Here is a 144,179-nt window from a genome sequence, read left to right as displayed (position 1 = left end):
GCATCACATCACCGACAAAAGCAACCGACAACATCTTACTGTAGCAGATAGTGCGGACACTGTAGCAGATAGTGCCATCACTGTAGCTGAAGTGCAATCCCTATAGCGTCGGTGCGGATTCCAAATATTTGAAGTCCGACGAATCTGAGGTCTATAAAAGGAGAAGGCCTGAGCTCATTTGGACATCTTGGAGTTTCCAAGTCCTCTTAGCTTGCGAGCCTCGCTGTTTTCTCTGCAAGCGTCTCTGTCTCTTTGCAAGCCTCTTTGTTCTCTCTGCGAGCCTCTCTGCTCTTAGTCTCTCTATATTCTCTGCAAGCTCTCTATAACTTCTTTGTAACCCCTATGTACTCTCTACAGTCTCTCTGATTCTCTGCAACCTCTCTACAACCTCGTTGTAACCCCTCTGTTCCCTATTCTCTGTTTTCTACTTTTTCCTCTATATATCTAGTGGTGTTTCAAGCCATCCAGCTTAGTGTAAAAGTGTTATGTGTGACTGTTTTTTAGACAAAGTTCCTGCGTACATCCCAGAACAGTTAAAGCTTTTTACCAGCTTCTGTATTTATCAGATGCAAGTGTGTTTTATACTTAAGTGTTCATTGTGATTAGATACTGTTTTTTCTATTATAAGAATGTTGTAATACTTGATTGTTATCTGTTTATCTATGTTCTTATCTTGTTATCTGTTATTATTGTCCTGTGCGTTTTATGGTATCAGAGCCAAGTTTCTTATACAGTGGTACAACTGTAGTACTAGTAGAAAACTGAACTATAAAATAGAATTCTGAGAACAGCTTGCAGTAGGAAACTCAAAGTCGCTGTGACCCAAAGATTACTAAGGCCAGGAAAAGAGCCAGAAAAGTGTAGGGACTGTTTCCGGTTGACTCGAGTTACAATGGAAAACTTTATCAAAACTCTATCTAATAGGTCAGCTACTACTAGTAATACATTACGTGTTAATAACCGTGAGGAGATAATAATAGATAATATAGAAAAAAAAATTCAAAACTGGAACATACCTAAGGTTTCTATTTCAGATATCTATAGTAAAGGAACGTTTGAATTTAAAACTAGTTTTTCTATTAAAACTACATAACAAAGTATTTCTGTCATGGAGACCCAAGATAAATATCAACTACTGTCCCCAAGGATGATAGAAGACCACAAAAGGAAAGAATACAAATATTTACATATTGGTCTTGTCCAAATAGCTGTCAAACCTCTAACACAAACAGGATTAAACAATTCTGTTTTGCTCTGTCTAAGAGACAGTAGACATAAGAGATTCACTGATTCCTTGTTAAGAATAGTAGAATCCAGTCTTTGGAACGAGTCCATTTACTCCAATTGTTTTCCAAACTTTTCAGTGGCCCTAACAGATCCAAATCTCTTGAAAGTTTTAACTTTAAACCTTAAAACGCATGGGTTTGACATGGACCCAGGTTCACAAAACCTAGCCTTTGTTTATAGAATATGCTATAAGGTAATGAATACCTTATGTCCAAATGCTAGACAAATGGATTCAAAAGGTCAAACAATATTTTTCCAAACAAATATGGAAAAATCAAACTTGGTCATACCCAAATCTACAGCATGGTCCCAGGTAAAATTGCCTGAAAGATGGTCTTTGCAAGCAGAAGCCAGAATCAAAGCCCCAGAAAACAAAGACCTTGAACAAATAATAGAATATGCAGACGGAGAGATAGAAATATGCTTTCCATCCTTCAAAAGAACCACATTAAGAATAGCTAACCCTAGTATCAGGGATCCTCCCAGAAGTTCTACCTCTTCAATTTCACAATCAGAACATGAAAGATTATCTTCCCATAGAAGAACTATTATCGAAAGACTAAATAGAACTCCAAATCAGGTCCAGCAACCAATCTATAGAGTTGAGACCCCAGGTTCTTCTGAAATAGAAGAACAAGAACCAACTCCTTCCGATCTTGTCACACCCCGAGATGTGACAGACAAAACATATATACATCTATTGATAGGACAAATTTACAGTGGCGAGGTCTTACAAAGTAACAAAAGAAAGTTTAAGCAAAACTACAATATCTTCCCAAAGTTGATCTTGACGAGGACACAAATGAAACCGCAGTTATCCTGAAAAATGTTTACCATAGTTTGATGAGTTTGGCTACTCAGTAAGTGATCATCATAATCATAAAAATAATCATGGTTGAAAGATATCAATATTTTCAAAAAGAAGATCGATTAACAGAAATGCATCAACAGTTTCACTTTCAATACATGCATAATTAAGTATAATCCGAATAATTGAAATGCACATAACACTTTAACGCGTCAATACATAATTCAAAGGATTTCACAAAATACCCTACTGGCGTCCCAAGTAGGTCACCTATATACCCCATCAGCGTCCTGATAGGTCCACTTAATCCCTATCGGCGTCCCAGATAGGTCCACTTAATCCTTGCAGGTCCACTTATACCTCACCGGCGTACCGGATGAGTCCACTTAATCCCTACCGGCGTCCCGGATAGGTCCACTTATACCTCACCGGCGACCGGATGAGTCCACTTGCATACTTAAATTATTTCAAAATCTCTTTAAACATTCGAAAGCAGCAAATATCATGTACTCAACATATCACTGAAATCACTAATATGAATTTCACTAAAACCATTAATAACAGTCACTTTCAATAACATTTCAACCAATCAAACATTTTGGGCTCAAATTTAGAAAGGTAGCAATTCGTAAAGACATTCTAGCATAATTGCCAATCTAATATGTATAGGAAAACTCTTATAGAAATTCAAGAATACGGAATTATCACAATTTATGGGATGTTAATTTGTAAATAAATATTTCACAACAATACTATAATCAATTGCAAAAATGTCAATTTTTAAATAATAAGGCAGTCATTTGCACATGAATTTTACAATGTCTAAATATTCAAAACAGTAGAAAGAAATATCACAATTTTACTAAAAGCAGAAATATCACATTTATTTCTAATAATTTGATAGTATCTAAAATTTTCTAACAATAGCCAAGAAAAATAAATAAATTTATTTTTCTAATTTACAGCATTCAAAATTTCTAACATAGATAAAATATCACAGTTTTTATTAAAAAGATTATTTTTCAAGATAATGAGGTCACGTGCGCATAAAATTTATCGCGCCTAAAATTCATGATAATAAGCAGAAATAATTATTTCATTTCATTTTTAAAAAGAATGGATTATTTTTCGAGACAATGGGGTCACTTACACACAAAACTCATAAAATAAAGATCCTGGATGGAAATATCACTATTTATTAAAAACAGACTATTTTTCAGGAAGACGATGTCACTTACACACAAAACTTATAAAATAAAGATCCTGGACGGAAATATCACTATTTATTAAAAACAGACTATTTTTCAGGAAGACGATGTCACTTACACACAAAACTTATAAAATAAAGATCCTGGACGGAAATATCACTATTTATTAAAAACAGACTATTTTTCAGGAAGACGATGTCACTTACACACAAAACTTATAAAATAAAGATCCTGGACGGAAATATCACTATTTATTAAAAACAGAGTATTTTTCAGGAAGACGATGTCACTTACACACAAAACTTATAAAATAAAGATCCTGGACGGAAATATCACTATTTATTAAAAACATACTATTTTTCAGGAAGACAATGTCACTTACCCACAAATACTTGAGAAGGAGCTTCTGATAAAAATTCGGTTAGAGAGAGGAGTTCACTGTGTTTCTACCAGAGAAAAAAATCTCATAAGTTTTCTAAAGTAGGAGTCCTCATCTCTCTTAATTTAAATTATACTAATATATTATTTTATTCTTTTATTACGTTACAGGTGTGAGCGTTAGCTTACGCTTTAAACGACTAAAGCCCACGTCCTTTAGTGGACGTGGCAAGAGCAAAGAAGCAACAAAGCTTTTAAACAAAAAGCTTTGAAAAGTAGAGATGGTCCCTAAGGACCATCATGTTCAAACGAATCATCATGTATTAAAAGTTTATTTTCTTCTTCTTTTTTTTTTAATTTTTTTCAAAAGTTTAGGATTGTTACAGATCTAGACTTTGATATTAATGTCATTCAAAAGGAAGATTTTGTAATCGACAAAGAATGGATTAAAAAGGACTTTTATTCTGACGAAAACAAATTAATAAGAGAATGGTTTTTTAAAGAATTTAAAGAACCATTAAGGGATGCCTTTCATTATAAATTTAACAGATTTATGATAAACATAAGGCAACCGTTAAATTCTTCAAATGGTTAACATACATAGCCAAAGATTATAATATCAAAATCCCAAAGTTTGAAGTAAATATGGTAGAAAAATCCTTTCAAACATATCAAACTTTCAAGGGAGAAACAACTGAGTCCATTCATCTCCCTGAGACAAGTCTAGTACTTACAGGAGAAAAATTAGGGGAAAAAATAGAAATTAGAGCCTTACCTCTAAAGTTAGGACTCAAAGGAGGAGAGCAAAGCATGGCCAATCTTGATAAGATACCTCATATTATTGAACAAAATAATATACAAACATTTTCCTTCAAACAATAGGAAAACAAACCACCCGAATAGAAAATACCATAAATAAGTGGAAACCAACTCCTGAACCCAGAATCTTGTATAAGAAAAAGGAAGCCGTCCTCTTCAAACCTCCTCCAACTATTGAAACAGGGAAATTCAACCTACAGGGAATAAAGAAAAAAGAAGAAAATAGTGAGCTGATAGATGAACTGGTCAAGAGATTGAAAAAACTGAATAACAATGAAAAAGCTCAATCTTCTAAAATCCAAAAGGGAGAGGTCCAGGTCCTGGAAAAGGCACCTGATGAAGAGATCGAACAAATAAAAAAAGCTTTTAAGTCTGAACGCTTAGAATTAAATAGGATGGATTATGGCAAAAAGGTGAGACCAGTTTCCCAAACTCGAATGTACTATCCTATACCTATCCCAGTAGATCTACAGATAGAAGAAGACTTAATATCAACTTCAGTCTCTTACTCAGGAAAATCCATAGTGAATTAGAATATTGATGGTATGGTAGAAAACCAAATCCTAGATCTCATGAAACATATAATTATGTATGCCACTGCCTGCAAGGCAAGTGGAAATCAAGACCATGAGATAGCTAAAGCCATAATATGTGGATTCACTAGCTGGTTAAGAGGTTGGTGGGACTTTTATATGGATGAAGACTCAAAAAATCAAATAAAACAATGGATAGTCAAAAGAGAAGATGGCCAAGAAAATATAGTGCAAGAAGGGCAGTTAACACATTGATCTACACTATAACCTTTCATTTTGTAGGAAGTACTGCTCTGCTAGCAGCAAGGTCTGAGGATTTATTATGTAATCTTAGATGTCCAACACTCTCTCATTACAAATAGTACAAGGATGTATTCTTCTCAAGACTACTGTCAAGAGAAGATAGTAAATCAGATCATTAGAAAGAAAAATTTACCACTGGTTTACCACATCTCTTTGCAGAAAAAGCCAAAACCAGACTCAAAAATAAACATGGGGGCCTTATTCCTTATTCTTTGTATACCTTAGGTGAGTTATCAGCAGAAATTTGTGTTGAGGGTCTAGCTTTGTGCACAGACTTAAAACTTAAAAGATAGCAAAGAATAACGGGGAGGAAAGAGCTAAAAGATTTTTGTGAACAATTTGGATTCAATACTTTACCCCCTTCAAAACCTTTTCTCAAAAGAAAACATGAGACAATCAAAAGAAGAAAGTTCAAACCCTACCAAAAAACAAAAGATAAATTCTCAAAAGAGTTTCTAAAAGACAAACCATCTTTCAAATACAAAGGAAAAAGAAAAATCCTTGTTTGTTACAACTGTGGCAAGGTTGGTCATTATAAAAACAAGTGCAGGGTCCAAAAGAAGATTAATTATTTGAAATTGGATGACCATATTAAAAAACAATTATGTGAGATACTCCAAATTGGAATTGAAACTTCAGACTCTTCTGAATCAGAAGAAGAAATGCTAATTGGAGAAATCAATGATGAAGATATCATTTTTAGCAGCTCCGATTCAGATTCTGACTTTGAAAAGGACCTTGAAACAGATAAGGATACTTGCCAATGTAACTACTAGAAAGCAATAATAGATATGAATGGTTTGAATATCAATACCCTTACAAAAGAAGAAGATTTAATTATAGATCTTATTGACAAAATAATAGACCCAGAAGCTAAGAAAGAAGCCTTAGTAAAATATATCAATATGTCAAAAACTCCTTCAAGAAAACCCAACTCTTCTCTTGCCCCTACAAAAGAAGACTACAATTTTCAAGATATTCTAAAAAGAATACAAAATAAAACTCATAAAGAAAAGGAACCCTCAATATCTGAGCTAAAATTTGAAGTTAATGAAGTTAGAAATGAACTGATAGCTCTAAAGTCAAGAGTCCAATCTTTAGAACTAGCTCAGGATCCAATCAAAGAAACAAATGAAGACGAGAATATAGAGGAAGAATTTGATCAATTAATAACTGAACACAATATTCCCATCCCACCAAAAGTTGAAGATACCTTCCAAAGCCCGAAACTTCTAAAGCTGGGATGAATATGATAGAAAAGATTCAAACTTGTAAATATATAAATTTGGTAGACAAAATAATAACTCAAAATGGTTTACCAAAATCAAAATCGTAGTACAAAAAGAATACAGCTTTCAAACCACCGCTTTAATAGACTCAGGTGCAGACCTGAATTGTATCAACGAAGGTTTGATACCAACTAAATATTTCAGTAAAACTACCCAAATCCTTAATACGGCAGATGGTAGTAAAATGCTCATAAACTACAAATTGACTGATATTGCAGTCTTTTTTCCCAGAATCCTCCAGCTTGGACAGACGAGCACACTAAAGTTGTAAAAAAAATCAAAATAAAGGCCAAAGAATTACCATGTCTGACACTATCTAGTCCTTCAACATTTAAAATAGTTGAAACAGATGCCTCAGAACAAAGGGTAAATGATCAAGAGCACTTGGTTCGATTTACCTACATATTTTGAAAGGTCCATCTTTGGAGGTGGGGAAGATGATATAAATTAAATTATATTTTGATTTTATTGGGATTTAGGGGGTCGTTTTTGTAACTATCCCACCATTTAATGGAGATCTGTCTATGTAATTCTGGAACATAATCATATTTGTCCATGTCATCTGATGAGATTTGGTACTCCCATTTTAAAATCCATAGGATCTGATATAAGGCCATAAAATATTGGTGAAAGTTTCGTTTTAAATTTTTCTTATTGAAATTAGAGAATTTTCTCTGAGAAATTTGGAGTTCTGTTGGAAGTATCTGGTCTGTGGATCCTCATATGGAGAGCCAATTTTTAAACCAATTGGGGAAATCATTTGGATCAGTTATTTTAAACTGTATGTACCAACTGTGAGAATTTTTCATATTTTGGTGCGCGAAGACTTCATCCCAAGCCTTCATATATTCATAATAATGATAGGATTTGATTTTAAATCCTTTTGCTTTGATGACCCTGGGTTTTAAGGGGTCCATTCCCCACTCTTTGTAGGTGATAACTTTTTTTATTTGAAATTTGGAATAGGCTATTTCACTATCATTGTTTCTGGAATGATGGACTATGAAAACTGATTATGTTTCTATTAAGATGCATGCATACCATTTTTTGTCAAATTGGGAGTTTGGATTGGACGATTTTTGTTGATTTAAGTTTTATTATTGCATTTGCATGGGACACTGTGTGTGCATGCTTGTGTGTGAGAGACAGAGAGCTTGAAACAATTATTTCTGAATTTTATCAATGTTTCAATCCATCTTCTATAATTTTTCTCATCTTTCATACACTTTTTCATGCTGTTCATAACTACTATGGCTTTCTACTATTTTTATTTTTAACAATCTTTCAAATTTCTTTTGCAATTTTTAAGCCCTTCAGGGTCATACATGACTTAGACAAGTCCATTCCAACTAATGCCTGTGTTACTCCTCTTGGGCAGGGGCCTCGTCCCGAGCCTGAGAGGAGTACTTTTACTTTGGTTCATAGTGTGATACAAACTAACAACAAGAGAGAAACATCTAAGAACATACCGGTCTAGGAATGAAGAATCCAGAGAAGAGGTTCCACAATCTATAGAAGGCTGCATACAATGAGAGTCTACTTGGACTAGCTTGAGTTACTTGGCTCTCTCTCTCTCACTCTCATTGTACGCAGCATTCTATAGATTGTGGAACCTCTTCTCCGGATTCTTCATTCCTAGACCGGTATGTTCTTAGATGTTTCTCTCTTGTTGCTAGTTTGTATCACACTATGAACCAAAGTAAAAGTACTCCTCTCAGGCTCAGGACGAGGCCCCTGCCCAAGAGGAGTAACACAGGCATGAGTTGGAATGGACTTGTCTAAATCATGTATGACCCTGAAGGGCTTAAAAATTGGAAAAGAAATTTGAAAGATTGTTAAAAATAAAAAATAGTAGAAAACCATAGTAGTTATGAACAGCATGAAAAAGTGTATGAAAGATGGGAAAAATTATAGAAGATGGATTGAAACATTGATAAAATTCAGAAATAATTGTTTCAAGCTCTCTGTCTCTCACACACACGTACGCACACACAGTGTGCCATGCAAATGCAATAATAAAACTTAAATCAACAAAAACCATCCAATCCAAACTCCCAGTTTGACCAAAAAATGCTACCCCCTTTCTGTCTTGAAGTCCAATGCAATTATAAAACTTAATAACTAAAAACCAGTGTTCATCAACTCGGACTCGGACTCGGACTTGGTCAAGTTATTTTTGTACTTTTTTATTTTTCTAAAACATTTTAGTTATAGATCAATTTTTCAGTAGTCCTCTTTTATATACTTTTTCCATCTTTTATGGACTTTAAATGATTTCTATTACTTATTTTTAAATTTTCCTGATTTTTAATTATTTCTAACTATTTTTCACCTATTCTTTTTTAATTTATTGCGCCTCTAAGTCCACTTGGCCTCTGCTAAGTAGCTCAGCTCGGGCCAAGGCCTCGTCTGAGGCCCAAACTGAGTTAAAGAACCTTGCAAAAAACCAGCCATTCCAAATTTTTGACATCCAATATTTACCCCAACTTTGACAAAAAGTTGCCTCTCTCTCTCTCTCTCTCTCTCTCTCCCTGTGATAGGATTTATTTGTCCTATTGGCTACAGAGTATGCCTGCATGGTGGAGATGGTATGCATGGGCATGCCCAGTTGCATGGACCTTGTATGGCCTGGTTGCTTCTCAATTTGGAGATGTATATACCACATTTGTAGATGATGCAGGTGCCTTATTTAAGAACCAAACGGTTGCCGAATTCGTGAATGACTATTTCGGATTCGAGCACAACTTCTTGGGGGTGGTTGCAGCTATAATTATTGGGTTTACAGTTCTCTTTCCATTCATCTTTGCTTTCTCAGTCAAGGTTCTGAGTTTTCAAAAGAGATGAGAATATAAGTGCATCAATATTCCTTAGACTCGATTGAAACAAACTGTGAGAAAGACTTATCATCTTACAGGCCAATAACCCATATGTAAGGAGAGTTCTTTGATAATTTGCTAGAGAGAAGCTAATGGAGGAAGATAGCTAAGTGTTGAACTCATTCATAAGATCTCATTTTGATTGGTGACATGCTTTCGGTCTTAATGTCCCTTGATTTATTTAGTAAATGATAGCTTGGCTGTGTCATAAGCTTCAATGGTTGTTTTTTGGTGTGACGCATGCTCTTTAATTTTCATTATGATAAAATATAAAAGAAGACCGTCTATCTTTGGTTAAAGGGGATTACAATCATTTTTAGCCATATGAAATCGGTTAGGAAGGTATATACTTGAGATCGAATCTCAAAAAAAATTTTGATCTGTGACACACTAAAGATATTATATTTCATAAGTGACTGCTAAACATTAGCCGACCTTAATTAATTAAAAAAAAACTATGAGGATGATGATGTTCTAATGGCTTAACATTATTATGACTAAATACAAATAACCTTTGTTTATGTATTCTCTTTTATCATTGAATAAAGAAACTACGACTTTGTAGATAATCAAATATAGAAATTCACATCATAGTTCCGTTCAAAAAAAAGAAATTCACACCATAGTTTGAGAAAGAACAAACAACCAGCACAAGAACTCCCAAGTTTGGTCCCAAGATTCCAAAAGTCTTTTAAGAGTCCCCTCTTCTTTCCCCTGAAGTGGGAAACAAAATTACAGACTCAATTTACTACTCATTTACAAGACTTTTTGCAAAGTCCTTATTACAAACCAAGGACAAGCTTGGTCCAATACAAGACTCAATTCCAACAATCGCTGAGCAAATTCAATGAGAGATTAACATCATCATCCTCCGAGCCTTAGATTTATGTGATGGCTAATACTTAAGTGTTGTTAACGGGCCATGATCAGGCCTGGGTGAGCCAGGCCGGACACAATCTCAACCTTAATTAATATATGAAAAATTAATTTGAAATAAAATCAATACCAAATTTTTAAATAAAAAGGTCATAGTAGACTTTGTTAAGTTAAAATATTAATCATTATTATTAGGGTGCCTTTCTATAAAGTTGCAACTTTAAACAATCCAATTAAGGCACACCTCTAAATTTTGGTGTAAAACATTCTTAGGATTATCTGAAATTTATATTTAATTATCAAAATTTAAACTTCAAAAATGGTTAAAATAAAGTAGATTTATAAACATATGAAAATCTTGAAAATAGACGGTCTAGATAATGGATTGCAAGATGCACTATTTTTGGGACTCAAAATCTTTTTTTTCCTCATATTCATATATCTCGATGTCGAGATGATTAATTAGAAAGTTTTTTAATATTAAAACAATCTTTTTTGATGGATTTTTTAGGTGCATCTGTAATTCAACATTTTAAGGTTGCAACCTTATATAAACTTTTTCCGTTATGTTGTGAACATCAAACAATTATTAAATATAAAAATAATATCATTTGGTAGTACTATGTATTTTAAGGTGAAATTTTAGCTACAAATGGTTAATTTAGATTCAAAATTTAATATTTTATTGGTATGTACCAACCCACTTCATGCTTTCTACAGGGGAAAAGTTTATATAGAACGAAGGCTCTAAACAATCAAATTGGAGCCTACTTTAAATTTTCACTAGAAGAGGTTATTTTGATGCCTAAATATTCTCAAATTGATCATCTCAACATCAACATGCATGAACATAATAAAAAAAAATAGATTTCCAGCTTTGAAAATTGTGTATTTTCAAATGTATTTTTGGACTGTCAATTTTCAAGATTTTCAAATTTTCATAGATTTGTCAATCTACACTATTTTTTAAGCTTTAAACTTTATAAATAAAGATAAAAATATATTTTAAAGCTATCGCAAAGATTTCCAGTATTGAAACCACATTTCTCAATACTATTTAAAGGTAGGCTCTAATTTAATTGTTTAGAGCCTAGGCTCTCAACAATCCGCACCCTTATATATAAGGGAATACGAAATATTTTGCTTCATAAACTGTTGGAAACCCCTTAGTTTAATGGGCCAGATAAATCTTTTGGTCACGGTAATGCAATAACCGGCAATGTAATTAGTCCTCTACTTTAGAATAGAAAAAGATAAAAGAAAGAACTCTTTATCTTTTTCTATTTCTTTTATAGAAAGCATAGAAAAAGGAGTTAATGTCACCATAGCGCTAATGTCGGAATGGATGAGTTTCACCAGAGTTAGCCATAGCTATCTGACTCAAAGAGAGAGAGAAACTTAGGTTTGGGGTTACAGAACCTTTTTCAATTATGTAGGAGCTGGCAAAAATGCCCATGACTCAACCCCTTTCCTCCTTTCTCTGTATTTAAAATACTACCACCGAATATTACCAAGAGTTTCACATGCAAATATTTTATCATTATAGTCTTCTAGAGGAAAGAAAGATGGTAGACAGAAAAAGAGCGTGCCCAAATTTCATTTCAAAATGATTTATGGAATAAAAATTAAAAATAAAACTTTAAGCCATTAGATTAAGATTTGACACTCAAGAGCCAGCTTGTGACATTTTGATCAAGTCATCTCAACCACCTACTTAGATCTGACGGCTAAGATCAGGGGTCATATATATTACTTATGTGGATGAGGTCATATAGAAGGCTTTTTTAATACAAAAAAGGATTGTATACATGAGACCATATATTTTTGGTACAAAGAAGTCACAATTATTTTTGACTATTGGATACGAAATTTGATTACTCAAAATGTGTTATATAGTTTCAGAAATTTATTTTTAGACCTTGTGCCTAGTCAATGACATACCCTCAACTACCTGATTCACGTCTAATGGCTCATAATGATTATGACTTCTTTCTATAAAAAACTCTCGCCGTAGTTAGAAAAATAACAAACAACCAGCACAAAAGCCCCCAAGTTTAGTACCAAGATTCCAAAAGGCTAAAAGTCCTCTTTCCTTTCTCTAAAAAATAGTTTGGTACCAAGATTCCAAAAGGCTAGAAGTCCTCTTTCCTTTCTCTAAAAAATAAAAAGAAAATGAGCGCGTAGGAGCATATTCTGTATATCTTCTCCCTAGCTCGAAACACCTACTTAGAAACGATTTTTTGGTCTAAGATTTGTGGAACCACATGAGAATTACTAGATGATTATTTTTAAAAGAAAAAAATTGAATTTTGAATTTTGTAACACTTAGAGGGAGAGAGAGCAGAGCTTTCATGTCTTCACAAGTGGAGTAAGCCAATCCCTAGGTGATGCTGAAAGGATTTTGCCCATTGCAGTATTCAAAATTAAAATTCACAAAAAATAACAAAAAATAAAAAAAATTCAAAATTAAAATTTCAAAAAAAATAAAAAAAATACTTTTACATATATATTCTTTACTTCATCTAAATCAGCTCCAAGCAAAACTAAATCTGACCGAAGCAGACAGAATTTAACTAAAACGAGAGCGTCAGGCTTCGCTTTACTTCAGTCTAAACCTAAAATCAGAAAGATTCGGCTTCTTTAAGTATAGCAAAGCGAATTTGACAAACTGACCTTCAATGTTGTTTTTTTGAAAGTTATAATGAACAGACTGCATCAAGGTTCTGAGTCTCCGAACGCAGAACCACACAAATCCGCAACGCAGATTCAACTCAGCTTGAGTAGTACATTAAATGTCAATATAACAAAGTTTGCCAAACTTTCACATTAACAGCTACAGTATTTTAATTTGAAAAATACAAATATTTATTGTTGCACTTTTTGCATTCATCAGTTTTTTAATGCTTCTGCTGCTATCTTCGGTTCTATACAGTCTATAACTCTTATGTTATGTAAAGCTTTCTTAAAACAGTTTATATTAATATTATGTAATTATGATAAAGGGATCAAAAAACAGAAGTCAATCGCTGATAAAAGACATTTTACAGGTTGAAATAGAGCAGAAACTTGGGAAATCAGAACAAAGGGAATGCAAATGTAACCCGCTGTAGTTTCACATAACCTAATCGTTATGAGTTACATGTTCGCGCACACATATAAACCGTGTCAGCTAAAACCCCAAAAACTTGGTTTGATATTGTAAAATGGAGCAAATGTGTCCACCAGGTGATTTAGCCGGTTGAATCAACCCGGCTGTGTTATAGGTTGATTCTCCAACTTTAGAAGCCTAGTTCCCAAGTACAGATCATGTTAATCAACATCGTGCCTTATCACAAATAGTTCCGAAGTACAGAAACACCAAAAAAAATTTCTTATTCTTAGAATGGAACTCATTCACCGAATAACTGTAAACTCACCATGTTGATTGTTTGGAGGTATCAATGTGAAGTACTGGTCAGTGATCAGACCTAAGATAATTTGTATGTATAAATGGATTTACAGACTGCAATGACACCATTCCAATTCATCATAAATCATGATCTCTGTACGAAACCATACCAAAAATTTAACAGAACAAAATCAGGCTTCCAACAAGGAAAAGTGGCATGAAATATATGTAAGGTCTTACTAGAGGGTGATGTTTGTATAGGGTGCCCACCTCTGCCGGAGGTTATAGTTTCAGTGTTGGAAACTTTATTATACCTCCAAAATCCATGTTCAACCGTAGTTATGAAATTTAAAAAATCAAAAATGGTGGAGATAACGCAAATCTATAAACACTTAAAAAGTTTTGTTACAAAATGCATTAGTTTTAAGATTTGAAATAAGTCCCAGTATCGATGAAAAACAACAAAGCTAATTACAGCTTCATACCGAACATACCTGAGTGCATGCACATCTAATAAACAATAACACTCACTGTGATATCAAACAGAAAACAGCAACCTTCAAAAACTACAACGATCATATGAAATGCTGGATGATGGAAGATGTAACATCATTAATATGGATAAGAGCAACACCAAAGAAAAACTTTTTGATTTTGCATGCTCATATAGAAGAACTATGCACACTTAGGAGTATTGAAATATCCCGCCATTGCCTCAAGAAAGGCTAAAGATAAGTAAAGCACATCTAAAAGTCCCCCCTCACACAGAATAGGATCAAACTGCCAGATGACCATTGATAATCACGCCAATGAACCGCAGTCCACAAATACCTACATCAAACAACTGACATGCAGGAATCGTATCCCTGGTCCTCTCAATGGAGATAAGCATAAATACTTTGCCTGGTACAACTAACTACAATAGCACAAGTCCTAGTTCAGATGGCTTCAAAGCTTGTCGTACGCGATAGTTGTAAAGATAATAATGGAGCTGACCGTCACCGGGCCCAAATTTCAGCTCCTTCAAGAATGATTCGTTATGCATGACATCCAATGCATTGAACACATCGTAATCCTTCTGTTTGGCCACAATGAGAGCATCATTCATCAGCTGGAGCAAAGGAGTCTGGGTAACCACATTGTAGTATGAGTAAGCAGCTTTCAGTGTCGAGTAATTCTGTTTGCCAAGTATCGAAGAAGGGAGAGTGTAGAAGCTGCAAAAGTCAGTGATCTCATGGGTCTCAGGGTTCTCTACCAAATAGCTACTAATTACATTCTCCTTCGGAAGTAGCCAATGCCCAACATCATCTTCATCAAAATCTGGTGCCACAACAAACTGAGCCAAATAGTCACGAAGGAGCCGGGTAACAGCTGGGATATCCCTCAACTCCATGGCCCTGAAACCTACGGTCACCGTGCTCTCAGGAAGCTTATATAACTTTATGGTTCGGCTCATCGTCATCCTTGCCCCAAGTCTTGAAAACCCAACTTCGATTAACTTCTTAGGGTTCAGAGACCGGTGCCAATATTGGCAGGTGCAAACTGGCGTAGGTAGCACCACTCCAGCTGTATAAGCAGCCTGCCATATGTTCTCCAGGTGAACTCTCCTCGTAACTTCCTTGATCATGACTGGTGCAAGCCTCTTAGTCCTTAGCTTCTTATGAACACAAAGAAAATTAATTTCAGCCATCTGAACAATCTGGTTTCGAACACGAATCCTAGCAGGGATGCCAGTTATGAAGGCCACAAGCTTGCGAGTCCCCTTGACACGAACGCCAATATGCCAGCTTGAGAAGTAACCAGGGGGGCGGAGGGCCCAAAACAAAAACTCCTTGGAGTAGTTGAACCGAAACATGTTCTCGTCGTCCTCAACATAGTTGTTGGTGAGGAGGTTGTATATCTCAGTGCATGTCTCTTCAGAGTTTATGTCACAGGTGGACCATTCGTACTGGGAAGGGAGATTGTAGGGCTCCTGGCGCACCTCTTCTAATGGGGTGGGGGCTTCAATAGGGCCTTCAGGGAGGGTGGGGTCACCGAGATCTTTGAATTGCCCGACTGGTTGGGTCTCCCAGAACCGGTGCCGCTTGCCTAGGGAGTGCGCGTCTTGCCATTTCTTGACCAAGGAATCAACATCTGGCATTGGATTCTCATCTGGATTTTTCTCATTGCTCCCCACCATTTTAGTATTCAATTTAGCCTCTGTAAAACTCCAACCTCTTGGCAGAGTAATTTCCTGAGAGAGTTATGTGAGATTTAGTGGGACCTCTGCAAAAAAGGATTAACACAACCTTATATAGACTATAGATGAATTAGTGCGAGAATTCAATGGTTGAACAAAATTAACAGAATATTGAGGCACATAACTTATGTAAGATTGAGTGGAGCCACTTCAAGCAAAAGGAATAATGATTTCTATGGTGTGCCGTGTGTGTGCCATCCACTATTATATATAATTTAGGGCTAAAAGAACTCGTTGAAACATATGCAATATTTTTAGTAGTTTTTCAAGTCATTGGGCCCATGTGAAATTTAATATGCAGAAAAGGGCTTAGATGATTTTTATAGTACTCTCCAACAGTTCTATGTTAATATATACAAGATGTATAGATGAAAGAACTTAAAAGGGCCCTCCATAACATAGTTTTAAATGAACTTATGTGCAATTCAGGGGACCTCTGAAAGAAAACATATATCAGATTTCTAAAATGCTCCCCAACAGTTTAATGATTAAAAAGTACAGCATTTGGGACTGAATGAAGTCAATGGCACGCATGTACCAATTTCAGCATAGTTTTAACACTAAGCAGAATACTCACATTTACGGGGAAAAGATTTAGCATGGTTTTAAGATGACTTTCTGAGATTTAAACAGAAAATTCCAAGTTACACAAGACTGAAGGCTCCTTTAGAAAATGTGCTTGCTAAATTGACAAAGTATTACTTATTCTATAAATAATGTGGAGAATCAGCCTATGGAAATAAGATCTGATGCAAATGCATATCTAATCTAGTGAAGTCAAAATATATAAAAAAAATCATGTGTATCAGGGCCTTCAACCGCACACCTGCTAGACAGACTGAACGTGGGTGAGGGGAGCTTTGTTTCAATGAGGGCAGTTGGGGAAGGGGAATGACGGGCGATAAATGTCGCGCACTGCATGGTGCTTGGTTGGATGCCTGAGGTCCCGAACACTCCAGGAGAGAATCAACATGAGTGTGGGTAGGGGGGTGACGTGCCTTGACGAGCGTCTCATGGAGGGTGCCTCCAAAAGTGCAGGGGCCTCCGGAGAAGCAGTAGAGGGAGGGGGAAGGGCATGCCGATCATAGTTGATTCCAAAAGCTAGGTTTGAGATCTCTCTGCAGCCTCTACAATTAACCTTGGGTCTGGAGTGAGCATCCGGCTTGAAGAAAGCTAGTAGGGCTTCTTGTGGACTATCGAAATGGAACCCCATCACTTTCAAGACTTTGGATAATGTTGCCTTGAGCTTGGTCCATGTAGTCAATGAATCTGTAATCCGCCAACGCCAGAGAAGAGGAATGCTACTCTGAGGAAGGGGCTTGAGGTGGGTTCTTGCAGGGTGGAGCCGAAGTGAGGGAAGGGAGCGGAGTGGGGCACCAAATGACGAAAGGGAATGAAAGATCCCAGAAGAGGGATTGAAGGAAAGGGGGAGGGGTCCGCTGAAGAAGCCGGGAGTGGAGGGTCCACGGGAGAGGGATAGGGAGAATCACATGGCCGGGCAAGAGGGGGGGGTGGTGGGCAGGGGAAAGATGGAGAGATGGGTGGAGTGTTGAGGAGGAGGGAAGAAGGGGGCAAAGGGAAGGGAATAGGGGGCAAAAGGAAGAAGCCCCAAGGGGAGACGGACTAGGGTATGTAGATTGGGGGTAAAGAGGGCGGGGGCAGAGGGAAGTAGGGGATATGAAAAGGAGGAGGGCACAGACTGGGGGAAGGAGGAGGGAGCAGGGGCTGGGGCGAAGACGGGAGAGGGGGGGGTGTCAGGACACTAGAGGAAATGCTGGAGTTTGGATGTGAGAGAAGAGGTTGGCTCTGACGAGGTTTGGGGAGCCTACCATGGAGAAGGGCAGGGTGAAGACGACCCTGAGAGATTGCCAGGTGAGCTGGGTTCTGAATGGGTGTTGCCACTTGAGAAGATGGAGGCATTGCTGAGGAGGTGACTAGGGTCAGCAGGTTGCAATGGAGTGAAGCACCACTGGACAAGGGGCAGGCCTTGAATGATAGTCATCACTTGTTGATAGTGGGCCGGAAAAAGAAGGAGATGCGGGGAGAAGCTCCGTCGGGGTAGAAAGTGCAATATGGCCAAGGGGAAGAGGGGGTTGGGAGAAGAGCAGAGGGGCTGAAGGGAGGCCATCTATGGCAGGATTAGGGTTAGGAAGGGTGGCTAGAGGAGAAGGCCACTGAGTGGGGGAGAGGCGAAGGGTGGAAGGAGGCAAGGGAAAGGACAGAGGATGGCAAGAGGTGGGAGAGGGACCAAGGAAGGGGGGACAAGGAGGAGGCTGGTCAGGTTCCTCAGGATGAGCGCTAGAATGATGGAGGGCTGTGACGAAGCTGAGTAGCACCGGGCAAACGAAAGAGTAGGAGGAGCCAAGTATGACATGTTGAGGGGAGTTATAAACAAGGAGGAAAAGCTGCGATGGGGCTGAGAGAAGGGCGACAAGGGGGGGGGAAGAGAGGGGCGTAACATGGCAAGAGGAGGGACGGGGTGCCACGTGGATGGGATGAGTGAAGGGGGTGGCAAAGGGGGGAGAGAGAGAAGATGGCAGCTTGGGGTCAGAGGTCAAGGGGCATGTGTCATCCTCTAGAAAAAAGAGGGAGACCAAGGGGGATGTGGCGATCTCTAGAGGTAGTGTTCTAAAAAATGGTCAGCCCAGTGCCAAGGCACCCACCTAGGCACCCAAGAGACCTCAGACCAAAAGCCTAGACCTAGGTGGCCCATTATTGGTGGTTGTACCTGGGCGGCCGCCCAGCGCCCAATTCTGGGCGAGAGCCGAGGTCATAGGCCTTTTTATAATTTATAAAGATGCCTAAAAGGGCAAAGGGGTAATTTTGACCCCCAAAAAAATTTAAATGGATCATGGTCGTTATTTGCAACCCCCTTAAGTTAAAAGAACACTTCCATAAGCCCTAAATCTCTTAGCTATACCTATTTCTGAAATCAAAAGCATTTTTTGTGGATGAAGAAGCTTCCTAAACTTTTCTTCTCACTAGAATTATTTTTTCGGTGCTATTGGAGGTATTAGAAGACTTTTGAGGTGATTAGCAGCTCGATTGAGGTCACAAACATCGAAAAGCAGAGATTGGGACAAAAATTGTCAGTTTGTAAACTTTATTTGAGTCTCATTTTTCGGATTTGAGATATCTTCTACGGGGTCTACTAGGAGCAGGGATCCGGCATGGAAGTATCGTGTTAACCTGAATAAGAATGACAAAAATAAAATTATGTGCAATTTTTGTAGACATATTTCTAATTTCGACATAAATTAATTCAAGAAACATCTTGCTAGTATTAGAAGTGATGTTGCCTCACGTAAGAAGGTCCCAGAGCTTGTAAAGAAAGAAATTTCTAAGTACATTGAAGCTAAAAAAAATATATATAGATATATATATAGTAGAATTGAGAGCACGGATCCACACTTTTTATGCTGATGTTGACACTGATGAAGATGAACAAGGGGAAGACGAAGTAGGTATGGTTGTTACTCAGAGCTCTAAGAGTAACAGGTTTTGGGTCTAAGAGGCCTCATGCGAAAAGGCCAATTGATAGTTTTTTTACAACTAACCCGAGACAGTGACAATTGAAAATAGATTTAAAAAGGAAGATAGAGTCTGAGCGGTTCAATATATTGCTCGATGGATTACCATGCGGCCATTTCCTTTAATATCGCTCGCTCGAATAGCTTCTATACAATGTTAGAAGCCATTGAGTAATTTGGGAAAGGGTTGCAAGTCAAGAGGAGAACCATGGTACAGGTTTTTTACAATCCATTGATGCTTTTGATGATGATCATGATACTCAGTATATTTTTTTTTATTGATAAGGGCATTGAGGAGGTTGGGGAGGAGTACGTAACTCAAGTGGTCACAGATAATTATGCTCCTACTATAGCTGTAAATAATTTGCTTCGCCAGAAGAGGCCTTGCATATTTTGGACTTTTTGCGCCATACATTGCATAGATCTTATGTTTGAGGCCATTGGTGATATGCTTATTATTAAACGAGTTCTTTCTAAGGCTAAGGAGGTTACAATCTTCATATACAATCACATTATTACCCTTAGCATGATGTGCAAGTTCACTAAGAAGAGGGACCTCGTGAGGCCCAAGGCACTAGATCTGCCACTACCTATCTTAGTCTACAGAACATGTATAAAAGGAGGATCCCATTGAGGACTATGTTTGCTTCAAAGGATTGCCGCAGGTGTAGGTGATTTAGAGATGCTAAGGAAAAAAAGGCACGGGATATTATTCTTTCTAAATATTTTTAGCGTCGTGTAAAGCAGGCGATACTAGTATTTCTACCCTTAGTGAAGATCTTGTGCTTGGTTGATGCTGACAAGTCCTCTATGGGCTCTATATATGATGTGCTTGAAGGAGCTAAAAAGGAGACTGCATAGAATTTGAGCAATGATGAGGTATAGTACGGCCCAATTTGGGAGATTATAGATGCCAAGTGGGATAGGCAACTCCATAGACCATTGCATTCAGCAGGGTACTACTTGAACCCCAATTTCTTTTATGGGGATGTTGTTTTAATGAGTGCCTTGAGATATTAGTTCCCTAACCAAAAATCCAAGATAAGATATCAACTGAAGAGCGCATTTTGTACAAGTGTGCGTTGATGTCATTAGGGAAATATATGGCAAAAAGACAAAGAAGTAAAGAGGAACCAAATAATAATAATATATTTTGTATTTTTGTTAGAAATTTTCTTTCAAGTTCTTAAAATTCTGCATGATAATGTTAAATGCCTAAATTAATTATAAAGGTTGCCCACATATTTCAGCCTAATGGTGGAGACAATATGGGAGTAGCGCTCCACACTGTCAGACGATGGCTATTCGGATCTTGAGTTTGACGACTAATTCTTCTGGTTGTGAGCGCAATTGGAGTTCGTTTGAGATGGTATTTTATATTCTTTTCTTGTTTACAATTTCATTTTTCTAGTATAGATTCATAGAAGATAATAGATATAAACATATTAACATATGATATATTACATCACTAATAGATGGCTTAATTAGTAGTAGTAGTAGACTAGTACACTAGTAGTACCCATGCATTTTTTCTTATAGGTGCATACAAAGAGAAAAAATGGGCTTGAACAAAGGAAGCTCAATGACTTGGTTTATGTTAGAGAGGATCAGAGGCTCAAGAAGTTTAACTAGCAAAAGAAGGATCTCATCGCTTCGAAGGACATGGTGAATACTTCCGATTGGCTAGTTGGAGACCCTGGTACTGAGGAGATCTTGACCACAGAGGGTTTGACCTGGGAAATGGTTGAGGAGGCTTCAGGTTGAGCTTCAGATCCTAAAAGGGCCACTTGAGCAACGACTATTGTTGGTACTTCACGCTCACAGAAGGAGAGGGAGATAGAGGAGGCGGCAGATTCATAAGAAACTGAGGAAGAAGATATGATGAAGAGGGTGACGATTCCGATGATGATGGCCTCGATTTCGATGCAGATGCAAGCGATGACGATGTTGATTCTGATTATTACTGATGATGATTGAAGAAACACTGATCTTCTCTCTCTTCTTTTGTAGTATCTTTATTGCACCATCTTGGTTAGGACTTTAGGCATTTGGATATTATACATGGACATAAGAAAAAGAACTTTAAGTCTTGGAAATTGTGCATCTTGTAATGCATTATCTAGACCTTCAATTTTTAAGATTTCCATGTGTTCGTAGATCTTGATCTACACTATTTTTTAAGCTTTAAATCTTATAATTAGAGCTGAAAATAATTTTTCAGGTCATCATAAAGATTTTTGGTACCGAAACGACATCTTTTTACACTATTTGAAGGTGTGCCTTATTTTGATTGTTTAGGGCCTCAGCCTTTTACAAACCACACCCTTAACTTTTTTTAAAATTTTGTATGGTTTGAAATTTTGAATTTTGAAATTTTGAACAACTTTATGCTCAACATGTGATACGTCATATGTTTATATATAAAAAGGTATGTTACAATATTTTCGAATGCAATAGATTACAAAATTGACACAAATAAACGTATATATGTGCGTTTGAACAAGACATATGTGTATATATCTAAAGAATTTGTACTACAGAGCGCCTGAGGTTTTGGATGCCCATCTGTGCACTGGGCGTTAGGCCGGCCGCCTAGCATTTTTTGAAACTTTGTCTAAAGGAGATAGGGAAGGACGGTGCCAGACCTAGAGCAGGGGTTGGGGTTGGGGTTGGGTCTGGGAGATGGCGCGACCTCAATGTGGGGTGAAGAGTGATGAGGGGTACGACTACGGGGGTGCGGGGGTGGAAGAAGTTAGAGTTGGGTGGAAGGGTTGAGGTATGGGCGAGGGTGTGCAGAGGGGCGAAGGTGAGGCTGGGTAGGGGGGTGCTTGAAGAGAGGGACATAGTTTGAGTAGAAGGGAGGAGTGGCTACCAGAGGAGCCACCCATCCAAATGCCTTCAGAATTGAATCTAATTTGACCAAACCCAATCAAACTTTCAACCCTAAACAATTTCCAAGATAACCTACATAATACCAAGATCCAGTTCCAAACTCTGTGATTCAAAAAATACTAAATTAAAATGCAACCTAGAGTTCATAAATAGCAAAAGAAAAAAGAACAAAAAAAAACAAACACAAACAGCACAACACCAATTTCATGAGTCAAATCTGTGAATCAAAAATACAGAAAGTAAAAGAGAGCAAAAGTTAGGATATGAATACCTCTAAACCTTGGATTTCGAAGTGGTTGAAAAAGCTACACGTGATTTCAAAGATCCATAAATTTAAATTTTGGGAGGATGGAGCACGATATTGTTGGCTGATGGATTCAATGGTCATGAAGCACAATTTCTTAAGATTGAGATATAGAGAGAAGAAAGAGAGGATCCTCCTAGACCTAGGGCATAGGGGATAGAGAGAGTGTGAGATCAGCAAGCGAGTTCAAGGAAGCTAGGGCAGAGACGAGAGAGACATGAGAACCCTTCAGGGGTCATTTGGTTCATATGGAAGTTCTCTATAATAGAAAGCTTTCACATAGTGGATGGTCCGCCCATAGGAAAACAGGTGCATACCTCTTTAGGAATGCATGTGCTTTCCTGCAATATAGCATAGACGCAACGTTAAATGAGAATGCACTTTCATATAAGCAACCCACTTCCCCATGAACTAGACATAGAAAATGGTGATCTACTACGCCTAGAAGGAACTTTACCACAAACTAAATGACTCATAATAACCTCAAATCATCGACTATTCCAAACTTATTGGGAAAGCGCAAATAACCCCCAAGGGTGGTCTATGACTTTCGTCACATCTCCTGTTGATGGGGAAAAGCAGGGTAGATTTTACCCTTTAGCTTTCCCCAATCAAACATGGGAAAGTTACAGTGCAATGAAAAGTGGTGAAAATTAGGGACATTTCTCCGATTTTCACCATGCTGCTTGATATTAAAGTGCTTAATGCGCGATTAACCCCATTGCCCCCCTTCCCAAAACCAGGTTACATGTCAAATTGGTGTAAACTTAGGGCTTGTTTGATAACGAAGAAAAGCCACCAATTTTCACTGCTTTTCACCATGTTGTAGCTTTCCCATGTTTGACTTGGTAAAGCTACAAGGCGCAATTTACCACGCAATTTACCTTCCTATCAATAGGAAGGCTTATCCTATCAATAGGAAGGGCTTACCAATTGTTTCATCAATTGGGGAGGGAGGTTTTATCCCATTAATTTTTTAGTGGACTTTTTTTTTTGTCTTATTATTATCAGTGATGGAAAACTCGACCACCTGGACACTTAGGCGGTCCAAGGGGTTTATTGCAACTGCATAGGGCCTAGGCTGCCTAGGAGGGTAAAAAAGGCCAGCAGCCAAGGGCAAAAAAGGTCATTTCCCCCCTGAAAAAGGGGATAAGGTTTTTTGGGGGGCCATTTTACCACCAAACCCCATTTGTGTGCATTTGGAGCTTGTAAAACAACCCCAAAATAGAAGATTTTGTACTTTTTTGTCGATCGAAAAAAGTTTCAAACTTTTCGATTTCTTGGAAACTCAGTCTTGAGAACATGTTGATGAAGAACTAGTGACACAACCATGCTGGATCTCTACTAGACCCCATCTGATAAATTAAAAAATAGTGATAGGACCACTAGCATAATAAATTGTCAAGAATACCCAGGGAATGACCAAAATATGATGTGATTATTCTTTTTGAATAGGATGGTACTTCAAACATGACATGAAATCATCCTTTTGCCGCATTATTTTATAATCTCGATAGAGGCGTTTCAAAGAGATAAAATATCTAAAATTTCCGTTTTGTTATGAAGAAATATCAACAATAGCTTGAGGTTTCAAAAAAAAAAATCAACAATAGCTCCATAAATTGAAAAACATTGTGCTACCTCATCCCCCAACCCCAACCCCAACCCCATCCCCCCCTCCCAAAAGAAAAAAAAGAGACTTCTCATAAATGAATAAAAGTCTCCAAATACAGACTTCAGAGGACTTTGCATTTGTCAAGATCAACGGATACTGCAAATGCTTAGAGGGAAAAATAATCTATTCATGTTAAGATCACTATCAACACACAAAAAATGAAAAAGACTCCATAAGCATATTAATCTTGCAATCGATAGCCTTTTCTATAAGAAAAGTCACAATTTATACTGACAAAATTATAAGCTATGGCTGGATTTTGTCAACTTAGTAGCTTACACATCATATATCCTTTGGAATGATACACGAGCCATTCCATTCTAATATAATTAGAGCCCCATGTTTCTTTTTTGACCAAGTATAGGTGTGAATGTGGCAAGAACATTTATGGCAGTTGGTTCCTTAAGATCAATTGAAGGTATCATAAGTGAGTCATGACCATGGATCAAGTTCAGCATAGTGGTCAATATACAGGGTAACATCATCCGAAACTCGACTTGGACTCACATCAAAGCTTGGGTCAATTTCTGACTTCAAAACTATGGGCACCGGTATGTTAGGATCACATTGCACGACTCATACGTAGTTGATGAACGGTGTAGCTCAACATTTGAAATGCTTGAGCATCCAAAAGCACAAATGCACAATTAGTAGCACGGGGATGCCCCAGAAATTCTAGCACAGAGTAAAGCTCTGACATTACAGATAATCTTAACAGCATTTTCTTGCGATTCATAACAAGAAAATACAAATACTTTTCATTCAAAAACTTCACGGAACAAAATATTGTTTTTTATGACTCATTTTCAACACACTGTAGTACTTTACATGCCTCTATTCATATCTAGTCCTAACAAAGATACAATACATCAAGAATCCATGCATGGAGGCATTCGTGCAACAATATTGCATAAATTTAGAAGTGTTCAAAAAGTAACAACTCAAAATCAAACGTTCTACACCCAAGTGTGCAACTTATTGAAAATCGTTCATTGGGGTTTGCTGATTTTGATCGAAAGATGCAATAATAAAGAAAAATTTCCAACAAAAAACTTGTTTCAAAGATTTAACTAATTTTGATGGAAAATAATATTTCTTCTAATAAAACAACAATTTGATAGATTTCAAGCAAATAACTAACAAATGGAGGACAAATTTTATAGATTTTGAGTAAATTTGTAAATGGCAAGTATCCCACTCAAATCACTATAAACTTTGTAAATTTTTAGTTTGCAAATTTTTAATTAGAAAAACAGAGATGCTGATTTTGATCAAAAGAATCACTAATAAAATACTAATTTCTAGCAAATAATTGTTTCACAGATTTTACTAATTTTGATAAAAAACAATTTCTTATAATAAAAACGAATATTTTATTGATTTGGAGCAAAAAAATTTACAAATGGAGGAGAAATCAACAGAGTTTGAGTAAACTTGTAACCACTATTACATATTTTCAGATTTTTACTTTACATTTTTACAGAATAAATAAGTAAATCTTTAAATCAAAAAATCTGTAACTTCCGTAAAATCTCAAATATTTGCTTCTGTAATTTTGTAATACTTTTTACAGGGAAAATCTGTAAATCTGAATCACATAATTGCTTCAACTTTTCAGATTTACTGATTAAATTTATAAAGTCAATTTTGATAGTAAATCTGTAAATCGATTTTTCAGGGTAATGTAAAACCTGTAAATTGATTTTTAAAGTATTGCAAATCTGTATGTTGATATTTCCGATTAATGCAAACAAGTGAATCTGTAAATTGATTGTTAGATCACAGAGAGAAGCACAAATCTGTAAATCTGTACAAGCCTGCAAGTTGAGATTTCAGAGTAATGTAAATCTCAAAATAAGTACTTTGATTCAAAGATCAGAGGTGAACCATACCTATGAGAGAGAGACGGGGTACAGCCGAGAGAGATAAGCTTCGCTCTTATTCTGGGTAAAATGATGACGAGAGAGAGAGCAGCAATTGAGACACGTTACAGCTTGAGAGTCCTGAGAAAGATAATGCAGTTGAGAAGAGAGAAGGAGGTTGGGGGAGAAAAATGAGAGAGATTGCAAGAAAGGTATTCAAACCCTAACAAGGGTTTTATGACAAAGATGGCAACAGAGAGAAAGAGAATGAAGAGAACAAGAGCGAGAGAATAGGCAGAACAAGTGAAAGAGAGAGAACAAGCGTGACAGAGCTGAGTAGAGAGAGAGAAAGGAGCGATGTAGAGAGATAGCGATGTACAGAGAGAGAGGAGCAACGCGTAGAGAGAGAAAAGGACGGTATTTTAATCGAACCCCAGGAAGGGTTGGGGTGAACTTAATTTTTAGGCCGGGCCCAGAGAGAGACGCAAGCCGCCTTCTTTGAAGAGTTGCGTTCTCCGCCGGTTTGAGTGGAAAGATGTACCTTGGCCGGCAAATGCCCATAGTAAGGGCCGCCGAGACTTGGGCCGGCCCGCGCCAGACGATCCCTGCTTTGAGCTGCCCCCAAAGTCCCTTTAGGGTCCTGGGCCGGACCGGGCTCGTACGTAACCTACTGAGTTTAGAACTAAGACTTGGACCCGAACTCATTGGATGGCGGGTTGTGTACGGGTAGGGTCGGGTCCGGCTGGACCCAGACTCGAAGACTAATCGGATCCTCTTCCACCCTCTATGCGCCAGAAAAGTACCATCTCAAAATCGAATAAAGAACTGTTCAATTTCTGAAAGGCAAGATCAAAGTGTTGGAGAACCGCAAAGTCCAATTCATTTTTTCCTTGTCGCCTCGTGATTCTGAGTTGATCTCAAATTTTCATATAAAAAGATTCTTTTAAATTTTTTTTTTTTTACCCCAGGGAGTAAACATACAATATGCTCTAATATACTAATGAACCACAGTTTGCAAGGGTTGGGTTGGGTTGGGTTTGGTTTGGCTTGAATCTTGTGGGAGGAAAGATTGGTCATGGTGGGGTGTGGTGTAAGCAAGTATTTGGTGGTGTACTAGCTTGTCGTGTCTATTTTTTTCCCTGGTTATTTGGCAATGACCTAGACTTTTTCACATGGATGAAGATTTTATAAAGCCCAGACTTTATTAAAACAAAGTAAAGCCTCACCTTGAATTCTTTCACAGGAAGTACTTTAGGTATCAAAAATCTCCATGATAGCTCTAAAATCAATTTTCGACGTTGATTATGAAATTTGAAGCTCAACAAATATTACAAATCTTGTATATTCATAAAAACTAATTTTTAGCGTGAAACATACAATCTAATTAATTTTGTTACAATATACATTATTTTAAGAGCTTGAAATCTTTTTTTTCTTTTACAATCATAATGTTCAAGGCCAAGATTATTTATTTAAAGATTTCCAATACCTAAATTACAATTTTCAATGAATTTTGAGGTGAGCCTTTATTTATTTTGATAAGGTTGCATCCCTATCAAACTATTTTCCTTCTAATATATATTTTCAGTTCAAAAAGTTGTAATACCCTGCTCATTTTTCATTGTTTTCTTAACAACAGTATTCTAGTCCAATAAAATCCCATAAAATCTTTCCCCTTTTTTATTTCATTGTAGTCTTAGGTCCAATCCCCATAAAAGCTCTATCCCTCTCTAAATATTAATGCAAATAAATGGGCGTTTGTCTAACTTGAAAACTTAGGCAGTGGCTTGTAACAGTTAAATGAACTATGAATTAGGGTTAGGCTTGAGTAGTATGCGGGGACATCAAAAAAACATGGTGAAATGTAACTCGCATGTAAAAGGGTATTTGCCTCACTTGAAAACCGCTCATCACAGGATAAAAAGTACACGAAAGAAATGGCATCGCTCAATAAAAAGAAGGGTGCGGTTTATGTAAGGTTGCAACCTTAAACAATCCAATCACCTCCAAATTTTATCATAATATGTGGTTTTGGTGTAAAAAATTTTTGGGATTACCTGAGAACCTATTTTTATATCTAATTATAAAATTTTAAACTCCAAAAATGATTAAAATCAAGTAGACCTATAAATAGATGAAAATCTTAAAAATAGACGGTCTAAATAATGTGTTGCAAAATGCATTATTTCTGATACTCAAAATCTTTTTTTTTTTTTCATATTCATACATTTCGAAGTCAAAATGATCAATTAAGGAGTTTTTCAACAACATTTTCCATCTGTGATTCTACATTTTTAAGGTTGCATCCTTATATAAACTTTTTCCTAAAAAGAATAAGAAAAATTGACAACCCCACAAACCAAGAAATGCCACAAAACTATAATTTTTTAGAAAAGATTTACATGACTTAGGCTCATATAATTTTCCCACTTGGAGTTTCATTACCCATTTCAACTCTGCCAAAGTAAAATCATAATTCAAAAAAGAGTGAAAATAAAATCATGCCCATTTTTACAATTGAGGAGCAAAGGGGGAGTCACAGAAATGATTGTGAATGTCAATAGAAGCTCATAGATCTTGGTGAACATTCTTAAAAATGGTGAACCATCTTCTCCAGACCCTAAAAGCTCTTCCAATGATGGGATCTTGTATTGTTAATCCCCAACGAGTTTTGTCTCCAATTCTCTATCCATACATATATTAACTGTATAGGTCTGGAGATCTGATCAAAACATGGCTATGAGCGAGCTTACAAGAATATCACACATTAATTAAAACAAACACACAATTAGTGCGAAGATTTGACATTGTTTTCAACTCTAAACCATCTGATCAAAATCGGATGGTTGCAGTTTCCCAGACATATAAAACATGTGTGGAGCGATAAAGAGCCCTCCTTCGAGTGGAATATAACAGAAAGAGAGGTGGTAAGATTCCCACAATATTTCAGCCTAAAGACTAGTATAAAAGACGAACATAAATACAATGGAGGTTTTGCTGCCTTAAACATATGAAGGGTCCACGTATGAATAATTGTATTATTTTGCAGAGCAAACAATTCTCATCAACAGCACAAGCATCAAATCCTTCACCCCCCTGTTGTCTACAAATACTATATTGCAACCAAAAACCATCTTCACATGCACCCAACATTAACAAAAAGTAAAGAAAAAAAATAAAAAATAAAAAAACTTACAAAAGAAGAAGAAATTATACACCTCATACCATGGAAAAAGAAAAGGAAAAAAAAGGTGGTGGGCAACAAGGCATGTGCCCTTTCTTCCTCACCTGCACAATCTGTGCATAACCAGCACAACTAACCCATCATCCACGAGACCATGAATACACGCTATGCACTCTCTCTCTCTTCCCCCTCTTCTCTCTTCCTATTTTTCGATTAATATAGAGAACGTAATCCTATCGGTAGCCCCCGTATGGTTGTGTGCCAAAACCACCCATACCCGTCATAGGATTATATCCACCTTGCATGCCTGGAGCACTAGGTGGCATGCCCATGGGCGGCCGCATGCCCATCCCCACACCCATGCCCATGCCCATGCCCATACCCATACCCATACCCATAGAAGGAGCTTGGTTCATGCCTGCACCATAGCCCCCCATACCCATTCCCATGCCACCCATAGCCATGCCTCCCATGCCCATGCCCATACCACCCATGCCCATGCCCATGCCCATGCCCATGCCTTGCCCCATCATGGGGTTTGGAGGGGGAGCCATACCGGATGCACCGGCTCGGCCAATGCCCGAACCTGAACCCATTGCCTTGCCCTTGGTGACAGTGGAAACTTGTGCTGATCCCTTCTCCTTGTCCTCTCTCCTCTTCTCCTTCCTGTTAATAGAATCAAAGTCGATGCCAATATCTGCCAATGGGTTGATCTTTGCTGAAAGAACAGACGTGTTGTCGTAAGATGGCGTCAGAGAGAGAGAGATCTTTCTTTCTCCAAAATAAAACTAAATGCAAGGAAACAATTCACTTACGCCCAGATATGTTGAGGTTGACGAGGCCCCGATTCAGTGTGTCAGCCCACACTGTGGACTTCGGCTCAAACTTATCCCTCTGCTGCTTGGCAGCAGGGGCCTGTGAGACTGAAGGGGTAGCCGGCAAGATGCTTCCTAGTATGTCCCCACTCGGTTGAGATGTCAAGGCTGGAGGCTCAGGATTAGGAGGGCTAATTTGAACTGATGTAGCAGGGGTAGGATTGTAAACCAAGCCTTGGAAAGAGCTACCAAGGCCAAAATCAGGGATTGTGTCAGGCGCAGGGGCAGGGACCGTTTGGGGAAAAGAGCTGTTGGGTTGGGGCACTTGGGGAGGGGCATAGACAGTTTGGGGAAAAGAATTGTTGGATTGAGGCATTTGTGTAAGGGGAGAAGTTGGAGCAAAAGAATTAGGTTGGGGCATCTGAGGAAGAGGGGAAGATTGGGGGAAAGAATTGTTGGGTTGAGGCATCTGTGTGGGGGTAGGGGAAGGGGCAGGGGCAGGGGCAGGGGTAGGGGCAGGTGGAGAGAAAGAATTGTTGGTTTCCAGAAAGGTAGAAGAGAAAGACGATGAGGTTGAGAAAGGCTGAGGTTGAGGAGCCCCAAATGGTGTCTGAGAAGGTTGAGGAGCCCCAAATGGTGCCTCAGAAGGCATGGCCTTGAATGGTATCTCTCCAAATGGATTCTCAATTGGCTGTTTTTTCACGTTTTTCATTTCAAATTCACGAGAGAAGAAGATGGGTTAGATTGTTTCTTGCTTGATATTCAATAAGAGAGAAAAATGTGTTAGATAGTATATAATTTAGATGAATGGAAATTGGCAAAAAAAGACAAGGCAAAGATGCAATGCAGTGCACTTAAATGTTCATAATTTGGGAATGCATAAATGAGGAAAATTGGCTTCTCTTGATTGAGCCAAAACTAGAAAATGTGATGGGTAAGTTTTTTTTTTTTTGGAAAGAAGGTTCACTGTTTTGTATTTTGTATTAAAAAATGAAAATTTACTAAGAAGGAAGTCACAAAATGAAGTATGGGTCACCGCAGGTTGAATACTATGTACAGTTCTCAAAAAATTTCGTTCTCTTAACCGTACAAAAGGGATAAGTGTACCATTATACAATGGAAATGGAAGACCAAAGTTCATTGGGGTGAACAATGCTCCAATGAAGTGATGAATATTGATGATCGTAGGAGGACCCACCATTGTGGTCTTATACTATCCTAGTGGTCCCACTCTCACCATAACCACTCATTTCATCGGACGGAAATGATCACAATTGGGCATTAGTATATACCAAAAAACGTTGGGGTATAGTACACTTTTCCTTATATGATATCTAAAATATCATATAAAATGGAGGAATGGTATTTTAATTACACAAAAAGAGCATTACGTTCTCGGTTGGTAAGATTTTTCTCCCCTATCAAAGGAAAAGGTGAAACAATAAAAAGAAGAAAATGACATTGAAAAGAAATTGAGAGAGAAAACAAGCAAGCGATCTCAAGTGTACCTGACTCAACGAAGGGGAAGCTGATGATGCTGCCACAAAGACTGACCCAAAACTTTGATCACCAAATGCATCACCACCTGTATTTGAAGAAGGGGCCACAGGCACGAGAGCCAAGTCTGAGATGCCGAAGAAATCCATCTCCGCATTTGTGGCAACAGGGGCAGTAGCAGCAGCTGCGAAATAGACAACGCTAAATCAAATCTTTAAAAAGGAACTCATATATAATAAACCACAATACTACAAAACATTCACCGGCAAAGAGAAAAAGCAATTTACCAAATAAAGATATATCACAAGCACAACGCTATAGCACTTACGAAAGTTTCATTTTCCTTTTATTTTAAACGATAATTAACTGATGCGATTGATAACGTACAGATAAAAAATCACAAGCACAATGTACAGATTTTCTATTGTGAAATAATAAAACATGAAGTCAATTGATAATATAGTTTCTGATTTCTTTGCACAAGGGTTTTAACTAAAAACTGTCTACTGCCTCCACATGTCCATGGAACATTTAGATAGATGATTTGGTATTCAAGCCTTCAAGAATTAAGTTATCGTCTCTCCAAAAAAAAAGTCTTCAAGAATCAACTACTAATATGCGCATCACTAGTCAAACAAAATGCTGTACACATCTCAGTTGTTATATACATAGAGAATTTTCAAAAAGAAAATTTAGTGGCTCACTCAAGGGCTTAAAAAATAATGACGGCTCTCTCTTGCTTTCCTTCTCTAAACATATTGGTCATGAGGACTCCACGACAGTGGAGGTCCTTGCCCTCCTCAAGGGCTTAAAAAGCTTTGGCCCTAATTGTAACCCAAGAACGTCATCTCTTGTGCCACCAGAGCATCACCACCTCAATGGAGACTATTGCATATCTTTGACGCTATTTTCAGCCTCTGCAAGCTTTATACGAATCAGAAATCTGTTGGCGACATGCGTAGCACAAGGCGAACTCAGAAGCGACAGCCTCACTATTGGGTTTTCCCATTCTCTCTTGCCTTGCTCTCAGCTGTTCCCACCATACCGGCCGACCTTTCTTCAATTTAATTGTAATGATCTTCACTTTTTTACTATCTGGAACATCCTTGTAATCAAAGATCCTCGCTACTGTATTTAACCAGTCTATAAAGTCGTTGGGCTGCGACTTTCCTTCAAAATCAAGAATATCTACTTTTAGATCTATGGATTTTGAGTGCTGCCCATACCTCCAATCATATTCTCCTTCACTCAACTCATCACGGGAGCACGATAGTAAAAAAGGCTGTACTCAACAACATCTTGGACAGACAAAACTTCATCTCGCCCACGATCGATGCCCGCAAGCCGCCTCGTAAGTTCTTGAACTTGTTGTCTCAGAGACTCTATCTCCTGATCTCGCTCATCACGAGGTGGATCTATATGAATACTCTCGCCTCAACCTCTTCTTGCTTCCATAGGTTCATTGAATTCACAAACCCTAGGTTGAGAACCAACAAAACCTAGCTGAAACCAGTAAGTTCTGGGTTGATTTGGCAAAACAATGATGGGGGACAAAGCTATTCTTATTTTTAATATTTCTTTAATTTCAAAGGATTTATCTTTTTAGTTATAGTCTTAGGGTTTATTTTTTAAGGTCTTAAGTTCTTTGAGGGATTTTCTACAAAAAAAAGCTCTTAGTGTCTAGGCTTTGTCATATTTTTTAGGATTTTAGGAGATGTTTAGAAAAGTAGTTAGAATACTTATGGAATTACTTATTTTATCAAAGGTAAAGTGTCATTACTAATTTTCTGGCTTGTTTTGATGGTTATTAACTATTGTTGGCTTATTTTCTCTATTTTCTTGCATCAAATTGATATCAGAGCCCATGAGCTGCACAAAGTACTGTAGCATTTTGTACAAATTTTACTGTATCATTAGTGTACGGACAGTACTGTGGTATCAAGTTTTTGTGCCGTAGATCAACAACAAAGTGGGGAAATTACACTGGGGTCTAGGGTTTGCTGATTTTGGCCAAAGTTTTGTCAAAACAACCTAGATCTTGTTGACTTACGAATTTTTTTGTTGATTATTTGCCTAGGGTTTGTGATTTGGGTAAACCAATAGCAACGAGAACAGGCCGTAGAAGGGGAATTTTTGTATATCTGCACTGTGATCCCAGAGATGACAAAATTGAAGAACTCAAAAGGCAAGCTCAGCAGCTGGCACAACAATTTGCGAGCCTCAATGATGGGTAAAATGGTGATCTTTTAGCTCAAGAGGATCTTGAGTACAAGGCTTTTCACTTGCGCGCTCCAGAGTAGCACAGATCAAATGGGTGTTGTAATTTAGGGTGTTGGAATTTAGAGTACAACAAATCAACATCTCTTTCATAGAGCATTCAAAAAATTTAGGGTGTTGGAATCAGAGTACCACAGATCAAATAGATCAACTCATAAGCCGCAAATTGTAGCCCTGATTTCGGAAAGTGATGAAAGAGATGTTGAGAAAACCTCTAAAACCAAAAAATTGAGTTTGAAGTTTCCTACACGATTTTCAATGGGAGTTCACAAATAGCCGTATTTGATAAATTTGCATTGATTCCTCGATATACATACTAGGATCCATTTCTTAATGAATTATTTTTACCACGAATAATATTTGATCCAACAAAGAAAAATAAAGTTGAAGAAGGTGGTTTTGATGCTGTATTCATCTTTGTACACTTCAAAACTTGATGACGTGTTTTCTGCAACCAGGGGCAAATGATGGAGGGAAAATTATTTGTATTTTTATTTTTTATTCAATTTCAAAGAATGTATATTATAGTTTAGTTCTAGGGTTTATTTCTAGGGTTTTTAGTTTATTGGGGATTCTAGGTTTTTATATTTTTTATTTACTATTCACTGGTTACTATTCATAATTATTCTTCATAGGTATTATTTACGAGTATTGTTTATAGGTACTGTTCATAAGGGTAAATTTGTTATTACAAATTTTAAGTTAAGTTAGGATATATGGGTCCATGTATTATTTGTTTGGGCACTTTTTGTACTGGAACATTAAGTTATATGTACGAGGCATGTGGAGCCTTGCGGGCGTCATTCCACATGATTTTTACAAAATGAAAGAGAGAAAAACGTAGGCTTTTAGAACTTTAGCTTGGGGTATGGAGAAGAAACCCTTAGTTTTTTTGAAATGTGCTGGTATTTGGCTTTGTTTCTTGTCAATTTTATTATTTTCTCAAACTTCTCTGCATCTATCAATAATTTAAATACAGAAAAGTATATAAAGAGACCATTTACTTTTTGTTCAAAGAGGTCCCAATCACTCGTCTCTTGGATTTCAAATCGGATGGTTGTAAGAGTGTCATCGAAAAGACTCAAAGTCCAAAAAAAAAAAAAAATCTCGGACTTCGTGACTGGCCCAAGCCATCCAATTTGACATCTAATGAGTAGGATTGATTGTGACCTCCTTATACTAAAGATAAATGATCTCACTGTATACAATCCCTTTAAATTAACTTAGCTAAAGGTCTAACAAAATGAAAATGTTTAATTGCAGTATTCCAATCTTATTGCCTATACCAAGCCTCTTAGGTGCAGCAGCAAAGCCATCTAGGCAACTTGCTCACTTAACAAAAACCCAAAACACAACCCAAATTACCAGTATAGTAAATTCCAGAATAAAGAAACCAATGGAAACTGTCATAAGTGAAAAGAATCCATAAGATGGCTAACTTAACATATTAAAATGCAGTGCATTTAAACATAGAGATTAAATGCCATGGTACTGTTCTCTGTCTCTGTGCCCCTCGCTTGCTCTATGCTCCCCATGTACTCTCTCTCTCTCTCTCTCTCTCTCTCTCTCTCTCTGTATGTGTATGTGAGCACATGTGCATGTGTGTGGGGTCAATGAACTGGCAAACTATATCATAAACATTAAATACCTGCCGCAGAGCCTCGAGGATCAAATTCATCAAAGGAATCAACTTCCTTGCTCACAGGTGCAGGAACAGTAGCAGCTGCAGCTGCGGCCACAGCAGGCGCTGGAGTTTGATTAGCACTTGCTTGTGGAGGAGATGCAGCTTTGGGTGCAGTTGGGGGTTGAGTTCCTCCATCCCTTTCATTGTAAAAAATGTCTTAAATTTAAGCACACATCTAGCTTCACTAGGTAGAGCATGATTTTTCTTACCTTAATATTTAGAGGAAACGTAGCATAATCCAATGGAATGTGGTATATGGTACTCCTTAAGAGTATCCAGTGTCCATCATTGCCGATGAAAGGACGAGTTTAACAGTAATGGATGAATGTTCTGTTGGATCCCACTATGGTCATCCATCATTTGGACTGGACTTTGGATGCTCCTTTGGAGTATAACATAAACCACACCGTTGGATTATGGGGTTCTTTCACCTTCCTTTTCAAATTCTTCATTTCACACAACTTACAAATGATTTATGTATGCAGATAAACATTGACATATTTATACTTTTAGGCATGTATACCTTTCGCTTTGACTTCGGCCCTGAGCCTCACTAAGTGCTTCTTCATAACTGGGAGGGGCACCACCAAGTGGTGGCTCAGAAAGTTTTCGCTCCAGACGTCTGATAGAAAGATAAAATGGGTCAGAGTATAGTAAGGAAATATTACAAAACCCACAGGCAAAACACCTCTCTCTCTCTCTCTCTCTCTCTCTCTCTCTCTCACACACACACACACACACACACCTTTCATCCTGAGAATACTCATCAACTCTTCCTCCACTTCTGCAACAACAAACATGCAAGAGATAAACATCATGTTGAAAGATCACAGTACCACACTATTGACATAAAGAGTAGCAAACTCATTCGCAATGTTAAACAATGCTTAATCCACCATAACAAAACAATAAAAGTTCAAAAAATAAACAAATAAATAAGAGGAATTTAATGAGTTCCATAAATCAAAATACATTGTGTTTTATAAATTACACGACTGGTGGGTACCACAATCTCTCCATAACACAGTGATGACCCCAATGAACTTACTTGCATGGTACATTGCATTATAGTGCACTTACGCATTAGATTTTCCATTATAAAAAGAGAAAATACAAATAGTGTACCTCGTAGAATAGCGGTCATCATCTTCATAAGGACGATCTCTCTCTCTGTCAGAACTGCGACTCCTTGACCTAAATTGAAAACCATCATTACCCCGACTCCCTCTATAGTCATCATCTCTATACCCATCTCTACTATAACGATCGTCGCCATCCTTATTGTAGCGATCCCCATCTCGACCATATGAGCGGTCATCATCCTTGTAACCCGACTCTCTCTCTCTAACACTACCATTGCGATCTTCATCTCTGCTTCCATGACGCCCCTCATAACGGTCATCATCATAACGGTCATTGTATCCCCCTCCTGTACTTGAGTAGGAACTTGGCCGATACATTCCACCAGTTGATGCTGCACCTCTAAATCTATAGAATCAAAGGGACACAAAAGCAAAGCTCATCACAACCTTAGTCGGTACTCCTGAATTATATACAGCTCAAGAGGAATAAAGTTTGCTCACTCCACAAGCTAACTTCATCAACATAGAGGATGTACCTTAACAGTCTACAAATAGTGTAAAGTAAACTTACTTGTCCCTGTTAGAAAAAGCTTTCTGTCTGACTTCTTGTATTCTTTCCTTATCATTTACAAGTACAACAAGACTCTGGGATTTCTTTCTGACATTGCTCCCCTGGTCCCGCCCACCAGAATCAATGTACTGGAAATCTGACAATGTCTGCAGGAACAAATAAAAATATTCCCAATCACAAAGGAATCGCATTCTCAAGATCATATTACAGTACCACAAGCAATTAGGATTTTCCTATAACCTCTACTAGAACCCTCCAAGGGTTCCAAAATAAAAAATGAAAACCGAGCCAAGTATACATAGGAAAGTAAAATTAGTATATGTTTTTAACAAATCATGAAAAATTGGATTATATACTCAATATAAAATTTCACAATCCACATTGGATTGGTTTGATTAGATACCCAATCTCATGTACATGTAATTACGACCAAACTTCAGATTAAAATGGCCAAAGAATGTTCCCCATGATACACCATTTAAAATGTAACCCAAAGGCATGAGTTTCAGCAGAGATTTCAGTAAAGCTTCACCAAAACTTCGTCACATGCCCAAAGGATATCAGTGGAGACTTACAATAATTGATAATTATAAAAGATATAGTGAAGGATGTATACCGAAATCTGATATGCATGTTCTCGGATTTCATCTATGACACGTTCTGATCCATGCGCCACTAGATACTCTAGCACAGTCAATGCCTGAAAAGTTGCAAGAGAAACAATTCTCAATTAGTGATGACTCAAGTGGTCCATTGCCTACCTTTGGACAACATAATGGGAAAATATATTATAATCTAATGGCCAATAAAAAAACCATATCATTCGAGTCATCAATGTACAATGAAATGATGGAAGGTGAAAGAGACAAACATTGGGGTAAATTCTGTCCATTACTATTCATCATTTCCTTGGGCATTGCCAAACACAGTGGACAATCGTTTTTCCATGGTTTATGGGATTATATTCAATGTTCACAAAAATGATTAAAAAATTTAAAAAAAGTCCATGTTCCTCATGACAACTGGCCCCCAAATATCATAGCTTCATATAATGTATCACTATTTAAGTATATACCTTGTAGACATGCCGCCAGTTCTTGCCTGTGTCATTTATCCTCTTCCATAAAACAGACATGATCATCTGATATTCGTTACTGCAGAGACACTATTTCAGTACATGTCACGTAAAAAAATACAACATAGTGTGTGAAGTAAATAAATATGGCAATCATATATCATAATGCAATAAATTGTGGAATTTATGGTATATGACACTACATGCCACATCCACTGTTCACCCCCAAAGATGGATGGCTGGAGATTAAATGACCAGGACAATGTCTCTATGGGCCCCACTTCAATTAGTATCCAATCACTGTTCAAGTCTATTAGACTATGATGTATGTTAATATAAACATAAGTACTTACAAGTTTCTAGTTGCCTGTGCAATATCTGCCAAATGAGAACCATGGGGTCCCCAAGCCTCATTGCTAGTGGCATCAAGAACCTGAAAAACAGAGACACACATGAACTTCTTATCAATTTCCTCTTACATATCCATACCTCACATTGTATAATCACTATGTGAACGTAGAAAACTACAAAATTTTGCAGGCCAGGATTGCCAATTAAATGTCTAAGCAGGAAGCCTAAAAAAATTATAATGTAACACTTAAAGTCCATTAGTTCTCCGAAGCTGAGTGTTAATACTACAGAAGAATATTTGCTTAGACAAAAAACACATGAAGCAGTTTATAATATTCAAATTCAAGACACTGACCCAACATCACGATACCACTACCTTTTGCTCTATTCCAGGCACTTTTAAAACCTTTTTGTTGACCTCTCTCTTGCTGCAGAAGAAAATAAATGTATAAATATCAGGTTAACACATAGAAGTCGGAACTAACAACAACAAAATCACACCTCAAAGAAATTCCAGATAAAAAAGTGTCACAGGCAACACTTATTAAATAACACAAACCATTGGGTCTTATTGCAAGTTTTATGACAATAAAATTACATGATTGGTGACCATCATTTTTCACCAAAGCGGGTCATTTGGTTAGGCAGAATCCCTATCATCAGTCAGTGCATTACTTTGTCTAAACAGAAAATTGTAAAAGTTACAGAGATTGTCCAATCTAGACTCAAAAAACCAAAATAATGCAGACAGAAAAGCGTCCAAACAAGTAAATGCATAAAGCAACTAGACGTGTAAAAACTCTATTTGGCCAAAAATATTTAAAGACAAGCAGAGAAAAAAAAGCAAATGCCCCTTGGGCGAGGAGGGGAGGCCGAGCGAAAGAGGGAGAGAGTGGGGGAAGAGTGGGGGGGAAAGAGAGAGTGAGAGGGGTGAGAGGGGGGGAGAGAGAGAGAGGGGTGAGAGGGGGAAGAGAGAGACAGAAGGGGCAGAGAGAGAGAGAGAGAGCGCTACATAAAATCAGCCTCTTAACAAACCAAGACTAGAACAAGCCACAAGACGGACAGTCATTAAGGAAAGCACAACTTACAGGTCCCTAACAGTTTGATCGAACACCTTTTTCATTGTCTTAGAAAAGAAAAGCACCAGTACACTTCAAGTTGATTGTCTTATGCACCTCCCGATGTGTTCGAATAATAAATTCTGTACATATATGCATTGTAAAAATCAAGAGCAAGAATTTATACAGTACATTCAATCCATAACCTTACCCAAAAGGGGAAAAGAAAATTTAAAAGGATAAAAAACTTACCATAAAAAAGAAACAACGCACAGGTTAAAAAAAGGAGTCATATATAGAAAGATTAATGAGGCAGATAATCAACTAGGATACATAGTTGTTAAAATAAAGAATGTATAAACTACAAAAGAATCTCTCCCTCTTTCATCTAGGGTACATATTTGTTCAAAAGAATGCACAAACTACAAAGATGCCTTCCCTCCTTCCCTCATAGCAAAAAGAACTCCAAGATATTATTAAAAGCATTACTTGGCAATCAAAGGGCATCACTTCCTAGCAAAAGGAACATATCCTTGAATAGTTAAAGAATTTAACAAAGCTAAAAGTAGGTAATCTAGAATGTGATTCCCAACAAAAAGTCTTTTTTAGTAATGGGTTCTCAACAAGAATCATCTGAGAACCAAGTCATATCATTATAAAGCTGAAAGGCAAAAACTAAAATTCCCTGAAAACAAATTCGGCAATGGAACTTATATAAATTGCATCCAGAAGAAAGCCCATGATAGTTGATGAATGAGCCTGATAAGAATAAGAAAGTAGACTTTGTATGGGAGGTGGCATCCGCTACCTAAGAATATTATGATACTATCCCATTTTATCAAAACAACAGAAAAAGTGTGAAACATCCCACTATCAAGAAAAAGAGGCAAAACTGCCATCACAATAAGAATTGAGCCAAGTGACAGTTGAACCTCAAATTGCAAGCGAGGAATATATGATATCAGACAATGGAAGCATACCACGAACACCTAGGTGACTAAATCAGTGAAATTTTCCCAACAGTTCTGTTCAATTCCAAAGGAGAAACCAACCTAAATTTATGTTTCCTTAGCTGTTTCAAAACTCTAAAATCTAGTTCAGAAACCCAACCTAAATTTGTATTATCTCTATTGGGGTCTAGCCTCTAGGGCTGTGGGTTAGGACATACAAGCAACAGGTTCTCAGCATTAAAATCCATTGTCCGAATCCAAGTAAACCAACACAGATAAAAGGAAAAGAAAAAAAATCTTGAATCTATTTAGAAATCATCTTGTTAGGATCAAAATGTGTAACATACAACAAATTAAAGGAATGTGAGTATCGATTGGGCCAACAATTAAATGATTAACCACGATTGCTTAAGCAGAACATATAGATCCAAACCAATTGAACTAAATATCCGATGAAAAACCGAATACCTGAATTCCAATGATAAACAAAGATTTAGTAATTGAAGAACGGGTCAATCGAAGTGAAAAATGGGAAGATCTATGAAGACAACCCCGAAGCAGCCAAAGCTAAACAAGAATTACAACGACAGTTGGTAAAACTAAATCATGAAAATAAGTAATTTCAACTAAACTAAACCCAATTCAGATATACAACCTAGTTTCCAAACAAACAAAATAAGAAAACAGATTCCCATGGCTACCCACAAGTTCCCATGTATACAAAGAAAGATCAGTAACAATAATAAGCCAAATTGATACTACAATATATGCCAATGAGCAGCTAAATCGATACACAAACTGCACAAATAGGAATTTATCTTGACAATGAAATAAATCAACAGAAATTTCATATCAAACGCTAAACCCAATTAAAAAAACTAGCTCCAAGGCCCAAACCACTAGTCAAAGAAATGAAAAAGGAAAAAGAAAAATAAACACCGTAATCAGCTAACTCAATCATATATAAGAACCTTAAAATGCAGAAATAAAATTCCTCCAAGACAAAGTCAATTCATACAAATCAAAGACGAAAACAAAATTAAGGAAAATCAAAATGAAACAATACCTATAGCCATAAGAAGCTAACCATAAAGCAAATATACAAATCATGCTACAACAACAAAATCTCCAATTTTGATTCAAATCAAGCAAAATCCACTCATGGCTTACCCAATAAAATCAGAAGCAGGAAAACCCAATTCATATATCGAATAATAAAGCTCAGTCCATGCAAGAAAGGGGCCCAAAACCCAATTCATATATGCGATCCTAAAGCTCAATCCATGAAACAAAAGCCCCACGAACTCTATGGATCCAAAAGGAATACACAGCTCAGAACCCCATAGATGAGAGAGAAAGAACAGAGAATCTCACCTGTGAAGCTGGTTCGGAAGGGAAAGAAACGTGGGGGCGAGAGAGAGAGATGGCAGAGATCTATGAGGAGACCAAATTATGCGGGGCTTGGACAAATATAACCCTTTGGATCCCGAAGGTCTCGTCTGAACCCACAAATCATTTGTGGGTAAATAGGGTCTTTCCTCGCATAAATCGGAATTTTAGAGAGAGAAACTCTTGTAAGGTAGCACCGTAAACTTAGAGAAAAATGGACAACAGCAATAAAAAGGGGCCGAAGGTTGAAAAGAAGAGAGAAGGAGAAAGGTCTACCTTAGCTGTGGACTTTAGAGAGAGAAACTTGAAAATAGGACACTGTAAAACAAATGGAAAATATTAAGAGAGGGAATATCATTGATAAAGAAGAGAGAGAAAGGTCTTCCTTAGCTGTGGACTTTAGAAAGAAAAACTTGAAATTAGGACACTACAAAAAAATGGAAAAACATTAAGAGAGAGAAAGACCATTAATTTGCAAACCTCAAGCTTAGAGGGATATTGTAATGACTGTAAAAAAAAAAAAAAAAAAGAGAGAATAATTTAGAGAGAGAATTGTCCTAAAATTTGTAGAGAGAGAGAGATTGTCCTTTTAGGACAAACGATGGGACTGACATTAATTGTAGGAAAAAGACCTGTTTATTTCTAAACTTTCGGACATACCCTTCGTTTCTGGGATTCTTCCAGAAAGACCGAAACACCCCTGATGCATTGTAGAAATTCCAGAATACCGTTACTTTTTTGAATTCTCAAAGGGTACCTCGTACTTTCATAAAAGACCATAACATCCCTAACATGAAAGGAGAGAAACAGAATTAAGATCCGGAGCAATGGTGGCAATAGACTCGAACGTCGGACCGGAGGAGTAGATTCAATCAGAATCTGGGTATCGGTCAAAAAATTGGATTTGATGGGTCGGGTTTGGATCTGATAACATTTTTTCAGGCTTTAATATATCAAATATATTTAAATATAATTAAATATATAGATATTTTAAATTTTGGATTCGGTTTGGGTCCAGGTCCAGATCCCACACTATATTTTTGGGTTTGGGTTTGGGTCCCATATTATTTTTCGAGTCCAAGTCTGGCCGCACCCGAACTGGACCCGACCCATTGCCAACCCTATCTAAAACCATGGATCACGTATTAGGGGAGAACGAGATAAAGATGTTGGAGATATTATCACAAAGTGTTTAAAACCTTGGATTGGCTTGGTGAGCCGGGTGATTACATAATTGGCTATTTCCCATCAAGTTCAGCTATTCTCCTTGTATATTTGGATAATATTAAAATAATATTTTTATATTTTGAAATATTAAACAATAAAAATATTTTAAAAAAAAAACTAAATTGGTGGAAACTATATGATTCGGTCAATCAGGATTGCATGATTTCATAACAAACTCGATCAATTCTTTGACATAACCTGACAAATCTTTTTAAATAAGTGAATGTCATCAATTCTCTATTCTGATATCCCCACCAATCCCAATCTAGATTTCCCATTCATGTTCAAAATGGCAAATTTTATATCAAGCATTAAAGTAACTAGTATTCAATGTGTTTAGTGCTATGGGCAAGAGAGAGAGATGTTAGTTCTAATCTTATTAGATAACCAGAGCAATTAGCCTTAGTAAGAAAGAGATATATTTACAAAAAAAGAAAACAAACTAGAGATAAATGTTAAAGGGAGAGAGAGAGGAAGTAGATCATCGTTATCATTAGATCTTTTTTCTAACTATCTAAAGTTGGCTACATGAATCTTTGTTCAATTATTAGGCTCTATCAATATCCATACCCTTAGTGATACCACAAATCAATATATTTTCTCTCACTACTTTGAATCATGTCCATTTAAGCCTACTTGTTGCCTTTATTTAAACATTCCACTTGAACCAACTCGAGCCTTCTAACCGGTACTGTATTAGATCTGCACAGATTCAGCCCACTTAAATCTACTTTTTTTCATCTTATCGTCTATTGGAGTCACACTTAAGTTCTCCCAAATGCATTCATTTTGAATTATATCTCTTTAAGTCTTATCACTCATCCATCTTAATATTGTCATCTCAGCTACACTCATCATATGGGCATATTGTTTTTATCAATCTAATATTTCACCCCACAAAAACAAAGTTGGTATCATAATTATTCAATAAAATTTTCTCGAAAGAGAGGAAATAGATCATTTTAATTAATAAGAAATGTCACAAAGGGAGCTTAATCAAAATTCAAAATTTGCCTTTTTTTCATATATCAAGGATATGTTTCCTAAAGCATCTTGTGAGCATAGAAAGTTCAAAATTTGCCTTTTTCTTTATACTAAAAGGGGAGCTCTCACTCTCTCTCTCTATAGAGATTCCATTCATCACTCCCCCATGTTGTGGGCCCAATTATTTATTCATTTAAAATAAAAATAAAAATTTAAAGGTGCCTCTCTGGCTAGACTAGGTCTCCCTCTCTTTCTCTCTCTACTTGTTAACTTAGGACTTTATAATAATGAAGTAATTGAAAACATTCTGGTGCACCCATCCCCTTGATCACCTATGCTTACAAACTGTGCTCTGGCATAAGGTTTGATATTTATCGGCAAAAGCACAGCCGCATCACAAATCTTATAAAAAATTTCAATTCGAGTCCGAATTTCTCCGTGATGACATGTTACTTGTTTATGAGCTCAATCATAAAATTTGAAACTCCAAATATAGTAGATATCTAGTTCATATGTGGATAGTACTTCAAATGATGTGCTACAAGATATATTATTTTTAGTTTTTTGTTTTTTAGATACATAACTTTTGAAGCCGAGATGATCAGTTATAAACTTTATAGTTTAGAATCAATAATTGTTTGCGAGATTTTGAACTGCGATATTAGCGATATTAAATATCTCATACCCTAAACCCGGCACAAAAATATAGTTCTAATGTCAAACCCATAAATGTCCTGAAACCTAGTTTTAGCCTATTGTAAAACTTGAAGCTCTATAAGTATGAATACTTGAAAATCCATGGTACAGAATGTGCTATAAGCCATTTGTTAGAGTTTGAAATCCATTTTTCGTATATATGATTGTTGAGGTTGAGTTGATCAATCTAAAAGTTTTTGATATCAAACTATAAATTATTGAAGATTTTTTAGATGTGACTTTACTTCTTTTTTTATTGTGGAACCTAAACCTCATATAATTTTCCTTGAATAAAAACCAAAGAAAATATAAAATTTTAATTTTATAGCTAATAACACAACACAATGAATCCGAAAAATAAAAACCTACTCCTCTTAATCTATACAATCAATTTCCAAAACAACGATAATACTATTGGGCAATTCAGGGGAAATGAAATAATTTCAAAGCCCCATTTTCTATTGCAAAAATGAATTGTTATTATTGGAAACAAGTTTTAGATGGGATATCGGTAAATTTTGTAAGGAGGAAATAACGCCGTTCTTTGTCCGTTAAAAGCGGCTTCCCGACAAAAAAACTCGTTTTCTGTTCAACCCTTTTTAAACCCTAAAAATCCTTAGCGTGGTCGGATCGAAAGCGTCATTCTCGGAAACAGGCTTTCTTAATCACCCACGGATCCACAATAAATTACGGGACTCACCCTAACTCTAGAAAGTTCGGGGAAGATCACGCTTCTTTCTCCGCAATGACAAGAAAGGTCCAATCGGGTATTACATCTTAGTCTGATTCCATTTAACTTCAGTCGGCTCTTAGTGGTTGATCCGATATATATATGTATATATATATCTCATATATATATATATATATATATATATTGATTATATGTTTAAAATATATAAAATATACCTTTTTATTATGAAATGGACTCAACTTGATCTGACATAGGTTTGGGTCCAACTAACTCAAATCCAACTCGTTTACAACCGTGTTGAAGAAAAAGATGGGGTAATTAATGGGTCGTTTCGTTCCGGGTTTTAAAACTTGAAAGTTTCTTAATTCGGATCATCTTTTCAGATGGAAAATAATCATGTGGCCATATCGGTTTTGGGATGGTATAGGTCATGATTCTCTCTAAACTTTTTTATTTATTTTTTTAATTTTATCTAATATTTTTAGATTTATTTTAAAGCACTGCCCATAACATCAGTTTTATTTTATATTGAATACTTTTTTGGCACCAACTTGGACCCTTAGATCACTTATACAGTAATCCGACAGGGATTTGTGGGTAAACGATACGCCCCACCGATCCTGGTTTCGAAACGCCAGCTCCTTTGAGGACACTCATGTAATTTGAAATAAAGGGTAGTTAGATTTGATCATTTGGGCCCTTTCCAAATTAATAGGGAGAATGACCGCACGGTCCTATATTTATATTTGCTGGAAAAAGACCCCTCTTTTGAGATAAATATCCAAAGTAACCCACTCCTAGGTTGTTAGGTGAATCATATATTTTGAAATTAAAAGAGGTTCCATGCTCCCGCAAGAGCAGAATGTATATTGGATTTCTCATGTAAAGTTTTCATTAAGAGTATTATTAGCAGCCTTAAATTTTGGGGACATGACATACTAACAGTACAAAGGAAAAAAAAATCTAACAAATAATTTTTTTGCAAATGCATTCTAGATGAGCCTGGAAAAAATTCATATCAAAAGAACAAATACATAGCATCAATTTTTGGAGAGTTATCTAAGGGGACAAGAATCGGAAATCCTCTTCTTTTTTCTTGATATTACTTTTCTTGTAATTCCTATGGGGATCATAAAAATTCATACAGAAAAAGGAAAAAAAAAACAAACTTTTTTGAAGTAGTTTTTGCCCACAATATGACATAACCAACAAAAAATTGTATAGTGAACCCACACTCCCCAAAATCTAAAGAAAATGGTGATTTTTCATACCCATGGTGATTATTCTCTCTCTCTCTCTCTGTGGAAAAGATTATTATAGAATGGTGAGAAGATAGAGTGGGACACAGTACTGGACATAATAAATTTTGTTAAATAAAATGGTAATTAAGAATACAATTGTTGAAGAACAAGTCAATGCAGTATCCATAGAGGTTCTCACATTTCCCTCACATGCTTAGCTATACAATGGGCTGTCACAAGTCTGGAAAAGGAGCACAGGACTTTTTATCTTTATTCTCAAGATCATAGAATAACAATATCTCAAAAAGGATAGATATATAAATACCTAAGACTTAAACAACTTTCACTATGCTTCCTTGTAAGGAAAAAAATAAAAGGCAAAAAAAGTCGCATGATAGTTAATTTTAGAGAAGATATTGGTTGGCAGCCCCACGGCTTTTAAAAGCCGGTCAAAAACTGTAGTTCCAGTGCCAGAAAATCATGAAATTGATCATCTTGAGATTGACATTTATGGTTATAGAGACATAATGGATTTCAATAGCTCAAAATATTGTATCTTGTAACATATTATTTGAACTATTCATTTTCTATTGTTTACAGATTTGAAGGATTTGGATCAGTTTCAGAGCTTCAAGTTCATAATCAAGAGAATTAATAGATTTTTAGATTATCATTGGGTTTATAGCACCAGAACTGCATTTTGGAGCAGGGTTTTGTGCTATCAAAGATTGGAAACTGCATCTTGCTTCCCTTACATTTAAAAAATGATTTTGGATACTGATAAATTGCAAGGGCATTTGTCACGTTTTAGTTATTGAGGATTCAATTTTTATTTTTACTGGGGTCCTTTAAAATACGGATTTACTAACGAAAACATTCTCATGTCTACACACAAATATAACTTATTTGTATTTGGAGATCAACAATTGATCACATGACTAGAGTAACCAGCTTAAATGTCATGAACTCGCATTAGCTATTTTTATAAGATCATATATTGATTTACGACATTATTGTTGGCTCACCTATAACCTTTTTAATTTTGATCATATAATTGCCAATCTCTAAACGCATAAATTATGTATGTATATGTATGGACATATGCACAAAGCTTGGTCCTTCCTCAAAAGACATACAAATAAAACTCCAATATCTCCTTTCATTTCTCCATAAGACATATCAGTCCCATATTTCTTCCGGGAATGACAAGGATAAACACCCTAAATCTATTTAGTATTAGAAATAGTAAATTTTGTGTAACTTTTGAAATTTTCATATTGCAAACCATAAAATATATTAAAAGGGAAATAGATCTAACGTCAGTTGCAATGGAGGAGTCATATTGGTGGGAGAAGTTAGGTAGGTAGGTTGGGTTGTGGATGTTACGCTTGAGCTTTGGTTTTCCCTCTACATTTGCCCCATCCTTTATTGGATTATTGTCATTTTCACTCTACATTTTAATAGATATTTTTTTGCCTTCCTTGTTTGATTAGTCATTATTGTATCTCTAGATTTTGAATTGGTATTTCTCCCCACCTTAATTGATTATTGTCATTATCTCTAATTCTCTAGGGATTTAGAATGGATATTACTTATGGTGTTGTAGTTTGTATGGGGCCTAGGCCCTAAACAATCAAAGTAAGGCACACCTACAAATAATGTTGAAAGATGTTTCATTACTAAAAATCTTTATGATAGCTTGAAATTTTATTTTCATCTCTAATTTAAATTTAAAGCTTCAAAAAAAGTATAGATTGAGTAGATCTATGAACACTTGAAAATCACGAAGAATGACCATCCAAAAAGAGTATTCTAAGATGCACTATTTCTAAAGCTTGATATCCAATTTTCGCATGTTCTTAAGGTCAAGATGATCGATTTGAGGATTCTTGGGCATCAAAACAATCTCTTTTAATGAATTTTTAATGCGCACCTTAATGTGATTCCTTAATATGATTGGGGCCTCACTCTTATATAAACATTTTCCTTAAATGAGTATAATGGCGTGAAACTAAACATGAAGTTTTGTCTTTTGATAAAGTAGAATATATTAACCAATAAATTCCAACAAACATGTCATTATCTCCCTTTGTTTCCTCTTGAAGTTTGCACCTGGCACCAACCACGTCAACTTAGGGTTGCCAACAGGCCGGGGCCATTGCCGCCTTGGAATCCGCTTTAGTTTCAATGGTGAAGCCCAGGCCCGAATAGTCTAAGCTAGAATAAGCCAGAGCCTGTCTCAACATCTTGTGGGCTAGCCATGGCTTGGACTGAATGCAAGCTGCTAATAGCCCCAGTTCCGGTTCGCACCAGGCTTGGACCAAACCCGCTGTAACATTCTAAGCTAGGCCACACCCGGAGCAGGCTTGTGTGCCTCTTAAGGCCGAGATTGTGTCCACACCAGAAGCCCTCGGTCTAGCCTCACGCGATTCGATGCATTTCGCATCACAACCACAAAGGGTTAGGAAGAGCTCCTGCTTGCCCCCTACTCTACGCACCTGCTTGCCCCCAACTCTCTCCCCCTCTCTCTTAACATACGAATTCCTCTAGGGGCGGCAACGGGTCAATAGAGGTCGAGTCCGACCCGGACCTGAAAAAAATTATGGGACCCAGACCCAACCCAAAATTTTTAAATAAAAATAAATAAATATATTTAAATGTTATATATATATATATATATATATATTAATATTATTTCTATAATAATACTATTCAAAACGGCTCCGGGTTGAGTCCACATAAACCTGAACAGGTCCAATTCTTAGACTTGACCCACTAGGTCCAATTCTTGGACCCATTACCCGAACCCAAGACGTCAGGTCCAGCTCCGGTCTGAGTCCATTGCCACCCCTCCTGCGCCCATTCTCTTATATAGCTGCTTTCATTTCTCCCTCTATCCATGCATGTGCACCTTTCCTTTCATATTGTTCAATAAGGCATTTAATACCTGGCATTCTAAATAGGGGCGGCAACGAGTCAAGTCTAGTTGGACCCAAACTTGGACCCAAAATAAATTATATGTATCCCAACCCAAATCCAAATTCAACCAGTTCAAATTGAATGTACCCATACCCGTACCCAACGGGCAATTTTGGACCCGATACCTCCCAATTTTGGACCCGATACCCCGACACATAACTGACACTAACCAATAAGGGGGTTTGAAAATAGTTTTCAACCAGCAATGGACATGAATTGGTTTTACCTCACTCATTGCATCATTGCCCCAAGCGCCATACTGCCTCTGTTTTTATAGATTTCAATCCACTTATTTTTTTTCTATCCCATCGATGTGGGACTAATCTTCCTAGACAGATCTCAATCCACTTATTTTTTTTTCTATCCCATCGATGGGGACTAATCTTCCTAGACACTAATCTTCCTGTATATAGACAACGACCTCTCGCTCTTTTTATCACTACATGCTTCTCAATAGGTGGGAGGAGTTGAAAGAGAGAGAATTGTTATTACTCTGTAGATTGAGAAAACCTTTTAATCACACTTTGAAAAATTAACATAGGTAATGTGAATGGCAGGTTTCAAAAGGGGTGAGAAACGGGTCCCAAGTTGGGTATGGGACGGGTCCACTAGTATCTAGACCCGCACCCGATAATCTTCAGGTCCATTATGAAGGGCCCGGACCCTAGCTGCAGGTCCAAGGTTTGGACCCATGCCCGGACCCATGTCTGGTATACCCGATAAATCTCAATCGAGTCTGGGTCCGAGTCCCTTGCCAATCCTAATTTCAGATTGGGAATCTTTTGAGTTCGGACTTAAAACACATCTCAATCCTCTGTGATCCATTTTTTGTTAGCGGACCCATGATCTACGCTTCAAAAGTAGTGCACATCTTATGATCTTTGAAAAACTAAAACAAATTCATGAAAATACAAAATAAATTATTTTCAAAGGTCAAAATTCAAATTTTTTTATATTTATGATCATGGTGGTTGATATAACTAAGACCTGTAAAATTTTCCACCGGGAAGGTCACTAAACCATATCCTTTTGGTAATCAACTGATCTCAAGTCTTCCTTCACCAACACAAAGTAATCTTTTTCATGCCATCCAAAGATCAACTCCTGCACCTGTCTATTTTTTTTTTTTCCTTACTATTACTTGATAGTTGTTCATTAATAGGGAAAGTTATGTTTACATCTAATACAGTTAGATGTGCCATACATGTAAAGAATCAATGAGAAAACCCATTACACCCAAAAACCTTTCATGTTGCTGCTTCTTACTCCATTTAAACTCCAAACTCCAAGTCGGTCAAGCTTTAAATAACAATGGCCAAAAACAACACAGCCACACAGCAGACTCGTAAATAAGATCAAGATCCAATGTGAAAACAGGACCAAGCCCCTCTGACTGACTTCGAGACAATATTCAGGTTTGTTATGGCATAACAAACCTGAATATATACACAGCTCACTTGACCTTGATCAAAAGTAAGATAACAATATCAGACCTAGATCAAGATAACAATATCATCCAAAATACAGTGACCTTTTGATATGGGATTGAGGGAGTACGAATACATAACAAAAACGCAAAAGGCAATCAGCCAGTTTGTGCCCCTCCTTTTGTTTGGTAAACAACTTCTAGGTACTCCTTTGCTTTATGGACTTTGGATTGAAGGTAGAAACTCCCACTTTTTGCATTCCTCTCAAATAACGCGTCATATTTCTGCAACAAAGCTCCATTTTTACTGACATCATATTACTGATATTGCAATTGCAAATTAGAATTGACAAAGTGCAGGCTAATGCTCGTGCACAATTTTACTGAAAAATCAAAACAATATAAAAAAATCTCCCAGTCGTCTAAAAGACACTCTCTCTCTCTCTCTCACACACACATCGCACACACACACATCGTGCACACACACATACACACACACACACAAAAACATGCATGTCGACTATTATTCTTTATAAGCAAAGGAAAATGTAACTAGAGCAACTAACCTTCAAGACCTCCTCCCATGAGGTGTTCTCGGTCACCCCCAAAATCTGCCTTGCTTCGAGCTCAGTCATTGTACCAGCTCTTCGAATTGTGTTCGTTACTGCTTCTTGGGCAACACCATTTCGCGAAGCATCTGCCATCCACCAATAAACAAAAAGAAGCCATTAATGCTAACATTATAATATCTCAATCCTACCAGGGCACCTTCTCTGCCTTACATAGAACTGTGTTGGACCACAAACCCATTCTTCTCGACACCTGCCCTATTATCGGGGCTCCCAAACCCTTCCCCTTCGAACTTTGCTGGATGGAAGAACCCAACTTTGGTACAGAGTTGAAGTCTTGGTGGGCTTCCTACTCACCCCTGGCCCTAGGCTGGGCTGGTTTAAGGCTACAAAAGAAGCTCTCTCTCCTCACAGGGTCTTTTAAATCCTGGTGTAGTCTTCTCCCAGCCATTTTTGAGACCTCAAATATTCGCTCCTAGACTCTATTCTTGAGTTTGAGCACCTTGAGGACACCCACTCCTTGTCCCATCAGGAGGCGCTCCTTCGCACTAAGGCCCAAAGCGATTTGAAATCCTTGCTCAGGAAAGAAGAAATTTTCTGGGCACAAAGGTCCAGACTGCAATGGCTCAACTGCAAGGATCTCAATACGGCATTCTTCCATAGGATCGCAAATTGCAGAACAAGGGGTAACTCCATTAGCTGAATCCAACATCAAGGGGTTACCCTAGAGGAACCGTGTGTCATCGAAGACACCATTATCGATTATTTCACATAGTTGTTCATGGCCCTCTCTTGGTCCAAACCTCAGATGTCTGACCTCTCTTTCCTCACCATCACCTCTAACCAAGCCAGGGGGCTCGCCAGTGTTTCAAAAAGTGCTAGGTGACACCTAGGCGGTCGGCGGGGGGTCTGGGATGCCCAACGCCTAGTTGAACGCCAAGAACCTGAGTGGCCCAGTAGATTTTTTTTTTTTTTTGTTGGGTTTTTTCTCTCTAAAATAGCCTCTAATGGGTTTTAGGTTTCAAATGAATCTAAAACGCACAATTTTCCCTTTTAGTAATAGAAAAATGACCCAAAAATACTCTCAAAGAGCCGCATTTTCAGCCCTGGGCGCGAAGCAGGCCCTGGGCAGCCGCCTGGGTAGGCGCTTAGGTGGCTTCAGGCAGGCACCTAGGCAGGTTCCCGAGCACCCAGGGATATCCGCCTAATTTGGCCGCCTAGGCTTGGGAGATGCACCTTGGCCTTCTGAACCGGCCGCCGCCGCAGGCGCTAGGCGGTTCGCTATTTAAAACACTGGGGCTCGCATGTTCTTTTTTGAAGACCGAGATCCTCCGTAAGATCAAGGAACTTGGTCGGGATCGAGCCCCCAGCCCTACATATTCCTAGTGGCTTTCTTCACCCGCCATTGTGAGATTTTGTGCCTAGATGTCTTAGCCTTCTTTAACAAATTTTTCGAATGGGGTAATATCAACAAGGGAATGAATGCCACCTTCATTGCTCTTATTCCCAAAATCAAAGGGGTTGTAGATATGAAAGATAAGTGGTAACAGGTTCTCTCCTTCTCCTCCTCCATAGGAAGAGCAGACCCCACGGAGGCCGAGGACCGGGTTCTACTCGAAGGGGACTCCAAAAATGTTATTCACTGGGCATCTAGATTCTCTCAATCCCCTTGGAGATTGTGGCACACGTTTAATGAAATTCATAATACAACCTGATAGCTCACGTTCTAGCCAGACAAGGAGCTGCTTTGCCATGATGGATCATGATGTCCCTTTTATTTTGTCGTTTTTTGGTTTTATCTTGTATTAGATTCCCCTTGTGGAGTTTTGGGTTTTCATTTAGTGTGCCTACAGGCTCTATGTATTTGCATTTTTTTTTCTCCTTTTCTTTTGTCAGCTCTCTCAGTGACTTTACCCTTCGGGGAACCCTTTGTATTCCCCTTCCTTTCAATACAATGTTAATAGTATCAAAAAAATATCTCTATCAGGTATACCACTTCACCATACACCACAGGCATATGGTATATGGTAAACCACCTCTACTTTGGTCCACCATCAACCACCAAACCTCAAATAAAAGGTCTAAAAAGAAATCCCAAATCATGCTCATATAGATGAAACGCAAGTAAAGATGGTCCAATATTGAGTGAATGGCCCCAATAAGGTGTCCTTAGTCCTAGAGTATCTCACCACCCTTGAGTAACTCTGAAAAAGGAGCCAATGGGAAAAAGGACCTACATTATCACTTATCAGCAACACCTTAGCAATGATTTTGCATCAAATGCAAAGCCACGAACTCCCAAAGACTTCGATCACCACAATATCTAAGGCCCTCTTATCACCGTATCCTCTCTCCTCAACATGCAATTCCTCAAATAGGTAAATATATGACAAGAAGCTTACACTACTTCCACACTCCAAACTAAAACTATGCCCTTAAGTATGACCTTTTAGGGCAAGTACCTCTTTTGTTTATATGACCTCTTAGAGAAATGCCTATCATGCCCCACACATCTGGCTAGACCTGTAGTTATCAAGTTGGGGAATAAAAATATATTGGCAGACCAAAAAAGTGGTAACAAATCAGTTTTGGTCCAAAAAGATAGGCAAAAAGTAGGACATAAATACAGATTGCCTAGGAATTAGGCAAGTTAAAAAATAATGACAGTTTCTTTTTTGAGAAAGAAAAATAATGAAAGTTTTGGGTTTTGCTAAAAAAACAAAGTGAGAAAACCAGACATGTATAAATGACATAAAATAAAATAACGATTTGTAGATATTTTGAAGATACAATAACATCATTGAATAATAATTTTATGTCACAACTTCATGGTATTCAAGGTCCAACATGAAAAATTTTGTCTAAATTTCATTAAACACAACACGGTATGCTTCCTCTACCTAAGAGAACATTAATTTAAACACATCGAATCCCCAATTCAAACCTCCACGACCACGCAAACCAAAGGCTATAACAAGAGTCCCTCCTCAGCACAAGAAATGCCTCTCTGCACAAGAAGTCACGCAGAGTTTCTAATTTATTAGCCACTTTAGTAAGAACTTAGCATGAGGCACAAAGTGACTCTTCCATAGTATGACTTCCTTCACAATAAAAGGGGGCCATAACCCAGTGCTGGTCCTGCCTACACAAGGTCCCGGGAGGGGTGAGCTGGAAACGGTCCTAATCTTTGGCTTTTTATACACAAATTGGCTGCTCTCAGGACTCGAACTAGCGCTCTTGCGCTGGCTACCTGAGTCTTTTACCGTCACACCAAGTGACGGCCCCTTTAGTATGACTTCCCTTGACAATCCTGGTCCTAAAACCCAGAGCTTTACTCAAGTTGCGATGCAAAAATGACAAATGAGAACCACACAATCAATTGGGTATTTCACTTACTCAAACCACCCAATGTATTTGTTAGTTCCTTAACTCTAGAAGCTTGCACCTAGTGCAAAGGATAGAACCCTTGCTCAATTTGATTTCAGTGTTGACAAAGTCATAGCATCTTCGGATTTCCCTCAAAATATTGTCTTGAACTAGGTAAGAATAGCATAAAATCAAACCATCTGAAATCTGAAAACAATCTCCCTTATCTGACTTGCACAAAACCCTTCAAAAAGGCACAAACAAGCCACCTCATCAACCAAAGACATGGCTTCAATATAGAGTAAAGAAAAGAAGGCGATACGACCAATGTGATGAGATTCACTTCGCTTCAGCTGATTTCTTTGGCTATGGCCCACAATCTAAAGCTCAGTGAAGCTAACCCTGATAGTTTGAAAAATGTTTGTGATATTATAACAAATGGTAATATTATGAAATATATAGTACAATTTAAAAATTTGCCTAGTCATATATGTGTGTGTAATATCTATACTACATTATTAAGCAAGAGTTAAAGGGTGGACACATGGCTTTCAATATACAGTGAAGAAAAGAAGGCGATACAACCAATTTGATAAGATTCACTTCGCTTCAGCTGATTTCTTTGGCTATGGCCCACAATCTAAAGCTCAATGAAGCTAACCCTGATAGTTTGAAAAATGTTTGTGATATTATAACAAATGGTAATATTATGAAATATATAGTACAATTTAAAAATTTGCCTAGTCATATATGTGTCTGTAATATCTATACTACATTATTAAGCAAGAGTTAAAGGGTGGACACATGTTGCAAGAATAAGAAGAGACTCTAATACTATATAGGTTATAAGATAGTTGACTTAAGGGAGAGAGATGTATTTTTAAGAGATAGACTTGGAAAGGACATAGATTGGAGAAAGAATCCGTAGAGAGGAAATTAAGAGAGAGAGTGACAGAGAGAAAATCATGGAGATAGATTGGCTTCCATCTTCATTCCCCATATTTAGGGAGGGAGGGAGAAAACTCTTTTTTAGAGAATTTATATGTTTATTTAGGAAAGGAGAGTGAGAGGGACGAGAGAGACATGGATAGATAGAGCCACATTGATAGCCAAAATCATAGGGAGATACAATCAATTAAAATCTAAGTAAATATCTTACAGTAGACCAAGTGGAAATTACATGATATATAGTAAGATATTAATTGAGAGAGGTGAGAGAAAGTGTATATGCATTGTTTATTATTATTTTTGTTTATTTGTGTTTGATATCTTTTAGAGTTTTTTTTTTGTTGATTTGTCTATTCTCATAAATATTTTTATTTGTTTATTATTGTGCAGGTATTGATACTGAATTCGTTATGCTCAATGATGCTATAAACATCTCTAAAGGACTGTAAAGGTATGTAAAAAATTTTGTTTATTTATTTAATATTTATTTATTTATTTTATAACTTTAACATCATGCATATTATTATGTAATTTGCTGAGAATGAGTCTCAAAGAAGTTCTTATTTTTTACATTAACTTCTCAGGCTTTTAATTTTTCCCCAAACTCAGCATCTTGCCATGTTAATAAATTGAATATGAAATTGAAATATTTGGCAAAAGCTCTATGCATGAAAAATAGATTATGACCAATTTTTAGAAAATTCTATGCCTGAAAAATAGATTACGACCAATTTTCACATTTAATTATTATGAATTTTTAGATATATAAAAATATTCTATTGTTACGATGTGATGAAAAACGTATCCATTTTTTTTCTTAAATACATTTAATATTTTTTGTGACAATTCCTTTCTTATTACTTTTTATGATTATTTAAATTGTAGTTGTTGGAAACGCCGGGGAACACAAATCGGTTTAGGAACCGGAAGCACAGATTGCGGCCCACTAGAAGTGTTCGTACAATAGGAATCGCTAGAAACGAGATTCCTAGTTTTTAAAATCGTGTTTCGATTGAAATAGATCCAAGTTTCATCCACATATAGAATTGAGATTTTGTCCTCCTTGGAATCGAGATTCCCATCCTCCTGGAATTGACAATCCAGGTGTCAAGATTAATTAATATGCCGAATCGAGTTTCCAACATTTATGGAATCAAGTTTCTGATATATGTTGAACATAGATATGTTGTTTTGAATTGTGATTCCAACATATTTGGAATCAAGTTTCTGAAGTATATGGATTAGAGATCCATACCAATTTGATATCGAGATTTACAAAAAATATAGACTTCGGAATGCGTTTGACGACCCCTACCAGGAATCGAGATTTCATTTTTATGGAAAAGGAAGCTACAAGCACACCTTGAGCCTTATCAACTTTAGAACCCATATTTGATATCTCTTGTTAGAAGGTTTCCCAAATTTTAAAGTGATTGTATTAACTATTGAACTTACGGTCATTATATACAAAAGACAAGTATTTCTAAATTATGATTTTCATTTCATTATTATAAAGACAAAATAGGATTATGTCTACGCCATGATTTTGCTTTTAATTGTATGTGTTGTATTTACCAGTTATATTTAAAATTTAAAGTAAAGGCCATCCAGGGTGGCATAAGCAAAATAATGAAACCCTGCAACCACTAGAAGCATTCGAAGGAAGATTTCTACTCCAATTGACGTGGAATCAAGATTCGATATATTTGGACACGTTTATCCACAATTAATGGGTTCAAGTTTCTAAAAATGTGTTGGATCAAGATTCCAAAATTAAGGAATCGAGTGTCTTTGGTTCCGATACATGGTTTCTAAAGATGTGTTAAATCAAGATTCCCAAATTAACAAATCGAGTTTCCTTGGGTCCGAAAAATGGATTCTACAGATGTGTCGAATCGAGATTACGAAATTAAGGAATCAAGTTTCCTTGGTTTCAAAAAACGGTTTTCGTGGACATTCCTTAACGGAATCGTGCAATTGGGTTTCAAAACCGGAAACACAAGGTCAATGGAGAAATTCCGATAACTATGATTTAAATTATTTTATATGTTTTATTTCTAATCATAAATCCCTGCACTAAAGAGTTATTCTTAAAAATACTTAAAGAAATTTTATGTTTTTAATGGCATACTTTCGTGCTCTTAAAATTTATTTTAACTTTGTGAGAGGGTAAATAGGATCACTACTTCACAAGGCAAATTTTCTTATTAGTTAAATTAAGTGGAATTTAAGAGGTGGACACATATCACGAAAATAAGAAGGGCCTTAATTCTATAAAGATTGTAGGACACATTCCCGTATTTATGGGAAGAGAGAAATAAAGTATGCACTTAAGACAGTATATGCAATATTTTGTATCTCGACATTGTAGAGAGAGAGAGAGATGGTATCATATTTGGTATTAATCTATAAAATTGATCATTATCTAAGTAAATAAAAAGCAAGAGAAATCCCAAATTGTAAAAGCTTTCGATCAGAATTTTTGGAACTTGATGTCTTATGGCATAAATTATGTTTTTGTCTTTTACATATATTTTTTTAGAAAACCAAATTTGAGAGAGAAAGAGAGAGAGCACACTTCTATAACTAATCACACAATTTCCGAGATAGACTAATTTCTTTTTAAATTTAGATGATGAAGATAGGGTAAGAAAATAGCTAAAAAGATGAGATATATGGAGAGAGATTTAAGGAGAGGATCTATTGCCGAATATCTATCTCTTCATCGTTTCAAAACTTTTTCTGCAAGTAAAAAGTCCACAAGATATTTGATACTTAATATATGAACCACAAAAACAGGTTAGGGAGAGAAATTAGTAAGTTTTTTTTCCCTTTTTAATAAATATATGATATGAAATTATTAATAGAGATGAAAACATTAGAGAGAAAGCATCTCCCATCACCCAACCTTGCTTATTTTGTTGACAGGTGCCCTTTTATTTTCAATTTTATTACCTATTTTTTTATTGTAAATAAGATATGCATGTAAACTTCTCTGTTTATGTCATCTCACTCTCTCTCCATATTTAAAACCACATTTGATATACATGCAAATTTTTATGGCCTAACTCTCTCTCTCCATATTTAAAAGCCTATTAGATATGCATGCAATTTTTTCGGGGATGATCCCACATTAGATATACATGCAAACTCCTCTTTTTGTGGCCTCTCTCTCTTCACATTTACAACAAAGCCTTTCTCTCTCTCTTTTTTAGTTACCCTAGCCAATATTCAAAAAGTCGGCCGCTCGACGCCTAAGAGGCTTTCTGGAAAAGGCGCTCAGGCGTTCTTAAGACGGTTACTGTAAGGCAATAGAACTAGGCGCCCGACTACACGGTCGGGTGGCCGATTAGGCGATCGAAAAGGCAGTAAAAGGCACTCGCCTAAGCAGCCTGCATGGGTATGGCAGAACAAAAATTTAGGGTGGGGGAAAAAAAAGTCATTTTACCCCCCTCAAAAAATAATATTAATTCGTAATTATTGATTTCTCGAAAATGTCTTTTGCAAGTGATATTAATTAATTTATTGGAAACCCAAAAATTATAATTACGAATATGCTTCTTACATGTAACATTAATTATTAATTTATTGAAAAACCAAAAAATATTATTAATTTCAAATTACTAATTTATTCAAATTTTTTTTTGCATGAGATAGTAATTAATTTATTGGCAACGCAAAAATAATAACTACAAAAATGCTTTTTGCATTTAATATTAATTATTAATTTATTCGAAAATAAAAAAAATAGTATTAATTCATAATTACTAATTTATCGCAAATGCCTTTTGCATGTGATAGTAATTAATTTATTGGGAACCCAAAAAAAATAACTACGAAAAGGCTTTTTGCATGTAAAATTAATTATAAATTTATTGGGAAGCCAAAAAAATAGTAATTACTAATTTATCAAAAATGCCTTTTGCATGTGATAGTAATTAATTTATTGGGAACCCAAAGTAATAACTACGAAAATACTTTTTACATGTAACATTAATTATTAATTTATTGGTAAACCAAAAAAATAGTATTAAGACAATTATTATTATATAACATATACAATAAATGAGGGGGATCCAACTTAAAAAAAAAAAATCACCGGCTGTTTTTGGGTCGGGGCGCCTACCTAGGCAGCCTAGCCCCCCCACCACCTAGGTGGCCGCCTTCGAGTTATTGAACATTGACCCTAGCCTCTCTCTCTCTCTCTCTCTCTCTCTCTCTCTTTTCAACTTGGTTTTTCTCTCTCTTCACATTTAAAATCTTATTAGATTTGCATGCAATTTTTTTGAAAAATGATCCATCAATAGAAAACCATATTAGATATTATCAAAACCGCAAGAGTTGCCAAGTGCAATCATTGAGAGCACTGAAACGAAATAATTTCTTACCAGGATAGAGCTTTTCTAATTTTTTTAATTTTTTCCAAACTTTTTGGAGAGACAAAATCGTGATTTTCAATATTTATGGCAAATATGATTGTAGCACTCTTATTGCATGAATGATACATATCGTGGCATTTTTAAATGCTTATAATCATCTTGATATAGTACAATCATCATATCAGTGCAAGGCACATGTTTCCAGCAAAGTAATATTATCCTCTATATTATGAAGAGATTTGTTTTATGTATGGACCCGGTTCCTATGCTGCCAAGCCCGCATATGTAGAAATGTGGGCCTCTTGATAAATCTATTTTTGAAATGGATTTTAAGACTTAATTTTTAAGGACATGTAATTTCTAACATGGAGATCATGAATATGAAAAAATAAACAAATTTTAAAAACTAAAACTAATAATTCTAGTAAGAAAACATTTGGATCGTTAGTTTTCATGTTTTTAGATGGAACACCTACTTGCGTCCAGCTTTAAAATGGACGACTTACACTTTATGGACCGCATATGTAGAAATGTGGTCCAGCCCACATGAAACAATTTTCCCTTATGTACTTCATATTTCATTCTTAGGTCAACATATGTAATCCATAGTTTATTTAGGAGTTTTGACGCATCTTAAAACTTCTTATTAACCTTTTACATTTTAAATTAACAAACTTTAGTTTAAAAATATTTTGACTTTTTTTTTTTTAGATTTAGATCTTATCATTTCAAAAATTTAAATATAATTTTATGAATTATTACACCATCATTAATCATAACCAAATTTTATTATTATTATAAATTTTACAATGTTAGAAAATAATATTTTGTCTTTACCACAAAGTAGAAATTCAACTTTGTATCTTTTAAGAATTTTTTAATAAATCTATATTTTATAGTGTGAAGGTTAAAATTTAACAAAACTCATGATTAATTTTTACTAAGGACTTCTATATTATCAATTTTTTTGACGTATTTTCATATTTCATTCTTACATGCAACGCACGTAATCCAACTTGTACAAATGAACAACTAGAAGACTTCCCAAATTCGCCGAAGCACCATGGCACAAGCCTTTACTGGCCAAAACAAAGAGGAATAGATAAGAGAGTCCCAATGTCCTAAAGTCCTCAGGGGCTTCTAAAGAACTGCTTTCAACGTCCGTGCAACATAAAGGAGGAGATGAATTAAGTACATTTAGAAGTACATATATGCTCCAAAATGTCCAAATCACAGTCCACATGTCATAGACCATATCCATGTTCACCTAAACAAAGCATCCCCTCTTTATACCTAGAGTCAAGGAATACATAGACAGTAGTTATAGGTCACGAATCTTCCCATCCTTAAAAAAGGTACCAAGAAATAATCAATCCGACATTGTCTTAAATGTAGAGGTGAGGATTCCAGAGATGGAATCAAACACAAATGTCCCACCAAACAGATCAGAAAAAGTCCCGATCGTCCACCTCCTCAACCTTAGGGAACAACTTTTGAGTGCAAAATTGATCCTGTCTCTAACAAGGAACACTTTGATCAACTCCATATGCACGTTCCCTTTGCAACCATGCTGAAATCTTTTAATAAGGGAATTAGTTTGCCATCCAGCCAGTGGATATATCTCTCTAGAGAATGAACACCATTGATGAAATTTCTCATCCTCAGAACTGTTTCCCAAGAAGTCATTTGACACACCATGACTAAAGGCCATTAACCAAGGAGCCTCACTGCAACTCAATCACATAAAATTTTCCCTAGGAAGCTCATGATTGCCCCGCTGCATCTAGGATGCTGCATAGAAGAGCCCACGTTCTCGGTAGAATGAACCGCGTTGCTCTTTTCCTAATATTGAAAATTGGATAAAGAGCAAGGCCTCGTTGAGTGGAGGAAGAAATCCATCAAGAAGAACTTCATTTCCTAAGCTATTGACACAAGTTAAGGGTGGTGAACTTTATCAAGGAGTGAGACAAAGCTTGAAGCTACCTTCCAAAGGGAAAGTTGAAGACTAATTTTGATTGAAGATCATTCGCAACCGAAGGCCCACTAGTGTGGGGTTATATGTTTTAACTAGAGATAGTTGTACATAACTAAAAATCTTTCGGTGAGAAGGACTGACCACGGAAATACTAGCAAGGTGGAATCCTAAGCCTTCTAACTAGAATTGAATCATTTTGGTCTCCTCTGGATACCAAGCCATTGTAAGGCAACTTTTTTATTGTCATTTATTAGGTCAACAAAAGAAGGCACTATCTAATGAAAACAGGCATATAACTTCTTGAAGTTAGAAAACCTGTGAATAGGGTAGGTCCAACATAAGGGTAACTAATTTTTATGCATCTACAGAGGAAGTAAACCCGATGTAGGTTCTCTAGCCAAAGTAAACCCGATGTAGGTTATCTAGCCAAAGTAAACCCGATGTAGGTTATCTAGCCAAAGTACGATTCAGTAAATGCATTTCATCAGATTTACTTAGGATCCCTTGCTGGATCCTATCATTGCTGCGGACATCTTGTGCACTAACCAACAATGTTAAATAACAAAAAGATAAATTAGTGGAAAAATTCACGAACGGGTAATTTTGAAGATAAATTTTCAACTGGGCAAAAGAACCAACTAGTGGGTCATTTCAGACAAGAACAAATTGTTCCATTAGTCCCACACATTAGTTAGAACTGTGAAAAGCATTTAGGGAATAAAATTGGCCACTGACCTTATTCCTGAAGGATGTTACAATTAACTTGTGTTATATGAGCAAAACAAGGGGCAAAAAACGCAACTTTATTTTGAAATATTATAATTCCCATTACTTCAATATATATATGGTTAGATCGGAACCGGCCCCTTGCCGGTTCCGGTTTCGGGCAGTTTTGGTGATCGACCGGTATTTTAAAAATAAAAATTCAAAAAAAATATCTATAAAATCCTAAAAATAAGGAATTTGATTTGTAATACATTTTTTTATATTTCTTACATTATGGTAAATATTAAAAATTGTTTTGGTCATTAATACTCACTTTTAAAATCCATTTTTTCATTAATTTTCAACTTCATTTGAATGTGTTTTGTTTTAATCATTCTTTATATGCTTTTCATATTTTAGTATTTTTTTTTTTTTGCATCTTTTTTATTTTTTCAACAATTTTTTGGCTGCCCGGGACTTGCCCAGTTAGAACTGTTGAATCGGGCGGTTTATCAGTTAGGTCGGTTAAACCGCTTCTGGCCCCATGTCCGGTTCGGTTTTGCGAACACTGGTTCAACCAGTTAGTTGCTCCATAGAGACTCAACCAAGCTCAATCTTGAGCATCACCTTCTTGAATATAAAAACAAAGTAGTTTTGGTATACAATGTAGTGAACACTTGCAGCAGTAAATAGTTAAATACTATGATTTGAAGAATTTTGATACATGTAGAGGAGCAGACCATAAGCAATAATACAAATCTTAAATTGATCAACACAAATAAAAGAAACTACATACTCCAAGTCAGAAAACAAAGATAAGCCCTCTTTTGTCCATCCAAGTATTTCATAATATAATGAAATAATATGTAGAACACAGTTTGTGAATAGAAAATACGTAATTAAACAACTCACTTGCAAGTGCTTCTCGATAGGCTCTAAATACCGCCCTTGCCAATATTCCAGAACCCATGACAATTATGTTTGCCAGTAATTTTGCAGCCTGCCCATACATTTACCCATGAGTGAACCACATGGTGAACCATGTATGTATTTATCTTTTAGGGTAACTAATGCAGGTGTAAATCAAACTGTGTATACTAAACTAGGCAAAATGAAACACTGAAAATGACAAGTGCATAAGAAGGAATAGACAATTGGAAAACGATACATTCATAATATTGGAATAACCTTCCTGCAAAATATGTATACATGTCCAAGTCTTTGCACTTTTCAAAACACAAAAAAATGAAGTTCAAGACGTATAGATAGAAAAATAAATAGCTAAATCAACCTCAAGAGTAGTTCTTCAAAAAGAAAAGTTTAATACATATTTGTTGGAAAAAAATTTCTTAGTTAAGCTTATAGATATTTTTTCCTTATTCCGAACATAAGAAGATCTTCGTGTGCTAAAAGGTTGTGAAGTTAAAAGACATATTGTCCAAATGCATTGAGCAGACAACACAAGAATCAATTTTGTGATAGTTGTAGAAATAGATGTTTCAAATAATCATGCTCATGGTTGTGCAGTGAACTTCAAAATTCAATACACAAAGTAACTTAGGCATTCTAAAACTGCACCATTAAGGTGAAAATTACCGGTTTGTCCAGATAGTTGTGATCATATTACCCTGAATTCCAATTGTTCCAAAGGTGGAGGGCACAAAGGCTCTCACACCGGAGAATTCTTGTTCTCTTTTTTGTTTGTTTGGTTTCTTTTTCACTTGTTTATTTTCTTCTCTGTTTATTGGTCTGTTCCACCTCAAGTGCAAGTTGATGTATAATTGTACACTCCTCTCATGATAGTTTAATGATTTATTGAAATTAATAGACACATGAAATGCCCAAAATCATATGAATTTTTTGAAGTACTGATTTATCCTATCCTTTTTTTCTATTTCCAGGGCCATCTCTAGTTCTCAACAAAGCAAATCTTCATTCAACATGTCAGACTTCTCAATTTGAACCAGAAACCTCGGGCTTCACTTGAAATCTAGTTTGTCGAAACATCATTTAGGATTTTTTTAAAAATATCATCTGAGGATTTTGATATCGAACGTTGGCACATGTAATAAGGAGAGTATACTATAAATGATTTCCCAATCAAGAAGCTTCAGAGTTTGGGACTGTCTTAGTATCCATCCTTCTCAGAATAAGATAACTAAGGCCTAATTTTCTTACTTTTCCTGGTTCATTTTAGTTCCTTAAAACCTTTTTTGTTAAAAAAAAAAGATAAGAAAAAGAAAAATAGAGCATGGCATGATACCAAATATTTAGTTAGTCCAATCCTTGATTTGTATTGAATTGATCGATAGAACCAATTTTATAAGATTGCACTACTTTAATTACAAGCCAGTCACAGGAAAAAGAAGGCTCTATTCATAGTTTACAACAGCACAGAGGTATCAAGGAATCACCAATACGATAAGCATAGCATCAATTTTGGAAGTATCACTCAACTTCAACTCATTTGCATTGTTCATGAAGTATCACATAGGTAGAAAGCCAGAAGAAGAACTATATGATTGATAGAAATTAGGGGTGCCCACATGAATATTAGAAGAATGACTCACACCTGCCAATACTCTTCCATATTGTTGTTGATGTTTACAATCCTGAGTTCCTCAACTTGACAGAGAGAATAATGGGGAAGTTTAAAGAGAAGTTTGAATGTGGATCACATTTATCAGCTGTGAAGGAGAAGGGGTTTACAAGCCCAAGAGGTCAAGAACCTCAAGATGGCTACCATTTTCATGATATGGATGTGAAATCTGGCGTTTCTGACTTCAATTCTTGTGAAGGATTCTATTTTTTATAGCATTTCTAGTAAAATCATTTCCAACAGGGAGCAGCAACAGGTGTTCAGTTTAGATCGATCGTGGACATTATCAAGGTTCTTTTTGTTTTCAAATTTTACCCAGGTTCTTTCGTTGTACATCTTTTGAAGTTGGCCAGTGCGGATGTGGATTTGAAAGTAAGGTGGAAACTAGTAAAGACAATTGTCATATCCTACAATGGGTTAGTTTGCATTGAAGAACTGATGGGCCTGGGAATTTGAACCTTCTAAACATGGGTTTGTGTTTCAAATTAAGGGAGATGGCAAGCCATTTTGGTCGATGTAGAATGCTTTCCAAGGGCATAAATTTTCGCCCAGATGTCCATTTGGGCTGATCCTACGCTTAAACCAAAGAAAGCTTCAAGATCTACAAAGACAGCTACGAGATCTACAAACCATAATCTATGGGTTTTTCACAGTTCAGATGTTTGGGATACAAATCATGCTTGAAGGCATAATGGAAATATCAGTGACGAATTTTATTTTCCCAAGAGTGTCAGATTTCATTATTGAGTCCTGGTTGGATTGGAAACATTTGAGTTAGATAGTTTCCAAGAGTCTTTACGTGTTTGTTTAATATGCTTCCAAAAGTCCAAGTATAGGAAAATAAAACTTTGAAACTCCTTATGAATACCTACATAGGCCTATGGAGAATTCATATTCAAGTGGGGTAATAAAATCAGGTTTTCAATTGTCGTTGGAGGACACTTACAGAGGAGAGATTCCTCAAACATTTTTCAAGAATGAATGATTCTACAAATCTAGCCTAGGTATGGGAGTCTCCCCAAACGAGAGCCTATCAGCTCCTTTTGGTGGAGGTTCTTCTCGGGTAAGTTGGGCCCCATTTTCATTGCCCTCATACCTAGAATTCACATAACCTAATTCGTCAAACAATTCAAAACTTTCCATAAACCTCGGTCAAATCTATGCTCACCTTAGGTAAACTTGCTCAAAAGCTGCCCTAACTACATACCTGGCCTCCATAACCTTCATTCTTTAATTTAATAAACAGATTGCCCTAATTCAACCCTAGAACCTATCTCACTGGACCACCTGAATTCCAGCATGTTTCAACACCTTTAAAAATCTTCAAACCAATCCTAAATCTTGCCCTAATCTAACAAAATTGCTCCCTATAACCCTAACCCTAGTTCTATTTCATTTGGACCTTGTATTATCTAGTACTAACCTTAAAAAGGCCTAAAATCATGTTTCCTTAATTGATGCAGGAACCTAAATCCTTTAGAACTCTCCTTAATCTAACTTAAATAGTATTCCTAGCCATAACGAAACACTTTCTTTCTACACTCACTACACATGTCACACTTGCGAAGGAGCCAAGCCCCTTGGTCCTACATCACCATTCAAGGAAGGAACATTAAAATATTCCAGTTACAAAAGTATCATGACAACCCTAGAGCTATCAGTCTTATTGTATGATTATTATTTGGAAAAGTATAGAAAGAGCCCATTTACTTTTAGCACAAGGAGGTCACAATCACATTGGTCCTCAGATTTCAAATTGGATGGTTGTGAGCATGTTATTGACTAGACTTGAAGTTTAAAAAAAAAATTCTCAAACTTCAGGGCACACCCCAAGCTATCCAATTCGACATATAATGGCTAGGACTAATTGTGACATCCTTATATGAAAGATAAATGGTCTTATGGTATAGAATTACAAAAATATGATTCGTTTAGTTTCAAAGGGAGAGTGTTTTTCATGCTTCCAAGAGATTACATGGAGTTTTAAACGAATCTATTCAAGGAGAATTAACAGATCAACACATTCAGGCAAGAGCAACAAAGGTTAGTCACCAAGCATGGGGAGCATGTGACCATGCATTACATTCAAGCAATAAAACAAGTATATTTGTAATTATTATGCACATGAATAAATTCAAGCATATTTCCCATTGAGAGATGTCACGTTTGTACATTTACTATGAAATGACATTGATATTTAGAGGAAATAGAAAAAATGCACTTCATTTTCATGGAAAGCATCAAATCACCTCTTACAGCTAGCAATTCATACCATAATTGATAAAATGCGAGCTTAAATGACTACAATACATAGCGTTAAAAACAAGGAATCACTTGAAAAACATTGATGCTCTCTAAATTTCAATACCATCCAAATAAACATGTTCAATCTCAGTCATTTCTCTACTCATTTGTAACCCTGAACCCAGTTATATGTAAGAGGCATATATTTTCCGATTTCCATTGCAGCCAACCAAAAGAGCACTAAGTCTAGCACAAAGCTTATAGTGGCTACTAAAAGTGATATTAATGGTTAAGCAATGAGCTAATGAGAGCGAGAAATAAGCATTTCCTCATTTATATGGCCTAGAAAGCCATAATTCTGTATCAAAAAGTGAAAACACAAAATTTGCCAGAGCGCCCAACCTGTGGACTGCCTCCCTCTAAATCTTTTGAATATTTCTATCACTCAATAGAAACGCTAACCTCTTAAAAAACAAACAAAATTGCACTCTCTTGAAAAAAAATATAAATTTAAGAATTCAAAAAATAAATGAAGAAAAAATGATCACTTCTTCATTGTTTTGCATAGAAAACACACCTAGAGAACCAAGATATCTTGGGAATAAGCAATAAATCCACAATAGACTAATTCTAAATTTCCAAAGAACTGGAAAAGAAAAAAAAAAACTTGTTCTTATCAACCTAACTACATTAAAAGGTCACAAAAGTTTTAAGAACTCCTTAATTTAGAGAGAGAGAAATGATGAAAGGGAGAAATCAAATGTAACAACAAAAAACCCTACTATCTTTAACCCTAAAGATAAAAAAGAGAAATCAATAGTGAAGCTTGATAGAAGTATTCTATAGAGAGAGAAAGAGAGCATACCATTTTTGGAATCTAAGATTTATCTTTCTTCTGTCTTCGTGTTCTTCTGCTACTTTTCTTCCTTCTCTCTATTCTTTTTCAGTTGAGAGCCTGAAATATCGAGTTTTCAAAGAGCTTGGGACCTGAAATTCATCTTCACCGTGCCCTATATCTTAATAAAAGCAAACAAATAGTTGAGCCAATAAGTAGTTGATATATACACATCAATTATCTTTTTAAGCACAACTTTGCTTTCATGCGTGTTATTCAATAATATGTTGGGTATTGGTTGAGCAAGGTAAGTTATGGCTTGTTTGGCACCCGCAAATACAAACCCAGGTTTTGGCTCATATCATGATTATGAAAATGCAATCTGTTCAGATCCTTCCATGTCAATTATATGAAGGTTTTTGTTCATATATAAACACAGGTTTTGGTTCATGTCAATTATATACAATTTTCTTCCATTCATGTCCCCAATAAATCCCACCTTCTTTCTCACACAAAGTAAAAATCACTGAAGTCTTATGTTTTGCCCCCATAATGCTAGTCTTTTGTAGAAAGAGTAGTTGCTCATGCTCACCCATGTTCTTAGTTGATAATGGTTTTTAAGAATGAATATTTGTTTGGCCCTTAAGGGGATCTTATCAATGGAAAACCTAACAAGTGACTTAACAATATTGCAACGAACTCTACAGCTTCCCAGGAACATTATACATCTAGATTCAAGTGTCAAACCAGCAGATGAATAAGTCAAATCCAGAGAGAGTAGATAAATGACAACCAAACCCATGGAAAACAAATATATTGCAATAGGATATGAAACCCAATCATAACCAGAGAAATCAAATCAATTGCTTTCATCCAAGAAGGATCAAAAACATATATTGCAAATTTGCAATTTCATACACAGGTATCAGCAAAACAAAAACTTTTAAGCCAGCACAGGGAACATAGAATAAAGGCAAATGTCTAACAGAAGAAAACAGTATATGTACAGGGAACATAGAATGAAAATCCAAGGCCATGATAACCAAAAGCGCACACACTGTGCTCTAGACCGAACCAGTGACAGAACTCGTGACGACACCGGTTCAGTTGGACCGGCACAACCGGACCAGTTCTCTAGTTGGACCGGTTTAAGAAATTAAATAACAAATAAAAATAAGAAAATTTGGGGAAAAATAGAGAAAATTTTGGAAATAACTGAAGAAAAGAAAAATATGGAAAAATAAAAAAATAATGATTGGCAATACACAAAGTCAAACTAATAAAGAAAACAGAAAAGAAAAGGCTCATAATATGATATTAAAACACTAGTCATGAATCTAATTCAAAAAAATAAAAAATAACACAGCAGTCACGAACTACAATCATAAGTACGTAGAAAATAAGTACACCACCACAATTTACTCAAAAAACTGAAAAACCATATAATTCAAGAAACAGAAAACTTATTCTACATGTTCTTTTTATTTCTTTTGTTGTATTTTATGGTTTTTCTGTTTTTTCCAAACCGGAATCGAAAAGTAAAAATAAAAAATAAAAAATGCATTAGACTTCTTTTCTCTTTTTTTTTGGGCATATTTGGTTCATTTTTCTGGCAAGTTGCAATTTAAAAACTGAAAGTACAAAAAAAAATTGCAATTTCACATCAAACAATTTTATTTTTTTTTTGGATTTTCGGATTCACTTTTTAGGGGCTTTTACAATTTTAATTGTAAAATCCCTTACAAATTACAACATTAAAAATTTTAAAATTAAAACTATAAATGTAAGAAAAACCCAAAAATATTAGGTCTTTCCTTTATATATATATATATAGGGAAAAGATGGGATTAGCCCATATGAGCCCAACGTCCCAGATTGATTTTGGGCCGATCTAACGATAACGGATGTCCGGTAGTGTTTGAATTTTAGTTTTTTTTTTTCTACAAATCCAAATCACTTGAAATTTTAAGCGTGTGTTCATCAAAAATAGGTGAATCTTCGAAAAATATCAAAAAAATATTTTGCATGAAATAAATTGACCAAAATACCCCCGAAAAGTTTTGGGGGGTATTTTGGTCATTTTGTTTTTCGAGTATTTTTTTTTTTTTTATTAGGTGCGTCCTGATGAGAAGAACACACTTAAAATTTCAAGTGATTTGGATCTGTACAAAAATAAATAAAATTCAAGCACTACCGAACATCCGTGATCGTCAGATCGGCCCAGATTGACCGTTGGGCTCATATGTTCATATGCGCCAGTGGGCTAATTCCATTCATATGAACATATCAGCCCAACAGCGGATATTCAATATGGGCCAATTTAACAATCACAGATGTCCGATAGTGTTCGAATTTATTTATTTTTTTACAAATTCAAATCACTTAAAATTTTAGGCGTCTATTCATCAAAAATAGGTGAATCTTCAAAAAATATCAAAAAAATATTTTACATGAAATAAATTGACCAAAATACCCCCAAAAGGTTTTGGGGGGTATTTTGGTCATTTTGTTTTTGCGAATAGATTTTTTTATATTTTTATTGGGTGCGCCTTGATGAGAAGAACACACACCTAAAATTTCAAGTGATTTGAATTTGTAAAAAAAAAAAAAATTCAAGCACTACCGGACATCTATGATCGTCAGATCGGCCCAAATTTGAATATGGGCCGTTGGGCTCATATGTTCATATGAGCTAGTGGCCTAATCCCAGCTTTTTCCATATATATATATATATATATATATATATATATATATATATATATATATATATATATATTCCAGTAATATTTTGAGAGGTATTTACAAAAATTGTAAAAGCCCTTCCAAACAATGTAAAACTGCAACCAAAACTGAAAAAACTACCTCCAAATTTGTAAAACCCTATTTTGTCATTTCCTATAACCAAAAAGGCAATATAAATTTTCTTTTTCTTTTTCTTTTTAATTTTATAAACCCCAAAGTAGAATCGCAAACATTGAAATAAATAAGAAAGTTAACCTTGTGTTGAAGTAGGCTGGAATCTCGCCATAATTTGGCCGAAAATCTAGTTGGTCGAGGATTATCGAGCGAGAGAGAGAGAGAGATCAAATAAACCTAGTTCTCTCTCTTAATCTCTCTTTTATAAAGGACTTGAATTTTGTTTTTCCCTATTCACCCTTCTATATATCTAATAAATAAAACTTTTCCCAAGTTCTTTGATGAAATTTTTTGCAGAAATGTTATTAACTTTTTTTTTCTGCTGGGATCATTCACCGGAAAAAATACAGAAAAAAGAATTTCTTAACATACTGATAAAGCAAAAGAAAATGAAATTAGGGTGAAAAAAATTGGGTACTGACTATCTTTCCTTATGGCTAGAGAAATCAACAGGGCTCTCATTTCTCTATCGTGAATGGCGAAATCAACTGGTCCCAGATGATTCAGCAGAGACGCTAGTTCGGCAAATAAATTTTCAAACAAAAATTGCAGAGAGCAAAAGCAATACCACAAAAAAAAAAATAACAAACCGCAGTTCCGGAGAATTTAGCTTGTTGGGTAGAAAAAAAAATGCTTTTAGAAACAAAAATGGCAGAGGGAAAGAACACCTGATTGCATAAAACCCCCAAAAAAATACAAATAATCCATAACTAAGAGGAAAAAAAAAGGTGCAGTTTTAAAAGGCCGAGGCTTTAAACAATCAAAGTAAACGCGCACCTTCAAATAGTATCTAGAAATGTGGTTTCAATACTAGAAATCTTTGTGATAGCCGTAAAATACATTTTCATCTCTAATTATAAAATTTAAAGCTTTAAAAATAGTGTAGACCAAGCAGATCTAGGAAAATTTGAAAATCTTGAAATTTGAGAGTCCAAAACTATATTACGAGATGCACTATTTCCAAAACTTGAAATCCATTTTTCCTCATGTCCATGCATCTTGAGGTCAAGATGATCAATTTGAGGATATTTGGACATTGAAACAACCTATTCTAATGAAATTTTTGAGGTGCGCCCTAATTTGATTGTTTAGAGCCTCGCACTTATAAAAACTTTTTCCAAAAAGAAGAAAGAGGATCAGGGATGAATCCTTTGACTGAGATTGAGCAGGGAGGGGAGGGATGAAGGTTTAATTGATGAAGAAGAAGGTTTAAAGGAGGAGAGGACTGAAGATACAATAAAAATAGGGCGATTTGTGGGTTTTAAGACTCAAGCGTGGTCTTAATGCTTTTCAAAAATGTCAATTTCTCCCTTCTCCCATTCCTTCTTCTTATTTTTATTTTTTTTGGCGTTTACATCAATTTTCTATTTCTATTCTTTTACTCAAGATGATTTTTACCTCTCTCAGGAAATTAGGGCAAAACCCAATAACCCAATCTAAAAACGAGAGGGGTTAAGATTTTAGGGCACTTACTCGGTGAATTTGAGGTACTTCAATGCCGGCACACGTTCCTTTAGTCTGTGATCAATGGGACGGAGCAAAAAAGGGCATCAATATAGCCTCAACAAAATTGAGGGTGGAGTTAATCACACAGAATTCTTAAGCCAAGTGAAACTAAAAGTAAGTTCCCAATCACAGTACTTCCGCAATTTTTATGTTATGAGAAATCAACGAGCAAGAGACATGAAAAAAGAATATAGAATATAAAAGAACTAGATTGCATATGAATATTACAAAGAACAAAAAATAACAGTTATATGAACTGAGAGGGTTAAAATAAGAGAAGTATCAAAAATAAATTTAGTACAAGAACAACATCAATAAATCAGAAATGTCTCTGCAGACTTGGGGTTAATCTTCTTTGTGCGTAGCCAGGAAAAAAAAAGAAACAAAATCTCTCTGTAGACTTGGGGTTAATCTTGTTTGAGCTTAATCAGACAAAAAAAAAAAAACTAAACCCTAAATAAAATCTCAGTTAGATCTGGGATTGTATTTTTTGAGCTCTAAAAAATAAAAAAAATTAAAAAGGACTCACTCTAGCTTTCTCTGAGCCCTTAGCTTGCAGCAATGGGAGCAACGAGGGGAGTAGACCTGTGGCAATGGATGGTTGAGTTGCTAGGGTTTTGAGTGAGACAGGGTTAGAGAGATGGACGGTTGAGTTTCTAGGGTTTTTCTTCTCTCCGAGGGGCGGTGAGTGTTTTCCTCCTCAAGAGAGGTGGTGAGCGAACCAGAGGGACGTGCACTGATTGGTCTTGCCCTTTATACGCTGTGGTTTGTATAAGGCTGCAACCTTAAACAATCAAATTACAGCGCACATCGAAATTTTATTGAAAATTGTTTCATGCGGGCTGGATTGCGTGACTACACATGCGATCCATAAAGTGTAAGCATCCATCTTAAAGTTGGATGCATGTTAGTGTTCTATCTAAAAATAATAAAAATTAACGGTCCAAATGTTTTTTTACTAAAATTATTATTTTTAATTTTAAAAATTTATTTATTTATTCATATTTATGATCTCCATGTTAGAGATTACATGTCTTTAAAAATTAAGTCCAAAATTCTATCTCAAAAATAGATTTATTAATAGGCCCACATTTATACATATGCGGTCTTGGCCATATAGAAACTGAGTCCAAATTTTATTATAAATATAATTTTGGTGTAAACAAATTTTATGGCTTGAAACTCTATTTTCATCTCTAATTATAAAATCTTAAATTCTAAAAATGGTTCAAAACAAGTACATCTATAAATACTTATAAATTTTGAAAATGGAGGGTCCAGATAATGTGTTGTGAGATAAACTATTGTTAGGACTCAAAATCTCTTTATCTTTTCATATCCATGTATCTTGATGTCGAAATGATCAATTAGAGGGTTTTCCAATATCAAAACAACCTTTCATGATGAAATTATGAGGTGTATCGTAATCCAACATTTTAAGGTGTACCTTGATATAAACTTTTTCTATGCATTTATGACCTCAAACTTTATAGATGGGACTTACTCGACATAGCAAATGAAAAGATAAAATTAAATATTCACATCTTGAAACATAATCATCAACATCATGGTAGTCTTTTTCTAATTATTTGGGGCATGCTAAATACGCATCTTGAGACAACATGAAAAAAAAAAAACCACTTCCTAAGACTAGGTATAGATCAATTTTTTAATAGGTGTTTCATTTATCAAAATCTTTTCTTTTTTTTCAATATTTATATGGTTGTATCATTAACCATTTTTTAATTTTTGTACAAAGAGCTTACTATCAATCCCCTGGATTTATTGTTGTTGGATTGGTCGTAGGACTTGCTTTTATTGGACCCATAGTCGGTCAAGGTATTGCGGGTCAAGCCATAGAGGGTATCACGAGACAACCAGAAGTAGAGGGTAAAATATGAGGTACTTTATTGCTTAGCTTAGCTTTTATGGAAGCTTTAACAATTTACGAATTGGTGGTAGCATTAATGCTTTTATTTGCAAATCCTTTTGTTTAATCGTAAAATTACCAAATATATCTATTACACTAGCCTTACCACTTCTTCAAATTATATTAATACTTCACTCCGACAATAAATTATTCATTTTGAGACAATCCTCTAAGTAAAGACTATTTCAAGGAATTAGCAGATCCACTCCTCCTCTCTTCCTTCTTTCTCATAGTCCAAAGGTAACTTTTTGGAGTGTTGCAACGCATAAGGTATTAACAAAGTGATATGAGACACAGGACCTGACATAACCTAAGGAAGTATCTTATTGGGAACTTAAATGTCTGAACCAATAATTTCAAAAAAACATAAATAAAAAAGGAAATAGTTTATATAAGGATACAACCTTATAATGTAGAACTACGGATGCACCTCAAAAATCCATCAGAAAAGGTAGTTTTAATGTTGAAAAGCCTTCTGATTTATCATCTTGGCATCGATATGTAGGACCATGAAAAATAAAAAGATTTAAGTCTCAAAAATAGTACATTTTACAACATATTATCTGCAACGTCCATTTTCAAGATTTTCATATGTTTATAAATCTACTTGATTTTAACCATTTTTTAAATTTAAAACTTTATAATTAGATATAAAAATAGATTTTGAGATAATCCTAAGAACAGTTTACATCAAAATTATATATCATGATAAAATTTGAAGGCGTACCGTACCTCTACAACTGCGAATGCAACCATATGCCAACTGCACCAAAAAAAAAACCCTCCCAAGTAGATCATTTCCTTCTAGGAGTAAATGGATTAGTTGCTCCTCCCAAGGGAGCATAGATATCTTACTCAAATCACCTTGATAATCGCGAAAGCTGCGCGGATGGAGTTTATACCAATGTTGGAAAGACAGACTCGGGCCTAGTACTAGGCCCAACTAGTACTAGGCCCAACCGATATGAGTACTCGGCCCGAGTCCGAGTAACATATGGTGTGAGTTGAATTGAATTCCGTGAAGCCAAAAAGTATTAAAAAAAAGATAAAAGACTCCAAAAAAAAAAAAAAAATGTTTGAAGTAAAATGAATCAAAAAAATCTAAACGAAGTTAAAAAATTGATTTTGAAACATTAAATTCGTATAGGGGTATTTTAAAAGTGGGCACAGTTTGTATAGAGTTGAGGTTCTAAATATTCAAAGTAAAGCACAGCTTCAAATAGTATCGAGAAATGTGGTTTCGATGTTAGAAATCTTTGTGCTAACCTTAAAATATATTTTTATATTTAATTATAAAATTCAAAAGTTTCAAAAATAGTGTAGATCGAGCAGATCCATGAAAACTTGAAAATCTTGAAAATTGATGGTCCAAAAATATATTACAAGATATACTATTTTGAAAACTTGAAATCCGATTTTTTTATCATGTCCATGTATTTTGATGCCGAGGTGATCAATTTGAGAATATTTGGACATCAAAACAACATCTTCTAGTGAAATTTTGAGGTGGGCTCTAATTTGATTGTTTAGAACCTCAGCTGTATATAAACTTTTTCCTTTAGAAATAATCCAAAAAAGAAAAAAAATGTAAAACTAAATAGTAATGATAAAAATGAAAGGACTTTATGATAAAACACGGTATATATATTTTAAAAAAATTCTTTACCTCTACCCCGACAATATCACTTACAATGCCCAATTATAATCAAATCACTCTTGAAATAAATAAAATAAAATAAAATTGTTTATCAATTGTTACCTCTCCAAATACACTTATTTATTCAAAAAACAAAAGTAGACTTTATTACTTTATGGGAAGAGCAGTAAATATTTAAAAATGTAAAATTGTTGGAGACTACCTCAACCGGGTTTAGTACACCCCACACCGAGTCTCCTCCTTTCGATGGTGCTCGGGATCTATGATCAGTATGTTGATTTCCCTACTATAGCAAAAATCTATTCAATGACTGAATCTTGATCAAGTCTTTTAACTTCATTTTAGAGATATGAGAGATGAATATGAAGGGAGATGGAGAGATCTACTAGCAAGGGGTTCCACCCCTTTGCCACCCATAAATAGCAGAAGTGGTGCGTGCCACCAAAACATAGTGCAACTTAGAGCAACTTAGAGATAGATAAAATTTTGGATAAGGAGAGTGAGAATTGTTAAAGAGAGAGAAGAGAATACGTATCTGTCACACCCTAAGAATTTACAATACTGATATTCCTGAGATGTGACAGTCAAAACATATATACATCTCTTGATAGGACAGATTTACAGTGGCGAATTCTTACAAAGTAACAAAATAAAGTTTAAGCACAACTACAATATCTTCAAGAGTTGATACTGACGAGCACTCAAAATGAAACTGCAGTTATCCTAAAAAAATGTTTACCATAATTTGATGAGTTTGGCTACTCCGTAAGTGATCATCATAATCCTAAAAATAATCATGGTTGAAAGTTATCAACATTTTAAAAAGGGGATCTATTAACACAAATGCATTAACAGTTTCACTTTAAAAAATGCATAATTAAATATAATCCGAATAATAGAAATACATATAACATTTTAACAGCAGTGCATAATTCAAATGATTTCACAATTTACCCTACTCGCATCCCAAGTAGGTCACCTATATACCCCATCAGCGTCCTGATCAAACCACTTAATCCCTATCGACGTCCTAGATAGGTCCATTTAATCCCTGCAGGTCCACTTATATCTCATCAGCGTAGTGGATGAGTCCACTTAATCCCTACCTGCGTACCAGATAGGTTCACTTATACCTCACCTACGAACCGGATGAGTCCACTTGCATACTTAAAGTATTTCTAAATCTCTTTAAACATTCGAAAGCAGCAATATCATGTACTCAACATATCACTGGAATTATTAATATGAATTTCACTGAAACCATTAATAACAATCACTTTCACTAATACTTCAAAATATAACCAGTCAAATATTCTGGGCTCAAATTTAGAAAGGTAGCAGTTCGTAAAAACATTCTAGCATAATTACCAATCTAATATGTATAGAAAAACTCTTATAGAAATTCATGAATACGGAATCATTACAATTTATGGGATGTCAATTCGCAAATAAACATTTCACAGACAATGCTATTATCAATTGCAAAAATATCAGTTTTCAAATAATAAGGCAGTCATTTGCACATGAAATTTACAATGTCTAAATATTCAAAAACAGTATAAAGAAATCTCACAATTTTTCTAAAAGCAGAAATATCACATTTATTTCTAATAATTTTACAGTATCTAAAATTTTCTAACAATAGACAAGCAAAATAAATAAATAAATTTAATTTTCTAAGAATTTACAGCATTTAAAATTTCTAACATAGATAAAATATCACAATTTTATTAAAAAAGATTATTTTTCAAAATAATGAGGTCACTTGCGCATGAAATTTATCGCACCTAAAATTCATGATAATAAGCAGAAATAATTACTTCATTTCATTTTCATTTTTTTTTTTTTTTTAAAAAACGGATTATTTTTCAAGATAATGAAGTCACTTACCTAAAATATTTGAGATGGAGCTTTCGATAAAAATTTGGCTGGAGAGAGAAAGAGCTCACTGCTTTTCGATTAGAAAGAGAGAGATCTCAAAATTTTCTAGGGTGAGAGTCCTCACTTCTCCTATTTAAATTATTTACGACACCTTATTATAATCTTTTATTAAGTTACATCTTAAACGCTTAAAGCCCACGTCCACTAAAGGACGTGGCAAGAGCCAAAGCTTAAACCAGGTAAAAGCTTTTGAAAGTAGTGATCGTCCCTAAGGACCATCATGCTCATAGGGACCATCACTTATTAAAAGTTTTTTTTTTTTTTTTAAAAAAAAAAAATTTAGGATTATTACAGTACCTCATGAAAAAACACCTCATTTTATAGATTTTTTTATGTCATAGATTTTACCTCAATTCGTAGGGTTAAATCTCAACTGTCAATTTAAAGAGACTTGTGGGGTGAGAGATTTGAGTCATCAATCTCTTTGATCTACCATCAACATTTAAATAGATGAGCTAGAACCTTATCCTCCCTTTCATAAATCTATTTCCATTAAATAATAAAAGTTTATATTTTAATATATCCAATCCTTAATTATTTGATCAATCAATCTTGATTAAAAGAATTAGTAAATATCTCAAATATTCTACCTTATCACATAAGTTGGCAATACCTAAAAAAAATAAGTCAACCAAGAGGATAAACATTCTTCTCAAGTTAAATGTATTCCCATCAAATAAGAAAAGTTTATATTTTAATATATTAAATCCTTAATTATTTGATCAATCAATCTTGATTCAAAGAATTAATAAATATTTCAAATATTCAACCTTATCACATAAGTTGGATATACCTAAAAAAAATAAACCAACCAAGACGATAAACATTCTTTTCAAGTTATGTGAATGGGTGGTGCGTGCCACCCTTTTGGTCGCCACATGTGGGGCCCACCTAATCAACATCTTTTTAAATTTTTGGCCCTATATTTAATGAAGGTCCCAAATATTTTATTTCAAATTTAGAATTTTTTTAAATCTTATATTTTATTTAAAACATTGAAAGATTAATTTTTTTAATTTATAAATTCAAATGAAAAAAATAAAATATCAAGATTCACAAAAATTCAAATAAACATTCTAAAAAATACATAACATAAAATTAATTAAAATTAATTAATTTTGACGGGAATCAGTTCCGTTAGATCTACCAAATTATCAATATATGGGAGGACTCCACCTTCAACTGCGAATCACGATCCGCCTAGCTTTCTCAAACTAACCCAGCAGTTCTCATGACCCACAATCCACTGCAGGGGTTCATGATTGGACCACCAAAGTCAGTTAATAGACTAGGGGACACAATCCCAGTTTATGGATTTCAGGTTATCCCTTAGAGACAAAAATCATAGTCCTCCAAACTATGATGCAACCATGACTCTATGGTGTATAGGGGTAATATCTCGCACATATACACGCTTCACCCTCATTGACGAATCCCAAAATTGCTATCTATGTATATGTCGTGTGATGATATAACGATGATATTTTAGCCCTGTCTCTAAAGGCTATTCATCACACACAAGGGCCACCAAGTCCCTTGACTCTCATCTAGGCATACTCTGATCTCATCAATGGATAACCCACTAAACCATTCTTGGTAGATCCCTATGCCCAGGTATCTTGGGTTTTTCCAAACCTCAGTTGGTTTAGCTCGTCGAGTCTAGTCCGAGTATCAACAAATAACATTTACCTAGTATGGTCCACAAAAAGACCACATTCCCACTGAGTTTATATTTCACTATATAAAATGCTCATACAAGCTCTCATAAGGCATTTAAATGTCACATAAACCCAACACAAAACACTTTTCAATCTTTAAAAAAATTAAAAAAACTTAAAAAACATATTATAAATAAACTGTTTATAATTTGTTGAAGATCCCTGAGTTGGATCTCAGTCTTGCCTGGTGAATCTAAGTTACTTGAGCGAATCTGAGTTGGCTTGTCAGAGTAATAAAAAACTAGTTTATATAAAATATCAACTCCATATAATAGAAGTAAAATGCACCTAAAAAAACCACTATAAAACATATATCTCTCATTTGCAAGCACTCAATGTCCCAAAAAAACACACATGCCTAAAGTTGAACAGATAACCGTTTCTAAATAACTAAATATAAGTGTTTAGGAAGTCATCTTATTTATCGTTTATTAAAGACTATACCTATTTAACAATTCTATAGTTTGTACCAAACTTTCAGATCTAAGAAACTCTCTAAAGAACTATTCTGCTTGAGTAAGTGTACAATGTGCTCCACATAAACAAGCCAAGCAAATTCTATGTAGGTAGTTTGGTCGGGGCGCCGTAATGTAATATCTTGAATCTATTTATAAATTGTCATTGATGGTTGAGCAAATTCTATGTAGGCAGTTTGGGTGGGGCGCCTAATATCTTGAATCTATTAAGATATCTTTACCGGTGAACTACTATAACTCATAAAAGTATCACAAAGGAGCAAAATGGATGGAACCAAACATTAGAGGCATGCAAGAATTTCAGCCAGTTTTAGTGAATAGGCTGGATATTTTTTAAAAAAAATTCAAAAAAGTATAAATAAAATCCCAAAAATAAGGGATTTTGTTTATACATTTTTTAATTGTTTTTATTATTTTGGTCAAGATTGGAAATTTTTTTATCCATTAATACTTATTTTTACATTTTCCATCTTTTTGAAATTTTTTAAAAATATCTTTGAGCACAAATCAATTCTTTAAAATATATATATTTTTTTAATTAATTTTCAACTTTGGATGCTTTGTTTAATCATTTTTTAAATATATTTTAAATAAATTGTTAGATTTATTTATTTATTTATTTTTCCAATTTTTTGACCACTCAGGATTTGCCCGGTTAGACCGGTTGAGCCAACCGGGTTACAGGCTAGTCCCGCGTAACCACTTCAATTTTTCCTACACTGTTTATGATATTTTTTTAAAGGAGAGAAGGCTAATTCCCATCTTACGAGGTTATATGCTCCTGGTATTACAATAAGTACATTTGCTAAAATCACAACCTAGAATTGATTACAGAACGCCCAAGTTTTAGACGCCAGATGTTTAAGAAAAAATCCTTTCTTAAATAAATTACTCACAGAGTAGTTAGGATCCCAAAATTTGAGTAAGAAAAACTTTCTCAAGCGGTTTTCTGCCCAAGGGAGCAAATGCACAAATTGCTCCCGTGGTAGCACAGTGTGCCCATCATTTTTGGCCCCCTTATGGGGTGTAATATTTCTTCTGTGTACCTTAAGGATCAAATGACAATAGAAGGAGAGGCACCTATCACTGTATTTCAATAAGTTTTTTGAGAGAAAGCTATCAATTTACTGTTATCTTGGATAAAAATCATCAGGGGAGAAAAGTGTATGGAAGATTTTCAAGGAACATGGGCTCATTGTGATTTTTAAGTTTACGGGTGCGGTGCGACATTTTTGTACCAATGATTAAGACGGCGGATTCGGGTAGGGAACTCCTAAGGTTTCTGGACCCGAGTCACCTAGTCGTATTGAAGAATTTCCAACAAAAAAGAAATAATAATTTCTTTAAAACTACTTAAAATCAGAGACTTGGCCTATTTTGAGATTTTATCTCCATAACATGCTTCATCCCGATTTGAGCCACCTCCGTAAGTCAAACTCGGCGATTTTTTAATCATTAAAGAAAAAGAACAAGAAGAAAGTGAACATTCAAAGAAGAAGAAGAAGAAAAAGAAGGTAGTGATATTGATACCAAATATCATGAAAAGAAAGTGAGAGTTACATCTATTGAGGGATTTCTCCTATTGTTACTTTACAAACAAAAAATTCTGGATCCTTGAGACCCAAGAAAACATTCCTTGTTGCTCTTTAAATCTCCATCTTTGGGCACCAAAATTCCATCTGTCCCATCCATTCACCATCTACCTAGAAATCTCACACTTAGTTGAATAGCCCAATTGCTCCATTTCCCAGCTCAATTTTGAAGCAACTCCTTCATGGCGAGGGAAGTATTCCTACATCACAAGCAGAGAAAGCTTATAAATACTTTTGCATGAATTTGATCACATTTTATCCCCTCAAACATAGAAAAAAGGAAAAATAGAACAAAGGATCCGGGGCCGTTTCCTCTGTGTGGAAGTTCTCTCCTAGAGAGAACTTTCACACACTCAACATCCTGCCCATGCGAAAGTGGGCACGTGCCTCTTTAGGTTTGTATTTGTTTTCCCATAATTGAAATGTACTTTGACAATTGCAGACCCACTTTCCCATGAACCAACCACAGAAAGTGGTGGTCCGCTGTGAAAGTTTTTTTTCCAAAAGATCTCCACCATGACCCTAGAGGAGTTTTAGTAGCATAGGGAACAAGAACTATAGTAACTTTGTATATATTTGATTCAATTTGACCAATAAAAACAGAGGAAAGGACACAGAGAACAAAGGAGTTAGTTGTTGCAGCAACACAAAGCAAGATCAGCAGTAGTATATCATGGGGATTAGGAATGCCTACTCAACCAACAAACCAAAGACGGCAATTACCCTGTAGAATGTGCATTTATTGGCATAGGATATATGAAAAAAGGGATTACCTCTAGCTTTTTGACTAATTCTTTGGCTGTGGGGGCAGAGACGATAATGTGGCGTGCGGCTGGGTTGATGAAACCTTCCTCGACAGCCTTGTCGATGAACGAGAGCAGCGAATTGTAATAACCATCGACATTAAGTAGCCCCACCTAGATCATTGGTAAGTAAAGCATATTAGGACTTCACAGTGTTTGAAAACCCGGACTCCTGAGCCAGAGTCCCACTAGGCCGAGTTGGATATCAGCTCTGGCCAATTCTCAGTAAAAAGTATAAAGGCAATTTTTGGCTTGGTTCAGACTCACTCAAGTGACTCGGTGTGTCTGACCCCAAGTCAGCTACTTTTTCAGTCACTATAATGGTGCTTCACTTGGCATGTTCTATGTGTGGTTGAGATAAAAAGAGAAAAAATTCAAATTTTCAGCGAAATTACATGAATGTTAAGAAACATAGGCCACCTTAGCAATCAATTTCGAGTTTGAGATCCATGCATAAAAAATCAGTTTCTTATTGTACCATACTTCAACTCGATCTTCCATTAAAATTCCACTGAATTGCAATCATAATTTGCATTAGATCTTGGTGAAAAAATTGAAAACGCAATGACTGAAAGAACAAAATCTCAATATTAAATATGAATAACCAATTGACAAGAAGATCAAGAAAAATGATAGAATGGTTAAGAGTAACCTTTTCTCGTGCCAAAACTGGAAAATTCAAAACAATTCAACAAAAATTTACAAAAAAAAGTGATCTTTTCTTTTTGTGGGGGAACTTGTGATAACTTCCAAAAATTTCCATCTAATTATCTTAAGAAACCAAAACCAAAACTGGAAATTAGAAACTCTTAGAACCGAAATTAAAAATTCATCAACTTTTTGCATAATCAGATAATCTAAAAATAATTACCGGTTTATCATGGATGCCTAGTTGGGCCCACGTTATAACCTCCAGCAGTTCTTCAAGTGTTCCATAACCACCTGCTCAAAAGACCATTGGTAATTCAATTTTTTGAAAATTAATTCATATTAATAGCATCATATAGAAGTCATCGCTTAAATATAATTAGCTAAAAACATTAGCATGGAGTTAGCTATTCTTTAGAAAGAGCTTGCATGGTGTACTCCCATAAGAGCACATTGTACACTTGCGCCCACGGGGAAATGACCTGCTTAGAAGTTTATTGCTCTGAAAATTTGGACCGACATTAGATCAATATATGACAATTTCTTTAAAAGAAAAAAGAGTTTGAGTTCCTAAACATTAGGTCTATTGTCCAAAAATTGGACATCTTAAACTGCATATCAATTTTATTTGTTTTCTTTTATATTGGTCACTAGATCATGTAATATTTTAGCTTTTTAAGTGAGAACGTGAGCGCACTCATTTTTCTCATTGTCACAAGTTTTATGAAAGTTACATCTAACCTTTGTAGTGCCATTTTTTCTTTTTATGGGTAAGTTATAGTAAATTTTTTAATCTATTTGTGAAGACGAAGGTTAAGATCTTTAACAGAGGCTCAGGTGGTACCACCACCATGACCCAGTCCCATTCGCTATGAATGACAACTCTATCATAAACCATCTAACTTTTATGACTATCCGGACATACCTTCTAAGAAAGGATGACCGGATAAAATGTCTTTCATGTCAATCCATTAGTTCATATCTACCATCCATCTCCACAATGGACTGTGGATGGCCTGCCTATGCATACACGTGTAAACTATGTTATACATTCCTAGATAATAATAACCCTAGGGGCCATTTTTCTAAATTGACCATTACCCCCTAAAGGAGGAGGTCTTTTCTTGATTAATGCACACCACTAAAACACTAACCACTAATTATTATCCATTGTCCTTTATTCCTTTGTTTTAAAACTAATTAGCCCCAATGCCAAAGAAGGGCTAGGAAAAACGTGTACTCCTGCAGGAGTAAGCTACACACTTACTCCCTCAGGTCTATAGTCTTTTTTTCAAATGTGAAAATTTGGATCCACTTGTCCATTACCATATGAGTATTTTCCAATAATAAAAACTTGTGTTAGATATTGACTTCTTAGAGAAAAAAAAAAATAGTATTTTTTGGGTAATTAAAAAAAAGAAAAAGAAAAAAAGAGTTTATATTGGCTTTTCTTTCTTTCCACCATTTTTTTCCGTTTTTCAGAAGGGGGCACTAAATGTTAAAAACACCAGATAACAGTGACAAACTGACTGTCATATTCAGTTATGCTTCAGTGTAATTAATCTCTCTCTCTCTCTCTATATATATATATATATATATATATATATATTTTTTTTTTTTTAGGGCCTTGTAATCATTAGGGTTTACTTTATTTATTATTTATTTTTTAATTTTACGGCCCCCATTTCCTTATCAGGAAAATGGGTCAGAGCGATGGTTATGAACTGTTACTTTCTTATCATGTTTTTAGGGCCTGTAATACTAGGAGTGGACATGGGTTTAGGGAAACCCCAAACCCTAGAATTTGTAGGGTTTTGGCCATAAATGAGCCAAAACAAGGGGAAGTAATGAAATCTAGGGCTTTGGAAGGTTGCTTTCATGGCATATGACTTTTGTGAGTCCTTGAAAACGCCACTCGAGAGGGCACCACTCTCTCTTTCTCTCTCTAGACAGTACTACAGAAGCGTCCAATACGCAACTGAAAAGTGGCTAAAATAGACCTGTTTTCTCTCTCTAAACATCACTACATTACGAAACCCTTATAGAAAAATAACTAAAGTAACCCTTTTATCTCTCTCTCTCTCTAAAAATTGCTATTAAGTTTAACCCAACACTCATGGACAAATGACTAAAATACCCCTCCTCTCATTCTCAAATTACCATTTCATCGATGCCAAAACCCCAGATAAAAAAAGACTAAAATGACCCTGCTGTCCATCCCTCTAGAAATTATCCACTGGAAAACCTCTTCTTCCCCGCCTCTCTCTTTAGATGTTACAATTACCAAAACAAAAAAAAAAAAACCCAAAGCTCACATTGCATAGGAATGACTAAAATGCCTACAATGCCCCTGATCATGAGAGGCAATTGCAAACTTTATTTGTAAAATGACATAAATGCGCTTACGTCGTATTTACGGCGTAAATGCAAATTATGCTGTTCTATAGGGGCATCGACGACGGTCGAATTCAAATGATGGAAGGTGGAGATCAACTATCTTCTGATGACCATTGTGTAAACGTGTACATGGTTTTGTACATACAACACCAATCAGGGGAGTTTTGGGCATTGAAATAAAAGAGAAGGGCAGGTGGTCTTTTTCACCAAAAAAAATTAGGAAATTAAGAGAGAGATTATTTAGAGAGAGAGAGTTTTGATATCAAACACCAACCTAGAGAGGGAAAGAGAGTTTAGAGCATACGCTAGCCTGGACATAGAGAGAGCACATAAATTAGTTTGAGAGAAAAACTAACCTAGAGAGAGAATAAGAGAGAATCTAGAGAGAGAATGAAAATTGAGAGCACACACTAACCTAGAGAGAGAACATATTATTCTAGAGAGAGAGAGAGAGAGAGAGAGAGAGAGAGTTCAAACCCGGTAAGGCAATGAATGCATCGGATTGCCGAGCCATCTCTGCTTTCCTTTGGTGCATGTCTGCAACGGCCTTCACCTCCCCCACTGTCTCCCCAGTTATCTGCAAAGTAGAGAGAGAAAGTGACAAATGGAGAAAGATATTATTCGTAAATTTCAATTTTCTAAGAGAGATGTCAGATTAATGAAAAGGTGAAAACACGTACATGGGTCCTTTAGAGAGAGCGAGAGAGAGAGAGAGAGTGAGTTGCCAAACTGCTAATCAGAGAGAGAGAAAAGACAGGGTAGAGAGAGACGGTTGATAAACTGCTGATGTGTGAGAGAGAGAAAATATTTGGCTTCTTAAAGCTGCAATATTTAGAGAAAAGCCTTTTAACTTTTCCATGAAATGGTATGCTCAAATGATGGTAAAATGCCATTGAAAAGCTTCGTTTTCCAGAAAAAGCACACACACTCTCTCTACGAGTGTTGGCCTAGAGAGAGAAAGGAAATAGAAAAAGACTCAAGAGAGAGAAAGGAGTAGCAGAAATTGCAGTGTGAAAAGCTCAAAGACTTTAGTTAGCAGAGAGAGATCGAGACATACCTCTCGAGGCATGAGCGTCTTGGGAATAACTCTGCAGAGGACAATTACATGACAAAAATGAGTTGCCTTAACCGAACTCTCTCTCGCTAAAATAACAAAGTTTGAGCCCTCTCTCTCTAGCCTGAATATTAGAAGCTTTCTCTCTCTAAATTAGTTGGGGTGAAAGCCTCACAAAGTTTGAGAATACTCTCTTTCCCATCACAAAGACTCTCTCTCATCACAAAGTTTGAGCTCTCTCTCTCTAAATATGGTTAAAAACTCACCCAATAACGTGGCGACCACCTTCATGTACGGCCTGAGAGACGAGGCCCATGAGCCCAACGCTTCCACCACCATACACCAGATCAATGTTCATTGATACCTGAAAAAATCAGAAGAGAAAGCTTAGTTTTAGAGAGAGAACTCGACTTTCCAATGAGAGAGCCTTGCCGATAAGAAACCCAATTAAATATATGATAACCCAATTTTATTCATCTCTCCACACTCGTGAGAAGCCATTAAACATGATCTCTAGAGAGACATAGGCGGAACTATGAAAGGAGGAAATCTCTATTGTTTTGGGAAAAAGTAGAGTGAGAAAGACATTTTCTCTCTATAGCAATATAAAAATCTCAAAGGAACATGACGCAGATACCACACATTATCTCTAATGGATAAAACAGAGGAATCCCAAAAAAAGAAGCTTGAGGACCCTGTTTTTCCACACCACACCGAAACTCTTGCGCTCAAATGGTGGCTTGCTTCTCCCCCCACAAATTACAGAGAGAGAAACAGTTAAAAAAGAATAAAAAATGAGAGAAAAACCACAAAACAGGACACCCGATTCCTAATTAAGCATCTAACCCATAAAAAGGAAATGTGAAAAAACGAAGCATAGAGAGAGAAAACATCATGCAAATAGAGAGAGAAAACATCATGCAAATAGAGAGAGAAAGCATCACTCTACCAGTTCATTGCCAAGTTCCACAGCTGCAGCTTGGTAGCTACTCTTCTTCCCCTGGCTACTTCCACAGAAGACGCAAATCCTCTTGAATTTGGACTGTTTCATCTCTTTATCTCTCTCCATTGAATACCCTCTCTCTCCTCTCTCTAAGCAAAAGCCTCCAAAGACTCACCCACTCTCTCTAAGCCTGTAACTTCAGCAACTACTTAGTCACGCTCAATCTCTCACGCTTCAACAACTACTCAACCCCCTTCTCTCTCTAAAAAGGCTTTACAAACAACTGGGTCTTCTTCTCTCTCTCTCTATCTCTAGGCCTAATGAAAATGCGATTGTGGGTCTGATTCCTTAGGCTTCTTATGTTCTTTAATCCATTCAAACCACTTCCCTCTCTCTCTCTCTATCTGTTTGGAGTCTCTCTCTCTCTCAATGTGTTAGAAATCTCTCTCTCTCTCTCTCTCTCTCTCTCTCTCTCTCTATCAACGAAGCTTCAAACCACCTCTCTCTCTCTCTCTCTGTTGGAATTAGGACTGTAGAGAGTCCTCCTCGAAAGGAAATCTCTGTCTCTCACAAAGGCTCAGCACCGTTGAGAGTCTTCCTGGATAGAAAACCCCCATCTATCTCTCTCTCTCTAAACAAATGGCCCAATGGATGGAAACATATCTCTCAACACAGGTTGAGCACTTATATATATATAAATTATAAACACAAACACTTCCTTAAATGTTTGTGTACAATAATAAGTCTCAATTTTTTAATAAGCTATGAAATATGCGTGTGCTATAAACACTAATAAACAATAATAAGTGACAAATAAAAAAAATAACAATTATAGAGAGAGAGAGAGAGAGGAGCTCTTGTTTATTGTGTTTATGACTTTTAGAGAGAGAAAGACAGAGGGGCTTCACCTGATCCAAGCCTATTAAACATATGTTTTTGTTGCTCCCTATCGTGCTGTACCCTGGTCAGGGCTAAGGGTCCGACACGGTTGTTGTAGAGAGAGAAACACTGCATTTTTTTTATTTAATTTGACGTGGGATTGTAGAGAGAGAAACAGGGGGTGGTATTTTTATTGGACAAGCTGAGGTGTTTTAGAGAGAGAAGATGCATAGAATTTTCATTTGACACGCTCCCCCTCGATGCAGCAGTACGTGCAGGCGCCAGGCGTGCTGTCTAGCGGCCACGCCACGCCCCCACTCCACTCCACTCCATTCACTAAGTCACTTGCTTCTCTTTCTCCCCTCTAATTTTCTCTCTCTCTCTCTTGCAGGATTATGCCCTCTCTCTCTCTAGAAATGAAGAGCATAAACAAATGTCAAATAAGCATAACCCTCAGTGTCTGTGCTTTCATGTATTATGAAGTAGTTGTGCTCTTTCTCTCTCTCTCTCCATATTTGTGGTCCATATGTGAAAATCCCAATGGTGTGTGTTTTCCCATGTATCTTAAGAGAAACTCTCTCTCTCTCTCTCTCTAAAAATCTCATTCTCTCTCTATGAGTGCATATGCACGCCCTAGTGTGTGCTCCTAGACGAGATCAAGTGCACATCACACAACTTAAATCAATTATTTTTTGGAAACCCCCAAGCATTCATTGTTTGTAATGAGGATGAGTGGTGCCACACAAACCCTCATTTCTCTCTCTCTCTAACACCTCTTTCTCTCTCTACATTGGGACTAATTGGAGTTGGTCCCTTCCTTCCCACTCAAGACACAAAGACCATCTTTAATAATTCTCTCTCTAACAACGTCTTTGGAACTGAACAATCCCCCCTTATTTTATATTTCCACGATTCTTTGGACCCCCTTTCCCCTCCTTTCTCTCTCTCTCTCTAAAATATGTGATTTCCGATAAAAGCTCCCTCCATTCTTTATCTAGAGAGAGAGAGAAAGAAAGATCGATTGAATTCCACATCGCCGTGATTATAGGAACTTTTTACCAGTATAAAAAAGGAATCCTCAGAGGTTTTGAATAACCCTTTATCTAGATTTATTTTAGCCCTTATATTGTGATCCCATAGGATCAAACTGTAAGCATACACCCTAGGTTAAAAGACCGGAGGATATTTTTGCTCTCAAAATTTGGAATTCATTTATCCAACCCCAAATAGTTGGAAAAAAAAGACTATTTTGACGATAAAATTCTAGAATTCACATTAAAATGAGTAATTTTATAAAAACAAATTGGATTTTGAGTTTCTAAACGCTTAATCTGAGCGTCGGAACAAACAAGCCGAGCGATATTTTCCACCTTCCCTTTATGAGGCTGTTTGGTAGTTTGATCTTTGGGAATTTGGGGTCCAGAAAACAGACATGAGCAGGGTTTTACACGAGGGAGTGAATTTAAGAGGTGCTCTCGTGGGACCATACTATTTCTTAGTTGGCTTGGTCTTTTTATCCTTGTTCTTTTTATATACGCATTTTTTGGCTTAGCTAAGATCCTATCGATCTTTTTTGGGCATTTTATTTTTGAGGGTCTGAAGCTTTCCAATCCGAAGGGAGATTTGTTTCCACGGTTGAGTCCTCCCAACCCCCGACCTTAGCCTTTATTACCATTCCTTTTCCCAATGCTCCCCTAAACACTTCACCCATAACGCCCATAATTCATGTGTTTCTCTCTCTAAATCTCGCTTCTTCTATATCTTTGAAATGGGTATCTGGCCCATAGTTCTTCTCTCTCTCTCTCTCTAAAGAAATGGGTGTCTCAATTTTTGTCTTCCCTTTGTCAAAACTTTCAAAATATTCCTCATTGGATTTCAATATTCCACTCTCTCTCTACTCTCTCTCTCTCTCTATATTTTCTAAGTTGTCTCTCTTCTACAAAATTCTCTGTCCTTATATTAATTCTCCCCATTCTCTCTTTTTTCTCCCATCCTTGTCTTACGGTATCTGCTCAAACTCCTCTCTCTCTCTCTCTAAAAACACATGTATACAGTACGAGTACATTATCGTCCTTCACTCTGATGCCATCTCTCTTTCCACTTTTGAACTATTTGTCTTGTTGGGCCTCTCTCTCTCTCTAGAATGTGGATGATCTTTGACCAAAGAGAGCCTCTTCATTTTGGTCCCAATTTTCGACACGGACTTCCATGGTACATTGGATAGCATAGACAAGCCAACAGCTGGTCTCTCAACAAGGGTCATCAATATCTCTCTCTATGTATATATCTCTCTTAATTTCCCTTGTCCACTTTGCTACCTCCCATCCCTTTTTAACTCAAAACCATAACACAAAACATATACGTAAATAGGGGGAAAATATATTGTGTCCTATATGAATTTTTTTTTTTTGGGTAATTTAATGTCGAAGACAGGCCAATGTGTCAATAATTGGTATTAGTAGAATTGAAAACCACAACATGATAACTATGTATTGGCGTGTTACAATCACCGAACAGGCGGCATCCTCCACTAAATGTGAATAGTTATTATAAATGGAAACCTTTTTGTGGGCCTTAATGCACTTCTAACTTGTTATGGTTGGGAATCGATGCATGTACATCTACTTTCATGTATTTTTTCCTTGTTTTGCTTCCGAAAAGAATTAAGAGACACTAATAGTAACCATTCGAGCTGACGAAATTAGTAATATTATCCGTGAACGGATTTATCAATATAATAGAGAAGTAAAGATTGTCAATACTGACACTGTACTTCAAGTAGGCGACAGAATTGCTCGTATTCATGGTCTTGATGAAATAATGGCAGGTGAATTAGTAGAATTTGAAGAGAGTATTGCTCCGAATTTGGAATCTAATAATATTGGTGTTGTATTAATTGGTGATGGTTTAATAATACAAGAAGGCAGTTATGTAAAACCAATATGAAGAATTGCTCAGATACCAGTGAGTGAGGCTTATTTAGGTCGTGTTATAACTGCTCTGGCTAAACCTATTGATGGGAGAGGTAAAATTTCATCTTTCGAATCTCGGTTAATTGAATTCCCCGCACCAAGGATTATTTTGATACTTTCCGTAGATGAACTATAGTAAATAAGTGACAATGTCATAATATCGTGTTAACTATTTTTATATCAAATGTACAATTAATATACAACATTGTTGTCACCTCGCTACTGTTGTCATCAAAGACCAAATAACGGTCAATCTCCCTTGCAACCAACTAAATGAAAAGGAAAGATTAAGGAGATATATGAACACTTGAAAATCTTAAAATTGAAGGTCTAGATAATACATTACAAGATTCACTATTTTCAAGATTTGAAATCAATTTTTTTTCATGTCCATACATCTTGAGGTCGAGATGATCAAATTGAAGCATCGAAACAATTTCTTCTAGTGAATTTTTGAGTTGCGCCTTAATTTAATTGTTTAAGGCTTCACCCTTATGTAAACTTTTTCCTTTTTCTTTCGAGGGTAGATTAGATTCGTTTTATTTTATCAATATGTATGCTTTAAAAACCAAAAAAAATCAACACATATACTTGAGCCCTATGTTACTAATAAAGTAATTCACCTTAAATTAATTTTAGATATTAAATACAAACTAACCATGTTTTATTGTTCTTTCCTTAGTTCTTTTTTGTGTGCTTTTATCATTGGGTGGATTAGTTAAGATTTGAATCCCATATATCCTAGTGGGAAGGCCATTATTTCCTAACCAACAAGCTAAGTGTACCAATCAATGAACCCATCATTTTTGTAGGTAATTTTTATGTTGGGTTGTGATTTTAATGGTGTCTCTTCTTTAAGGATAATTATAGTCATGGATTTTGTCTCGGAAATTTTTTCTGAAAGGAAATTTGAAAAATTAAAAATAGAAATACTATGAGGAAAGTAAAAAATACAAAAAAGAAGAAGGAAAAAGTTCTATAAATCTAACAATACTAAAAATTTCAAAAAAAAAAAAAGCCCAACAATTTGAAAGAATTGTAACAGAAATTGAATTTTCTGTTGTGTTTGTCCCCATGCCGTCAAAATTTATAAAAGTTTTAATGAAGTTATTTCTTAAAATTAGGGTTGCTAAATAAGTCAACGCCACCTGGGTCTACGCCTGGACCCTATGGGTTGGCTTTAGGTTCAACAATTTTGGACCCAACACAATCCAGGTCCAAATTAGTGGTGATTCAACCCGAGTATGTGTGCACATGTGTGTAGTGTTAATAATATTTTGGTCCAAACCTAGGCCTTAGTCTCGACCGGTTGGGTCTGAGTCTTATGGGCGGGGACCCAGCAGGGTCCAGCCTACAACCGTCATTAAGATTTCATGATTATGCCATGTGATTTAAAGAATGAATTATTTGCCATTTTTAAGAAAAAATTTCATTTTAAAAAGGGCATCTCTTTTCCTTTTCACTAATTTGGGTCTTTTAGGACTGATGGTGGTTATTCCTGTCTATTTCTTGTCTCTTTGAAAAATCAACGATCCCTAGAGATCATCTTTGAAAGGGAAGAGTAAAGGAAGAAAAAGAAAGAAAAAGCAACAGTATGCAAGTTCCCCACCAATGCATCGTCAGTCAAAAAAGGTAATCACCTTTTAAGACCAAACCACAAATTAGTATTAAAAATTTAGAAACTTCACTAAGATATCGGCATCTTTTATTAATTTTTGGAATATTACTAAGATAGGGGTATCTTCCTAACTCAACTAGGGCAAAGCATTGAGCACCAATTATACATTGAACTGAGTCACTAACCTTCAAAGGCACTCATAGAATCAACGTAAAAAGTAATTGTTTTAATTGATGAATATACCAGTCATAGATGTGTGCTAAGATCCAAAAAGAGCACATTTGAATTATTTTGCCTTTTTTTAAAAAAATTTATTGCCTTCTTTTGCGATTTTTAAGGAAAAATAAAAGTGGGGTTCAAGGTTCAAAACCAAGACCTAATGTGCCCTATCTTAGAGCTCCAACCCTCTGAGTGGACCTTCAAATTATTGTGCCATTGAATCAAGATTTATCATATTTAAGAATGTTTTTTAAACATCATCATGATGGTCTTCTGAGTCTTATCCCAACTATTTGGGATCGGCTATGTGAATCATATCCTGCCATTCCACTCATAACATTGGATTAGGATTCATGATAAAGATATTACAAATGTTTTATACTGACTGCCAATCTAACAAAACTCTCATATTTTTTTCAATTGGGCTTGAGAGCGGCCATGGCAGAGTTAGTTCTCTCTAATCATGTGTATTTAATTTCTTTTTGAGCAATCATGTACATGACCTTTGGAGAGAGATGTATGAAGGATGGTTTAGAATTTGCGAGGTAACTTAAAAAAACCAGTGAGGAGATTAAATCAACCAATTTATTTTTAAAATCATTTCACCTGTGTATTTCCTCAATTATTTTTAGAAACTGTGCAGAGTGCCCTTGTTTTGGTTTTAAAACCTTGAATAACGGTATTTTGGTAATTTAATCATATTGATAATGTTAAGTTTCTTTCTTTTCTTTTTTTTGGTCTAGAGAAACTCTATTGAAAAAAACCCTAATCCCTAAGGACCAAACCCTAAGTCGAGTGGAATCAGCAAAGCATTATTCTAATCCAATCCATGTTACACCCATAACTTTTTTTTTGGTCACAATAAAAAATATTAAATAATCATATGGTAGTTTCATCAAGCAAGCGCATTTTTGTCAATTTCTAACTAGTAGTCACACCATCTTTGACTAGATTGATATTAGTCTCTACATCCCCTACAAGACAAGTAGATAAACGCATTTGGGTACAAAGAAGGAGAAACATGCAGCTAGCTTGTATGGCATACGCCTGCACGAGCATACTGTATAATAACTTGTGCAGATAACAGAGCTAGTTGGGGGGAGGTTTGTTTTTAATCTAAAGTTTCGGGATCCACCTAATAATCACTACACAATTATGTCAAAAAAAAAAAAAAAAATTGAACTTTGAGATATTCGACACTTAGATCTTGTCCTCTTAAAATTGGTCAGTCTTTTTCAATCGTCCAACATTATTTTGTCAAGTGCATATATTACTTGATTTGAATTTTGTCTTTTTTTTTTTTTCTCTTTGAGATTGGTGATTAGGTTGCCCAAAACTTAGGATCTTAAAATTACTCCAAGGTTTTATCTGAAGGAGCAAATGGACACTATGCTCCATGGGAGCAGCAAAGTTTGTAGCAACATTTTGCATTTTTGCATCAATTTTTTTTTGCAATTGTCACACAAAATATGTGTGGAAATATCAATTTGGCACCATGAATTTGCACCATGTTATTGGTTTCAAAGAGCAAATTCCCCTAAATAAAATAAAACTGACCAAACAAATAAAATAGGGGTAAAGGACAACTATGTTGTATATAGGTCATTTAGTGTTCCCATGGTGCAATGTGAGGTTCACAGGTTTCGTCTAGTGATTGGCTGCGGTGCATGCCACGACCACGCATGCTCTTTGGTGCACGTGCAGTCCACCAAATGTATAAGAGGTGCATGGCACCAAAGGGACAAAACTCTTCATGCCCACTCTCAACAACCTAAAACCCTAGGCCACAAGTCATGGGTGCATGCTCCACTAATAGTTTACAGGTTCCAATTTTCTTCTTTTTTTTGGGCATTTTTTTTCTTCTGAATATTATTATGTTGAAAACTTTGTGACATTTAATATATAGGAAAACGTTTATATAAGGATGAGGCTTTAAATAATTAAATTAAGGCGAACCTTAAAATACACTAGAAAAAGTTGTTTTTGGAAAACCTTCAAATCGATCATCTCGACTTTGAGATGATTAGACGTGAAACAAATAGATTTTTAGTTTGGGAAATAGTAAATCTTGTAACACATCATCTGGGCCATTAATTTTTAATATTTTTAAATGTTATAGATTTACTTCATCTACACAATTTTTGAATATCTAAATTATATAATTAGACATAAAAATAAATTTTACCTTTGGATACTATTTAGAAGTACATTACTTTGATTATTTAAGGCCCTTGTACAAACCACACCCCTATTAAAAAGATTATCCCGAGGGAATATATTGTCTATTTACTCCCTTGGGTAAAACTCCAACTAGGATTAATTACCGGACCCTAAATTTGATGTAACCTCTTCAACCTCATGGATTAACATCAATAAAAAAATTTCCAACATTACACCCTCATTGCACTTGAAAAAAATAATTTTTCAAGATTGAATAGAGACCATCTAATTTTTGAAGAGTGATATCTTTAAAAAACTCAAAATTCATTTTTTTATTATTTCAAAACTAATCATCTAATGATCCTTAAGCAGTTTTAAAATTTTCATATTGAAAAATTCTTCTGAAGTTGGTCTTCTAACTTAGGGAGTAGTTGTTTACCATCTCCGCGGGAGCATAGTATACATGCTCTACTAAAACTCAGAGTTCGAAAACTCGGACTCGGACTAGGGTGTTTGAGGAGTAGGCCAAACGTAAATGTTTGGAAACCTACACTCTGGTGGGACTTGCCAAGGTCCCAAGACCAAGTTAAAGTCTAACTCGGCTGAGTGAAACTGTCTGACTCGGTTGAGTCTAATAAAATATTTGTAAAAAATATTTGGCTTGGAGCCTGCAGACTCGTAAGATAGACATTGCAAAAACCCCACAAGGCTAACGAATCTAGACAGTGTATAAATTTTACTTAGATGTACATACATTCTAAATTTCTGGTTATTCTGATTTGTAGAAAAAAATAAAAAATGAAACACGACTAGACAATCGTGACCGTGTGATGAACTTTGGACGGTGTTGAGGGTAGGCGAAATCATTGTTCATTTACGCCTATAGGCGTTGGGAAGACTTTTCCTCTCTATATATATATATATATATATATGATCATCTCCTAAAATTTTGGATTCAAATTCTACTATTACGATAGGTTTAAGTTGGGGCCTGCATATGTATAGTATGAGTCAGCTGACTCATAGAAACCCCATCCTTTTATATATATATATATATATATATATATATATATATATGATCATCTCCTAAAATTTTGGATTCAAATTCTACTTTTAAGATAGGTTTAAGTTGGGGCCTGCATATATATAGTATGAGTCGGCTGACTCATAGAAACCCCATCCTTTTTCATATATATATATATATATATATATATATATATATATATATATATATATATATATATATATATATATATATATATATACACTTTTTCTTTTCATATTCATGATCATCTTAACCTAGATCATGAATCCCTAAAATTTTGGGTTAAAAATCTATTTTTAAGATAGGTTTAAGTTGGGGCCCACATATGTATAATATAAGTCGGCTGACTCATAGAAACCCTATATATATATATATATATATATAGTGAGACAAGGTGATCACAATTATTTTTAATTATTGGATGTAAAATTGGGTGGCTACATGTACCCATTGACCAAGCTCAAACTTTCAAAAAAAATTTCTTGAACTTTGTGATGTACCCAAACTATAAAATTTCATGTCAGATGGTTGTAACCACTTTGTATCAAAGGTAAATAGTTTCATTGTATAATGTCCTTAACCACCCGATTTAGTCAACAATAGTCAACCACTTGAAAACACCATTGTGAAATTTATTTTGAACGTTGTATCCAATCAATAATATATCCCCAATCATCCAATTTCACATATAATGGTTAATAATGATTGTGATCTCTTTGTACTAAAAATAAATTTATAAATTTCACTAATCAAAATATCATTTTTCAACTATTTAACATTTTACTCCTTTTTACTATTCTAATTCAATATCATGTGTATTTTGATGGGCATTTTAAAGTTAAAATAAAATAAAATAAAATAATAAAGTATGAAATAGTTAATATATTAAGTGCATTACAACAAATTGTCCAAAAATCAAAATATTGTTAAATTAAATATACCTTTCACTCCATCTCACCTCGTGGCTATTGGTGGCTAGGGGTTCGAATCCCAATAACACGTGGATAAAATGTAAAACATTTCTATAAGCCTATGGGTATATGCTACAAGCTATAAGATTTCCTACTTCTATAGCAATATACTACTTATTTATACACTCAAACAGGGATACTTTTTAGATATCAAATTTTGGGGTTATAATATTTTACAGTGCATAAAATAATTTCAATAGAAATTTTTTTTTTTGAAATAAACTAACAATGTACTAGAAAAAACGAAGGCCTCAAGATTGAATAGAGACTGTTCAATTTTTTAAGGGCTAGATCTAGGTGTCACAAAACTCAAAAATCAAATATTTTTTTCTAAAAGTGACCATCTAGTAATTTTTATAGGGTTCTTCTACTTTAGACTAAAAAAATAAACCTAACTTGGTGTTTTGACTAAGGGAGTAGATGCGCAATATGCTCCTGCTAGAGCACAATATTGAACCTCAAGCACTCTTTTTTTCCCCTTACGTGCATCTCTTGTTAATTTTTAACTGCCTAGTTGAGATCTATGAAAAATATGAGGTCCAACAACCCCCTCTAGCTCCAATGAGCCTTTTGGATCATATCATCATCATAGTTTTTTCCTAATTATTTGGGGTCGGCTATATGAATTATGATTTGCTACTCTGTTTTGTCAAGAGCCATATCTACAGTGAGGTCATAAGTCCTCATATCTTTCTCACTACTTCTAACTATGTCATTTTGGCTTATTCCTTGTCATTTTTAAGCCTTATCCTTAAACTAACTCGCACTTTCTAAGAGGTGTTGTACTTGGTATGTGTTGTACATAGTTAACCTACCTGAGTTTATTTTCTCTCATCTTATCGTATATTGGAACTACACCTAAGTTCTCGTGAATGTATTAATTTTAAATTTTATCCCTTTTTATCTTGCCATTCATGCACCTCAACATCCTTATCTCAGTTGCACTTATCATGTGGGTATGTTGTTTCTTGACCAGCTGCCTCATAAAACAAAGTTGATCTCACAACTATTCTATAAAATTTGTCCTTAAGCTTCATTGGTATGCCATGATCATATAAAACTCTGGTTGCATATCTCCACTTTGCCCACCTAGCTCTAATTCTATGTATAACATCTTCCTCAATCTCTCTATTTTTTTAGATTATTAACCCAAAATATCAAAAGTATGCTTTTTTTTATATTTCTTTACAGTAAATCCTAACTACTTCTTCGTCTCTACTCCTATTCTTACTAAGCTTGCATTCTATTGACTTTGTCTTAATCCAACTATTAAAACCTTTAGATATTTGGATAATAGGATCTGTTATCAAATGAGGAACAAGCATAACCTTCATATGGAGGAAAGTATTTCTATGGCACATTTATATGTGTGTATGCAGGGTGGGATTCGTAACCGTTTAATTTTTTGTTAGACGATTATCAATGAGGTGAGAATAATGTCGATTGTTATTATTATTATTATTATTATTTTGACAAAGATTAGTATAAATTGTTATTGTTAAGCCATAATTAACTTAACTAATGTATGATGTTGTTGTCAGCTCACTAACAACTACGTAATTACCACCCAATTAAGATAGGAGTGATCGTTAGTCCCACACAATTAGATTTTCAATATGTTTTGGCGAAAAGCTCACCCTCATATGTAACCCAAACATAGTAACGACAAACAATTCACCATCCTTGCATGTCACTGTTTAGCAACATCTACACCGTGCCAAGCAACTTGCCCAGCCCAGCCTCTAAAACCTAGGCCAGCCCTGAGACAAGAGCCGTAGATGGTCCGGCTCCGTCTGAACTAGGTCAGGCCCTGCTAGAGCCACGTAGCCAAGGGCCTCATACAGGCCAGGCCTTGACGGAACAGGTTGGGCCCAAGCAAGCCCTTGGCCTGGCCCGATGCTGGAAGTAACTGCCACCCCTACAAAATAAGGCATCACAAGCAACTAACACACGCCCTACTTATGTGGCCTAGAAGAATGTTGTTGCCCCACATCAATACAATGCCCTTAGTCAAGGGGTGTACAGACCCTTTTCTACATGGAGGCTCTCTATTCGCAGCCACACAAAATTCCATCTTATTTAAAAGAAGTTCACAACCAATCTTTTTCAGTAGCTTGTGGCTTCTCGAGTCACCTTAGTAACATAGATATACATATCTCTCTCTCTCTCTAAAATATGAAAACATTTGCCTAGTGAAATCCAGTTTTTACAATCCGGAATTAGGTTTTGGTTACATACCCACTGTACCAATTCAAATCAATTCGATCAGTGGAAAATTTGAAAAGAAATTAACAAAACGATTGATATAGGGTGACTCATGAGGGTAGAGTTGGGTCGCCTACCCACCAAATCCGATCCAAACTCCAAAGTTTTAAAACCCTATTGAAACTCAAGCACCTCCAATTCAATCTTGGTTGGCTTAATTCCAAGTATGGAACATACTGGTATTTCTTTACCTTATGACATACATAATATACATACCATTAAATTAAAAAAAAATAGAACCCAAGGTTAGGATATGACCAAATCTTGCAATTTGTCTTTCATTCTAACTAAGCCAATCCACCAAATAAATAAACTGCTTTGTTTGGCTGGCTAAATCTAGATAATGAGGGGTAAGGTAAACCGGTTAGTTGCTTTTAGTTAATGTTTTGAGCAGGGAAAGTTTGCCAGCAAGTCGATGCTTGTGAGCGCAAAGAAAATTACTCAATTAAAATTACGTTAGCAATGTCGTCATATTACCAACATAACAAACAACACTAGCATATTTTTTTATGGAACTTGAAAAAAATAAAAAAAGTTATGTACCTCTTATATGAAAATGTCATAATCACTCTTAGCCGTCACCTGTGAAATTAAGCCGATAAAGTTATAACATTTCTCCTCACAAAGTCTAATAATGATGATTTTTTTTTTTAACTCCACACGTAATAATGACAATTTCCTAACCTGATTTCACGGTTAATGGTTAAAAGTGATTGTGACAGAAAAATAATACTATTGTATTCTTTGTCAAAAAATAATAATAATACTATTGTATACATTCCCTTTGTACTTTGATTTAAGGCAGTAAGCGTTTCATTCTTAACCGTTTCTTTATTTAGGATACATAATTATACTCTAATTATTGGACTTATCCCTAAAATCATTTAAAGTATATTTTCACCTCTTGAAATAATTATCTGTTTCTAAAACCAGCAAAAGAGGATACATATTATTTTGTATAGAAAGCTCAAGTTTTAGAGAAGAAAGATTTGAATGATTTTCAAACCGTTGAACCGGATAAATGTATTGTTGGTCCTTTTAGGGGAAGTTTGAGCAGTTGCAGCCTTCAAAGGGTGGGACATTGTCCCTTAATGTGGGGGGAGGGGAGACCCTTGGATTCAGCTCCATCATATGCTTCCCCACAAAAAGGGAGTTGAAAAAAGTTTTTGAACTCAACTTTTTCTTGTGGTACCCTGCCTTGGTATATGGAGTTTATTATTGGACTTGTTGTTTCCTTTCTTTAACCTTGCATGTATGTGTACTATCTATGCACACATACAATTGGGGTGGCTTTTATATGTTTGTGAGGGTTATGTACATGGATACGTGCAGCAGTGTCTAATACAGATACGAGTATAAAAAATATTAGTTTTAAATTAGTCTTTTGTATAGGAGTGGTAATGGGTCGGGTTAGGTCTGGTTGATTTGGACCCAGACTCGAATCTAACCTAGACCTAACTTGGGTCCAGAGTTTTGCACCCAGACCTGAGCCATTGGGTCCAAAACTTGGTCCTAGACACAACCCGGTTTAGGTCTGGGTCTAGGACTTAATAATTTTTTTTGAAAAATATTAAAAAATATATTCAAATACACAAACAAATTTATCAAAATATTACATATTTCAAAAAGGAAAAGTTACATAATGTTGAGGCCCAAAACAATCAAATTGAGGTGCACCTAAAAAAATTCACTAGAAAAAGTTGTTTTGATGTTGAGAAAACCTCAAATCCAATCATCTCGAAGTTGAGATATATGGACATAAAAAAGAAAATAGACGTCAAATCTTGCAAATAGTGTAGACCATCAATTTTCAAGATTTTCAAATGTTCATGGATATGCTTGATTTACATTTTTTTTTAAGCTTTAAATTTTATAATTAGATACAAAAATAAACTTTCAAGCCATCATAAAGAATTTTCATACGGAAATGACATCTTTAGATGTCATTTGAAAGTGCACCTTACTTTAATTGTTTATGGCCTTAATCTCATACAAACCACACCTTTTTAATATATTATAGTGGAAAGTTACATCATCCATATATGGTGTGACATTACCCACATGGAGTATTAAATGTTATTAAATTTTTATAAAAATATCAATCTTACCCCTCAATAACAAAAAATACCCTTGCTATTGAGTAAATGTTCACGTATATATGTACCCTAACATAATCCTTTAATTAATATATATGTGCGTAGATATGTTAGGGTTAGGCCCGGTTCAGGTCGACCTGGACCTAGACCTGACTTGGATCCGACTCGAGTCCATTATTTTTAACCCAGACCAAACCCGACGGGTCCAATACTTAGACCTTGATCGAGTCAACCCGACCTGATTACCTCCCTTACTTTTTGTACATCACATGTCCATGTATTAGTTGGAGAAAGGGATAACTCTCTCTCTCTACTATGCACACAAATAAAAACACGCACATAGTGGGTGGCTCTATATGTTTGTGAGCATTACATAGGTATACGAACATAGATAGGAATTTTAAAAATATTAGTTTTAAAATTGGTCTTTTATATATGTCACATCCATATATTATTGTTTAAAAAAAGAAACAAAAGGAATACAAAGGACGCATTTGATTTGAGGGATACTGCTTATAGGATTTTCTCACTTATTGTGGTCTTGGAATTACCGTGTTTCTGGAACTATATGGTCCCCCTAGGATTGTCCTTTTATTTGTTCATAAAGAAAAAATTATATTTTCCTCAAAGGGTGTGGTTTCCGTAGGGTTGCAACCTTAAACAATTTAAGTGAGATGCACCACCAAATTTTATCATAAAAAATAATTTTGGTTTAAACAATTCTTAGGATGGTCTGAGAATCCAAATTCATCTCTAATTATAAAATTTTGCAGTCCAAAATATAGTTCAAATCAAGTAGATCTAGAAATATGTGATAATCTTAAAAATGGATGGTCAAGATAATGTGTTGCAAGATGCACTATTTTTTATATTTGAATTCTTTTGTTTTTCATATTCACACATCTTGATGTTGAGATGATCAATTAAAGGGATTTCCAACCTCAAAATAGCTTTTTACGTTAGATTTTTTAAACGCACCTTAATTCTACATTTTAAGGCTGCAACTTTGTAAAAACTTTTTCTATTATTAAAAAATGGTAGTCTACAATAAATGAAGAGCATATTCTTTAAAATCAAATGAGAGAAATATTCTATAGCATAGCATGAAGAACACAATTTAGGACCACATTTTCTACACAATTAATAGTATCCCTAAATCACAAACAAACAAAATCACAATTTAGGACCACATTTACCCATGAGAGTCATGCGTTCACATACAAAATCACAAACATTTGTGTCCTTATTGCACAAAATCTCTTGTCTCTTAGCGGATATTTGGGAAGCAATATTTATCAAGATGTACTTGACTTCTTAATAATTATCTATTTTCAACTATTCCAACATATGGTGATGTGTATTTTGAAATTCAATAAAAAATTATGCATAAAATGATAAATAATTGATCTCTTACCTTATATTTTAATAAACTCTTTCATGTAAAAATTATTGGATGAAGTTTTTGTAAGGTTTTATGAAAGCAAAATAAACCCTCACCTCAAATCCTAATTCGGAAAGCACGTTTGGCATTGGAAATTTCTATGTTGGTTCTAAAATCAATTTCCAACACCATTAATAAAATTTGAAACTCAAAAAATGGTATGGATCTTATGTATCTGGGAACACTTATTTCTAGGACGAAATAGACAGTCTAAATAATTATTGGAATATATACTACTTTTAGAGCTCGAAATTCTAATTTATTTTCACAACCATAATGTTGAAGGTAATTTAAAGGTTTTCTAACGCTTGAATTGCAATGTTCGATGAGTAGTTGTAAGGTGAGGCTTTACGTATTTTGATGGGCCTGCGCTCCATCAAACCATTTTTCAAACTTATTTTAGTCTTCCTACTCTCTCTCTACACACTCTCTATATACTTTCCCTCTCTTTTGTAATATTCATTTTGGAATATTACTTTTTCAGGTCGGCCCAAGATGGGAAAAGAGGATTTGGCACTTTGGACTTTTCCCAAAAAGTAGGGGATGCCTTCCATTAAGGTGGTGGTCAAGTCTCAACCTACCACGTCAATTGAGAACTCTTTTGGTTCTCTACGAAAATTCCCCAATTTATTTTAATAATTTTAATTTTAAATTTTTTTTTTTTTTGGAAGAATAAAATTTTAGACGACACATTGTGGCACCAACTATATTAACCAGCTTTGGCCATTCACATTATTAGATGCAGTTCTCCTAGGGCTACTGATATTCAGCAAAGTTGCACTAGGAGAATTAGATATAAAACCTAACTCAATATGCTCGAAACCCTGTGGTTACTTGTACATTTGTTTTCGTTTTGAAGCTCTAAAAATGGTGTATATCTTATGGCAAATATACGAATACTTGAAGTGAGGGTCCAAAAAACATGTATATTTTAGGGAGGAGATCCACAATTGTCTGGGTCAAAATGATTAATTTGTAATTTTTGTGCTGCATAATTTGTATCTACAAGCAATGTCTAGGTCAAAATGATTAATTTGCAATTTTTGTGCTGCATAATTTGTATCTACAAGCAAGATTTAAAGTCGCGACCCTATAAAATACTTTTCCCTATTTATTTAAAGGAAAAAATTTATATAAGTGAGAGGCTCTCGACAATCAAGTTAAGGCGCACCTCAAAAATTTCATTAAAAGAGGTTTGTTTTAATACCCAAAAATCTTCAAATTGATTATGGAAAAAAAATGCATTTCAAGTTTTGGAAATAGTGCATCTTGTAATGCATTTTTGGACTATCAATTTTCAAGAATTTAATAGATCTGCTCGATCTACACTGTTTTTTAAGCCTTAAATTTTATAATTAGAGATGAAATTTTTTTTTAAGGCTATCACAAAGATTTCTAGAATTGAAACCACATTTCTTGACACTATTTAAAGGTGTGCCTTACTTTGATTGTTTAAAGCCTCGGCCTTATACAAACTGCACCCTCATTTAAATTGGATTATAGAAGTTTGTTGGATTTCGTCCTATTTCCGTGAGTGATTTATAAGGAAAATTGCATTATGTGCTAGGGGGGCATATAACTGCATTTGTGTCCCCCGAGGATCACACATCCGTCTGAGTGGTGGTCCCTCCAAGAAAAAAAAAACCGCGGATCACGCATGCTTGTAGATAATTATTTTTTAGTGTTTTAAAATTTATTCATTTTTATGTATTAATGATCTCCATGTTAGATATTATATATACCTAAAAATTGCGTCCAAACCCTGTATCATAAATACATCATAAAGAGGGGATGTATATCTACATATGAGTCCTAGGACTCAGAAAAGCCGTGCTCCGATCATTTTTGTTTAAAAGAAATTACTTTTTACTTCATAAAAATTTATCCTTTTGCTAATGAAATTTCCTTAGCAATGGAAAACCTAAAACTCACCATGATTTTTTAACTTGAACTTTTGATCTCCCCCTCTTTAGACTATGAGAGAGAGAGAGAGAGAGAAGTCCCTTTTTAGATAAATGAGCTTTTAGAGAGAGAGAGAGAGAACCTTTTTGGATAAAGAAGCTCTTTAATGTTTGTTTTTTCATTTCTTGAATGTGTTTGCATTTTCTAGCATGGAGTTAAGCATGAGTAATTTCTTTATTCTTTTTGAAGTTGAGTATTTTTGTACTTTGAATGTACTTAGAGGGTTCATTTTTTGTCCTTCTATATTTACACTTAAACTCTTCTAAATTATGTAAGCCTTGTACAACACCACAACCCATTTTTAATTCAATTAGTATTGGATTATCTTCCTTTGTTTAAAATAAATATTCTGATAAGTTTTTAAAATATTCCTATAAACAAAAAATAAATAATATAGTGACCATACGGTGTCCATTATCCTAAGTAGGAGTGCACTAAATTATTACATTTTGAATGTTTCTCTTCATCTTACATTAATAATTAGAAGTAGAACAAACAACGCATGCCTAATGAGTTGTCATCTTGTAAGCAGCTTCAAAAATCAGTTCTTCCCTTTTTTTTTTTTTGGGTTAGTAGATTTTTTATGTTATTATCTGGGAAAAAAAGAATTAATACACGGTGCTTCCGCATGTACAATATAAGTAAGGCGCATCTCATCAAAAAAGGTTGTTTTGATATTGTAAAACCCTCAAATTGATCATCTCAACCTCAAGATGTATGAATATGAATAAAAAAAAAATTTAATATTAAAAATAATGTATCTTGTAACATATTATCTGGATAATTAATTTTAAATTTTTTTTAAAGCATTTATAGATCTATTTATTTTGTAACACATTTTATAACATTAACTTTCATAATTAAGGGTAAGAAATAAATTTCCATACAGTCATAAGAGTTTTCTGCACCGATAAAGATGCACCTTAAATTAATTTTCTTTGAAATTGATGCTTTATGTAAACTATACCCTCATTGAAAGCATATAGATCGTACTTCGTAGATTGACGTTTTTAGCTTTGTGGTGATCATCATTATCACTCTCTCTCGCACACATGCACACGCATTTTTTGGGCTACCGAATACCCTCGTTTTGGTGTACCTAAGGACACATTTATTATGGTGAGTCCATCCTTCCAAAATCTATCTTGGTGATGGATTTTGGATCCAAAATGCCACCTTTTGGCTATCCCAATCATGATTATGAAATAAACATAAGTTTTTATTTCACAGGGTTACATAGGAATAGGACTTGAAAACCTAGCCTCTACCAACTTGACCCAATCCCGATTTTTTGAAATAAATGTAAGTTTTTAGCCTAGAAGTATCTATTTCGTATATTGGTTAGGACCGTTCATTAATTATTCAAATATCATCATATTTGGACTATTTTCAAAGATCAAAATTTACGAATATAGGCTTCATTAAATGTATGACTCTTAATAGAGCAGAATGACGACCCATAATTGGTATAGCCCAAATAGTTGAAACAAAGCTTTGATGATATGAATATGCATTTCAGATTCCAAATCCCTTCAAATATAATGCAATCGTATAAATCGCCCAACTCACCAAGTACTTTTCCTCTTTCTAAAGTAGAGAATCTCATTCATCTCTTTTTCTTTTTTCCTTTTTTAGTGGGGAATCTAATTCATCTAATCCAATATCCCCAAAAGACTCTCTCTCTCTCTCTCAAGAAATCCAAGAAATTTTATTTTTCTTCGTTTGTGTTTGTGTGCGTGGATTTCCTCCAATTGTGGAAATGGGCGGTAGTGAAACATGACAAGAGTATATATGCAATAATAATGTTTTTTGAATGTTTATATGTAACAATAATTGGAAACTGAACTAGTTGTCCTCTCATGATATTTATATATCTTTTATTTTGTGCAATATAGAAAAATTAAACTCTCCTTACTATTCTAAAACTACCAATATAGTGCATTTTAAGTTTTTAGCATGTATAGAGAACAATATACTGTTGTACACTTAGTTCCCTTGCCACTTTATAATCTCACTAAATTAGCATTAGAAAAAATAAAAGAAAGAAACTTTGGGTACCTCAACATTTAGATTTGACTATCCTAAAATTGGACGATTTCTACTCAAGATTTGGATGTTATCTTTTTCGTATACATATTTTTGAGTATTTCTTTTATTTTAATTTATTGACGTTGATCACTAAGAGAGGTAGGTATATCCAAAAAAATTTCAGATCCTAAAAGTACTACTAGATGGTTTATCAAAATTGGATTGGCCATTGAACTGGTTAGATTATCTAGTTAATGTTGAAAATATGGCATATCGGGCCCTTTTATCATGAGAATTTATTTTTTCAATAATGGTACAAAAGTCATATTGTATAGTATATATAAAATCCCATCTGGTTGACATGAGGCAATGCCATATGCTAGAATCCATTTTGGAGCTTTTATTGGATGTTGCACTGGAGGGAAAACTCAGTGTCACTCGAGAGAAAACCTAGTGATGTGTTTAGATTCTTTGTAGGAATAATTATTTTTATTATAGATGTACAAAATTATTTAATTTCTAAATATCTTTTGATCAAATTGTAGGAATGTTTGGATGACATCCTAATATATAAGTCATTAGTGAACTAATTACATATTTAGCTCATTGCATAGGATTAACAGTTTGGTGACAACTTGTTAATCCTAATTGGCTGCCCTTAAGGGAATTAATGCAAAAGTTATACTTGGATCTCAACTCCTATAGACCATGAATGTGAGAGTTAGAAAATATGATTCTCTATAAAAAGAGGTTAACCCCCTCAAGTAAAACAGATATAAAATGATAGAAAAAAAGTGAATGTGATTCATCAAAGAGTAGGACCCTCAAAGTTGCTTATCACTAGATGACTTTGTCTATAGAATTTGGTATAGAACTTTAGGTCCCTCGTGTGATTTAAGGACAGATTCGAGTAAGTTTCTTGTCGATTTTATTTTATTTATTTATTTTATTGGGACTAACAGTTAAAAACCATCAAATAATTGGCTGATCCAATTAAAATGGATCTTTTAAAAAAATAAAAAAAATAAATTGGAATGATAGCTCTATACGAAACTTAGTTATGAAAAGATCATCAAAACTTGTTTCAACCAGTATAACTAACTAACAACGTCAAGTCAAATTGGTCAAAATCAATCAAATATGAATTTAAACGAGTTTTTACAAAACCCAAAATGTACAATGAATCAAACTAAGGCATCGATGATCTGACTCATTGGACAAGTTGTTTCAATCTAATATTAATAACTGTAAAATATTTTTCTACAAATTTGAAGAGAAATTCTTTTAGTAAATAAAAATAATTTATTAAAATACACATAAGAGATCACCTATTTAACATTGTATGTATAAATTTTTTTATAATATCAAAATACTCATTGAAATACACATGACAGATAAGTAGGGGAGAAGGCGTTTTTCATCAAGAAAATAAAACGAATTACAACTTATTATTTTATAATCTTAGGACAATTATACAACACCATGAAATACAAATGACATGAATTAGAATAGTTGGAAAAAGGCAAATTATTAAAATGTTGAAAAGTTAGGCATATTTTGATAAATTTTTTATAAAGAAATAAATATTTACTTTTAAAGGTTTTTTTTAAGGTATGCACAAGATTGCAAAGAAGACAATGGCTAAGGGGTTGGTGTCTCTTGCAGTAACACGTCATATTTTCTAGGTCATCAAAAGGGTCCACAATATTTGTCATCTAGTGACACGTGTCAGATTTCCACACAAGCATGATGGCTCACAATGTTGTCATCTAGTGACACGTGTCATGCAGCTAGGTTAGGAAGGCTATGTTTATAGGGGCCAAGCTAGGGCGTGGGGTTGTTTGGCTCTGAGGGGAACGAAAAGTGAAGTGAGAGCAATGGACCATGAATTGGGCACCCATCACCGACACGGCGACACGGACAAAGGATGCTAAGTATACATTGCACCACCGCCCCCCCCCCCCCCCCCCCCCCCCCCCCCTTCCAATTGTTTCTATCATACATGGAAAACCAAATAAAAGACAAAAACAAGGAAGATATGTCACAACATTTTTGAAAAAAATAAGAGCAAAAAACAAGGGATACTTATCAAAACTAAATTTTAGAGATAAACTTTTTTAATATTTTACTTCAAAAGAAGCCCAACAAAATATTGGTGATCATGAGTTGAAATAGTTAGGGGTGGCATTGGACTCGACCTGACCTGAGACCCAATGGGTAGACCCGACCTCGGGTCTACATATGTATCCAAGTTTTGGACCCAAAAGGCCAGGTCTAGATCCAAAACCTGGGCCCAAATACTATTTGGGTTCGAGTACAAATCTAGCCAGACCCAAATTGAATAATATGGGGTATATGTGAGTATTGATAAATGTTTCCAATGTATTTGTTTCTTAGAAAATTCTAGTTATTACATAAAACAGTAAGGCACGTTTGGTTTGCTTGAAAATGTTTTTTAGAAAATATTTTTACATGAAAAAATTCCCTCGTACGGTTAAGTATGAGAATATTTTCATACCAATTGGTCTGAGTGTATCTTTTCATGCTAATTGACAACTAATTGATGTAAAAATATTCTCACACTTGACCACATGAGATAATTTTTATACAAAAAAAGTTTTCTAAAAAACGCTTTTACGCGAACCAAACACGCCGTAAAGAATGCGGGTATATGTGGGCATTCATAAATGTTTTATAATACTGTAAATGTTGCCAATAATATGAGTATATGATAGTAAAAAAAAAGAACTCATGGTCATAGGGTGGCAATGGACCCGACCAGACCCATGACTTGACGAGTAGACCTGAACTTGGGTCTAGGTATGGGTCCAAAATTTGGACCCGAAAGCTCGGGTCCGAGTCTAGCTAGACCCAACTTGTCGCCACCCTTAGGAATAGTTCAAAATGGGTAAGATGTTAAATAGTTGATAAGTTAGGTGTGTTCTGATAAATTTTTAAAATCAATGCTTAGAAAGAATGTGAGATGGTTCGATTAATTAACTGATAGAGCATTGACTTTCAGAAGTCATTTCACTAAACTACCATGGTGAAAGAAAAGTATATATTTTATATCAGGTTAATATAGAGGATATTTTATTGTATATCATGTTAATATGGAAAATGTAGGTACAATATCTTGTATTTATGGTAAGTCTGGGTGTATTATTGGTGTCAGTGATTCACTTATATTATTGTTATCTGTATTTGTCTATATAAGACACGTTTGTATATTCATATTAATTATTAGACATATGTGTCTCTTTAGAGAAACCTGAGACTATTTACAACCACCTCGATTATTTGGTTAGAAAATACCTGAATTGCATCATTTCGAGTTTGTATCCTTGAATGAGTGAGAGGTATTTTGGTAATATAGTAACTAAGTTAATACGGATGATCTCAATATCTTTGTGTTTTTTAGGTTCAAAATTTATTACATTTTTTTTTTCATTGAAAAAAAATAAACTAACTGGTTCGAGGTTCTAAATTTAAAGTAAAATTTTTAATGAAAAAATATGATTAGTATATATATTAGATATTTAGATTATTTGGCTCAAGTGACTAGTGGATTATATTCCCAAAATGCCTAGGTTACAACTAGAAATGAGGGCAACTTAAGTAGTTTTAACAAAATTCTTTAGGGGAAATGATTCTAAAAAGTAACAACTTTATTGGTAAAGTTGTTGAACAATCCATTTGATTTTTAAGGTTTTTTTATTAGTTTAGTAAATATTTTTCTTATAATAAATGAAGAAAGAGAGAAAGGGGGGAACTTAATTTTCCTTAGAGGATAGTGTAGAAAGAGAGAGAGTCTTTAGTTTACTTTAATGGAGAGAGAGAGAGAGAGAGAGAGAGAGAGAGCTTCCTTAGTTTCCATTAAAGATATTGTGTTTGAGTTGTAGGAATATGGGCCGTGAAGTTCGGTGTCGGATTTCGGGTGACAGCGAAATTTCAGAAGGACTCACTGAAATTCAGCCGAAACTTCAGACGACTAACGAAGTATTTGAACTTTGAAGGAATGCTTCGGAAGATAACCGACTTCTTTTACATCACTTTGAATTGAATAAATGATTTGATTTGCTCAACAACTTGAAATGGGATGATTAAGCCATGTGCTTGAATTTTAACGTTAAATTGTTAATGCTTTTCTTTTCTCTCTTTTTATTTTTTATTTTAAGAAAATGTATTATCTTAGACTTGATTATAATTGTATTCCCATGTATGTGGTAGTATGTCTAAATTTTTTGTGTGAATAATTTTTTTTGTATGAAAACATATTTTATTTTGTTTAAATATAAGGACTCGACTCGGATGACCAGGGTTTCGAGTTTGTTTCGTTTAGAGAATTGATCGAGTTGGAAGCTTACTTTGGCTATTTTTTTGTGGGAAAATAGTTATGGAGACCCACCCTAGATTTTGGCGATTCACCTGAGTTTTTGGACGACTCCTTCCTAAATCATTAGGGGCCTCTCTTTGTAGTCAATTTAGGTGATTTTGAGTTAGCTCGATGATTGCTAAATCTGATTTATTCCTACTTTCATTTAGCACAATAGTGTAACTTCTTATTCATTCATATTAGTCATCCATGTTAAAAATATTTCACAAATAATAAAACTGCACATTGACTCAATCACACAAGGCTTACACTATCATGAATGATATATAATGAGTGTTGAGATGGATGAGTGGCATGATAAAAATGAATAAAATTCGAAATGAATAAATTTGGGGGCACTTAGGTGTGTCTCCAATAAGCGATAAGATGAGAGAAAATGAGCTAAGAGGGCTGGCCATGTGCAGCACAGACCCAGTACAATACTTGTTAGAAAGTATAGGTTAGTTCAAGTGGAAAGCTAAAAAAAGAGAAGGGGTGGGTCTTAAAAGACATAGTTTTAAATAGTGAAAAAAGATATGGGGATTTATGATCTCACTAACGGATATGACCCTTGATATAGCAGAATGACGAATTAAGACTCGTGTAGCTAACTCCAAATAGTTGTAAAAATACTATGATTTTGATGATGACACAATAAGTGTTACTTATGGTGCACAGGTCACAAGCACCCCAAATGATCGGGTTACAAATATCCCAAACATTTACAAATAAAAAGAAATGTATACCATAAGACCATTCACTTTTGGTATAAAGGATCCAGGTTTATTGTTGACCATTGGATGTGAAATCAGTTGATTAGGGATGTGTCATTGAGCACAAAACTCAAGATAAAATTTATCAAATATTGTGAAACAATTCGTAGGTTTTCACATTCAATGGTTAAAAATGAATCGGACTTTTTACCAAAAGTTAATGGTCTTAAAATATCCATTCACCAAATAAAATTGGGCATTTGCCCTGTGTCATTCGTCTGCACAAAGTTCAAATATATTTTTTTATACTTCAAGCACAGTCAACAGTGCACTTCTAGATGCCTAGTGTTTTATCCGATAACTAGGGCTAACTATGATATTTTCAAAAGGGATTATCTATAAAGAAACCGTTTATCTTTATTACAAAGAGATCACAACTATTCCCATTCATTAGATATCAAATTGGATATTTTGGGGTGAATCAAGAAGTCCGAAATTTATTTTTTTAGAACTTTGTGTCTATTCAATGATACTCTTACAACCACCCATTTTGAAATTTAAAGGACAAAAATGATTGTGACCTTATACAAAAAGTAAATGGTCTATTTGTAGAGATTTCTTTTTAAAAAATAAATGGTTTGAGTGACAACTTAAAAACAAAAAAAAAAAATGTCTCAATCCTAATTCTGATTTTTCCTATTATACCTAAATTTATATGTCCATTTAATTATGCAGATGTGCCTTACATTACCATACTAGTTTTATCACGCATCATTTTAGATGAGAGAGAGATCTATTATGCATAATTTTAAAGATAAGGAAAGTTATCAACATACCCAATTAAACATGAATTATTTTAGATTTGATACATTTGCAACTATTCCATTTATAGACCATGTGTTTTTTTTATAGGTATTTTTAAATTAAATCAAAAGATATGAATAAAATGTTAAATTATTCATCTTTGATAGGTAATTTGATAAAATTTCCTTTTAAATATGTATGCCTGAGAGAGAGAGAGAGTGAGAATACCCTCCTTTAATATGAACGACGAACTGATTTGATTATGCATTATTTTAGATATGCGAGAGATATATTATTCATAATATTAAGTTTGAGAAATTTATCAAAATACCCATTAAAGATGAGGTATTTAATTTTTTATCCATTTGGCTATTCCGACTCATGACTATGTATTTTTTGGGGCTATTTTATAATTAAATCAAAATATATTAGTATTTTACTATGAATGAGGTGGATGGCCTGAGAGAGAGAAATAGAGAGAGAGAGAGTCTCCTCTTTTAATATAATTTACACTTTCTTTCTAACATAGGGAATCCATCACCGTGGGGTTGAAGCAATCTAGACTGTTCAAGCCTAGATCTAGTGGTGACTACAGTCCCACCCAAACATAATGCTATCTTGATTTTCTCGCTCTTCCAACCATCTTTGGAACATATTTTTTTTTCATACCTTAACTATTACATTATCTTTCCAAACACTTTAACTATTGTTTTATTTATTGGCTACTGATACATATGTGTATTGCTTTATTATATTATCAAAGAATACTATACAAAATTAGAAGTCAACCACTAACAGTTCTATTCAATGTATTTAGTTAATTTTTTTTTTACTCTTGTCATTGCTTGTTATTTTTTCCTTATTTGTTGGGATTAAATGAGGTTTTATGTAAATTAATGATTAAAAAATTGCAGACCCATATTCATAATCATCGATCCAGATAAGAATAAGTGAAGGACAAATGTGGCTCCTTACCGGATCAACGATTATGTCCAATATAGAGGAACTTGCTTGGGTTTGTTAAAGAATGGGGTAAGTCTATAAAAGAACTTGGTAATCCGGATCGGCAAAATTGTCCAATTCCCACCCAATTTACTCTTTTAAAACTTTTTATTTTACCTATTTTAAAGTATGGAAAGTATTTAAATATTCTAGTGGGTCTCCTAGGAGAGTCATTGATACAAATGGAGAATCATCAATTTGAATCTACTCAATGACGGGCTGATTAACATTGTCAATCTGGGATTTCAAACACATGCAACTTCGGGGGCGGGGGGAGAAAGCTTTTAGGTGGTTTGGACTTTAGATAGAGGTGAGCCAAAGGTGTTTTTTATTTTTATTTTTGTTTTATATTATATTATTTTTTTAAATGTTAAAAATTGTCATCATTGTTATTATTATTTTTTAACATAAAATATTATTATTATTATTATTATCATCTAACATAAGAAGTAATAATAATAGTAAATTTATGTTATTTTCTTATGTTGGCTTCTATAACCCAATTTTACGCATGTACTTTGATGGACTTAGTCAAAAAGCAAATAATTAGGGAAAGGGCAAAAGAAAGAGAAAACTCTTAAGTCATGTGTCCTAAGTAAGGCATGTTTATGTAATCATTAATGCTTTTTGACTAATTCTTGATCCCACCCACTTGAAAGAGAGATCAATCCAACTAGGTACGAGAATCGCCTCTCAAAACTATTTGAAAAAAATGGGTAGGACTGTATTCTCCACTGAATTACCTTTTTTAAAAAAAAAAAGAAAAAAAAAGAAAAAAAAAAAGTGCGAGAATGGTGACTGATACGAGTTTGGTCGTTTAAAATTATTTGAAAAAACGGGTAGGGGTTTATCTTCCCCACTGAATTATCAAAACGAAAAGGTACGAGAATGGCGTGGAAAGAGAACGAAACTTGCAAAGGAGGATCCCAATCAGCAATTGGAACTTCATAGACTGAGAAAAAGAGTGAGGGAGGAGAGAGAGAGGAATTTATTGGTGGAGAGAGAGATTATGGGTTAAGATAGAGAGATTATGGGTTAAGATAGAGAGATATTGGTTGAGGGGGGAGAGAAGAGGAACCCATTGGTTGAGAGATATATTAGAGAGAGAGAGAGAATGGTTGAAAGAGAAAGGAATTTATTGGTAGAGAGAGAGAGAGAATGGTTGAAAGAGAAAGGAATTCATTGGTAGAGAGAGACGCATGTATGGCGCGAATTTGATTTGGAATGTTTGTGTGACTTTTTTTTTTTTTTGATGCAGTATGTGTGAATTCAATTAAATAATAAGTATGAAGGAAAAAGCAGATGGACACAAAGATATGGTGTAGTGGCCTACATGAGGAGAGACAAAGGGGGCATGGTGGGTTCAACCACACCGAGCCCTGTCGGCCTGTTCCCGACTTGGGTTTCTCCTGTGGCCCTCTATCAAACTACACTTTCAATGATGCATATGTAGAGGCCACATAAAGAGAAAAAGAGAAAGAGAGAGGAGAGATAAAGAGATATGAGAGAGGAGAGAGATAGATAAAAGAGAGTGGTATCTTTATTTTTTTCTTATATATAAATATGTATTTCTTTTTTTCCTTTTTTTTTTTTTTCAAATGGTAGTAAAGTTCTTGGATCCACATTGCTGAGAAGTATTTCTCTCTGTATACAACTACGTTTTGGTTTTGGATATAGAAGAAGATAACGGGCCGTCATGGCTTTTCAACTTTATCCAATGATACCACTCATGTCTTCTTCACTTGTATCCATGGGACTTGCAAAAGTCCCGAGTCCGAGTCAGACAGACACAACTCCAACTCGCCCAGATGCCGAGTCCGAGTCACATATAGAATCATGAGGCCGAGTTTGGCCGAGTTCTCAAAGAATGACAATAAGAACCCTAGGTTTGAGATACTTGCATGATTCTAGGACAACTCTCCCGACTCGTTAAGGTCCCGTATTGATTCTGAGTCACCTAGGCGATATTTAAATCAATGGAATTAACTTGTTCGGTACCCCTTTTCGAAATGAATGACAACAAAATTTTTGTATGGAAATATATCTAGTGAAGAGTGGATCACAAATAGTTGAGAACTCAGAAGATAATGAAGAAGAAGCATTGTATTTCGCAAGGACAAACCAATGCTACAAAAACCTTAAGCATAAATTTAGACTTATATTTTACCTTGAAAAGCCATCTCCTAATGCTACATGCCTATTGTCATTTTTCAAGTAATGATACTATGAAAATGCCAATCTCCAATTTGGGTGGCCCATTATGAACGGTAGATCTTATCTATAAATTGATAATGTACGAATGTATACAGTAAATTTATCTTTGGTACAAAAAAATCACGTTGGCCCGTAGCCATCAGATAAAAAATCCGGCGGCTAGGCATCATTCACTTTGCTTGAAGTCCCAAACAATTTTCTTCTGTTACGTATCATATCGGCTAATTTAGTTTGGCAACTGACTTAATGTACTCAAGTTAGCGGAGCACACTGTACATCTTTTCTCATGGGGCAAAGGATCCACTTAGGAGGATTTTCTTGATCTATAACCTTATCCACAAACAAATATTTTCGGTAAATAAAAGAAAAAAAAGATTCTGACTTCCCAATTACTTATGGCATCTGGAATTTGGACAGTACTAGTACATTTTTTTCTAGGGAACTTTATAGGGTGTATGATTATTTATTTATTTTGAGTATGGTTGGTTGGTTGTGAAGGTTATATCCTAGGAGCCCCTAAAAAACCTCCTTCTAAATAGGGGTGGTAACGTGTCAAGCTTGCAATATACCCGGACGGGAAGAGTATTTGGGTACAGATTTTGGACCCGGACCTGATCTTCAGGGTCCAAAATTTGAACCCGTATTTAGACCCCAGGTTGAGTCTACCCGTTAGTTTTCGAATCTCGTTGGGTCCATTGCCCCTTTAATGTTTATGTGAAACATGTGGGCTATGATTATGAGCTTCTTCTTTTCATTTTTTTTTTGCCCTTTTTTTTTAACCATCATATACCTATATTATTGGCAACATTTACACTATTGCATAACATATATGAATACCAACATATACGCTTATTCTCTACTATTTTACCTAATAACTGGAAATTCCTAAGAAACCAATATACTAGCAACATTTAGGAATACCCATATACACCCATTATTCAAGTGGGGTCCAGATGAACTTGAACGGGTCCAAATTTTGGATCCGGACTTAAAATTTTGGGTCCAAAATTTAGATACGTACCTATATGCGAAGTCTGGTCGAGTCCATTGCCACCCCTACTCCTAAATAGGGTTTTCCCTAAGGGAGTGAATCTATGTTCCAATAAATTCGTTGTGGCTAATTTTCCCTCTACTAAATTCGTACATATTTTGCTTTTAATCGCAATCAAGTAAAGTTTTTTCTTTTGTTTTGTTGTTAGTGATCGATGGCCGAAAAGCCGTGTCCGACCAAATGGATCTTGGAGTCACCCAATAGGTGGTCACTTGGTCGAATGATAACTTGAGGACGTAAAAAAAGAACAATGCTTCATAATGAGATGAAAGTCTCTCTTTCTTTCTCTCACCTCTCTTATTAAAAAAATTTAGTGAAGAGAATGAGGAATTTTCTAAAAGGAAATTATGCCACCACACAATGGTGGTTCTTTCATTAGTGTATATATAATGGTTAAAAAATTCAACTTATATACAACATACATTGTCAATTCATGAGCATACTATCTTACGTATTATATATATCTAATATACAATTTCGTGTCTTGTTACATTCTCTCATAGTTTCTTTATATATGTTACACATGATTGCATTAAAAGAAAATGTCAATATTTCTACCATATCGCCTTTCTAGAAACTAGGAGTAATGGATTTTATTTCTCTCTCTGTGTCTAAATGGATATTTGAGTAAGGGCTAGCAAAGCGTCAAGACAGCTAGCTTGGCCTTGGGCCCTTTACGGACGGCCCAAGCCCGGCTCTGCCCTTCTTGGGCTGAAGAGGCCCTCGACCAAAAGCAGCCCTATGCAGGCTGGGCTAGGTTGTGTTAGCGTATGGGTATCTTGTTAGTATTGATATACATCATTATGAATACATATCAGTACAAATATATATTCATAGTGTATATCAATACTAACAAGATATCCATATGCTAACAGATTGCACCTAACAAACTTTCTTTTTTTTAAAAAAAAAGCAAACCAGGCCGGCCCTTCCTCAGCCTTTTAGGCCACATGTTGTAGTGTGACATGTACCGGGTTAAAGGCAATCCAACAGGTTAGAAGTATGAATGATACGGCATAGTCCTTGCAGAGGTAACAAAAGGGCCTAAGCCCCACATCATGAGGGGGGAGAGGTTGCACGATAAGGACATGGTCCCCTTTGAGAGGGAGATGAAGGGCCAAACCAATATAATGAGAAGGGCCTCATGTGTAAAGCAAAATAGGGGAAAGGTCAATTGGGCGATGGTTTGGGTCCATCATGGCCTCTTCACATAGTGTTTTGTATTAGTGGAATGGCTCATAATAGCTGTTTTGTGAGCCAGAACGTGTCAAACCTCTCCAAAGGATTGGCCCATGGTAAGCTAGGGTTTTGGGACACCTAGTAGTGAAGTAATGTGTGAGAGCATATGAAGACTTATTGTTAATCTTGTCTCTCTTTGTAGGAACTACTTTGAGAGGCCTCCATCACTCTTGTCTGCCCCTATTGACCCTGTAAGCCACAAGTGGCACACATGTTTCTCATTCTTTAACTCATATGAGCAATTTGGAGTAGTAAAAAAAGCTTGTAATTCTACATGTGAAAGTATTTGGTGAGTGAGCTGGCTCATGCATCCATCCTTGTTTTTTAGGAATTTACGATTTGAGCAGCAAGAAAACGGATGTGCGTCAGCACAACGGTGAAATAAAGAAGTCAATGTAAATCTATTTTTTCCCCTTCATCTATGAATTTAGAGCTCCAAACTTAAATCATATTATATTTGTAAAATTGAAGTGAACAATCTAAAAAGAAGGTACGCTTTTAAAGCTCAAAATTCATTCATTCTTGATTGTGGCGATCTAGATGTTCGACCTACAAAGTTCCGAAATCAAAATCCTTCACCAATATGGATTTAGGGTTTAGGGGCATTATTAGGTGCGTACCCGAATGCACCTAAGCCCTATCCTTTTACATGGCATATATACAACAAGACCGTTACTTTCATATACAAAGGTCACAAACACCTCATTTCGTCATTTCCCAAAAATTTGAGAATATAATCCCCTCACTATCTAATTTCTAATCTGATAGCTACATGTAAATGTTGATTTCTGTACCAAGGTAAATGATTTCTTTTTTTTCCTCTTATTTTTCTTGTTTTTTTTGAGAGAGTATCAAGGTAAATGACTTTATTATATACTTTCTTCTTTAAATTGGGTCTGCCTAAGGGTGACAACGGGGCTAGGCTAGCCTTGGCCCTAGCGTGGCCCTTGTCCCCATCATACCAGGTTGGGTCGAGTCAGAAACAAATGAAAAAAACAAAAAAAAAAAATGAGAAAAAAAAAGAAAAAAAAAAAGTTGCACCGAACCAACCAGGGTCCGGCCCAATTCCAACCCTAGGTTTGCCTCTTCGCCTCTGACTCTCCACCATGTGTGTTTGTACTTGTGATGTAGTTTGTGCATAAAGTAGTATTTTAGTAATTGTGTGCTCAAGGTCGTACTATACCAATATTATTTATCGAGTTATCAACAAGAGTTGAATTATTCAACATTTTACTCAATTACAACTATCACATCATACAATCATGTGTCTTTTGATTGTTGTCTTGAAATTAAAACAAAAAATATGGCTAAAGCCTTAAATAGTTCATCTCTCATATATATTTGGATAATTTTTTCAAATATTATAGCATGGTGGTACTCTTCATGAAACTTGGGCATTCAAAATCATAGAACAAGAGTAGAAGCTATAACCATTGGATGGTCTTTGTTCAATCTTGGAAGTTTATTGTTTCCAGGCATATATTACAGAGTGCGATTGGAAACAGATTTTTTTTAGGCTCATTTCTAGGTCGAAAAAGTTACATCGGCAAAAATTTGAAGTCCTAAAAAATCACTTCTAAATTGAGTTTTACACGAGGAAGTAAATGGCAATATGCTCATGCAAGATAATAAAATACTTTAGCTCTCCAAATTACTTGACAACAACTCAAATATTTATTTTTCCTATTTTAAAAAACTTAAATATTCACCCAATATTATACTTATCTAAAAGGTATTATTCACTTTTGCATACACAAAGTTGGCCCAATACACGAAACGGGCTAGGTCGTGGTGGTAGCACCCCCATACCTAGTTACCATGTTGTGGTTTCCACACCACCCATTGAGACACCTTAAAAATTGCTAACTCCTTAATCTATATAAAAAAAAAGGGCAAGGGCTTTTTTCGATACTGAATTACCCAAAAAAAAAAAAAAAATCGTCCAAACACTACTACGTTTCTCTTCTAAGAATGGTCAGAAGTTTTCTTTAATTGAAAGAAGCCTCATTTGAACACCTTTCATTTGTTTATTTCCAAACCTGCGTCTATTATTTTGCTCAAAGAACACTTGTATTGATGTTTTGTTTCTCAATTGTAGGTAAACGAAGATAAAATCTAGACGGTTCGATTTCAAAATGATGAGGTTGTGGTAAGGTTGAAGACTTACAAAATTTGGTAAAGCTGCATATCAAAATCTGGCCAGAAAAATCAAATTCGACATCGAAAATCCTTGTGATGGTCTACATGTTAATTTCTCCCTATGAATGTCAAATTTGAAGCTTAAAAATTCGACAAAATTGTGAACAATTGAAAATTTAATATAAATAATGTGGGTGTTGAAGTATATTATTTTTAATCGCGGTTTGGATACGGTCAATTTACATGCTTTTCGGCCTGGAGATTGAGTTTTTGGATGAGATTTGCAATACGGATCTATGAAGTTGTGACTTTATGAAATAGTGTACTTATTGAAAATGAATGGCTCGAGATGGATATAAACTAGTTATTATTTCGGGTATGCTGATAATGGGAATGTCATCACTGACCGTCAATACAGGAAATGGACAGCTAAGATCCATGCATCAAATCAACAGCATTATATAGTACGTGGCTTCTTTCCTTAAAAAGTAACTACAACCTAAAGGACAAAATACAATGAGACCGTTACATTTGCTACAAAAGTTAACGTCCTAAGCCATTGGATGTGAAATTTCACAAGCAAATTATTAAAAAATAACTTTGGATTTCACATATGAGAGCTGAGTACTTTTTTAAGTAATGAAAAGTCTCTTTGTAGACTTTTCCGACCATCTTGACAAATTTATCGTTCTTGCTAGTATTAAAAATCCCAAGGATTGATTTTGAGTAACCGGTAAACTGGCTAGTTTGGCCAGCCTAACCTGGCCGGTCAAAAAAGTGCTTAAAAGATAAAATAAATATAAAAATATGAAAAATATATTTAAAACATGATTAAACAAAGCACATACTTGAAAATTAGTGAAAATAATAGATTTTAAAAAAAATCAATAGGGGTATTTTTTATTTTTTTTTAAAAATATAAAAATATAAAAATAAGTATTCATTGCCAAAATACTTTCCAATCTTTGCCAAAATGACTAAAAGCCTTTAAAAACTCATTACAAACAAATTCCTTATTTTTTTGGGAATTTATATAATTTTTTAAAAAATATCCAACCAGATCACTCAAACCGCCCAAAATCTAAACGGGCTAGTAGTTGGTTCTGATCTAACCGGTCGGTTTTTATTTAAACTGGCCGATATTGCATTCACTGCTAGTATTTTACAAACCTTGTTATCCTAAAACTCTTTAGGGCTTTACTTGTTTCATTTAGAGGTAGAAGTCAGATGTCAACTAAAAATAGCAACAGTTTGCTTAACATTCAAAAGAAAAAAGAAGAGCAATTTCTTAGATATTTCGAGTTTTTAATTTTGTTTACGTCAGTGCTTAGTTTATTTGTTCCTATTATATATATATATATTATATAGCGATTCGGAATATAGAAGTGCTTGAGTTTTCAACACCAAAAAATTTCCGTTGTGGAGTAACTGCATATCAGTCCACAACTGTATTATTTAGACATGAGATGTGTTATATGTTAAAAATGTGAATTTCAAAATCAACCTTTTACATGTTCGTGCACCATTTAAATAAGAAAAAAATCCAAATTTTATGTGATTTTAAGTGATATTATGTACACTTATAATAATATTTCAAAAAAACAAATAGTAAGAAGTATAACACGAAGAAGTATTTAAATTTTTTAAAAAATGTATATAAAAAGATCATTTATATTTGGTACAAGGCGGTCACAATTAATCTTGACCATTAGATTCGGAATTAGATGGCTGCATTTATTCATTGACCAAGCTCAAACTTTAAAATAAAATTTTTTGAACCTTGGGACACACACAAGTTATCAGATTTTACATCGGATGGTTATAAGTAATTGTGACATCTTTGTATCAAAAGTAAACGGTCACATTGAGACTATTTATCTTTTGTACATGGAGGCCACAATCATTTTTGTCTCTTAAATTTCAAAAGCGGTGGTTATAAGGGTGATATTAAATACACACAATGATCCAAAAAATAATAATTCTCATATTTCGTGATTCACCTCAAGCCAGTCAATTTGACATTTCATGAGTGAGAATGATTGTTATCCCCATATACAAAAGATAAATGGTCTCTTCATAGATAATCCCTTTCATAAATCGAAAAGTTCTTTATTAGGTGGTCCTGCAAAGAATTTATTTATTGTGCTGCCCATTTGTGCTTAATCACTATACACCAGGTTTGTGCAGTAGCTCAAAGCTCTCTCTCTCTCTCTATAGCCCATATGGTAGGTCAAAAGGTGGAAATATATTTTTTTAGTGAAAATATCAAACATCCAAAACATAGTCCTTTTTATTTTCATATCCCCCCTCTTTATTTTGGGCAGGTTGAAAATTTGGACAGTAGTAGTGCCAACATTGATAAAAATAAAAGAGGGCCATACAAAATAACCAAGAGCAAGAGAACTGTACTTTTGTCTTCTACAAAGCACTAAAAGAAACTTTTAAGATATTGGATTCATGAAATCTCTTTGTCGATTCCCTCATGCTATGGGGAAAGCCAAAAAGGAAGGGGAATCCATTGACTTAAGCTTGCAATGAAGCTTTAAAAATAAAATGAAAACGAGAGATTGTAAACTATTTGTCCTTTTTAGCAAATCAATATGATGAGTGCATTCTAGGTTTATGCAAGATCTTGTCACATGTGCAAGCTTGAAAACAATGTTTTTGTTTCTATGAATTATTTCTTGGATTGAATATGGGGTTGAAGTTTTCTCACAAATGTGTATTGGACAGCATACATAATGAAAATAAAGGACCTGTATGCAGGCTTCAAAACAAAGTTCTCTCTCTCTCTCTCTCTCTACATTACTTCTTGAATTTGATTTAGAGAAGTAAAAAGATTTGCTACTCCCGCGGGAGCATACGCTGTCTTCTTCGATAAAACTCAAGTTAGGAGTATTTTTAGAACGGATGTAACGTCTTGAATCTAGCAATCAACTTCATGCGCTTGGAAAAAAAACAAAAAAAAAGTTCTAAAATGGAGCGGGGACCGTTTCACTAAAAAACAAATGGACTGGGACTGCACAATTCATACACGGTCTTCTTCATTTATTGAAAATGAAGTGATTCTTAGGTAGATCCCAAAATTTCAGATCGAAAAACTCCCCAAATAGCTCTTTTGATTGAGGGAGATGCACACTATGCTTCCTCAAGTGTACAACCTATTGCTTTAACCACCATGACAATTTGATCTAAGCTATAATTTCTTTGTATTTTGAAACCGGATGAGGTTCTTTAACCACCATGACAATTTGATCCAAGCTATAATTTCATTGTATTTTGGAACCGGATAAGGTTCTTTATCATAGAACATGACATGCCCTGACCACACCAAGCACAAAGCCATGAATCCAAAATCTCAAAAAATACCACTATACAGGTACATTTTTTTTTTTTGACAAATATTTGAAAGTTTTATTAATGACTAAATAAAAAAATTACATCAGAAGAAATCATATGTACCACTATACATGCACATTGTTGTTTTAAAAGCCGAATCGAATTTTGGATTGCCCACCCAGGGTACACATATGATGGGTCAAAGATGCGAATCGGTAAACAGGTTGGCTAAAAAAATAAATAAATAAATAATAAAAAATAAAATCTCGGATTTGCAACAACAAATTTACCTTGGAGAACTATCATTATCCGTTGGATCAAAATGTTCAAAAAAGTCAGCAACATTGAGAACTAAAATAAAACCCAATATTTTTATATGTAGGTAGCAGGGTTTAAAATTTATTACTATTTATTAGAGTCAAACATAATCTCTCTTTATGAAAAGATTCTTATTTACTCTTTCTAGATTGTTAGTTATTAGGTTTACCTTAGGGACGACAACACTTCACCAAAGAAAACTAAAAGCCAAAATATTTCATGCTGCAAATGGAGCACACTGTCCATTACTATTGGCCAAAACGCAAGCAATATTTTTTGGAACCCAAATTATTGGATGTAACTTCTTCAACCTATATGCTTTAATATGTATATATATATATATATATATATATATATATATATATATATATATATATATATATATATATATATATATATATATATATATATATATATATATATATATATATATATATATATATATATATATATATATATATATATATATAGAGCAATGATCCAATACAATGGCTGTATTATAGTATAATGCAATGACGCTTCTAAAAAACCATGTTTGTTTTATTTGTATGACCTCAAATTTTGTACACACTCTCTTCATCTCAATAATCAATCCCCCTTTCAAAAAAAAGTTCAATTTGAACCCTAAATATGGCCGAAATGAATCCCCCTCCAAAAACGAATCTAGATCATTCATTTTGTAAGTTTCAAGATATTAGCCTGTATAAACTCAAAATCATTTTTTTTTTTTTTTTTTTTTTAAATTGTTCATCTAAGGATAATAAAGCCATCCAAAAAAATTGGAAATGAAAAAATCCTTCTAAGGTCTAGATCTAAGCATCTCACCAAAATGAACGGCCTATGTTAATTGGGCTAAAAAAATATTTTCTAGGTTGTGTTTTCAATTTTTTGTAATTGTTCATTAGAATGAAAAAAGTGTATATTTCAAAATTTGGATCAAACAAATGGCCATAAGATGGTTTTTTAAGGTTATTGCATCATATTACTATACAACGGTTGTATGAAATCATTGCTAGCAGCTACAAAAAAAATACAAAAAAATATTTTTGATAAAATAACATGATCAAAATACCCCTAAAAATTTCACGGGTATCTGATTATTTTATTTTTTAGAAATTTTTTAATATTTTTTTTAAGATGCGCCCATTGAGACGATGACATGCACCATATTTCATGTTCATATGATTTGTAGAAAAGAATTATAAATAAAGTACTCTGAGATGTCAAATCTAGATCAAACGATCAACAACTCACTTGTGACATTATGACTAAGGCTATCTCAGCCGTTCATTCAAATCGGATGGCTGAGAGTAAAGGTATTTACATAAAATACATAGAAGTGGAAAAAACTTGCTGAAAAACTTGTTTTCCCTATATATAAAAGGAAATTTAGCATTAAGAAGATAGTGAGAATATTCACTCCCCTAGATCCATACCTGACCCTGAAAGACTTGGATACAAGGTATCTAGTCAGGTTGGTCTGGTCCAAGGTTGGGGTCCACACCTAAAACCAGATTTGGTAGGTCTGACCTAGATAAACTCAGACTTAGACCCAGACTCAGCGGCATCCAAGTTTGTTTGACATAGACCCAATGCGCAGGGTCCAAGGATACAGTTAAGACCTGGGCCCAGGTTGGGTCAGAGGGTCAGTTGGGTGAGAGGGTCAAGACCTGGACCCCTTTGGCACTCTAATAAAACTATTCCTATACATAATTTTCTTACAGAAAATCTACCAAAACAGCCACTAAACATTATTGCATTTTCTTTAAAAAACAGCCACCGAACGAAGTTTTACCATCATTACCTAGTGTTTTTCCCCTTGATTTCATGAGAGAAGACCTCACTAAGAGCCATATTGAAAGAGGCTTATCGGAAAATGCCATTCTTTTCAATGTCATCTTGAATTCTATTTCATCCACATACTCTTCCTCACTCTCATGCTTAGATTCATAGTGTTTCTAAATTTTTTCAAAAGAGGTTGATGATTCTAACCCAATTTACTTATCTTTGTCTTTTATGGGACTTTGAATCCCACTAAGCCAGAATCTTGTCTTGTTTTCACACTCATTTGCTTAATAAAAACACCAACTGTCCTCTTTTGCTTCTTTAGTCTATCTTGCAACCCAGTTTTGTTTGCCATTTGCTCCTGTCAGGGTGCATTTAATCTTGTGGGCTGCGTCTTCTTGAAGTTCCAAAGTTGCGGCTTGAATGGGGGCCATGGAAGCCGCCACTTGCCCTTTCTTAATGCTATTTCGGAAGCCACGGGAAATGAAGGTTTCCCAACTAGTGTACCACTTCCCGAAATCAAGTGCGGGAAGTGCCATAGTATCAGGAAGCCGCCACAAACCAAAATCAAAAGCACTCCAGTGGTTCTTTGAATCTTACTGAACCTTTTTAGCACTCCTTTGCCTATGAGTGTGAAGCAAGTTTTCCTTCTCCTTTCTTCAATTTTTGAGGTCTCTGAAGTTGTTGTTTCTCATTGCATTGTGAATCTCCGCGTTACTTCATTGTGAATCTCCGCGTTAGTTCTTTTCTCCTGATCACCCCTTTCTTGCAATTACCAGCTATGTAAAAAATTTAGCAGTTACATCGAAAATCTGATTAGAAATGTTAATATATAGTCGTATATAACCGTCTGTGATAGAATTTTCCATCTCCAATTCAAACAATGTGCTACATATACAAGTTTATGTAAAACCCACTTGATCACTAACAAAAGTGATCCAATCCTAAGAACCTATGCTTTTGCAATGTTTTGAGTCATTTACCAAATTAGCAACCATCTCCAAGTGCCACACAAATCCAACAACAAAACTTAGTAGACATGCCTAGTCCCAAGCCGGTCATGACAGTCCCAAGCCGGTCATGACAGTCCCACGCCCGGATAAAGCAGGAGGGTTGTGTTAGGTAGGGCAGCCAACGTAAAACTGCCATATCTTTTCGTGAATCCTGGAGGCGAAACATAATAATGGTTAGGATAAAGCTCGGATGATGATGATTGATGATTTATGTACATATTTTGGTTTCTTGCATTCAACGAATAAAATCTCTTTTACGGGATAAAATCTTAGGAAAATAAATCTCTGTGTATGCCATGGTCTCCACTACTCCCTTGAGCCTGAAATCCACTAAATTGATCACCCCACAATGAAATGTGCATATCTCATGACACACCAACAAAGCAAATCCCAGCTTGCTCATTTTACTCACCATTCAACAATATAACAATCTTGTATATGTCATCTGATTCTTCATGGGTCTCATCTCTCACAGTAAATGAGTGCACCTTTCCCCTTATCTCAATCCAACTGAACCCCACCTCCTTCACAGTTTCTCTCTCTCTCATCATTCTCCTCATTTCCAAAGCTCTCTCTCTCTTCCCACAAGCTTCATACATCTCCGAAACGAGCAAATAAGCAGTGGGATTGTCGGGTTTAAGCTCGAGGAGCCTCTTCCCAACAAACTCTCCCATTTTGATGTTTGAAAATAACCGACATCCATTAAGAAAAGCCCTCCAAATTCCAACTCCAGGTTCAAATGGCATCTCTCTGATAAACTCCATAGCCTCGTTCAAGAGCCCAGCTCGACCCAACATATCGACTATACAAGCATAATGCTCGGGTTTTGGAGACAACCGATATGCCCTCTCCATACTATGAAAGCAATACCAACCTTCTTTAATGAGCCCACAATGACTACAACCTGAAAGCACACCAAGAAGAGTTATTCGATCAGGTTTCAGGCCAAAAGCCACCATTTTATTGAAGAGTTGCAGAGCTTCTCGGCCATGGCCATGTTGTGTGCAACCCATTATCAGAGAATTCCATGAGACCAAGTCTTGTACATGCATGTCCCCAAAGGCCTTTTCAGCAAATTCTAAGCTCCCACATTTAGCAAACATGGATATTGCAGAGTTACTGACTTTGGTATTTGACAAAAAACCCCACTTCATTGCCTGAGCATAGAGTTGCAAAGCCACTGATAACACTGTAAAATCAGCACAGGCAGCCATTGAGCTAGCAAAAGAGTGAGAATTAGGGCTCGTCCCCTCCATTAACATTGCTCGAAAAGCTAAAAGAGCTTCCATATAAAGCTTGTTCTGTCCAAACCCAGAAATCATGGCTGCCCAAGCCTCTGAATTATGCTCTGGCATCTCCTCAAACACCTTCCAAGCATTGTAAACATGAGAATTAAGCGAGAGCCCATGAATTATGGAGGTCCAGCTTATTGGGTCCTTCTCGGGCATCACAAAAAAGAGCTTCAGAGCAATGTGAGCTCTGTTCTCGTGCAAATAAGCTGTAATCATGGTGTTATAAGAAGAAGAGGTCCTTTGAACCATTTCTTCGAACAATTGGCGAGCAGCTTCAAGCTTCCCGTTTTGAACATAAGCTTGGATCATGGAGTTGCAGGCTATGGCGTCTTTGTATGGCATTTCGTCGAAGAGGTCGCGAGCTAAGCGAATGCGGCCACTGCGAGCGTGATAGCAGATGGCCATGGTGAGAGATGCCATGGATTTTTTGGTGAAGTTGGCTTTGAGTACCATGTTTTCATGAACATGGTACGTGAGGGAACGCTTAGAGAGCCTACTGCAATTATAAAATGATTGACCTATGCTCTAACAATCCAAAGTAAAAGCCTCACCTTGAATTCTCAAAGTACTTTCGGATCGAAAATTTCATGATCGCTCTAAAATTAATTTTCATAAAAACTTGAGCTAAAAATTTTTTGCTATGAAGCAACAGCCGCAATCCAAACAGGCCCTTTGAAGCAAGAGAGAATCATACACCATGCATGACCCATGTATTCGCTATGACACTGTCATGCAAAAATTTACCTCAACTTCACCTATATAATGGCAAAAATAAAACCCCTAAATGTAACATTCACATCATATGTTTTAAACCGTTCAGCAATGAGGGCGGATAAATATATATGAGAGAGAGAGATTATGGGGTGCAAGCAAAGGTTCTAACTTCTGATAAGTATATGCATACCTTTCCTATGTATGTCATGAATTTCAACCAAGACAAAGTAGTGTGAGTGTACATGAGCACATTTTTGTTTTCGGAGATATGGTATAAATTATCTTTGAGTTGTATACTATTTTTGAAGCTTTGAATTTTTATAATTAATATGAAATTATATTTTAAGGCTGGCACGAACATTTTCAGTATTGAAACCACATTTATTGACACTTTACGAAGGTGCGTTTTACTTTGAATTTTATAATTAATATGAAAATATATTTTAAGGTTGTCACATATTTCCCGTATTGAAACCACATTTGTCGACACTTAATGAAGGTGCGCTTTACTTTGATTGTTTAGAGCCTCACCCTTATACAAACAACACCCTATTGGAATATTGATGCAAATAACTGTATAAGTATACGATAGAAACTCATCCCAATTTGGGTCGAGGCTCTAAATAATCAAAATAAATCATACCTTCATAAAGTGTCGAGAAATGTGATTTCAATATTGGAAATCATTGTGATGGCCTTAAAAATATTTTCATCTCTAATTATAAAATTTCAAGCTTAAAAAAATAATGTAGATTGAACATATCTATAAACACTTAAAAATCGTGAAAATTGACGGTCCAAAAATGCATTACAAGATGCACTATTTCCAAAACTTGAAATCCATTTTTTTCTAATGTCCATGTACCTTGAGGTCAAGATGATCAATTTGAGGAATTTTGGGCATCAAAACAACCTCTTCTGATGAAATTTCTGATGTGCATCTTAATTTGATTGTTTAGAGCCTCCCAGTAATATAAACTTTTTCCTTTAGAAAAACAGGAGGTTTGCCAGAGTTTTAGTTTGATTCTTATTCATTGGGTATCTAACTTCAAAATCAACTCAAAATTTGACAAATCTCCCTTATCCAGATTGTTTATGTGATTTTAGGGTGGATTGTTTTTTGGGGATTTGAATTTAGGGTGGATTGGAAGGTATACAATCGTATCACAAATTTATTTATTAGTTTTTCTATTCTTAAATTCAGGACCTTATTGTTTCTTTGAATCTAGCAAGTTTTTCTAGGGGTGCCAATTGGATCCGGTGGGTCAACCCGAACCAGGTTCATGTTTTGGATCCCACTGGTCGGTTCTTGGTCCAAATGTCAAGTTCCAGTATTGCATGGACCCTATCAGGCCGATCATGACTTGGTATAAAATATATAAATTTTTATTTTTTTAATTTCTAGACTCAGGTCTGGATCCGAATTACTTGGGCTAGGGCCAAGTCTGCGTCCAAGTCACTTAGTCCCAACCGTGATCCGGCTTTAGGTGAAACCGAGGCGTTGCCACGCTTAAGTTTTTATTTCCTCGTAATGCCTGGTTTAGAATCTTTTGGCGCTATGCAGTGTTATTTCTTTGTTGGATTCATTCCAGTACAATCTTATTGCTGGTTCAATATAAGTGGACTTTTGTAAATGACAAAAATAAATCTACAATAAACAAAAAGTAAGCAATGAAAAAATAAAATTTTAAGATAAAAGACAAACAATTAAACATAAATCCTATCAAATGCATCTAAGAATGAATGTACAAATAATGGAAAGCACCATTTGCCAAAAATGATGAGCAATGAAGGATAAAGGCATTTTATGTTCAAAACATTTTGCTGAAGGATTATACATGAACTCCATGTTGGAATGAGTAATCATTTTCCATTATTCCAATACTAAAAAGTATAAATACTTCACCAAAAATGCCAACACAAAATACCCCCATCCTCTATGGCAAATCTTTTTTGAACATCACTCCCCTCTTACTTCCTTTTTAACATTTTAACCCTACTAATAAGATGGACATCTTGACAAGTCTCATTAAAATGCTATACATACTGTGATTTGCTAGAAATCCTATGAGAACCAATATAGTGAATGAGAAATATGATTGTTTTATGCTATAAGTTATTTATTTAGTGAAATGAGTAATTGTTTATGTGATTTTTTATAATAATGCATAAACATTTAATATAGAAATTTTTGTAACCATTTTAGAATCACTAGATGATTATTCTCAAATAAAATAAAATAAAATAGTTTTCTAACACTTTGATCTCGCCCTCTAAACATTGGACGGTTTCTATTCAATCTTGAGACATAATTTTTTTGAAGTGCCTAGAGAGTGCAATTAGGAAAAAAAATTATTATTAAGATTAACCTATGTGTTAATGAGGTTATATCCCCAAAATTTGGGGTCCTCAAGGTAATCCTAAGTAGGTTTCATCTGAGGGAGTAAATAAACAATATACTCTCAAAGGAGTAGAACATTTTTGGCTATAGCAATTGTAAAATAAACCAATTAACATTATACACTTCGTAATATTATTCTAATTGCTTATAGAAATATTCATTATAAAAAAAATAAAATTATAAAATAATAGTAATAATTTTATTAATATTAATATAGAATTATGAAATTACTTTTATGAGTATAACGCCTCCATATTAGAAAATTAAAAATACATTACATAGATTGTCAGTAATTTTTATCCATATGCTAATCATATTACGGACTAAGAGGCTTCTAAAAATAGAAATATTAATTGTAGTTATTTATAGTTCTTAAGGATGAAAATGCCATATGATTAACCCAAAACTATAAGGAGTGGCAACCTTAAATGTAGAATTAAGGTGCACCTAAGAAATTGATCATAAATGTTGGTTTGAAGTTGGAAAACCCTCTAATTGGTCATCTCGATGTATGAATATGAAAAAAAAAAAAAAAGATTTTGAGTCCCAAAAATAACACATCTTGTACCACATTATCTTGATATTTTTTTTCTTCCTACTCATAGATCTTGAGGTCGAGATGATCAAATTGGAGGGTTTTCTAACATCGCAACACTCTCATATATACGATTTTTGAGGTTTTCACTTCAATTCAATTGTATAAGATTGACACATTATTTAACTTTTTCCTTATAATAATTGGTTAACTTTCATAAACATATAATTATGATAATATAAATATGATAAATTGATAAACGAGAGAGTGTTAGAAATAAAGTTAGTGTATAGAAGAGATAAATACTAAAGATAAAAATAAAAATAGATATAAAAATGATAAATTTGGAAATTGAAAATCAATAGGACAAAATTAGACGAGAATAGATGGGTCGCCTTCTCATTCAATATAAGATAATAATCCATACATAACTCCATGGGTGCTCTCATTGTGCTCCATAACTTACCCATACATACATACATACAAATCCCACGTTATAGCTCACCTCAAACCATAATACCTATCCAATGAGCACCAACCAGTGAATCTCTCAACTACTTTTGTAATTAACCATGTCCACCCAACAAGTGAGCCTTAAGGCAATAATAAGAGCTCAAGACTGTAAGAACTAACCAATAACCACCAAACCAGGTGGCGCGGCCACCTCCAATTCCTGTAGAGTCACCCTTTTCAATCATGTTCATCAGCCTCCGCAACCGCCTCCAGCCCGAAATCTGGCTCACTGGGCTTCTGCAACAAAGTGCCACCAGACCCAGTAGTAGAGCCATTCAAACCCAGAATCGGTCCCGTCTTCCGGACACTGGCAGCCAACCTTGATGCATATTCGGCGAATCCCATCTTAGGCAGTGTAACCGGCACCGACCCCTCCTCCATAGCCCAAAGCTCCCCCATGTTTTGCCGCTTCTTATGCCTCCTCCATGTCGCTTGTATAAAACAGGCTGCCCATGTTCGCCATTGGTGCGAATAGAACCGGAACCTGTGCCTTAATTGCTTGCTGTGCAGCCTCCTAAACTGTGCAGCGACGAATTTAAGATCGTCAGCGCCAAGGGCGAAGGCCTCGACTTCTACGAGGGCTTTGATGGTACGGGTGGAGGCAGGGAGTGCAGCAGCAGGGGTGGGGTCAAGGGCCCAAGTGAGGAGCTCCTCCCCACAGAAGTCCCCTGGGGAGAGGCGACTGGTGTTGAAGAAGCCAGTACGGCCGCCATTGGTGGTGGAGCTCTCAAGGTGGCCTCGGATTACAAAAAGCATGTGGTCAAGGGGGTCCCCCTCCCGCACCACATGCGTGCCCTCCGTGCAGAGGGCTAGCCTCAGGCGCTCACAGATGGCGTCCAGCATTCGGTCATCCATCTCGTCGAAAAGCGGAACCTGAGTAGTTTCATGGTTAATAGTATTCAAAGAGTAATGCTCTCCCTCTCTCTCAATTTATCTGTAGAGCTTCTCTCTCTCGCACACACACACTTCATTTACAGAGATTCTCTCTATCAGTGTTTCGCTTTCAATTCATCTAAAGAGCTTCTCTCTCTCTCTCTCTCTCTCCATTTCAACTTACTCTTCTGACAAGATCGAGGCAAAGATGGCGCTTTATATCCCTGCGCAGATCCATAGGAAGGCCTTTGAGAAGAGCCTCTTCATCCACCCCTCTAGTGGCCATCCATTTATACTGATCATATCTTCTGATGCAATTCCTCAGCTCTTGTGGCAACTGCCTATGCCTCATCCATTCCTCAGTATCTGTTCTCTTAATTCTCCATTCCTCCAATCTTGCAGTTGTTGATTGCAAGTAAGTCTACAAAGGGAATTAGTTGCTTAGATATGATGTATAACTTAATGGGGGGAAGGGGAAGGGGAAGGTGAAGGGGAGAGAGAGAGTATTGGAGGGAAGGGGGCTTACTTGCATATTGCCAATAAGGAGCCCAAAGAGGACCAACCCAAGGATTGCTACAAGAATGGCAAAAGCTATTTCTCCCACATAAGTGCTGGTAACTAGAGCTTGCCCCAAAGAACTGTATGGTCCAAGACAACCAAATGTGTAGAAACGAAAAACAATCCACAAAACAAGAAAGAAGATACAAACACAAAAAAAAGTGACAATAAATCATAACACAAAGATATACGTGGTTCGACAACATGCCTATGTCTACGGGGAGATGAGAGCTTCTTTATTGATAATGGAGAATTGGGTTACAATGACTCTCTTACTCATGCATCTCTCTGCTTTCGTATTACAAAGAAATCTCCGTTTTTCCTTAACCTTAAAAGAACCCTCATCGCAACAATATATATAGTCCTAGATAGATGGTACAAATTATCAAAATACCCTAAAAGAACTCCCTTTCGGGCTTTTAACGGCCCTCCAGAGTCGTCCCTTTGACTCCACCTTGACAGATCTATTTCCTCATGATACAAGACATCAATCCTCATGATACAAGACGAGTATAGTGTGCTTGATGAAGACCAACTGAATATATATATATATATATATATATATATATATATATATATATGGGATTGTATACTATGAGACTATTTACTTTTGGATAATGAAGTCACAATCATTTTTAGCCATTGGATGTAAAAACCAATAAATTGAAGTGTACAACAACATTTGAGAAATTTTATTTTGGACTTCGTGGCTAATCAATGGCACATCTTAAACCACTTGATTTGACATCTAACAGTCAATAATGATTGTGACCTCCTTGTATCAAAAAAATAAATGGTCTCATTTTATGTGCTTCCTATATATGTGTATGTACATATACTAATATTTGTATGTATATATACATACACATATGCTTAAAGGATTGTATGTATACACACACACATAAAGGACTGTATGTATATAAGAAAAATATTATATGCCCAAGCTAATTTTTACAGCATTAACTCACTGGTTGAAAATGTGAAAGGAAGTATAATCAATATATATGGGAGTGATACGTACAATATCTTGTATGTTGTGGTAAGTCAGGGCATAGTTTAGGTGGCTGCGATTTATTTTTATTTTTCTCATTTGTAATTTGTCTATAAAAGACAAGTCTATACATTCATACAATTAATGGATACAGAGAGTCTCTTCAGAGAAACCTAAGACTCTTCATAGAAAACTCCTAAGAGAACATCTCTAAGGGGATTCATTTGATCCAAAATTTTGAAAATGTCCCATATATTCATACTAACGAACACGCTCATAAAAAAATATGAAAACTTCAAAAACATAGTTTTTTGGGAGGGAAAATTCACTAAATACAGGCCAACATCCATTTCAAAAAAGGAAAAATGGTTTTGGATCTACGCCTTAGAAGAAGTTAGATCCCACACACACACAGAAATGGCGGGGTGGGTTGGTCCGAGAAAGAGAGAGAAAGAAGCACACACTATGAACAAAGATTACAAGTGTGGTTTTAAGAGAACTCTGGCTCTAGAACTGTTGAGTAGAATGGATGGCTTACCTTAGCTCCCTCAATCCCCACCAAAGGCAATAGAAATACTTGTTTAGAAACTTTGCAGATGTCACGCTATAGGTTATTGCATCACCATAGATCCCAAAGTCAAACAAATTACTGGTTGTGCTGCAGACGCTTGTGATATTACTTGATTGAAACCATCTACTCCGGGAGGCCTCCTCATCCACATCTCTTATCTTGCATTGAAAAAATCCATATTGGCAAGCTGGGCTTTCGAGGCGGCAGACAGATTTCCAACAAGCATCTTGGCGTTCAATTGCTAAAAGATACCAACATGCTCCTAGTACCTATCCAAGCATAACAAGATGTAATTCTACAATAAAGCCATTTACCTTTGGTATAAAAGAGTCACAATCACCCCTAGCCAACAAATGTGAAACCGGACATTAGAGGGTGTACTAGTGACTGCGCTCAAAATCTGAGAAAAACTTGCTTGGAATTTGTGGAGAATTGACGCACCCCAGCCATCCTATTTCACATCTGAAAGCTTGGGTGTCTGTGACCTTTAGGAGAGGGAAGTCAAAGGTTTGAGACTTTTCGAAGTTTGTCACTAAAGGCCTAATAAACAAGCTGACCTAGCCTGCTTGTTTATTGAACTTCTCATAATTGAGCTATTTAGCAAGTGAACACTATAATTACATTGGAAAATATTTGTTTGTATGGAGGGATAACAGAGCTTTTGCACTCACATGGCTTGCAAGCATGTAAAGCATTAGGTTATATGCAGCACCAGCCCATGCAGTCTCTGTCACAACCCCAGTTGCCTTGACAATTTGAGAAGAGAGAGGAAATATCAGATATAGCCTTGGGAGATACTGGAAAATGATTATAAATCGAAGAACATTCCTTGTGTTAGCCATTGCTGAACCTTGGAGCGCTGGTATAATACCCCAAATTAGAATCTGAAATTTTTTGAAAGGTACAATCCCATGTTAGAAATGGTTTATACAAGTATTTAATTTAAATGGCCAAGTGAAGTGCACAAAGATTGAAGTGCTATGATATCTAGATGCAACTATGAGGAACAATTCAATGCTGATACTTGTAGGTATCGGACAAGGCTTCCATTTTCAAGCATTCACTGATAGATAGACTGACAGATAATATGAAGTTAGTTTTGTACCTGTGGTAGGGGCAAAGCGGCGATGACGTCAATAAAAAACCCCCTCGCCAGATATCGATCTGCAATCTTCATGGGATCGATCACAAGCTCACCCCTTCCAAAAACACGAGAAGAAGGCGCAATGAAAGCCGTTCGAAATTGAATATAAATATGAATCATATATAACAAGTCAGTAATTGTTCGTATAGTTGTCAAGGCGATCTCTAGGATGATGCCAATTTCTATACAGGCCTCTGTTCGAGTACTGGGCAAGTAGAAGAACAGGGGATCGACAAAAAGGGAAACCAAACAACCAACAAGGAAGATTTTGTTCCATTTGTGAATAGAAGGTCCCCTTGGGTCAAGGACCTTTCTCCTGATTCTTTCGTAATCTTCAGAAAAAACTCTAGATAGAACCTTAGACTTCAATGACCGGCTAGTATTCCCTGCGCTCTTCTGTTCTTCCTTCTTCAAGCCTAGATCGAGTATTTGAGTCCCTTTGATGTTGGTGGTGGGCTTCACATTGTTTTCTGGTTTGTAGGTTGTGAATTTTGCAGCTTCGAGGTCGTTTCCGAACCTGGAGAAGATGCAAGAATGATGTTCATTGCTTTGATTTTGTATTGTGCTAGACATGGAAACAGAGGAACTCAACTGTTGCTTTTAGTCTCAATCAAAGGGACTGAAAAATTAGGCCCTCTCTAGGGCTGTCAACTGGTGAGCCGAAATGAGTTTGATATGTTCAACAGTGGCTTGCATGCTTAGGGAATCAGCTTTAGCTTGACTTGAGCTCAAACCATTCTCCTTAAGCTTGACATCAAGGAGGGATAAGCTTGAGCTTGGCTTGCTTAAACAAGTCACAATGAAGCGAAATCAAGCTAAAAACAAGCCAATTCCTGTCGAGCATGGCCCATATTTCTAAGAAACCAACATTTTTCTAATTTACATACATGAATGTTATATTAAAATTATTGATTGCGTACAATAAATATATATATCAAACATTTTAAGATTGAGCCAAGCATGTCTTAGCTTGAGCTTGACTTGATTTATAAACGAGTTGTCTGGCTCAACTTGGCTTGGCTTGGCTTGCCTAGCTGCAAAATATTGTTCAAACTTGCCTTATGCAAGTTGCCATTCAAGCTAGCCTTATGTGAGTTACTGGGCTTATTGGCCTCTCTCTCTCTCTATCTCTCTCTCTCTCTCATCACAAGTAGGTTTATGTATCAAGGTTTATGCATCAATCACTCTCTCTCCTTTTCAAGATAGGTCTCAAATTGATCTTATATAACCCATATACCATAACTTATAGAAACCTACAATAGCTAAGCAGTTTTCTTTCTCACTCTCTCCTTTTAGGAAGCAGGTCTCAATTTGATCTTATGTAAACCACATACCACAACTTTAGAAGCCTACTGACTCTAGCTAAGCAGTTTTCACTCTCATTCTCTCTCCTCTTTAATAGTGGGTATCAACTACAATTTTAGAAGCCTACTGACTCTAGCTAAGCAGTTTTCACTCTCATTCTCTCTCTTCTTTAATAGTGGGTATCAATCATAAACTGCATAATCTGGAAACCAACCATGACTCTCATTGTCTCTCTTATTGAAGAGTGGGTCTCTTCTCTCCACTGGAGGAATTGTAGACCACATATTATGTAGGGATTGTATACAATGATACCATTTATTTTTGGAACAGAGAGGTCATAATTACTTACAACAATAATACGTGAAATCTAATAGCTTGAGTGTGTCACAAAGTTTGAAATTTTTTTTTTTAAAGTTTAAACATGAATAATAAAATAAATGCAGCTGCTCAATTTCACATCTAATAGTCAAAGTTAATTGTGACCACTTTATATCATAGGTAAATGGTCTCACTATATATTTTCCCTATTATGTATATGATGTCTGTCAAAGGTCTATGTTAGAGAGGGTGCAAAGCAGATCATGGATTTCAAAGTCCACCTCATGCTTTTAGTTAAAAGTTGTCATGACAGGTGAAAGGTTGTATATTATAAGACGGTTTATTTTTTGTTTGGAGAGGTCACGATCATCTTTAGCCATCCTATATAAAATCAAAAAGCTATGGGTGTGTCATTTCTTTAGACGATATTTTAGAAAAATATCCTAAGACTGTGAACATAATTAATGGCACACCTCATTAGCTGGATTCCACCCATATCTGATGGATGGTTATGGGTGATTGTGGCATCCCCAAATGTAGATTGTCGTTTGGGTACCTTCCCTCTAGGAAAACCCTAAAGTCTATTACCCCAAACTTCGGATAGAATGAAATGAGAGTAAGAAACCAAAAAAATGGGAAAGAGAAATTAATAAAAGTGGGTCATATTGGGCAGACCAAAACAATGCGAATGAATGTATTTTCAAAAAGGTGGGGGTCTTTGGGAAAGAAAATATATACAATAAGATCATTTATTTTGGATGCAAGGAGGTCATAATCATCATTGACCTATAATTGAAATAAGGTAAATGAGGTTGAGTCATTGCTTGCGTACAAGTTTTAAAATAAAATTTCTCGAATGTTGTAACAAATTTTTATCTTTTGGGTTTCACATCTAATGGTTAAAAATGATAGAAAATTGTTTCATGCGGTCTGGATCGCATCATTACATATGCAATCCAAAAAGTGTAAAGCATCCATCTTAAAGATGGATGCAAGTAGGTGTTCCATCTAAACACAATGGAAACTAACGATTTAAATATTTTTTTATTAGAATTATTATTTTTAGTTCTTAAAATTTATTTATTTTTTCATATTCATGATCCCTATGTTAAAGATTATATCTTCTTAAAAATTAAGTCAAAAAATCCATCTCAAAAATAGATTTACTAATAGGCCTACATTTCTACATGTGCGAGCTTGACTAAGCGGAATCGGGTCAAGCTCACATAGAAACCGGGTCAAAAAATGATTGTGACATCTTCGTATAAAAAATACATATAATCTCATAAAATACAATTGAAAAGAGAGAGATGCAATGTGGTGGTTTAGAGAGAGATATCTAGGATGTTGTGCTGGAGATGGAGATGGGGAGAGAGGGAGAAACAAGACACATAAGAGAGAGAAATGGGGCGTTGTGGTTGAGAGATGGAGAGATAAGACAACTTTTAAGAGAGAGAGAGAGAGATAGGGGTGTTGTGGTTGAGAGAGAGAGCATACTAGAGAGAGAGAGAGAGGGGGTGTTGTGTTTGAGAGAGTAAAGTTTCCCAAGAGAGAGAGAGGGAGAGACGAGGGTGTTGTGGTTAACTTGATGCAAAGAGGGTAAGAGTGATCAGAGGGAAAAAGATAGTAATGATCAAAGAAGGGTGAAGAAAGAGCACATATAATTGAATGGTTTATTGCTTGTGTCATGAATTTGATATTTAGGAGAGGGAGAACTTTTACTTTCAATTCTAAAGAAGAATAGGAATGATATGAGTGATGAAAGATGTGTGATTCCTAAAGAATTTGCTAGATTTTTGGTGCAATATTTCTGAGAGTTTCAAACTTTCAATAAAAAAGCCACCGGAAATCTACCGGAAAAAGGAGAATTTAGCCAGAGTTATCAAAACAGGGCAGTTGACAATGCTTTTAACATACTTAACTAGTTATCAATCAGAAATAGAATTTCATTTTTGAACGGCTTCACCTAAAAACATGAGGTTTGATTTATTTATTTTTAATATTGATTCTCATCCCTAAATTTTGGAAATTAGAGAGAGAGAGAACTCTAAACAATGGAACTTGACAAAAAAATGCATACAGAGCACTAAAAATGGATCACCTATCAATAAACCAGAGCTAAAACAAGCCTATAGGAGAATGAAGCACTAAGAAACAGGGACCTTTGAGAGAGAGAGAGAACACACCTGACAGATCTGGATTTTCCATTAGCCATGGCCATCACTTCTCTCCAGTTTCAAAGAAGTAATCCCACAAAAGCATCAGAGCCTGGTACCAAACATTTTATAGCTCAATAATATCCACAAGGCATAAAAGATCCCCTGAAAATGACATGATTCGGACCTGAAACCGCAAGCTTTCTCTCTCTACTTTCTCTCTCCACTTGCATCAGATTTCTTGTGAATAAAGAAGGTGCCCAACCTTGTTCAAAAGGTGGCATTAACTGCTAACTCTAAAAGAGAAAATTTTGATCACGGGTCGAGATGCCGAATTCATGTGCAGGTTTTTCAAGCTCAGGTGGAGGATTATAGACCAGAAAAGTTTGAATGACTGAATGCAGAAGCAGTTGCTCTCAAGTGCCCTGTTTTTCTTTCTGTTCCCTCTTCCTTCTTCTATTTCTATTGTGATTCTGGGGTTCTTCAGAGGCCTAACTCTCTCACATAAACACCATTGATCTGATTCAAAAAAATTCGACGAGTTCTGATATATAGCCAAAAAATATAAGAAAATGGCAAGGATTGAGTTGGCTGATTGATTCCGAGTCCGTGATGGGAGTGTGATTTGAGAGCACTGATGGCTGGTTAGGGAACTGGAACCGTAAATTTCTTCAGAAATTTAACTGCAAAAAGCGAGATCAATATGAACTTAGCCCATGATACTGAAAACCCATATTAGTTTTAATGTTTGTATGAAAACTTAACAATCAAGCCATGAAAAAAAAAAGCAAAACAAATTTTCAGGAAACTTTCTGAAACCTCCATTGAATTTAACTGCCAAATATGCTTTAAAACAGAAACAGATCAGTACAATGTTCAGTGCAAACCATTAAAGAGCACCAAATTTTGATTAACAAAAACAAGTAATTATTTTCAGGAATCTCATTGAATTCAACTCTTGGGTGTGCTCAAAACATGAATCAAATTAGCAGTATGGTGAAAAAATGCAAGATTCGAGCAAAAAATAGCTGAAAAATGCATGAAGACTAATCTTATAATGTACAAATCATACTCTAATGTAATTGCTGTGAATTGACTCATATGAGAGAGTTTTTTTCAAGATTTTATTAGAAACTTACCTCGAAAAGATTGGAGAATTTGATGAAGAGATAGTGATGGGATCACCCAGCTTCTATATTTATTCAGTTAAATGTTCATTTATTTTTTATTTGCATGAGAAAATCGCCATAAAAGGACAGAGTACAGAACAACGCTGGATCCTCTGTATTGTCTGAGTGTTTTAATCATTCGCAGATCATGGTTCTTGTACGAGACATAGGAATTTGGGATCATGGGGTATCTTTTCTTTGTCCAAATTGAAGTTTAAGTTGTGAATTTTCTCTTTTTCCAAAATATATGAGTAATTTTGAGTTTCTGTTGAATTTATTTTTCAGCTATTTTTATATTTTATGCAAAATTTATTTTTACAAAAATGACAGCAAATATAGATTTGCTTTGCTCCTTTAAAGAGTCGCAGGAGACAGGCAGGGAGTTGACTATGATCACTGCAGTCAGACCAATAAATGGATGCCACGTATCCGTAGGGTTCTATTTTACAACTTTTTTTTTTTTTTGCACTTTATTTTACCTGCTGATTAGTGCCATGCACATACCCCTCATTCTAAGCGTAATTTCCAATATGCCATTGGCCGTCTACAACATGATTTGATCCTCGTTCATTAGTGCAGTTTAATATGTTTTTATTTTATTTAACTTTTTATTATTTACTATTAATTTGGATTAGTGCATCTTAATATGTATTTATTTTATTTTACTTTTTATTATTTACTATTAATTTGGTGAAAACTGAGCTTTGAACATCTTGATATACTCGTTACCTTGACCACCTCGGCTTAAAGTTAGATTATTAATCTATAGTTGTTGATATCAAGATACTTATAATCTCTCTAAAAAGTGAAAACCCCTCTCTCCCTCCAAACCCAATATATCAAGCTTCTTTATAGTAGCATCATGACCTTTTTCAGAAGTTTTTGAGGTTAAGAGGTTTTAGAAGTGCACCTTATTCTTTTTTTGGTAACAAAATTATCAAATTTTATTGAAAATTGATATAGTATAATGTTGACCCCTTATATAAACTTTTAAAAAATAATATCTCTAAAGACACAACCTCAACTCACCTTTATCGGTTATTACTCTCTAGTTTTGTGTATTACTCTCTCTCTCTAAAAACCCTACTATTAAGTAAGTTTGTTAAGGATGAGGTTTGCATATGGTTGCAACCTTAAACAATCAAAATAGGGCATACCTCCAAATATTGTCATAGGATACAATTTTGGTGTCAAAATTTTTAGGATGGCCCGAAAATCTATTTGCAACTCTCATTACAAAATTTTTAATTCCAAAAATGACTTAAATTAAGCAGATTTATAAACCCATGAAAAGTTCGAATATAAACGGTTTAAATAATATGTTGCAAGTGTATTATTTTTAAAAA

At 35.4% G+C, this 144,179-nt stretch overlaps 6 protein-coding genes, 1 long non-coding RNA gene and 1 other non-coding gene across 17 annotated transcripts; 1 reads left to right on the top strand and 7 right to left on the bottom strand.

Annotated features, from left to right (window-relative positions):
• Nucleotides 1-14,537: 14,537 nt before the first annotated feature.
• On the bottom strand, nt 14,538-26,545 carry LOC18995822 (glycylpeptide N-tetradecanoyltransferase 1). Of its 6 annotated transcripts, none has more exons than XM_088872057.1 (3): nt 26,298-26,545; nt 22,698-23,071; nt 14,538-16,030 (listed from the first exon to the last, which is right to left on the bottom strand). In XM_088872057.1, exon 3 carries the CDS (start codon nt 15,942-15,944, stop codon nt 14,682-14,684), a length of 1,263 nt encoding a protein of 420 aa, XP_088728183.1. In that variant the 5' UTR covers nt 15,945-16,030; nt 22,698-23,071; nt 26,298-26,545; the 3' UTR covers nt 14,538-14,681. The 6 variants fall into 6 exon arrangements, with proteins under 6 accessions (XP_088728183.1, XP_088728182.1, XP_020524330.1 ...); XM_088872056.1 differs by having other exon boundaries at nt 14,538-15,998; XM_020668671.2 differs by lacking the exon at nt 22,698-23,071 and adding an exon at nt 16,831-19,193.
• Nucleotides 26,546-29,278: 2,733 nt separating this feature from the next.
• On the bottom strand, nt 29,279-42,400 carry LOC18995820 (clathrin interactor EPSIN 2). 2 transcript variants are annotated; one of them, XM_011625982.3, is made up of 14 exons: nt 41,982-42,400; nt 39,892-40,004; nt 39,180-39,231; nt 38,806-38,885; nt 38,453-38,531; nt 37,994-38,077; nt 37,378-37,523; nt 36,850-37,212; nt 36,470-36,508; nt 36,248-36,346; nt 35,689-35,861; nt 31,775-31,947; nt 30,267-30,957; nt 29,279-30,169 (listed from the first exon to the last, which is right to left on the bottom strand). In XM_011625982.3, the coding sequence occupies exons 2-14, from the start codon at nt 39,924-39,926 to the stop codon at nt 29,685-29,687; spliced, it is 2,499 nt and encodes an 832-aa protein (XP_011624284.1). In that variant the 5' UTR covers nt 39,927-40,004; nt 41,982-42,400; the 3' UTR covers nt 29,279-29,684. The 2 variants fall into 2 exon arrangements, with proteins under 2 accessions (XP_011624284.1, XP_006846814.1); XM_006846751.4 differs by having other exon boundaries at nt 42,186-42,400.
• Nucleotides 42,401-50,145: 7,745 nt separating this feature from the next.
• On the bottom strand, nt 50,146-50,279 carry LOC148781167 (U4 spliceosomal RNA). The gene has a single exon (XR_016060055.1). It is a non-coding gene; the product is annotated as a U4 spliceosomal RNA (small nuclear RNA).
• An 856-nt stretch (nt 50,280-51,135) lies between these two features.
• LOC148781166 (uncharacterized) lies at nt 51,136-51,735 on the top strand. Its single transcript, XR_016059352.1, has 2 exons — nt 51,136-51,433; nt 51,471-51,735. It is a non-coding gene; the product is annotated as an uncharacterized LOC148781166 (long non-coding RNA).
• Nucleotides 51,493-74,278, bottom strand: LOC18995819 (mitochondrial import inner membrane translocase subunit PAM16 like 2). Of its 3 annotated transcripts, none has more exons than XM_011625979.3 (6): nt 74,016-74,278; nt 73,454-73,498; nt 69,095-69,245; nt 64,299-64,386; nt 52,011-52,141; nt 51,493-51,729 (listed from the first exon to the last, which is right to left on the bottom strand). In XM_011625979.3, the coding sequence occupies exons 3-6, from the start codon at nt 69,095-69,097 to the stop codon at nt 51,604-51,606; spliced, it is 348 nt and encodes a 115-aa protein (XP_011624281.1). In that variant the 5' UTR covers nt 69,098-69,245; nt 73,454-73,498; nt 74,016-74,278; the 3' UTR covers nt 51,493-51,603. The 3 variants fall into 3 exon arrangements, with proteins under 3 accessions (XP_011624281.1, XP_020524324.1, XP_088728181.1); XM_020668665.2 differs by having other exon boundaries at nt 69,095-69,216; nt 74,016-74,277; XM_088872055.1 differs by having other exon boundaries at nt 69,095-69,184; nt 74,016-74,277.
• An 8,431-nt stretch (nt 74,279-82,709) lies between these two features.
• On the bottom strand, nt 82,710-90,052 carry LOC18995818 (cytokinin riboside 5'-monophosphate phosphoribohydrolase LOG1). Of its 2 annotated transcripts, XR_016059351.1 has the most exons (8): nt 88,652-89,541; nt 87,969-88,066; nt 87,706-87,736; nt 87,126-87,225; nt 86,923-86,958; nt 84,475-84,545; nt 83,574-83,717; nt 82,710-83,000 (listed from the first exon to the last, which is right to left on the bottom strand). XR_016059351.1 is itself a non-coding variant. In XM_006846749.4 (7 exons), exons 1-7 carry the CDS (start codon nt 88,769-88,771, stop codon nt 82,908-82,910), a joined length of 657 nt encoding a protein of 218 aa, XP_006846812.1. In that variant the 5' UTR covers nt 88,772-90,052; the 3' UTR covers nt 82,710-82,907. The 2 variants fall into 2 exon arrangements, 1 of the variants encoding a protein (XP_006846812.1); XM_006846749.4 differs by lacking the exon at nt 86,923-86,958 and having other exon boundaries at nt 88,652-90,052.
• Nucleotides 90,053-128,133: 38,081 nt separating this feature from the next.
• Nucleotides 128,134-130,550, bottom strand: LOC18995817 (pentatricopeptide repeat-containing protein At3g49170, chloroplastic). Its single transcript, XM_011625992.3, has 2 exons — nt 128,706-130,550; nt 128,134-128,444 (listed from the first exon to the last, which is right to left on the bottom strand). Exons 1-2 carry the CDS (start codon nt 130,036-130,038, stop codon nt 128,359-128,361), a joined length of 1,419 nt encoding a protein of 472 aa, XP_011624294.2. The 5' UTR covers nt 130,039-130,550; the 3' UTR covers nt 128,134-128,358.
• Nucleotides 130,551-133,607: 3,057 nt separating this feature from the next.
• On the bottom strand, nt 133,608-141,762 carry CNGC15 (cyclic nucleotide-gated channel 15). Its single transcript, XM_006846747.4, has 7 exons — nt 141,695-141,762; nt 137,847-138,402; nt 137,413-137,625; nt 136,709-137,010; nt 135,148-135,259; nt 134,806-135,042; nt 133,608-134,621 (listed from the first exon to the last, which is right to left on the bottom strand). The coding sequence occupies exons 1-7, from the start codon at nt 141,727-141,729 to the stop codon at nt 133,926-133,928; spliced, it is 2,151 nt and encodes a 716-aa protein (XP_006846810.2). The 5' UTR covers nt 141,730-141,762; the 3' UTR covers nt 133,608-133,925.
• Nucleotides 141,763-144,179: the final 2,417 nt, after the last annotated feature.

Source organism: Amborella trichopoda, chromosome 7, assembly GCF_054954075.1.
Source record: "Amborella trichopoda isolate Santa Cruz 75 chromosome 7, AtrichopodaSantaCruz75HAP2 v2.0, whole genome shotgun sequence".
NCBI classification, from domain to species: domain Eukaryota; kingdom Viridiplantae; phylum Streptophyta; class Magnoliopsida; order Amborellales; family Amborellaceae; genus Amborella; species Amborella trichopoda.
The sequence above is the reverse complement of the archived record's forward strand: the minus strand, read 5'-3'. Positions and strand labels throughout refer to the sequence as shown.

Bases quoted from the DNA above. Each gene is read 5' to 3' on its own strand.
- LOC18995822 (XM_088872056.1), bottom strand. From the start codon at position 22,814: ATGACCATTGAATCCATCAGCCAACAATATCGTGCTCCATCCTCCCAA. The intron at 15,999-22,697 runs GTATTCATATCC...TAACTCTCTCAG, and splicing joins TCGAAATCCAAGGTTTAGAG to GAAATTACTCTGCCAAGAGG.
- LOC18995817 (XM_011625992.3), bottom strand. From the start codon at position 130,038: ATGGTACTCAAAGCCAACTTCACCAAAAAATCCATGGCATCTCTCACC. The intron at 128,445-128,705 runs GTGAGTAAAATG...TTTCGCCTCCAG, and splicing joins GATTGTTATATTGTTGAATG to GATTCACGAAAAGATATGGC.
- LOC18995819 (XM_011625979.3), bottom strand. The intron at 52,142-64,298 runs GTGAGTTGTTTA...GGTGGATGGCAG, and splicing joins CTATCGAGAAGCACTTGCAA to ATGCTTCGCGAAATGGTGTT. The intron at 51,730-52,010 runs GTTAGTTGCTCT...GCTTTGTTGCAG, and splicing joins CATGGGAGGAGGTCTTGAAG to AAATATGACGCGTTATTTGA.
- LOC18995818 (XM_006846749.4), bottom strand. From the start codon at position 88,771: ATGGAGAGAGATAAAGAGATGAAACAGTCCAAATTCAAGAGGATTTGC. The intron at 87,737-87,968 runs GTGAGTTTTTAA...TGTCCTCTGCAG, and splicing joins GGTGGTCGCCACGTTATTGG to AGTTATTCCCAAGACGCTCA. The intron at 83,001-83,573 runs GTAATCCCTTTT...CTTGTGATGTAG, and splicing joins AATTAGTCAAAAAGCTAGAG to GAATACTTCCCTCGCCATGA.
- CNGC15 (XM_006846747.4), bottom strand. From the start codon at position 141,729: ATGGCCATGGCTAATGGAAAATCCAGATCTGTCAG. The intron at 138,403-141,694 runs GTGTGTTCTCTC...CATCTTCTCCAG, and splicing joins GGAAAATCCAGATCTGTCAG to GTTCGGAAACGACCTCGAAG. The intron at 135,260-136,708 runs GTAAGCCATCCA...TGGACCATACAG, and splicing joins TGGGGATTGAGGGAGCTAAG to TTCTTTGGGGCAAGCTCTAG.
- LOC18995820 (XM_011625982.3), bottom strand. From the start codon at position 39,926: ATGAAAAAGGTGTTCGATCAAACTGTTAGGGACCT. The intron at 39,232-39,891 runs GTAAGTTGTGCT...TTTCTTCTGCAG, and splicing joins GATCAAACTGTTAGGGACCT to CAAGAGAGAGGTCAACAAAA. The intron at 36,347-36,469 runs GTGTGTGTGTGT...TCTTTCTATCAG, and splicing joins GAGTATTCTCAGGATGAAAG to ACGTCTGGAGCGAAAACTTT.